The 124,351-nt window shown below is 46.5% G+C and overlaps 4 protein-coding genes and 1 pseudogene across 6 annotated transcripts; 3 read left to right on the forward strand and 2 right to left on the reverse strand.

Annotated features, from left to right (window-relative positions):
• Positions 1 to 12,737: 12,737 nt before the first annotated feature.
• On the forward strand, positions 12,738 to 18,012 carry UBALD2 (UBA like domain containing 2). Of its 2 annotated transcripts, none has more exons than XM_036900331.2 (3): positions 12,738 to 13,164; positions 13,400 to 13,462; positions 16,908 to 18,012. In XM_036900331.2, the coding sequence occupies exons 1-3, from the start codon at positions 13,045 to 13,047 to the stop codon at positions 17,226 to 17,228; spliced, it is 504 nt and encodes a 167-aa protein (XP_036756226.2). In that variant the 5' UTR covers positions 12,738 to 13,044; the 3' UTR covers positions 17,229 to 18,012. The 2 variants fall into 2 exon arrangements, with proteins under 2 accessions (XP_036756226.2, XP_036756225.2); XM_036900330.2 differs by having other exon boundaries at positions 12,765 to 13,164; positions 16,911 to 18,012.
• LOC130683611 (collagen alpha-1(III) chain-like) lies at positions 17,294 to 21,046 on the forward strand. The gene is made up of 2 exons (XM_057501727.1): positions 17,294 to 19,395; positions 19,430 to 21,046. The coding sequence occupies exon 1, from the start codon at positions 18,257 to 18,259 to the stop codon at positions 19,268 to 19,270; it is 1,014 nt and encodes a 337-aa protein (XP_057357710.1). The 5' UTR covers positions 17,294 to 18,256; the 3' UTR covers positions 19,271 to 19,395; positions 19,430 to 21,046.
• Positions 20,586 to 57,049, reverse strand: QRICH2 (glutamine rich 2). Its single transcript, XM_057499542.1, has 22 exons — positions 55,824 to 57,049; positions 55,528 to 55,639; positions 54,639 to 54,826; positions 54,488 to 54,547; positions 54,337 to 54,396; positions 53,594 to 53,956; positions 31,482 to 33,420; positions 30,840 to 30,925; positions 30,222 to 30,319; positions 29,662 to 29,776; positions 27,748 to 28,002; positions 26,837 to 26,959; positions 26,666 to 26,740; positions 26,313 to 26,477; positions 26,080 to 26,201; positions 25,419 to 25,484; positions 25,075 to 25,176; positions 23,959 to 24,162; positions 23,412 to 23,559; positions 23,202 to 23,289; positions 22,352 to 22,480; positions 20,586 to 20,811 (listed from the first exon to the last, which is right to left on the reverse strand). The coding sequence occupies exons 1-22, from the start codon at positions 56,349 to 56,351 to the stop codon at positions 20,609 to 20,611; spliced, it is 5,229 nt and encodes a 1,742-aa protein (XP_057355525.1). The 5' UTR covers positions 56,352 to 57,049; the 3' UTR covers positions 20,586 to 20,608.
• On the forward strand, positions 33,417 to 36,701 carry LOC118919894 (cytosolic 5'-nucleotidase 3A-like; annotated as a pseudogene).
• Positions 57,050 to 58,768: 1,719 nt separating the features above from the next.
• PRPSAP1 (phosphoribosyl pyrophosphate synthetase associated protein 1) lies at positions 58,769 to 106,009 on the reverse strand. 2 transcript variants are annotated; one of them, XM_036900306.2, is made up of 10 exons: positions 105,381 to 106,009; positions 102,438 to 102,490; positions 93,496 to 93,562; positions 81,871 to 82,043; positions 80,430 to 80,545; positions 79,920 to 79,975; positions 79,188 to 79,333; positions 60,961 to 61,031; positions 60,052 to 60,198; positions 58,769 to 59,519 (listed from the first exon to the last, which is right to left on the reverse strand). In XM_036900306.2, exons 1-10 carry the CDS (start codon positions 105,548 to 105,550, stop codon positions 59,361 to 59,363), a joined length of 1,158 nt encoding a protein of 385 aa, XP_036756201.1. In that variant the 5' UTR covers positions 105,551 to 106,009; the 3' UTR covers positions 58,769 to 59,360. The 2 variants fall into 2 exon arrangements, with proteins under 2 accessions (XP_036756201.1, XP_057357711.1); XM_057501728.1 differs by lacking the exon at positions 93,496 to 93,562 and having other exon boundaries at positions 105,381 to 105,434.
• Positions 106,010 to 124,351: the final 18,342 nt, after the last annotated feature.

Here is a 124,351-nt window from a genome sequence, read left to right on the forward strand (position 1 = left end):
GTCCCCAGGATGGCAGGAACACATCTCTGTTATTTATATTGTCAGGGCCTGAGCTACAGGGCAAGTCCCTGGCTGAGACAAGCCGATGGACAGCCCCTCCCATGCACAAGGCTCCCTGGCAGTGTCCAGAGCCCTCCCTCCAATCCCTGGCCCTAACCACCCAAAGGCTTTCTGACATCCCTTTGGGAGTGAACTGATGTCTTCCTTGATACTCCTGTCACCACACACAGGTCCTGCTTTGTAACTACAGGGCTTAAGTAAAATAGAAGTCATGAAGAATCTAGAATTGCCTCAAAATCAAAGGCCTTCAGCACATCACAGAGTAAAATGTTGCCTTATAATATTGGGCTCTGCTCAGAAACCTTTGTTCTTCCTGCACTCAGTGTTTTGTAAAGGGGATACCATCTTCTTTATGGGTTTATCTGCATCTGAAGGTTTCTTCTTCCCAGCCAGGGCCAGGTGGGGATGTGCCTCAGTGGGGCAGCTCAGTCCTGTTGCTCGCAAGGATCTCTTCTGGTCCCACCTCAGCCTCCTCTGAGCCTGGGAAATGGGTTCACTCCCCATCTCGGATAACACTCTCAAGACTATAACTTAGGATGTAACACATCCTCCCACAAATGAGTCATGAATCCAGTGCTTGAAATAGTAAAGAAAAACAAGGTTTAGTGCAATAAAATTAGCGGACATTCGGTGAACACTTTCTATGTGCCAGGCCCTATTTTAAATGCTTTTACACATATTAGAGCATTCATCCTTCACAGCAACCCTATGAAGTACGTGTTAGTAATACCCCCATTTTACAGTTAAAGAAACTGAAGCACAGAAAAAGCACTGGACTTTGAGTTGGACAAATGAAGAGACCTTAGCCAGTTGTGTAACTTTGGTCTGAGCGCTTAGCATTGAGTGTCAGTCTGTGGGTCTGTGAAACAGCCCAGCTCTCCGTGGCTGTTGTGAAGAAGCAGTAAATGACTCAAGGTTCAGTTAAAAAGAAGCCATAACCTGCCGCCTGGGGCCAAGAGGCAGAAGAGAAAGAGAAAGGGGGTTGCTCAGAGAAAAGTCTAGATGAAAGAGAATTTCTGTGAATTCACTGAGTTAGAGTCCCACCTCTACACTATAATCACATAGTGTTCCAGTTTGGGAAAAGAGAACTTCAGCCAGTACCCAGAACAAAGGCGAGGTGAACAGCCACCTTGGGGGGCCAGGCCTGTATTCCTCGCTGGGTCTTCCTTGACCCCACTTGGCTTTCACCCGAGATCTGGGCCAGGGAAAAGGCCTGAGGGAGAGGACGGCACAGATGAGGAAAAATCTAGAAGTGACTTAACCAAAAGAGCCGTAAAAATGCTTTTGACTTGAGAAAATGATCTGCTGAGGGGTGGCCCAGCGTGCACAGGGAAATCCCAAGCAAACACGGAGCATCCTTGGTGTAAATAACCTCCCAGTTCCCATCCGCTTCCGTGCTGTGGACGCAGCCCTCGGGAGAATCCCACCAGGAGCCCAGCGTTTAAGGGTCTCAGGGGTTTCCTCTAAGCATCTGAGGAAGGCAGGGAGGTAAAAGTCACAGCCTTTATCAGGATGGAGCCCTTCCCAACCTGACTCTAAGGCGGAAAGGAGACCATGTGGGCAAAATACAGGAACAAGTAATTTCTAGGTCAGCTCGTCCCCCTGAGCCTTTAATTTTATTCTTTTTGCTGTCCTGGTTTCAGCTCGGAGGTGCATTTTCCACCTTTGTAACACATCCGCTCAGTTCAACGAATCACACAGATGCCTCTAACAGGAAGGAGAGAGAGCCTGCAGGTGAAACGCTGAGACATGGCCCTGGGTGTAGCACAGCATTCCCTGGGCAGCAGCGTGGGGGTTGCCTCAGGGCCCTGAAGGAACCACAGCAGGCCCCTTCTTGGCCGTTTGCTTGGCTGTTCTGCCCCTGCTAGGGGGACAGGGAGATGAGAACCCTGGCTGTTCTGCATGAGCACAGAGTCTCTCCAAAAGGTGGGGCCCAGTTAGCAGCAGCACAGGGCCCCCGATCCCTCTCCCAGTCCTTGACCCAGGGCTTCAGTGGACTGCAGATGAAACCACCAGCAGAAAATGTCACATCTGGCCCCAGGGCAGTGTGCTAGGCTGCCACCAACAGAGGAGTCGGATCCTAAATGCTTCAGGACCCTGCCAGCGGTCCCTCTGGCAACCTAAGGCTCTCAGTTGAAAACAGTAACGTCGTCCATTAGGAAATCAGCAGTCAGGCTTTCATATTTTGCTTCTTGCCAAATGTGAATTCCTCATTGTTAATTTCCTCCTCAGCTGTGTGTGGCTAACAAGGGAGAACTGTTCAAACAGGCTGCACACTTCAGCTGGGTTTGTAGCTTCTTAATCTGCTTTTCAAGTTAAGGCCAGAATGAAAGACAATGTTTACACTGCCCAGGATGGCCGGGCCCAGGGGAAGGGAGTCAGGGGCCTAGGGGCATAAACTTCACCTTGGCGTTCACTCAGTGTCTGCAGATGCCTCGCCTCTCTCAGGCCAGTTCCAGCCCTGCTGGCCAGGCATCTGGCATTTGGCAAACTAAGGGACCCAGGATATGAATCCTACTCAAGGACTCTAAAGAAATCAGGAGAGTCCATTCCATTTTGCTTTTCTTCAGTTCCAGGTCATTTCTATCAAATACCAGACCCTGTTCCTTCGCTTCTGAGTTCATTTACCCCGCCTTTCTTTTGGTTTTGAACTCAACCCCACCTGGGGCTGCACATTCTGTGAGATCAAGTCAGTGTGAAAAGAATGTACCGCTAACTTCTCAGTCCAGGATCACCTCCGCTGCCCCTTCTGCCCTCCTCGGGTAAACCCACCAGCAGGCACCAAGCCCAGCGTCTGTCTCCTGCTACCCAGAGAAACCAGAATGTGGAAGAGGTGGTGTGGTGACAGCCCCCACACTTCTCTTTCACTAATGCTCAACTGTGGTTACTTAGAATATCAAAGGCAGAAAATTAGAACAAATTCTTTTCCTTCTCCCAGAGTTTCTTGACAATGCTCTTTTCCACTGGAGCTCAGATGAGGAAGAAGCTTAGAGGTCATCTAGCCCAGCCCTCCTCACCTGACAGAAGACACAGCTGCAGCCTGGAGAGGGCCCCTGAGTGGCAGAGCGTGCAGAACTCCGGGACCCCAGGCTCCATGCGCTGGCCTCGCCATAGGAACCTGCACTGCTGGTTTGCTCTCTCTTTTTGCAAGGCAGGTCTTCTAGAGCAGGTGTAAAGGGGAGGAATCAGCTCAGAAACACAGCACAGACGCAGTACTGACATACAGTGTACTGCCCTTGCATGGAAGACATCCATAACCACGCTCACGTTGGAATAAGAAAGTCAGGGAGCGCCTCTCAGCTGGGGTCTCCGTACACCCACCTTCTACTCCTCTGAAACTGCAGCTGAGGTTGAATGGGTCACCTAACTCCTCCCAGGCACAGGAGCCAAGGTGCAGATGAGACAAGACATGTGAGGGCAGCCACGAGGGTTAGGTCGGCCCTTTAGCAAGAGGGTTAGAAGTGTCATGAACACACTAGTAGTGTGTCCTTGCTGAGGTCTGAGAGTGGCTAAAGTCCACCACAGGCTGGCAACTCAGTAATTTTATTTACAATGACACACGTACTCCTGGGGCTGTTGCTTGTTTATTTAAGTGATAACCACTGTTCCCACTAGGCCACTTCAAAGCTGGTGTGTGAGCCTGCCAGTGATGACTAGAGATACTGCCTACTGTTGTGGCTCTCACAGTAAACTGTTGGAAGCCTTAGATCTTTGTCATGCACCATGAGGTGTTTATTATATCGCTCAGGTGTATACTGTTATCTTTTGTATTCCAAGGTGAAATCTGTGTCTGAAAAGAGAGCTGGCAGTTTCAGGAGGCTCTTCCCTGGTTTTCCTGCCTCTTGGTGTTTTCTCATCCATTCTAAAAATCATTCTCAGGTTAAGTGTCCTGATGGGCAGCTGTCCTCATGTTACTCCCTTGTCCATATACCTGCAGTGGCTCCCTATTACCTTAAATAAGACAGATGTTTGATCCCCTAGCCCTTCCCTCCCTCTGCTTCCCAATAACTCCAGCACTTGCAGGGCCAAAAAGCGAGCTCTCATTCCAACGCAGAGCCTGCAGCTCCGAAAGCAGCTATAGTTCCTGCTCCTGTGCTTGCAAGTGAGAAACCCTTGTACTTGGGCTGCTCCTGTGTGCTGATGTGAATCCCACTCAGATGAAATCTGACCTTTTCCATGAAGCCCGTGGCCACAGTTGGCTCTTCTTTCTCAGAAGTCCTATTGCATGAATACTTTTCTAATTAATTTGATACTTACAGAGAGGATGTCCCCAGCCTCCAAAGGCAAAAGGCATATCTAAGGCTCTGGAGCCACACAGAACAAGGCTGTATTACTCTAGCCCTTCTATTATTGTCTGTATGTCTTGGGAAGGTTCCTCAACCTCTCTGAGTATGGTTGCCTTCTCTAGAAATGCTCACGTGAAGAGCAAAGAGCTATTTGAGCATTTAGTGAGACACGGTATAGGAAGCCCCGGCACAGTTCCTGGCGCACAGCACATGCTCAGCAAATACTGCCTTTTTTTAAATTAAAAAAGTAATTATTGCAAAGTGGTTAAATTCCAAGATACAATTATTTAAAGTCAGAGTTCCCGGATTTCAGAGCCAGGATGTGCATTCGAGACTCTTGCCTTCATCGTGCACGTAAGGAGACTAAGATTAGTGCTCAGTGGCTGGAGGCAGAGCCCGGGCTTTGGAGCTCCACCTTTAGGGGCCCACTGGAACTCAAATGCCAGGAATGCATCTACCCCCTCACACTTGTGGCTGCTGGACAGCCAGGGAAAAGTCAGCCTGTAGCCCTTCTCCTCCCCAAAGTGCAGCAGCCCAAGTTACTGCCCTGGAAGCAAATGCCGCCCCCAAATGGCCCTCTAGCCCCTGGCGGGCTGGATTGCCATCTCCGGACTGGTGCAGGTGTGTATTTGTGAATTGCCATAGTTAACTTTGCACCTATGTATTATTTGCTAACTAGAGAGAAAGCTCACTGGGTTGGGGCCTGTTTTCCAGAGCTGATTGTTCAGGAACTTTGCCAGCCAGTTGTTAAACTGACAGTAGCTGGAAATTGTCCATTTTAGGACTATTTAAGCCACAGAAACCATCAAGTCCTGCAAATCAGGGCTTCCCCCACTCCTCAGAGCCAGTTTACCAGCACACCCCTGGTCTTAGATTTCTTCGAATCCCCTAGAAGGACTGGGCATATTGTTTCCCATATGTAAATGTTCATTAATTATACAGTGATTTAAATACATAGAAAGAATAATAATTTTTAAGCAATGACTCCACCCAAGCACTTTGGAATGCATTATCTTATTTAATCTTCAAAACAACCCTAGAGATAAGTGTTGTTATTGTTCCCATTTCTCAGATGAGGAAACTGAAGCTCACTCAGCCTGGGCCCAGGGAGCAGGAGCTTGCCTGAGATTCATCCGAGTTCAGAGCCTCAGGTCTTACCCACAGACTTCCTGTCCTACTAGCCTCCATGGGGAACTCCTGTTCCAGGGCCAGGCCTGCTGGCCACCAAGCCAGCCAAGGGGTTCTCTCTGCAGTGGTGCCCATGATAAAGGGCAATGCCTGGGCACTTCTCTCCACCCCTTGCTACTCTCTAAACCCAATCTGCCTTCTTTATCCTACTCTCTTCCTTCTACATCATTTCTTTATCTGAATTAGGACCATTTTTCAACAAGCCCTTTGGCCCTCTGTCTCCTGTTGTCTATGGAAGTTCTTCTTGGACTTAAACTTTTCTTGAGAGCTCTGGCAGATGAATAACCTGCCCTCTGGTAAACACTTCCCTGAACCCCATCTGTAACTGCCTTGGGGCCTGGCCAGACACCCTTTCTCCTTGCACAGTCCCTTCTGATGCCTGGGCTCTGTACATAACCTGGTCAGTAGTGGGGCTCTGACTGCTCCCAGGCTCTAAGCTCTCCTGGGCATGGATATGCTAGTGATAGAGGCACATTCTGGTGGTTTCCCAATTCTGATGTGTACAACCCAGTGCTCTCATTCTCAGTAAATACTTCCTTCCTCTTTATTCAGAACACTGCCCTGTGTTTATTAACAGCACTCCGAGCTTGGCCCAAAGAATGATCTGTTGTGGCTTGGGCTCTTGGGGTCAGGAAATAGCACACGCCCATCATTTGCCCCAAGGTGCCCTGGGTTTCTGAAGGAGGAGGGCACCTATCACCACCAAGCTTGCAAAAAAATGATTAGGGGATTTATTTTAAGCAAACTCATCTCTTCCAGGACTTGTTTTCCTTTTTTTTTTTTTTTTTCCTCCACGCCCCCCTTCCTGTGTTCCCTCCTGGCTTCCTGTGTGCCTGAAATTTTCTGAAACTTCACACAGTATCTCATCAGAAACTCTAGACCTCTTCAACACTTCTCTCCCTTCTGCTGAGTCCTAATCAATTTAAATTCCCTCTATGACTCTGGGATTCAGAGGTAAGCAAGTGAATCTACGATCATCCTCACTAGCCAACAGTCGATGCCTTTACAGGAGCTGCATGGCCCTCGTTTAGATGGAACAAATGTGCATCAACACCCTCTCCTCTACTTCTGCGTGTGTGGAGGATCAACCTTGCTGCCCCTTGAAAATTAGGAGAGGCCAAGTGATTCTTCTGGACAACAAATGGTGAACAGAGACGTAGAGCTATATTACTTGCGGGTGAAAGCATTTAATTGCCAGTGTTCAACTCTCCAACCCTCTCATTGCCTTCTGGTGTGTTTCAGGTGGTGCAAAGAGACAGAAAGGAAACACTTTAGGCTTTGTGGTCCATATTGCAACAACTCAGCTCTACTGTAGCACTAAAGCAGTCATAGGTATTAATAAGGATAGCTCTGTTGCAATAAAACTTTATTTATAAAAATAGGCAGCAGCCTGAGGGAGGGCTCTAGTCTGGATCTTTGCCAGCTGGTAGCTCCCAGTCCGGATCATTATGTCACTGCCCAAAGGGCAGGTCTTCTTGAGAATCACCAAACTGAGTGAACCTTGTCTGGGTGAGAAGTAAAACTTTAGGACTGTAGTTGGTCAACAGAGCTTAGCCTAACCTGATTAATTTGAGGAGTCTCTGCACCAACTTGAGAAAGCATGTGCCATTTCTTGTGGATAAAGTAAATGATACTGACCCCCCGCCACTGCCCAGGGTACTCCAAGCCTTGCTGTGGGTAAAATTGTAACATTTCCAGAATATCTCGCCAGGCTTTAGTACATCTGCATATCAATAGGTGCTCAAGGGTGGAGAGAAGTATGGCTTTAGTGTATTTGCATCATTCCTCAGGGGTGGAGAGAAGTTCATCTCCATATCAATGGGTAATTACCTGGGCAAAGGAGGGCTTATCTGTACCTGAGAGGGGAGGGGAGGGCCGGTTTTGCTTCTGCTGGAACAGGAAAGAGAGAAAGACTGCAGTTTGTAAGCAAAAAATAAATAAAACAAATAAATAAATAAACAGATTTTAAACTTTATTTCTCCCTTTGACTGATTTTGGTTTTTAGAGGTATTTTGCCCCGGGAGCTCCTCTCCCCAGACATACACTTGCCTAATCAAACTTAGCATCTCCCCCACCCCACTGTCTTCGAACAGGTGCCCCGAGGGTCCTTGCTGTGAACTTGCTTGCAATATAACTCTGTGCTTTGGCCTGCACTGTTTCCTATTCCAAAAATTCCCTTCTCCTTTCTATCTACCTAAATCCTTACCCACTCCAGTTCTCCCTCCTCCCTGGAGCCTTTCTGGACTATCTCCCTTTGACCTAAGCTTACCTGTTGGGATCAGAGTTGCTCCCTGAGGTCATGAAAAAGAGAAGAAGAGAGACAGCTCTTGTTGCAAGTGATCCATGTTGGTAAAAGGGCTCCGCAGAGCTCACCCAGCAGTTAGCGGAGGGAGGGACTAAGCCGGGCAGAAAGGCAAGTCGCTTCTGCAATGGAATCAATCTTTCATACCCACAGTGCAGTGCTGGGAGATATGTACATGTGGGATTAAATAACAAAGAACAGCAAGGGAAAGATTAATACAAGTTTGAGGATTATGCATCTTTCTGGGAAGGAGAGGAGGGTATGCATTTAGAGAGGATCATGGGAGGGTTTTCAAAGGTACTGGTCTTGGGCTTCTGACATTCAATACTGGGTATACAGGTGGTTCTTCATTATTCTTCAAACTGGGCCTAGGTTATACACAAACTCTTGGTATATGATACGATATATGTCTCCGAAAAAAAAAGGGCAGGTCAGTTGGAAGGCTGCGTCCAACCTGAAGTCAGCAGCTGCCCCAGCAACGGGCCTCCTGTGTTTTAGGTGGGGCCAGAGAGGCCGAGTTCCACACCAGTTAGTTCCTGTCCCGTCCAGAGAAAGTGGTTGGGGAGCCTGAGTCTAGGCAGACTGCAGAAGAACCCTGAGAATGAGGGGCCTTCTCAGAAAGCTGTCTCTGCCCTGCCTCTCTCTGTGCCCCGGCACAGCCCCAGCCTCTGGTGTGTGCTTCCAAAGGACTGCCAGACTCACCTACCATGAGACACGCCCGGCAACTGGAGGCAGGGCTGCCTTATCTCTGGGCTGGCAGGTACAGGATAGAAAGTACAGGCCACCAGTGCTGCTCTGGGGAAATGCCATTAACTGTGCCGGGAGTGGTATGGCCTTTGTCCCTTGTGGGGCTGGTGATATTCGGTGAACATGTATAAACCAGCTGGTATAAACCAGCATGAAGTCATCACCGGGGATTAGCTTTGACCTTCCTGATACTTCCAACCACTCAGACCAGCTTTTCTATATTTTCAGTACCAATGAGGGAGAAGTTGAAGTGGATGCCGGTGGGTGGGCAGGCTGAGAAAGGAGAATGTGACATTTGAGAGCACTGGCTCTGGGATCCAACACCCAGACCTGAGTTCAGATCTCCATGTCACCCTGAGCTAGCTGAGTGACCTTGGGAAAATCACTTAACCTCTATGACCCAGCTTTTCTCATTTGTTAATTGGGGATATGCACAGTCCCCACCTCCGTGGATTGTTGTATTAAATAAGGTGATCCAAATAAGGAATTTAGCACAGAGATGGGTTCATGGTACATTCTCAACAGACATAAATCTCAGTTATCAAAGAGGAGGACTGGGATTTGCCTGGAGTAGAAGCAGTACTCCTGCACTAAGCCCCAGTCCTCTTTAAGGAAAAGAACTAGAAAAAATTAGTGCTTCAAAAGTGGTAAGGTCTACCTAAGCCACCAGAAAGAAGAAACAGAATAAATTTGCTATTAAAAAGAGTAGCAAACAATAGTTTGCACTAAACAAACAAAAGCCAGCAATAACATTAGAAGTCCAGGAACAGAGAAGGGACTCCCACCTATGAGCCCCGAGCCCCCACCTCCTGGGCCTGACCTTCAGGAAGCGGCTCCTGCCTAACCCAGCTGCCCGATGGGCCTCAGCGCTGTTCGGCTTCGTGGTATCTTCATATCCTGGCACTTGCATCCTTTTCCATTCTCTCTCTCCTCTCAACACCTTTCTGCCTCTCCTGGCTACCTTGTCCCTTTATCTTGGTGTCTTGAAGCAGCACTAGGGAAATAAGAAATAAGAATTCGAGGGAGGAGAAAAAAAGGGAGGGAGGGGAAGGAAGGAGGGAAAGGAGGAAAGAAGGAAGAGAGGATGGAGGGAGGGAAGGAGAGAGGGGAAAATGGAAATGGTATTTGGGATCAACCAAACCCAGATCTAATCCCAGTGCTACCAGAAATAGGGCAGGGGCTGTGTGACCTTGAATAGGTTCCTCAACCTCTCTGAGCCTCAGGCCTATTGGAGTTACAAGTCAGAGATGTGCAGAGGTGTACCAAGTTTCCCAGGGAGCCTGCATGTGGTGGCTGTTCAACACCTGAGTGCCCTCAAGTTCCCTCTCTCAGCTTTTTTGGACCTGTTTGGGTCAGGGTGGAAGGGGCAGAAAGGAAGAAAAAGGAATACGGATCAAATGCCCTGCAGAGATGATGGAGGGGATTATCAGCCTCTCCCCTCTCCACTAGGGAGGCCAAGACAGCTGGTGTTCCCTTTTCCCCACAGGGGCTCACTCATTTTTGAGCACCCCCAGTGGAAATCCCAGTGCCCTCAATAGTTCTTCTATGGCAAGGGCACCCTTGTGAGCCCCACTGAGGTGACAGCTACGGCATTAGGGGAGAGAGCATGCTGTCTCGGTTACTGCAAGGTTCTGGAAGTAGGCTGGGCCAGTGCCTCCCTCCACCGCTTGTTGCTGTGACCTTGGGTAATAAGCTCCTCCCTCCTCTGTGGCTCAACTGCCTCACTTGTGAAATGGGCCTCTGTCTTGTGAGGACTGAAAGCAGTTAACAGACAGAAACTCTTAGAAAGGGGCCTGGCTCACAGGAAGCCCTACAGGAGGTGCTGGGGAAATGGCAGCTATGTGTTCTGGTCCGGTTACCGTTGCCCATCTCAGCATCCACTCAGGCTTACTTTATAACATCCCCGAACCACTGCAGGGAACACGGGCTGAGGGTGTTTCCAGCGCAGCTTCATGGCTCCTGTAGCTTAGACCATTGATGTAACGAGGAATTACTGAGTTTTATTTGTTATTAATGAGCATGTTTTTATTGCTCTGTTTTATCTGCTGCACATTTTCCTCTCAGATTAAAATAATACCTCCATAAATAATACCTTGCACTTAGGGAGCAGCTTTCATCCCCACAGCGCAAAGCCCTCTGCAGACATGATCTCATTCATTCTCCCTGAGCTCCCAGGAGGGGGACAACTCCTACACTGAACTGCCTGAAAAGGGGAGCCCTACCCACATTCATCTCCATCCAGAATTCTCAGAAGCCTAAGTATTGATCAAGCATCTCCATACTCAGGACTGCAAATCACAGGCAGAACTCTGTTGCTGTCTCTCTCTGTGCCCAGAGGAACCTATGCCCACAGAAGATACCCAGAACCTGAGTGTCTTTGGCTTGGGGGTCTCGCCTTCCCTAACCCTTCCAGGGGCCCATAGCTGTGCCCTGCAAATGGTAAACAGTAAAGAAACCTTCAGAATAAACTGCCCGGATAGCCAGGAAAAAATAGGTTTGGCGATTTTGGTGTTTTCAGGACCCTTACCTACCTTGAGAACTTCTTTATTAAGAGTTAAGGGCTCCTGTAGCCTGAAATGCCTCTGCCCAGGTAGATCCTGCTACTCATGGCCTTAGCACGTTTGACACCTGTATGTACTTGTGAAAACTGGAGCCCCACGAAGACAGTACTTCCTTGTTCTGAGGCTGCCTGTGGCCCGAGCTCCCTGGCAATGTAAACTGCTGGCTGCTCACTTTTGTTTCCACCTTGCAATTACTGGAAGGGAAGGGCTGCAAGCTGTGCTCTACTCTGTAGGTCTCAGCCCATGTGCACCTTGGGGACGTGACAAGTCTCAGCAGGCAAAAAGCTGACTCCTATCCCTTCAAAACAAACAAACAAAAAGACAAGGTAAATGGGATAAACTCATTATAATGCCCGAGGCTGTTTTTCATCAGCACATACACATTGGGTGTAGTTTTTTCCTTATTTGTATTCTATTTTTTATACGTTAAGTGCCCTTAGATGGAGAGTTAAATCCGCTTTAGGCAAAGTCAGAATAGAACGATGGCTTGCTTTCTACTTAGCCTCCTGTTCGGCAGACCCTTAACTGAAATATAGTCTGATTGGTATTTCAGATCCCAAGATGTTTTTCAGAAACAGAAATTATAACAGTGAATTTTTGTAATATTTACCTTCCTAACCTCCTTGCCCCATCCTCAGTCTGTTTAAATATCTAGTTCTTTCCCCACCCCAATGATTACTAAACACAAATCCTGAAGGTCAAATCCTAATCCAGAAAATGGAAGCTCAGTGCATATACTTTGTTTTTAAATGACTAGGGTTGAGAGCCAGTCAGTCTGCATAGAAACACTCTTATTTTTAAAAAGATGGTAGAAATTAAAGCTTGAGTTAAGTCAATCAATTTAAGAAAAAAAATTCTCAGTTTGGGGGATATTAGTCACTAAGAAAGTCTCATTTTTTTCCCCCTTGCAATTACACTTAGTGGACGTCAACATTGGCTTACATGGTCACAGAGCAAAGTTTTTGGTCTAAAAGGTTAGGTGTAGGAGAAGACTGCTTAGCCCTTGGGGAGACTACTGACCGGAAGAAGGCATGAAACGGGTCTTGGCAGGCAAAAAGCTGACTCCTATCCGTTCAAAACAAAGACAGACTAAATGGGAATAACCTCATTATACTGCCCGAAGCTGTTTTCCATCAGTACATACACACTGGGTGGAACATACACATCGGGCACGTTATATTTCAATAAAAGGCTTACAAAAGTAGAGCTACTTGAAAGTTAAAAAGAAAATAAACAATTTTGAGACTCGAGCAGCTGCACAGGTCCTGTCTCTCTTCTATTTTGATCATTCTGTTTCTCGAGATGACCACATCTTTCAGAGGAAATGAGTCAAAGCCACTCTGTCTTGCTTTTCCAGCTGAGCATGTTCGGTTTCAATGAAGTAATGAATGAACTTATCCGCACCACCCCCAAGCCCACAACAGCAAACAGACGGCCTCGGCCAATCAGCACATAGTCAAGGTTTTCAAGTTGAGTTCAAACGGGCCCAGGGGAGGCCAATCAGCACTCACGGCTCCGCCTCAAAAGCCCGGCCGTGGCCAACCACAAGCCCGAAAGAGCCAAAACACAGCGGCCGGCCAATGCTAGGGAGCCCCACGGCGCCGGCTTCCGCCAATGGGCGCGGCCGAGCCGAAAGAGAAACAGTGCGAGCCGCAGGCCTTGGGATTCGAATCGAACGTCCGCACGGAGCCGGCGCCGGCCGAGTGCGCGAACCAATCAGCGGCTGCGGCTCGTGGCCCCGAACGTTGGGACCCTCCCCGCCCCGCGCCGTTGTTTGTGGTGTCGGCAACCGCGGGAGCCGGGTCACAACACTCGCCTGGCGGCGGGCGGCGGCGAGGTTCCAAGCCGCGGCGGCGGCGAGCACGAGCCCAGGACGCCGGCCTCCCGCGGCCGCCGAGCCATGTCGGTGAACATGGACGAGCTGCGGCACCAGGTCATGATCAACCAGTTCGTGCTGGCCGCGGGCTGCGCAGCCGACCAGGCAAAGCAGCTGCTACAGGCGGCCCACTGGCAGTTCGAGGTGCGTGCGGGCCAGAGTGAGCGCGCAGGCGGCCCGGGGACCCGTGGGGCGGGGACGCGGGCGGCGCGCTGTTTACCGCGCCGGTCGACGATCCGCGGCCTCGGGGCCTGCGTGGGGCGCGCCTGGGGCCGGGGGCGCGGCACCGGGCGGACGAGCCTGTTCGTGGACCGGGCCGGCGGTAGGCTTCCTGCCCCGTCCCGGTTAACCGCCGCCCTGCCGCTGTGTTTGTCCGCAGACCGCCCTGAGCACGTTTTTCCAAGAAACCAACATTCCCAACAGCCACCACCACCACCAGATGGTAAGTACGGCCCCGGCGGGGGCCGCCGAGGGCACGGGCCAGGCCGCTGTCATCGCCGGCGGTGACAGCCATGTTGCCGGGGAGCGCCCGCCGCGATGTAAACAAAGAGCCAAAATGTCTTCCAGGAAAGTGAGGCCCGGGCTGGCCGCGAGGGCCGGCCGCCTGCGTCGCTCCACTTCGGCCTAAGAGCTCGGGGTCGAGGGGGCCCCCAGGGGAGCGGGCCTGGGAGTGGGGTGTCAGTGTTTATGGGGGGGCCCCACTTGCTGCTTGAGTGGCAGCCCCCCAGCCAGAGAAGCAGCTCTACAGGGAACAGGAGGAGGATAAATCCACCCTGGCTCAGGGAGCTGGGCTCTCCCCAGATATGTTCATTTCCTCCTGTTGGTGGGAAAAGGACATGCCCTGAGCGTGGAGGACATACAGATCTTGACAAGATAAGGCCAAGGATCTGCATTTGATTTCAGTACGCGAAGACATGTACAGGAAACAGAAGTAGTTCCAGTCTGAATTTGCTTCTCTTTTCCAAACTGGCCCCCAGCCCCAAGCCTCTGCCCTCCTGGCCAGTGGGGTGTCCTGCCTTCCAGGAGCACGGGACATCCTTTCACTTCAGCGGCTTGCATGCCTTCTCCACCCCACCCCCCTAGTTACCTATTAGCCCTGCCGGGGGCCGGAGGCACTGGGCCCTGAGATAGGGGTTGTAAAACATTATTCCCCAGGAGATGTGTTGTGGCTTCTGGAGTGCATTTTTGGCATTTTTAACACTTGGTGTCCTTGCTCATGGTTCCCTTCTCAGAGCTGCCACCCTGCCAGGGGGAGCCACAAATGGTTCCTCTGCTGTCTTGTCCTTGGCATCCTGTTTTCGTGTAGCTGCAAAGGACAAGTGGGGGGAAGGGTCTGTCTTGACCTTTTAACCAGCTTTTCTCTTAGAATGGCTCATGCTCTATAAAAAAAACCCAACATGTTTTGGAATGTGTTGGGAGAATTGTACTGGCTGCAGGCCTGTGGCAGCTGAAGCCGGTTTCTTTGTAAACCTAAGGGTTGTCTCCAGGAGACCCTGCCCTGCCTGCACATGACTGCCGCTCCCACCTTGCACTTCAGCCTGAGAAGGCTCTGCTTCCATCTCTCAAAAGAGCCTTGAGCTTTGCTCCACCAACTGTGGCCATGCCAAAAGGCCCAGGGCTCCAGCAGAGCCATTCTGGGTGCCGAGAACAGGGAGGCTCACCCAGGAGAGCTGGGACTGGTGACGCTTTAGGTCCTGCTGCTCCTCTGCAAATTCCAAGGGATTTGCGATCCTCTTTGAAGCATCTTTGAAGGCAGGGGGCAGGTTTTATAATAGACATAATTGGTGTGTCCATCAGTGCACCAAGTATTGAGTTTAAACAGACTTCATCAACACAGTGGAGAACGCCTCCCTCCTGGAGCCAGTAATACATTTGTAGAGACAATAAAAGGAAAAAGTTAAATAAAACCTGACCAGTAAAAGCATAATAGCAATACCAGAAGTGACCCAGGGCATGAGTACCTGATAAACAGTTGTTTGGTAAATTACTGTACATTCAGTCGGAGGCATCTTCCCAATGAAGGGGGGGTTCCTGAGAAAGGCCCTCTGGATGGGAGGCGGTGGGACACTGCTAGGGCACAGTGGACATGGGTGTGCTTGAGAAGCTGGAAAGCACCAGCCACAGTTGTTAGAAACACAGAGCTGGAGGGGCAATTTTTTAGAGCATCTGGTCCAAACCCCTGGTTTATGGTTTTACCAAAGCAGAGAGAAACTCCACAGAAGTTCAGGAACTTGCCCAGCTCACACAGGCCTGTTCCTGAGCCAGGCGATCCCGGCTCTCCGGTGCAGGATGTCTTTGAGGAGACAGGCTTCGCTGGCTTGGTGATCTGGGGAAATATTGGTGGTGTGATGCAATTGGCTCTACCGCTCCCCCATTCATTGTTTCTTGCTGCTGAGAAGTCAGCTCCGGGGTTGGGGTGGGAGGGTGGAGAATGGTGAGGGGAGGAGGGAAATGGTCTGGGTGGGGCCAGGCCTCCTCTGAGTCCTGTGGCTGCCCCTGAGGAAGACAATGGTTGGAGCACCCCAGCTGCTGGTACCGGGCCAGCCCTGGTAACAGGACGGGTTTTGCCTCCCGCCCTCCCGTGGGCTGCTCCCTGAGTCTGGCTGGAGTTTAGCTGCAGAGCTGTGAAAGCTCTCTCTCTGCTAGGTGAAGAGCCCTAGAATCTTGCTCCCCGAGCTCCATGCCTGCGGGAGGGGCCAGTGTTGCTAAAATTAGGAGAAATTCAAAGAAGGACTCCATGGCTTCCTGGGAAAGGCAGAAGCTGCTGTGAGGTCAGAATGTGCTCTGTGTAGGCCTTGTTCTCTGCCGCCTCTTCCCCATGCCCCTGGCAAGACACTTGTGGATGGCACCCCTATCCCAGCCTTGCTACTGCCCCCAGTGTTCACAGGGAGGGCATCAGTTATCCCACCCCCCACCAGCCCCTGCCCTTCCTGGCTGGTGTCCCTGCTCAGAGTGGGTGGGAGATAGTTGGGAGTTTGGGGAGACCCCCTCCCAGAGTAGTGGCAGAAGACAGCAGATGTTGGGATATTAATAACTACCTCCAGAAAGGGCTGAGGGGCCAAACAGGCTGAGACGCCAGTCTCTGACCCAGGGAGCACGAGGGGAGATGCTGGGGCCCCCTCCCGGGTGTGAGGCCGTGCTTGACTGTAAGTGCAGATAGATGGGAGCTGGGCGGAGGTTGAGAGGTTGGGCCTGTGGGGCCAGAAGTCCCATCTTCTCACTTGTACCCTGCAGTGGGTTTGTTTTGGTCAGGTGACTTGAGCTCTGGACCTGTATTTCCTCATCTGTAATACAGAGAATGATCAAAATGACCTAGCATCATTGTGAGATGCAAGATGATAGAAGCCAGGGCCCCAGGGCCTGCTGGCCGGTACTGGTAGTGTGGAAGGGTTCCAAACGCCAGGGAGAAGCCGTAGCTTCTAGGTCAGCAGAGGTGGAGACCTTGGATCCGGCCGCCTTCCCCCCGACCAACCGCCTCGGGAATCCGAGGGTGGGTTCCTGAGGGAGCCAGCTGGTGTCTTCCCAGGGGGAGGCGCTGAGCCGGTGTCCTGGGCTGCTCCCTTGTGCTCACTTTAATTTGACACCCTGGCTTCTGGTCAGAATTAACTGTTTACTTTTGACTCTCCTCAGGGTGTCGTTCCCAAGCATCATGAAATGCTCTTTGGTTTTTATACAAATTGTTAGTATTTGTCCTTATTTTTTGTTTTTATTGGCTCAGGGTGAGAGGGGTGTGTTTGTCCTTTGGAGCTGCCTGTGGCCTGAAAAATGAGAATAAAGGAGGGGCCAGCCTGGGTGAGCCCCATCGGAGGCTCTGTGGAACCATGGAGCAAAGCTCGGCATCGGGGGCTCCTGTGGGCAGCCCTCCCGACAACTGTGCTCTCTCCCAGCAGATGTGCACCCCCAGCAACACACCTGCCACACCGCCCAACTTCCCCGACGCCCTGGCCATGTTCTCCAAGCTTCGTGCCTCCGAGGGCCTGCAGAGCAGCAACAGCTCCATGACAGCAGCGGCTTGCTCCCCTCCTGCAAACTTCAGCCCCTTCTGGGCCTCATCCCCACCCAGTCACCAGGCCGCCTGGATCCCGCCCTCCTCCCCCACGGCCCACAGCTGCCACCACCTCCACCACCCACAGCCCACGTGGCCCCCCGGAGCACAGCAGGGGGGTGCCCAGCAGAAAGCCATGGCTGCCGTGGATGGCCAGAGATGACACTGGATGCCGCCGGGCACTGGGCTGGAGTGGGGGCAGTCCAGGGCCGTGGGGACACAGCAGGGGCAGGTTGGGGGGAAGCCGGGGTGGGTGGGGGTTTCCTGAAGATCGCACTGGAAGATTTTATAGAAGAATTTTTGTGGGTGGGTGGGGACAGTAAACTTCCTGAGCCACTTGGGTCCTTCAGGAGTTTCTCTTCAGGCAAGTTTTTTCTCTTTTTAATATATAACTATAATATATATGAATATATAAATATAACTAATGTATGTGAGAACGGGGCTGGTCTGCCAGGGTGTTAGGATCAGTAGGGAAGGGCCAGAGGGCCCTCCTCTTGGACCAGCACCCCTTCTCAGCCCAGTCCCAGGGCAGGTGTTTGGAAGCCAGGGGTGTGACCTTAAAGTCATAAGGTGTCTGCTAGTCGCCTCGTTTCAAAGGTCACACCTGGAATGGGGAGAGGAAGCCCACTGCGGCGCTCTCTGGGCAGCGGCTCCCAGTGGTGCCGGTGCTCGTGGTGGGAGCCCCTCTCCCATCACACGGCTCCCCCGCCCCCGCCAGCGGCCGGCTCAGAGTCCCCAGCTGGGTGTGCAGGGCTTGTGCAGAACCAGAGCTGGCGTGGGTCCTGCCCAGGCTTTCAGGGACTTGGTCCTTCGCAGCCACCTGCCTCCCACTGTGTCCAGACCAGTCGGATGACAGAGCAGAGAGCTGGCCTTTGGATTTCGTTCCCAAATCAATCATCTCACCAGGGTGAAATTTTAATTTAAAAAGTGAAGAGACTTTTCTAAGTTCCCTGGTTTGCAGTGCCTTTATTTACCTTGGTAGGAGACGCGCTGGCCTTGGGGTGGAGGGAGGGGCTCGCTGGCTGTGGCTGGGGACAGGCTCCATTGCCATGTGGTTGGTCTGGGTGTTCTGACAAGAGGCGTCCAGTCCAGGGGCTTGATGGGACAGGCTGGATCCAGTTGGGGGTGTGGAGGGAGGAAGGACTGGCCCTGACTTGGTTACTGTGACCCTCTTCCCTTCTGTTTCCTCACATGTGGCCCCCCCGACAGGCCAGTCCTCGGCCGCGGAGCCAGTCTTCATCTGCAGTGGGAAGAGCTGCCCTCTCTGGCTGGTGGCCTGACGGCGGCCCCATCCCGCTACCTGGCCCACCGGGTACCTGCTGGCCAGGCCATCTCTGCTGTCCTGCTGTCCTGCCTTCGGGTAGCAGGCCCAGAGTGCACGCTATGTATTCATGCCCCCGAGGCCAACCAAGGCTGCTGGGGCTGCAGAGACGGGGTGGGCCCCCGCGGGGACTGGCTTCCTTTAAGGCCCTTCCCACCTGCCCCACAGCCTACGGACTAGAATGGGGGCAGTGCTGCAATTCCCCGTCCACTGGAGCCCTTTCTCAGATGCAGGGCCCTCCCAGTGCCGGTGGCTGGGTGGGCAGAGGCCCGAGTCGGTCTCCTGGTGAGCCCCTCCCTGCAGCCGCCGCCCAGCACGCGGGTGTGCTCTGCCCGGTGGGTCGTCCGGGTACTACGGCAGGCTCTGCACACCGGGCCGAAAGGCTAGAGGGTCAGGCCCGAAACGGAGCGATGCTGGGGAGGGGCCCTGCCTGGCAAGCCGGCCACCCTGCTTCTGGGCCTTCTCTGGCCTCCCTCAGTGCTGCTGTGGGGCAACCCAGCGGAGTGGGGAGCAGACTGGGGAGCCGCTGCCCCGGGCCTCTGCCTCTGATCACGTGCTTCGGGGCTGGTTTTGTCCTTTCAGTTTTGTTTCCTGCTTGGAAACCCCTGAGGCTCCTTCCACCCGCACCCCTTACCCTGCCCACCTGCGCTTTCCCAGGCGGGGAGGGGAAGTCCCTTGCGGGCATGTGGGTGGTCAGTGCTGGGACTTCGGTCCACCCTGGTACTGGGCACAGCCTGGGGGGTGGGCGAGGCCCAGGTGTGGGACTTGGGGGTGGCCTGGGGTGCTTAGGGAATGTTGCTCCTTGTCCTTCCATGAGTGTTGGGGAGGCCTGGGTGCTGGGGCTGGTCTGTCCCTGCTACCATTCCTCCCAGCCAAGCTGGTGAGTTTGGATTCTACACCAGAGACACTAAGCCAGCGACCTGACATTTCTCAGGCAGGGTGAGAGAAACAGGAGCCCTGGCTGGAGCGCAGGGCCGGTTCTTCCTGCTTGCAGAGAAAGGGACCCCCGGTGTGAGGGGTGCTGCCAGGACCCTCCTGCGTAGCCCAGAGGGTTGGGTCATTAAGTCCAGATGAAAGGGAGCTCAGCAGACCAGGGAGAGAAGGGGGAAGCCCCCCTCCCAGGACCCCTGCAGCCAGCCCCGCCGCCTTTGCCCACACAGGATGGTAGAAACCCTTGTCTGAGCTGTTTCCAGCCACACTTTCCTATGTGATACTGTCACTCCCTCCTGTCACACTGTAAGCAGGCCTCATGCTCCACACTTCACTTCCCCATGTCAGAGGGGAAGATGGGGGCTGGTGGTGCCAATAGAAACATACCTGAAGGCAGAGGACCCTTCCATGTCTGTAGAAGCCTGGGGGTGGCGGGCGGGGAGCAGGGGGCAAGTGTCCCTGGTCCCCAGCCTGGGCTGGGGGCCACGGGTACAGATTTGCATCCCCCTGAACTCTGCCCTGCCTGTGGTCCAGTGTCCTCCCACCTGCCAAGACTTCAGTGCAAAGAGCGCCAGGGATAGCAGGGAGCCCTCTTGCTCCTTTGGTGCCAGGTGGGAGCAGCTAGGCTGCAAGGCCCCAAGGCAAATGCCAGTCACCTGTGAACCTCCTCCCAGGTGAACTTCCTCCTAACACACTTCTACCTTCCTAGGAAGAGGAGGACAGCAGGGAGGCAGGCCAGCCCCAGCAGCCCCTGGGTCTGAGCTCCTGCCTCTGCAGCAGCCACTCAAGGGTAAGCTGCAGAGATGGCAAACAGGAGCCTTTCCAGGTGGCTGGTGGCACCCCCAGGAGATGGTGCCAGGAGCCAGGCAGAGCTCTGAGCAGCAGTGGGAGAGCAGCTGCCACCCTCACCTTAGCTCCAAGGTACAGCTCACACATGGACACCTGACATCCCACTCTCCTCAAAGTGCCCTCATCAGCAGGGCCACCTTGAGGCCAGATTCCCTAGATGGAAGGCAGCAGTACCCAGTACTCCTCACGGGTCAGGAGAGAGCTGGTGGGTGACAGCAGGCCCCAGAGAGCCTGGGAAGTGGACTGTCCTGTCCCTTCCCAACCCTGAGTACAATGCTCAAGCCTCCCGAGGCCCCAGCACCCTCAGAGAACAGCGTGATTTTGTTTGGGGGCCGAGGTCTAATTCTCAGGCTATAAACCAGGCCTGCTCCCTCAGAGGCACCCAGCCCAGAGTGGGCCCTCCTTAGTCTGTCTCCTGAGCCGGGACCCGAGAAACATTTTATTTACGGCTCTCCTCGGTGAGCAGTGGTGGACCGCGGCCCCCGGGTGGGCTCCTCAAGCCCTTCTCCAGATGGCATGTCCATGTGCATCCCCAGCCCTGCTGGCAGGTGTGCCACCTCACTGGGACTGGGTGGGTGGGCCACATTCGGCTGGGAGAGGCGCACCTCAGAGGAAACCGGTCTCTCTCTCCGTTGACGAGAAGTTGCTGTGAGACAGGAGGGCTGTGTCTCACTCCCCACACCCACCGTGGCCCACAGCATGCCCAAAGCCCAGGGGAGTCGGGAGCAGCCTGCCAGCCAGGCCCAGCCCAGCCGGGCGTAGTGCCGCAGGGGACGCCTGGGCTGGGCGTGGAGGGCAAGTCCTCAGAGGAGCCAAGCAGACCTCCTTTATAAGCTCTGTGAGTTAAAAATAAACAAGCCCGCTGTCCGGCCAAGAGCCTGCCTCGTAAGTAGTGTTTCCTCTATTAATACAGGGACTATTAGGCAGTATTCACACAAATGGTTGCGGGATCCTTCCTAGACTGCACTTCTCTCTCCTGCTCCCATCACAGTCTAAGTGCCCCTGGAGTGGACGGAGGGTCAGGAGGGAGGAGGCTAAGAGCCCCTGAGACAATCGCCCTGGGGGTCAGGGTCACAATCGCAGGCCCTCGGTTGCCACTGAATCCTCGGCCCCAGCCTGCTGCACTTGCTTTTCAGCGCTGGCTCTGGAGCCCGACAACTTGGGCTTGAACTGCAGCTCTGCAGCTTCCTAGCTGTGTGACTTTGGGCAAGTAAGTTCCTTAACCTCTCTGTGCCTCAATTTTCTCAGCTGTGAGTGAGGCTGGTCCCTATAATGGTCCCTTACTGTCGATGTGAAGATTAAAAATGGTTCATTCATGTAAAGCTTGGCAGCACCCGGCGGGGCGAAGCCATGACGGGCGGCGCCATGGCCACCACCACTGTCTGCACCTCCTTGGGCACTCACTGAACGCTGGGACTGGGGGAAGGGGACAGGGCACCTGGGCCAGGGGAGAGGGGTGGCCCTTGAGCCTCCAAGCATCTGCAGAGCTGGGGGGTCCATAACTTCTCAAGAAGGTCGGCACCTCTCCTCTGGGTCCCATGGGGGCCTCTAGCAGCGCTGACCCAGCACCCCTTTATGGGCGGGTGAGGAAACCAGTCTGGGGCACGGGCGACTTGGGCAGAGTTCCTTGGAAGGGATCCGGCCTCCTGGCTCCAGACAGTGTCCCTCTTTGGCTGACCCTGGGGGGCCCTTAGGCCCCTCACCTTCAGGCAGGATTTAGCCCCTTGGGGGAGAACAGGGACCCTAGGGACCTTCCAGGACTGGGGACGAGGAGGAGCTCCTCCCCAGACAGGGTCAGACTGAGGGGTCCTTGGGGCCACATTACGGCCCCATGTCCACCAGCTGCCGCACAGCCTGGGAGCACCAGCTCCGAGAGGCAGCACGTGTGAGCTGGAAGGACTTGGGCTGGAGCTCGGGGCTACAAGCCTGCCCCTATTTCCTTTTCTGTGAAATGGGAACAGTAACAGTGTCTACCCCACAAACGTGGCACATTCCAAACACTCAGTAATGTTGGGTTTCTTCTCCTATCCTTCCCACCCATCCTCAGCTCCCAGGCCCTTCCTCTCCGCAGGGAGATAAAGATATATAACAGCCGTGGGTAGGCAAGGGGGCTGGCGAGGCAAGGAGGAGAGGCCGGGGCAGTGCTGAGGCCACCTGGAGGGACACTTCACCCAGAGGGAAGCTACCTGAGTTGTTGCCAGCCAGCATCTGGGCACTCTGGGGCCGGGAGGGCAGTTGGCTGTTGTTACTGAGGGACCGCAGCTGGTGCACGTGGGGCTGGGACTGCTTGGTCTTGGGCCTTGTAATCCCTGTGGCTGAGGAGGGCAGTGGAGGGAAGGGTCAGTTCTGAGACACCAAGTGAGAGCTGGGTAGGGACCCACGGGGATGGGGAGAGGGCTGCTGCCCACAGCTAGCTGCACCCGGGGTCCTTGGTCTGATTCATGGATACATCCCTTATAAGCACTTCATTCATTCATTCACATGGCCAGCCAGCCAGCCAGCTACCCCTCACTCAGATATCCTGAGAACCTACACACACCAGGCCTGTGTCAGGTGCTGAGTGGGTTCTGACTCGGGGGGTACGGTTCAGCGCCAGGAGGCAGCTAGAAAGGTGCAGACATAGTCCTCAGGCCTGGTGGGTAGTGAGAAAACAGCACACACACCTCAGGTGTGGCTACTTGGAAGTGGGCCTTCAGAGGAATGGGAGATTCACTAAGTGGTGGGGGCTCAGGAGAGGGAATTTAGGGCTTGGCTGTGGTGATGCTGGGGACAGGCCGAGGCAGCAAAGCAGTGGCCACCTGGGGAGGAAGCCTGGCGCCACAGACCCTGGCCAAGTGGTCAAACCTGAACAGCTGTCCCCACCTGCAAACACTGACCTACGGGCTTTCGGAGGCTCAGAAGCTTGGAGTCGGAGGTGGAGGAGGAAGACCACCAAGGTCCGGAGGCCCTGACATGCCTGGCCTTCCAGGAGCTGGGTGGTTCCTGTGCGACCCGAACAAGGAGCCTGGGGGGCTTCTGGGCCAGGTGGGCACTCACTGTCTTTGCTCAGGATGTCTGGCAACCTTGTGTCCATCCGTCCCTTGTAAATGTGTCCATCCATGCCCAAGATATCCACTTCATCATGCTGTGGAGGAGGGCAGGTATCCATTAGCATGTGGCCCCCCAACTTGCTCTCCAGGCCTGCCTCCGTGAGGGGCAGAGCACCAAGCCATGCTCAGAACCCTCCCACGGGCTCTGGGCGGCGACCTTCATGGCGATCCGGATCTCTTCCATGGGGTACAGGCCCTGGGCCGGGTGCTGCAGGCGGCCATGGTGGTGGGGCTGGGCGAGGGTGTGGCTGCCTCCGCAGCGCCGAGGCACGGTGGAGTAGGTGTAATCCGCTGTGTCGGGCACCCTGGGAAGACCGCAGAGTCACTGGGAGTAGCTGTGACCTGGGACACCCATGGGGGGCTGGCCAGAGGGGTTGGGTAGCTCCCTTCAGGGGTCTTTGGGAGCCCTGGCGGGAGCAAGGGACAAGGCTGGGCATTGCGTGAGCAGAGCAGCCTCAAGGCCGGACCATCCTGACGACCACACACAATCCACACGCATACACATTAACACACTCACGTTCACACGCGTTAACACTCATTCACACACGTTCTCACGCATTTTCGTATATATACTCAGGTTCACACATGCATTCACACACATCCACACACACGTTCCTGTTCTCATGTTCATGCACGCTCCCTCCCCATCAGGGCTCTCCCCAGCAGTGGGTGAGGTCACACGGGTGGCAGGAGCCGACCCCCACCGTTTGTAGCAGGGGGAGCTGAGGCACTGGGCCTGCAGCAGCTCTCGGATCATCTGGCTGCTGGCCTTGACTGAGCCTCCGAAGTGGATCTGCACCTTCTCGATGTCCATCAGCATCCTGGAGTGCATGGTGTGCAGGCGCCCCACACTCCGCTCCACCTGCGCCAGGTCGCCCCGAGGGAAGGCGGCACTGCCCAGCTTCAGGCTGTGGGTGCAGGCTGGGTTGGTTAAGGCCCCTGCGGCTGCTGGGAGGTGTTCGCTGCCCCTGAGAAGCTGGCCCTTCAAGTAACGGCTCTTCAAGTATTGCCCAACAGACTGGCCAACTTCCGACCCCATTCTGGCTTGTCTCCGTTGCCTCCACACGTTTCCCACTGACAGTGGGAAGGCTCTCTGCCCTTTCTGAGGATCCACCCAATGGACATGTGCTCCAGGCCCCCACCTCCCCAGCTTAGACAGGGCCCAGCCCACCCACCCTTTATCTCCCTGGGTTAAGAAGGGGCCTTCCCACGTAGCCCAGGGACTGAGGCCAGCCTTCTCTGGGTTCCCAAGAGGGGAACAGGCAGAAGGGCCAGCCAACGGAGAGAAGCCCAGCTCCTCTAGCTAACGCGGGCCTGGGAGAGCTGGGGTCTTTGCTGGCCTCACCCTCTTCCCTGCACACTGAGCCCCGCCCACCTGGAATCCCTAGGGCTCCAATGTGCAACTGCAAAACCATCCTTCCTGTCGAGCCCCCATTCTTAGGAAAGGGAGCAGGCAGGGGAAGCCCAAGAGAGTGTGAAACGTGCCCCCCACACTGAGCCAGCGCTGTCGCTGAGGGACGCCCACCTCCCTTCCCACGGGGCTGCTACTGCTGAGGCATCCGGGATGCTGAGGAGGTAGAGAGGCTCTGAGAGGCAGGCAGCCCCTTGGCAACATCCCACCAGGACCCCCGCAGGGACACACAGATGGCTGACTGCCAGGTCTTCACTCTTCCTCCTCTGACACTCAGGCCCTTGGAAGAGCCGGGGGACAAGCTGGCAGACCCCACTGTCCCAGCCGTGCAGAGGGCCCTCCACATTCAACCCCCCATCTCTGCCCTGCCACCACTGCAGGGCCCTGCGAAGAACTCCACTGCCCGTACTTGCGGCTCTGCTGCCGGACCTGCTCCAGTTCAAAGACTGTGTAGGGGCGGACGGAGCGGTGCCCGGGCAGGCCCGGGCCCACAGGAGTCACAGGGATGATTCTGGGCAGGGGCAGAGAGAAGCGGAGGAGGGTGGGAAATCCCACCACCCCAATCTACTGCCCCTCCCCATTCCACCTGCCTGGGGCCTTCCCACGGGGCCAGGCTGGGTGAAGGGTGGAGGGGTGGGACACAGATGGGAGGAGAGAAGGGACAGGAAGAGAGGGAGTCAGGAGGGGGATGGAGGGCATACGGCCCTGCGGTGCCTGCGCCCTTTACGCCGCCAGGCGTGGGTGGGCACTCACTCTCCAGTCACAGGTGTCTCCAAGGGACGGTCACAGGAGAGGCAGTGGAAATGCGCCAAGAGCTGCCTGTGAGGAATGGGATGCCCAGGAGGGTGACTGCCCTGCCCTGGGGGTCCAGAATGGGGGGATGGAGAACCCAGCTCTGGGCAGGTGGGAAGCTCAGCTCGCCAGGGGGGCGGGCCCCAGCCCTCCAGAGGCCGATGTGGGCCCTGCTGCCCGGGAACACACCCGCTGCTAGACATGCTGCTTCTGGGCAAGGATCCAGCCCCCTGGCCTAAGCCAGAGCCTGCAGGGCTCCGAGGGGGCCCTGAGGGTTCCCCAGGTAAGCCTCGGGGGCCCTCTGGCGGCCAATAGTGGAAACGCTGCGATTCCAGCCTGCCCTGGGCCGGGCCCCACCAGCCCCAGCCTGGGTGGCTCTGCTCTGGGGACTTGGCCCCCCACCCTGTCCCGGGAGCTTAGAGGAGCACACCCAAGCCCAGTTAGCCTCGGCCTCCCTCCGGCGCCTTCCCCACTGTAATGTGAGGGGACCTAAGCTAAAAGCGCTTCTGAAGCTCTAAAACTCTGTCAGTCCTACTGCAGCCTGGTCCCGGGCCGGACAGCCGTTCCCCTGGAGCAGGCCGTGGGCCGAGAGCTCTTCATTTGGACACCCCAGCCCGCTCACCTCCGCATGGCGGCCGCCTCGTCCGCCTGGTAGAATGGAGAGCGCTCTCTGAGCTGCTGCCGCAAGGACTCCCACCGATCCTCCAGCAACCGCTTCACTGGGTCCAGCTCCAGGCGGTCCAGCTGCGGGTGGGGTGGGGCCGGGGCATCTGAGGAAGCAGGTGGGAGTCTGCAACCCCTGATGAAGGAGGCACTATCCTGGGGCAGGGCCCCTGGGGCCGCCTCGGCCCTCACCTTGCTGTCCATTTCTGTCAGGAGCTTGTCCAGCATCTTCTGCCAGTCCTGCTCCTGCCCGCTCATCTTGGCCACCAGCTCCTGCATCATGTGGTTCAGCTGCTCGGTGGCGGCATCAAACTGGACACGGCTCACTTTGGCTGCCAGGGCACTCTTGTCGGCTTTCTGTCCAGAGAGAGAGGAGGGGGCCGCCCAGATGGGAGAGAGCCACGGAGGGGCCCCACTCCCCTGAGTTGTGAGCCCCGCCGTGGAGCCCACATCCCCCCAGTGGGCTCCCCTCCACTCCTGGACTTTGAAAGAGCGACCACGAAGGCCTCTGGGGCAGAGGGGGCTCCTCCGGCCGGGGCCCTTACCACGTCGATCTCCATCGCCAAGTGTTCCTTGTTGGCCTTTTCCTTCTGGAGCTTCTCTAGGCCCTGGTACAGCACCTGTGAGGGGGAAGGAGCCAAGCGTAAGCGGCAAGGAGTCTAACAGCAGGGCTGGTCGGGGGCGAGCCGCCCCACCCGGCTGCCCTGTGGGCCCACGTCAATGTCCTTCTGCTTTTGCCGATGGTCCTCGATGAGGTTGCTGGTGGTGATGTTGAGCTTCTCGCAGTTGCCCTGCACCTGCAGGATGGCGTTCTGCACGTGGCCCAGTAGCTCTTCATCCTGCAGCAGGTGGGACAGAGGCAGGCTCCCTGGGGCTGCTGGGAGGTGTTTGCTGCCCCTGAGAAGCTGGCCCTTCAAGTATCGCCCAACAGACTGGCCAACTTCCGACCCCATTCTGGCTTGTCTCCGTTGCCTCCACAAATTTTCCACTGACAGTGGGAAGGCTCTCTGCCCTTTCTGAGGATCCACCCAATGGACATGTGCTCCAGGCCCCCACCTCCCCAAGGACTAGCCTTGAGGGTTCCCCAGCAGGGGTGATCAGTGGAGGTGATCAAGGCTCAGTCGTGACTGCCCTGAGAGTTGGGGTGTGGGCTACAGTCTCCTCACCTGCCCGCTATAGGCTGGGTCTCAATTCCAGAGTCCAAGAGGTGCGACTTGGACCTGTGGCTCTCCCCCGACCCCCCCACATCAAGCCTGCCCTTGGGAGGGAAATCAGGAAAGAGTCCAGAAGGCTGGCGTGAAGGGGAGTCTGTGGACCCCAAAGCTACACCAGTCTCCCCGAGACACATGAACGGCATTGCTCAACTCCACCAGCGGTGCCATCCTAAGCCAAGGAGCCAGCTCCTCCCTGTGGTCCCCAGGCCCCAGAGCTAGCTCTGCTGCTGCCCTCGCCATGACACTCTGGAAGGATCACGGACACTCCTGGGGTCACTAAAGGGTTCTACCATGGAAAACATAGCCCTCCCTTGGGGACCCTGCCAATGGCACCCCCTCCATGGACCTCCAGGCTGTGGCTCTGCCCATAGGCCATGTGTAGCCGTCCCAGGAGGGAGGCTAGTGGGAATCACCTGGCTCTGGAGCTTGGCTTTCTTGGAGGGCCGGGAGACAGCCAGACTGCTGACCATGTCCTGGAGCTGCTCATAGCGCTGCACCAGTGTGCTGACCTGGTGGCTCAGGTCCAGGCTGCATGCTGGGCAGGTGGCCTCTGGGTCAATCTGGCCAGGTGCTAAGGTGGTCGGGGCCTTGTGTGGGGCCATGCTCATGGACAGCAACGTGGAAGATGAGGCCAGCATGTTCTCGATGATCGTCCTGAGCTTGTCTAACTGGGTGCAGGCAAGAAGGCAGGTGCAGGGCAGTGAGCAAGGCCTGGCCATGCTCTGCACTGCCCCTGCCTGCCATGACTCAGGCAGTCACCACACCCCCAGTGCCTTGCAGTTGTGTACAGCATATAAGAGGTGCTTGACGTCTGTCCATCAAATAGAGTCCTCAGGGAATGTAGCACTAATGCCGAATAAAGCCTTTGCAGTGGAGGTTTCTGGACCTTTCTCCAGCCAGCCCACTAGTGCAGTGTAAGGACATATCTCCTCTAACTAAATCCTAGAGTGGCCATGTCCGTTTGTCCACAAACACTTAGAGGAGCCTGAAGACACACAGGCATAACTCCAGGCCCTGGGGATATGCAGGGTGAGCTCACACGTGCTCTGGTCCCATCTAGTACATAAATAATGACAAAAGAACAGGTTAATTGCTACCGTTCCTACAAGGGTCTCTCATTGTTTGGGAGTGAACCAATTTCCATTGGCCTTCCTGTTCTTTTCTGACTTCTACAGCTGGTTTGTTACTACAAATAATTGGTCTCAGGTAGGCACCTGATTCAAGGGCAACCAGTCTCCAGACTGACCAAAGCCCTGTGAATGTTGCCAGGCTCAGAGAGAGGGGCTGGGCCAACTTAACTCCTCTCTTGGAAGTATGTGGCATTGCAGGGCCTGGGCAGCCGTTTTGGGCCATGTATGAGATAAGAAAGCTGATAGGATGGGAGATGTGGGGGCATTTGCAAGACATAGATAAGGAAAAGGACACAGAGGCACAGAAACACACAAAAACAGACACAGACAGGGACTGTCCCCTTGGCCTGGAAGTCCCACTTTCGCTAGCCTTCTGCACACATACACGCTTTCACCCAAGCTCCCTGTGCCTGAGCTCAGTGAGACTCGGCTGCTTGCAGCCAGAGGAGCCTGTGCTGTGCTGAAGAGTCTAGAAGAACATGTCAGAGGGCCCCTGGGATGAGGAGGACAGTTAATTCTCTCTAGAAGAGAAGATGTCTCCCCGAACTATGGGCATTTCAGTGGCATTGTGAAGAATAAGTAGCAGCTCTCAGGGTAAATAGGAAGAGGACATTCCAGGAAGGGGAACAGCATGAGAAAGCAGCAGTGTGTTCAGAGAAAGACAGGAAGGTGGCTCGAGCATCAGGAGTGTGAAAGGTGGTGCCTTGAAGAGGCTGTGACAGGAGGCCAGGCCTGCCAGGTAGTGGGTGGGTTCTCTCTGAGGTGTGGCCCCAGGAGAACCTTGGAGCTGCTAAGCTCAGACATGAGCCCTGGAATGACAGGTGACTCACACACAGTGTCTGCTGCTCCTCAAGACCCATATAGCACAACCGGCTCTGGGGGCACGAAATGGCACACACCACTGTTTGGGCAAACGGGAGTGGTTCAGGATGGGGCCTCTTGTGCAAAGGTGCTCCTGGCATCTGCCCCCCGGGCCCAGGAGCTTTTCCTATCTGATCCTTCCGTGAGCACTCAGAGGGCTGTTACTGGGCCACTTCCCACTGGGAACATTTGGGGGTGACCCAGGAGAGCACTGCTCAAGATTTTAAGGCAGACACTATCAAGAGCGTGGAAAGACAAGCCACAGAATGGGAGAAGACAGCTGCAAGCCCTGAGAAGGGCCCTGGTCCCTGCGGCTGAAGGGGGCGGAGGCCTCACCTGCTCCTGCAGGTAGAGGGAGGCTTCAGAGACGGAACGTTCCACGCTGACCTTTCCCCGCTCTTGACTCTCCCTCAGCTCAGCCAGTTCCTTCTCAATGTCAGCCACGGCGACTCTGTGTGCACAAGAGGCGGCCTGGCCCCTCTGCTGGCCCGGGGGCTCGGGTCCTCCAGTGCCTTCAGGGATCGAGGGGGATACAGAGCAGGGCTCCCTCGGCCCCCTGCGGCCGGGTCTGCCTCGGGAGTCCGCGGCCCTGCCTGTCTGGGAGCGGGCGCCAGGGTGCTGGCCTGAGGGGCTGCCGGGGCTGAGACCCGGCAGTGCAGAGAGGGCTCCCGGGGGGCCCTTGCAAGCGCTCCCCTTCAGCCTCCACCTGGGGCAAAGTCTCAAGAACTTTCTTTATTTTTTGGCTCTTTTAAGCCCAGGTGCTGAGCTGTTTTGCGAACCCAGGACAACCTGAACTAGATGTGGACAACCTGCAGAACAGACACGATCAGGTTAACGACAGTGGTCATCAGGGTGGGAGTGAGCCGGGATGCGCTGCGCCCGGCAGGGGATCTTACCTGAGGGAGCCCAGCTGCAAGCTCAGCTGGCCACCTTTCATCTCTTCCCCCTTTCCTCGCTCCCCTTCGCCCTCCAGGACCCTCTGCACCTTGTCCAGCTGCAAACCCAATGGAAAAGGAGGGTCGGGCAGCCTTGAGTTCTCTGCTTTTGGGCCTCCACAGCGGAGCAAGCGCTCCCCCACACCCCGATCCTAATCCAGCCCTCTGATGAAAACCGAGGTCCCTTCCCAACCTCCATCCAGCCACCTGTCCATCCCTGTAGACAGCTGGCACCGAGAGACCACCTGGAGACCTAGCAGCCCCCTGCCGTGCCCGCTTCCTCTGCACACACGCTTGGCTCTGAGGCTGTTCCAGGGACAGTGCGTCTCACTGGAAATAGCCCCAGGTAATGAAAGCACGGGCCTCCTTGCGGCTGACTTAAATTTAACTGCTTTGAGCATCAAGTTTTAGATGCAGGCAGTGAAGTCAACGATACCTGAGGCGCACTTCCTGTTGGTGGGACTGTAAGGCTCCAGTGAGAGAATAATGGGAGTGAGAGGGTGTGTGATCCATCAGAACGCAAGCGCAGAGTCGGGCTGCTGCCGCTCAAGGCAGAGCGGGTGGGCCCTCCTCACTTACTTTGGCTTTATCCTGCTGAACTTCTGCGGTCAAGGTCTTTAAGGTGTTGAGCTGCTCCTGTAGGTCGGGGGGTATGGTCTTTTTGACTATGGGAAATGGAGGCCTTATGTCAGCAGGGCTACATTTCCAGTGGGCTCCCCACCCCCACTTGGGGCCTTCAAAGAAGCCGCCCCAGAGAACTGAACGTGTCCCTTGTCTGGCTCTTCCTGGTGCTTGCAGGGGAGAGCACGGGAAGAAAGGGCAGAGGAATGGCCTTAGCTCATAAAAAACCCACTGGTGCTTACTGTCCGCAAGGGCTCTGGGACCGCCGACCTGTGCCCCCCAGCCGGCTCTCAGCCTTCCTCGCGCTCTCCCCCAGCCCACCCCCTAAGCTGTTGCTTCTCTTGCCCCGCTGCGCTCCTGAGTCTGTCAAAGGCATCAGAACTGGCCCCGTTCCCTCCTCACTTCCTCACTCCTGCTGGTTTAATTACACCTTTTGGACCCTGAGGGCTCTAGGAGACCCCAGAATGGCTAAGAACAGACATGTTGCTTTACAGGGACTCGGGAAGAATCCCCACTGCCAGGAGTTGAGGCCAGTAGGAGAAAAGGATGCAATCAACTTCAAACAACTAGCAGTCTCTCCTCTGCACAAGTGGTACCCACCCATCAGTGTGAGCAGGTACTGAATCTTCTCCAAGTCGGTCTGGCCAGCTTGCTCCTCATCCAGATTTTCCGTGTTCTTCTTTAGCTCCATATAGAGACCGATGAGCTTTCCCATCAGACGAAATGCTTCCACTGCCATTGGGAAGCTAGAAGCCAGTTTATCCGGGGATGCACGTCTCTCTCTCTGGGTGCCACTCTTTCCTGGTGAGACTTGGTAGAGACTGCTAAGGTAGTCTTCATTCCTGGAAATGGTAGCCTCTTGGCTTGCGGTGGTTTGGACAGAAATCCCAGGTTGGTCTGCTGTATGTATTTGATTTGGATCCGAACCTACCCGGATGTACTGATCTACACCTGGGTACCCTGGGCCACGAGGGCCAGGATACATTACATCGCGGGAGTCTAATACCGGGTATGCACGGCCACGCTGATCTGGGCCATGTGACAGCAAATGCTGTTCATCTGGGTGTGCAGATCCCACACTTGTGCTTGATGGTGTTGGGCCATCCCGGGCTGTGCCAAGATGCATCAGACCTTGCTGATGAATTTCTGGTGGTACCAAACCCTCTTGGTCTATGCCTGGTGATGCCAAATCTTGACTGGCTAGGAGTGGTGGTACCTGGCCATGTTGATCTCTGCCAGAAGGTACCATTCCATGCTGATATGGGCGAGGTGATATAAAACTTCGAGAACCTGTGTGGAATGTTGGAAGGCCACGAAGCTCTGTGCCTGGCAATATCAAATCTCGTAAATCTGTACCAGGTTGCCTCAAACCAAGCTGATCTATTCCAGGCTGGACCAAAGCAGGCTGACCTGGGCCAGGCTGGACCAAACCATGCTGACCTGTACCAGGCTGGACCAAAGCAGGCTGATCTGGGCCAGGCTGGATCACATGCTGCTCTGTACCAGGTTGTATGAAGCCAGATGTCTCCAAACTGGGCTGCACAAAACCTTGCTGAACTGTAGCAACTTGCACTAAGCCAGGCGATACCAAACCATGCTGATCTGTAAAAGGTAGAACCAATCCATGTTGGTCTACATCAGAAGGTACGAGTCCTTGCTGATCTGTGCCAAACATTACAAATCTATGCTGATCCATGCCAAGTGGTCCCATGTCACTGTCATCTGTCCCAGGCTGTTCCATACCACGTTGATCTGTGCCAGGAAGTATCATGCCATGCTGATATGTGCTGAGTGGAACCACAGAAGACTGATCTGGACTAGGTAGTTCTAATCCTTGCTGATCTCTGCCAGGTACCAATGGTGGCACCACACGCTGACTCACGCCAGGTACTACCAATCCCTGCTCGTCCATTCCAGGTGGCACCACACCAAGCCGACCCATGCTGAAGGGTACCACACCCTGTGGGTGAGCGCTAGGATGGAGCAGTGAAAGCGGATCCATGCCAGCTGGGCCTGATCTATGCTGATAGATATGACCCTGGCTAACGGGCAGCCCCCCATGCTGATCTGGGTACGCGTGGAGATGCCCGTCTCTGGCCGAGGGTAAGTCCTGTTGTTCAGGGCCAGGGTGTGCATCTCGGTCATCTCTTCTCAGATGCGGAGGTAAGCTAGTCCTGAGACGATCGGACTCTATTTTGAATTGGGACACGGGGGGGTGATGGGGCTCTGCCAGGCCCGCTTCATCACCGGCCCTTAGATGCTGCTCTTTATCTGGAAACCCAGTAGCAGAGGTCACCCTGCTCCGTTCCCTGCTCGTAATCCCTTCCGAGGGGTATCCAGTGCCTCTGTTGCCTAACAAGGCCCGACCTGAGCCCAAACCACTGGCAGAATCTGGAGCCTGGCCAATACTCGGGTGTTTGGTGGGGACTCCACTGTGGGCCGCACCATTTGACGTAAAGGAAGCCTGCCCTTTGTGCTTCGGAAGCCCTGCTGTTGGGGACTCCAGGCCCTGGGTGAAGAGGAGGAAAGAAGTCAGTGACTACAGTGAAAAAACACCACGAGACTTGGAGGGAAGGAAATTGGGGCTATCCGACTAGGATGACTTACAGCCGGCCCTCGGGGAAAAGTCCCTTCTGGTCCCAAACACTAAGCTGGACACAAAGAGTGACTTTGACATTCTTGAAGAATAGGTCTTTAGGTTTTTGAGAATCTGCACATTTGCCAATGACATCATAATCTGTGATTTCCCTCATAAAAAATAGGGAACACCGCAAAATACAAATGACCCATTCCAACTCTCCCTGAGTCTACACATAAGGGACAGAGTAATTTAATAAGTTTAAAATACAAAGTCTGCCTCATCATGGGCCCGTTGCTGATGGTAAAACTGTACACTGCAGGGCAAGTAAACTGCGTATTTAAAATGTAAATGCACAAACCCTTGGACCCAGAACTTCCACAGACAGGAATTTTCTCTATGGACTCTCACAAAAGGATGCCAAGATATATATACAAAGAGCCTACAGCATTGTTTTTGAAAATAGATTATCAATAGGGAACTGCTATGTTTATGGCACACAAATATAGTAGAATACTAAGAATCTGTTTAAAAAGAACAATGGACTATTTCCATTTCCAGCCCAAATGGAGTAATAGGGAATGGATTTACCCTTTTCCGTAACAATCAGAAACAAAACACAAAAAGCAACAACTCTGAAACTGGTTTTCTAGATACTGGATATCGGCTAATGACAGCTAGCAGTTTCAGAAAGATGGGAAGACAACCTGTGTGAGCCCCACTGTTGCCTCGGTTTACCACCTTGATAGTTTCCAGTCTGCAGTGCAGGGAGGGGGATGGAAAGGAGGCCCAGCAGACTCCTGGGTTGAGGGGACAGAGCTGAGCATTCAGAGGGACAGAGGCAATGAGACTCACAGGACAGAGTATCAGAAAGAAAGGGAAGCATGTAGAGCTGGCTCAAGAGATCTGCAGAGGGGACCCTCGGATGCTCTGCACAGAAATTATCAGCATGCACACATAAGGAAACTACCCAAGGTTGGGAAAAGATCCATCTGCAAGGTTAGAGGGAACAGTGCCTAGACTCTTGTGGGGTTGGGAGCAATGCCTGTTTCCACCAGCCAGTTTGGGGGAGAAAACTCATAATTGAGGGGGCAGACTCAGAGGTGTTGCCTCAGGAGTGGAGAATAATCAGCTCTACATTGACCGCTACTATGGACCCCCTAAGAAAATAACTCAAAAAATATGCAGTAACAGAAACAAGAAAGGAATTAAAATGGTACACTAGAATATTTGTGTAATACAATGAAGACAACAATTGAGGGATGGAGGAAGAGGAAAGACATAAGACATACAGAAAACAAATAGCAAAATGGAAGGTGTAAACACTACTTCACCAGCATGATTGGAAGCACTCCAATCAGAAGGCAGGGATTGGCAGAATGGATTTAAAAACATGATCCAGGAGGCCCCCAGTTGCTGCAAGGGCCCTTTTCTTTTTGGGCCTGGAGGCATGTGAGACCCGCATCCGTGGCTGGGCGGCCATGGCCAGAGTGGGCGTGGGAGCGACAGCCGGTGTGTGTGTTCTGGTGGGGAGTGGGGTCGCTGGCCTAGTACATATTCACCTTGAAGAGGAGGACAGGACAGAAGACCAAGCCCTGCATCTCTGGACGTTGTTTACTACCTCTGCTGTTGTTCTAAGACAAATTCAAGAATGGAAGGACTCATCATGCCTTAAGGACAACTGGATAACTGAGAAACGACTACACCAGAGTCTGCTGTACATGGGAAAATGAGGCCAGAATTCCAGAAAAGTTCAGTTTGCCTCAAAAATCCTACAGGAATAGAAATTATCTGTGGTCTTACCAAAGGAGGACCTGCCAAACTTGAGACAATAAAACTTTGATATGATACTAAGATTTTCTCTCAAAGAGAAGAAAAGATGCCCAACATACCATAGTATCATTGTCAAGTGTAAGCCAGTTACAGATTAAGGTTGAGTAAAGTTACTGCAACTAAAAGAAAAAGATTATGCTATTAAAACTGATCTGTTCCTACTGTAGAAGAGAAGTACCCTTATATGGTAGAATGGCAGACTAAATCACATGGTTTTCTTGTTTAACAGGCTCTACCAAAACTGTGGCAGAATCTGAAGTCATGCTCAAGGAAGGAGATGAGAATGTCTTCAATAAGCTCCAATAGCAGTGTCCCCACGTTCACATGTCCAGAGGAGTTAGTGATGTACTAGGGGAAGGTGTCTATCAAGCTAGGGCTTAACATCCAAATGTCCAAGTCATGTACCACTTCATGGGTTTTGGTGAAAATGGGGTGCTCAAAAGACTTAAAGGAAAGCTAATTCACAAATTTAACAAACATGACGGTCACAGAGGATTAACGATTTTAACAATCTCAGAGTATTTCAATCCATTGAAAGTAACAATAGCAGAGACTCCAAAGGAGACTTAAGAATGGCAGATGGAGTAGTTAACACTGAACACATTCTGGAAGTTGGATATCTAAACGATAGAGTGGATGAGCTTTTAGAAAAGTACATGGATTCTAATGATATCATTTTAGTAAAAGATGAATCACTGGAGGTAGACAACTCTGTCTTACAGAAGATTCTGTAATTATTCAAGACCTCTCACCTTTGGACAACTGATACAAGAACTCTTGTCTGTCACCTTGCTGAAAGATTTTTATTTATAATATATTCTTGCTCTTGAAGTTTGCCTTGACTGACATTGCTGAAGTATTTTCAGATAATTTGAATCCATCAACTAGAAGCTCGTTTCTCCACTTCTCTCAATACACTCCTGAGTGTATTTTTTAACAGATTGAAAAAAAAATATCTTAAAGCCAAAATTTGAAAAATAACTCCCTACTTCTCCAAAGTGAACTTTGTAGTTTATGTTATCACAGTTTTTGAGGAACTTTTCACACTGGCAAAGTTTGTCGAAGTTAAAAAATTTTACAAAATGGTGAAATAATGTGCATGAGTGTAAGTATTGCCCTTTTTTAGTTCTGGTAAATTATGCTGATGGTATAGCCATATGAAATTGATTTATGTGTGGTTATTTTGTTTCAGGAAAATTGATATTTACCAGAAAATATTGGTACCTGGTGTTTAAAAAAAATCTTGGTATCCATATGCCACTAATCACTGCAAAACTATTCTATAGTGGTAATAAATAAGAAATGAAAAGCCCAAGTAAAAACCACCCACATGTGCTCCAACTATATGCTGTCTACAACAGACACATGTAAGAGAGACACAAATAGGTAGAAAGTAAAAGGATGGAAAAAGGTACACCAGGCAAACAGTACCCAAAGAGACCAGGTGTGGCTCTACTAAGTATCAGCCAAAACAGACTTGAAGACAAAATTGTAATTAGAGTCAAAGATAGATATTTTATACCAATAACACTCCATCATCCAACAGCAGCACAATACACATTCTTCTCACACACACGTGGGACATTTTCCACAAAAGACCATATGGTAGGCCACACACACACACAAAACAGAGAAAAAAATAAAGGTGTGTTCAGTCATACAAAAGCTGAAATAATTCAACAGCTGAGCCACACTACAAGGTATGTGAAATTAAATCCTCAGACAGACAGGAAACGGTGTTAGATGGAAACCTGGACCCACACAAAGGAATAACAAGCACTGGGTGGATTAATATAAATGCTTTCCTCGTTATTTAAATCTCTAAAAGATAACTGACTGAACAAAAATAAGAACTAGGAGCCAAGATGGTGGCGTGAGTAGAGCAGCGGAAATCTCCTCCCAAAACCACATATATCTATGAAAATATAACAAAGACAACTCTTCCTAGAATAGAGACCAGAGGACACAGGACAACATCCAGACCACATCTGCACCTGACAGAACTCAGCGCCTCGCGAAGGGGGTGAGATACAAGCCCCGGCCCCCCGGGAGCCGAGCGCCCCTCCCCCCAGCTCCCGGCGGGAGAAGAGCAGGCAGAGCGGGAGGGAGACGGAGCCCAGGACTGCCGAGCACCCAGCCCCAGCCATCCGGGCCAGAGTGCAGGGCGCTCGATACTAGGAAAACAGGGCAGCAAGAACAGTGAGCAGGCACTGGAGGCTGGGCGACTGAGGACATAAGAAAAGTGAGCGGCCATTTTTTTTTTTTCTGTTTTGTTTTGGCGAGCGCTTTTTGGAAGTCTTAAAGGGATAGGGACCCCAATACTAGGGAAACAGGGCAGCAAGACCGGCGAGCAGATGCCTGAGGCTGGCTCCAGAGAATAAAGAAAAACGAGCAGCCATTTTTTATTTTTATTTTTATTTTTTTAATTAAATTTTTTTTTTTTTTTTTGTGGTCGTTGTTTTGTTTTGGCGGGTGCTTTTTGGAAGTCTTAAAGGGGCAGGGCGGGACACTTAATCCAGAGGTAGGGAATCCGGGATCTCTGGGCACCCTAACCCCTGAGCTGCAGGGAGCAGGGAGGCCCCTTACGGAGATAAATAGCCTCCCAGCAGCTCCTGCTCCAACGCGACTCCACCATTTTGGAGTAGCTGCCCGAGCCAGGCCACGCCCACAGCAACAGCGGAGATTAACTCCATAGCAGCCGGGCAGGAAGCAGAAACCCTGTCTGCGCGCAGCTGTGCAGCACAAGCCACTAGAGGCCGCTGTTCTCCCAGGAGAGGAGGGCCACAAACCAACAAGAAAGGAAGTCCTTCCAGCCGTCACTCGTCCCAGTTCTGCAGACTATTCCTATCACCATGAAAAGGCAAAGCTACAGGCAGACAAAGATCACAGAGACAACACCAGAGACGGAGACAGACCTAACCAGTCTTCCTGACAAAGAATTCAAAATAAGAATCATAAACATGCTGACAGAGATGCAGAGAAATACGCAAGAGAAATGGGATGAAGTCCGGAAGGAGATCACAGATGCCAGAAAGGAGATCGCAGAAATGAAACAAACTCTGGAAGGGTTTATAAGCAGAATGGATAGAATGCAAGAGGCCATTGATGGAATTGAAATCAGAGAACAGGAACGCATAGAAGCTGACATAGAGAGAGACAAAAGGATCTCCAGGAATGAAACAATATTAAGAGAACTGTGTGACCAATCCAAAAGGAACAATATCTGTATTATAGGGGTCCCAGAAGAAGAAGAGAGAGGAAAAGAGATGGAAAGTATCTTAGAAGAAATAATTGCTGAAAACTTCCCCACACTGGGGGAGGAAGTAATCGAACAGACCACGGAAATACACAGAACCCCCAACAGAAAGGATCCAAGAAGGATAACACCAAGACACATAATAATTAAAATGGCAAAGATCAAGGACAAGGAAAGAGTTTTAAAGGCAGCTAGAGAGAAAAAGGTCACCTATAAAGGAAAACCCATCAGGCTAACATCAGACTTCTCGACAGAAATCCTACAGGCCAGAAGAGAATGGTATGATATATTAAATGCAATGAAACAGAAGGGCCTTGAACCAAGGATACTGTATCCAGCACGACTATCATTCAAATATGATGGTGGGATTAAACAATTCCCAGACAAAAAAAAGCTGAGAGAATTTACTTCCCACAAACCACCTCTACAGGACATCTTACAGGGACTGCTCTAGATGGGAGCACTCCTAGAAAGAGCACAGCACAAAACACCCAACATATGAAGAATCGAGGAGGAGGAATAAGAAGGGAGAGAAGAAAAGAATCTCCAGACAGTGTATATAACAGCTCAATAAGTGAGCTAAGTTAGGCAGTAAGATACTAAAGAGGCTAACCTTGAACCTTTGGTAACCACGAATTTAAAGCCTGCAATGGCAATAAGTACATATCTTTCAGTAGTCACCCTAAATGTTAATGGACTGAATACACCAATCAAAAGACACAGAGTAATAGAATGGATAAAAAAGCAAGACCCATCTATATGCTGCTTACAAGAAACTCACCTCAAACCCAAAGACATGTACAGACTAAAAGTCAAGGGATGGAAAAACATATTTCAGGCAAACAACAGGGAGAAAAAAGCAGGGGTTGCAGTACTAATATCAGACAAAATAGACTTCAAAACAAAGAAAGTAACAAGAGATAAAGAAGGGCACTACATAATGATAAAGGGCTCAGTCCAACAAGAGGATATAACCATTCTAAATATATATGCACCCAACACAGGAGCACCAGCATATGTGAAACAAATACTAACAGAACTAAAGGGGGAAATAGACTGCAATGCATTCATTTTAGGAGACTTCAACACACCACTCACCCCAAAGGATAGATCCACCGGGCAGAAAATATGTAAGGACACGGAAACACTGAACAACACAGTAGAGCAGATGGACCTAATAGACATCTATAGAACTCTACATCCAAAAGCAACAGAATATACATTCTTCTCAAGTGCACATGGAACATTCTCTAGAATAGACCACATACTAGGCCACAAAAAGAGCCTCAGTAAATTCCAAAAGATTGCAATCCTACCAACCAACTTTTCAGACCACAAAGGCATAAAACTAGAAATAAACTGCACAAAGAAAGCAAAAAGGCTCACAAACACATGGAGGCTTAAAAACACGATCCTAAATAATCAATGGATCAATGACCAAATCAAAATGGAGATCCAGCAATATATGGAAACAAATGACAACAACAACACTAAGCCACAACTTCTGTGGGACACAGCAAAAGCAGTCTTAAGAGGAAAGTATATAGCAATCCAAGCATATTTAAAAAAGGAAGAACAATCCCAAATGAATGGTCTAATGTCACAATTATCAAAATTGGAAAAAGAAGAACAGATGAGGCCTAAGGTCAGCAGAAGGAGGGACATAATAAAGATCAGAGAAGAAATAAATAAAATTGAGAAGAATAAAACAATAGCAAAAATCAATGAAACCAAGAGCTGGTTCTTCGAGAAAATAAACAAAATAGATAAGCCTCTAGCCAGACTTATTTTTTTTTTTTAATAATTATTTTTTATTGAAGGGTAGTTGACACACAGTATTACATTACATTAGTTTCAAGTGTACAACACAGTGGTAGAACATTTATATACATAATTCTAGGTTCCAGCTATCACCCTACCAAGCTGTTACAATATCTTGACTATATTCCTTATGCTATACATTACATCCCGGTTACTTATTTATTTTACCATTGGAAGACTGTCCTATTTTTTTTTTTTTTTGTGAGGGCATCTCTCATATTTATTGATCAAATGGTTGTTAACGACAATAAAATTCTGTATAGGGGAGTCAATGCTCAATGCACAATCATTAATCCACCCCAAGCCTAATTTTCGTCAGTCTCCAATCTTCAGAAGCATAATGAACAAGTTCTTACATGGAGAACAAATTCTTACATAGTGAATAAGTTACATGGTGAACAGTACAAGGGCAGCCATCACAGAAACTTTTGGTTTTGCTCATGCATTATGAACTATACACAGTTCAAATATGAATACTCATTTGATTTTTATACTTGATTTATATGTGGATACCACATTTCTCTCTTTATTATTATTATTTTTAATAAAATGCTGAAGTGGTAGGTAGATACAAGATAAAGGTAGAAAACATAGTTTAGTGTTGTAAGAGAGCAAATGTAGATGATCAGGTGTGTGCCTGTAGACTATGTGTTAATCCAGCCTAGACCAGGTCAATAAAACATCCACGTATGCAGAAGATTTCTCTCAGAACAGGGGGGGTGAGGTTCTAAGCCTCACCTCTGTTGATCCCCAATTTCTCACCTGATGGCCCCCCTGCGACTGTGCCTGTCTTAGGTTGTTCCTCCCTTGAGGAATCTTACCCGTCTCTGGCTAACCAGTCATCTTCCGGGGCCATACAGGGAAATGTTAAGTTGGTAAGTGAGAGGGAAGCCTTATTGTTTGAAAAGGTTAGCTTTTTACTTCTTTGCATATTTATGCTCTGTGGCTTCTATGCCCAGCATTTGTCTTGAGGTATCTTTACCACTTGGAAGAATTATGATACTCGGTAAATTTGATATGAGGCACGAATTCTATTTAAGGGTTGTAATTAGGAAGGAATCTAGCCAGACTTATTAAGAGGAAAAGAGAGTCAACACAAATCAACAGTATCAGAAACGAGAAAGGAAAAATCACGACAGACCCCACAGAAATACAAAGAATTATTAGAGAATACTATGAAAAACTATATGCTAACAAACTGGGAAACCTAGGAGAAATGGACAACTTCCTAGAAAAATACAACCTTCCACGATTAACCCAGAAAGAAACAGAAAATCTAAACAGACCAATTACCAGCAACGAAATTGAAGCAGAAATCAAAAAACTACCAAAGAACAAAACCCCCGGGCCAGATGGATTTACCTCAGAATTTTATCAGACATACAGGGAAGACATAATACCCATTCTCCTTAAAGTTTTCCAAAAAACAGAGGAGGAGGGGATACTCCCAAACTCATTCTATGAAGCCAACATCACCCTAATACCAAAACCAGGCAAAGACCCCACCAAAAAAGAAAACTACAGACTAATATCCCTGATGAACGTAGATGCAAAAATACTCAACAAAATATTAGCAAACCGAATTCAAAAATACATCAAAAGGATCATACACCATGACCAAGTGGGATTCATCCCAGGGATGCAAGGATGGTACAACATTCGAAAGTCCATCAATATCATCCACCACATCAACAAAAAGAAAGACAAAAACCACATGATCATCTCCATAGATGCTGAAAAAGCATTTGACAAAGTTCAACATCCATTCATGATAAAAACTGTCAGCAAAATGGGAATAGAGGGCAAGTACCTCAACATAATAAAGGCCATCTATGATAAACCCATAGCCAACATTATATTGAACAGCGAGAAGCTGAAAGCATTTCCTCTAAGATCAGGAACTAGACAGGAATGCCCACTCTCCCCACTGTTATTTAACATAGTACTGGAGGTCCTAGCCACGGCAATCAGACAAAACAAAAACATACAAGGAATCCAGATTGGTAAAGAAGAAGTTAAACTGTCACTATTTGCAGATGACATGATACTGTACATAAAAAACCCTAAAGACTCCACCCCAAAACTACTAGAACTGATATCGAAATACAGCAAAGTTGCAGGATACAAAATCAACACACAGAAATCTGTGGCTTTCCTATATACTAACAATGAACCAACAGAAAGAGAAATTAGGAAAACAACTCCATTCACAATTGCATCAAAAAAAATAAAATACCTAGGAATAAACCTAACCAAAGAAGTGAAAGACTTATACTCTGAAAACTACAAGTCACTCTTAAGAGAAATTAAAGGGGACACTAACAGATGGAAACTCATCCCATGCTCGTGGCTAGGAAGAATTAATATCGTCAAAATGGCCATCCTGCCCAAAGCAATATACAGATTTGATGCAATCCCTATGAAACTACCAGCAACATTCTTCAATGAACTGGAACAAATAATTCAAAAATTCATATGGAAACACCAAAGACCCCGAATAGCCAAAGCAATCCTGAGAAAGAAGAATAAAGTAGGGGGGATCTCACTCCCCAACTTCAAGCTCTACTATAAAGCCATAGTAATCAAGACAATTTGGTACTGGCACAAGAGCAGAGCCACAGACCAATGGAACAGACTAGACAATCCAGACATTAACCCAGACATATATGGTCAATTAATATTTGATAAAGGAGCCATGGACATACAATGGCAAAATGACAGTCTCTTCAACAGATGGTGCTGGCAAAACTGGACAGCTACATGTAGGAGAATGAAACTGGACCATTGTCTAACCCCATATACAAAAGTAAACTCAAAATGGATCAAAGACCTGAATGTAAGTCATGAAACCATTAAAGTCTTGGAAGAAAACATAGGCAAAAACCTCTAAGACATAAACATGAGTGACCTCTTCTTGAACATATCTCCCCGGGCAAGGAAAACAACAGCAAAAATGAACAAGTGGGACTATATTAAGCTGAAAAGCTTCTGTACAGCAAAAGACACCATCAATAGAACAAAAAGGAACCCTACAGTACGGGAGAATATATTTGAAAATGACACATCCAATAAAGGCTTGATGTCCAGAATATATAAAGAGCTCACATGGCTCAACAAACAAAAAACAAATAACCCAATTAAAAAATGGGCAGAGGAACTGAACAGTTCTCCAAAACAGAAATACAGATGGCCAACAGACACATGAAAAGATGCTCTACATTGCTAATTATCAGAAAAATGCAAATTAAAACTACAATGAGGTATCACCTCACACCAGTAAGGATGGCTGCCATCCAAAAGACAAACAACAACAAATGCTGGCGAGGCTGTGGAGAAAGGGGAACCCTCCTACACTGCTGGTGGGAATGTAAATTAGTTCAACCATTGTGGAAAGCAGTATGGAGGTTCCTCAAAATGCTCAAAACAGACTTACCATTTGACCCAGGAATTGCACTCCTAGGAATTTACCCTAAGAATGCAGCAATCAAGTATGAGAAAGACCAATGCATCCCTATGTTTATCGCAGCACTATTTACAATAGCCAAGAATTGGAAGCAACCTAAATGTCCATCGATAGATGAATGGATAAAGAAGATGTGGTACATATACACAATGGAATACTACTCAGCCATAAGAAAAGGGCAAATCCTACCATTTGGAGCAACATGGATGGAGCTGGAGGGTATTATGCTCAGTGAAACAAGCCAAGCAGAGAAAGAGAAATACCAAATGATTTCACTCATCTGTGGAATATAAGAACAAAGGAAAAACTGAAGGAACAAAACAGCAGCAGAATCACAGAACTCAAGAATGGACTAACAGGTACCAAAGGGAAAGGGACTGGGGAGGATGGGTGGGTAGGGAGGGATAAGGGGGGGGAGAAGAAGGGGGGTATTAAGATTAGCATGCATGGGGGTGTGGGAGAAAGGGGAGGGCTGTACAACACAGAGAAGGCAAGTAGTGATTCTACAACACTTGCTACGCTGATGGACAGAGACTGTAAGGGGGTTTATAGGCGGGACCTGGTATAGGGGAGAGCCTAGTAAACATAATATTCATCATGTAAGTGTAGATTAATGATACCAAAAAAAAAAGGCAGTTCCTGTGTGGAGACCTCCAATGAGTCCTACACAAGGGTATAAAGGGCATATAAAAGTGTAGACAAAGGGTCTGTTTGTGTTTATACAGAGGATCAAAGCCTAATTGGGCTACCCCGAAAATCAACTAAGATACGATATGAAAAAGAACTTCCAACATCAGCACTCTCTGGAAGAATCATACCAGAAGATGATCATCAAAAAACCCCAACAAAGATCCACGCACTGCTACAGCTGTAGATGCACTCATCCCACCAGCTCCTGGACTTGCCATGGGAATGAGGAAGGAGATATCTAAGCTGGCCTGTGCATACAGTGAAACAACAAATTTGACTGGATCTATACTGTTGGAACTCAACCAAGAATTAGGAGAAGTGCAAATTGTAGCGCTCCAAAATCTTACAACTACAGACTATTTACTGTTAAAAGAACATAAGGGATGTGAACAGTCCCCAGGAATGGGTTGTTTTAATTTGTCTGATTTCTCTCAGACTGTTCAAGTTCAGTTGGACAATATCCACCATATCATAGATAAGTTTTCACAAATGCCTAAGGTGCCTAACTGGTTTTCTTGGTTTCACTGGAGATGGCTGGTAATTATAGGTATGCTTAGGTTATGTAACTATACTCCTATTATGTTAATGTGTGTGCACAATTTAATTAGTAGTTTAAAACCTATACATGCTGAAGTTACTCTGCAAGAAGATATGTCAAAGAAATAATCAATCTTCCCATGTTTTCTTCCACCTGCTACTTCTATAGCTTTTCTTCTGCCTTCCTAACTACAAACCTTAAATAGAATTCGTGTCTCATATCAAATTTACCGAGTATCATAATTCTTCCAAGTGGTAAAGATACCTCAAGACAAATGCTGGGCATAGAAGCCACAGGGCATAAATATGCAAAGAAGTAAAAAGCTAACCTTTTCAAACAATAAGGCTTCTCTCTCACTTACCAACTTTACATTTCCCTGTATGGCCGCGGAAGATGACTGGCTAGCCAGAGACGGGTAAGATTCCTCAAGGGAGGAACAACCTAAGACAGGCACAGTCGCAGGGGGGTCATCAGGTGAGAAATTGGGGATCAACAGAGGTGAGGCTTAGAACCTCACCCCCCGTTTTGAGAGAAATCTTCTGCATACGTGGATGTTTTATTGCCCTTGTCTAGCTTGGATTAACACATAGTCTACAGGCACACACCTGATCATCTACATTTGCTCTCTTACAACACTAAACTGTGTTTTCTACCTTTCTCTTGTATCTACCTACCACTTCAGCATTTTATTAAAAATAATAATAATGAAGAGACAAATGTGGTATCCACATATAAATCAAGTATAAAAACCAAATGAGTATTCATATTTGAACTGACTGTGTATAGTTCATAATGCATGAGCAAAACCAAAAGTTTCTGTGATGGCTGCCCTTGTACTGTTCACTATGTAACTTATTCACTATGTAAGAATTTGTTCTCCATGTAAGAACTTGTTCATTATGCTTCTGAAGATTGGAGACTGACGAAAATTAGGCTTGGGGTGGATTAATGATTGTGCATTGAGCATTGACTCCCCTATATAGAATTTTATTGTTGTTAACAACCATTTGATCAATAAATATGAGAGATGCCCTCACAACAACAACAACAAAAAAGTACACACTTCCAATTGTAAAATAAGTAAGTAACCGGGATGTAATGTATAGCATAAGGAATATAGTCAAAATATTGTAACAACTTGGTATGGTGATAGCTGGTACCTAGAATTATGATGTATATAAATGTTGAATCACTGTGTTGTACACCTGAAACTAATGTAATGTAATACTGTGTGTCAACTACCCTTCAATAAAAAATAATTATCTAAAAAAAAAAAAAAGAACTATACATCATAGCTTTATAACAAATGTAAAAGTAAAATGCATGGTGGCAGCAGGGTAAAGCAGAAGGCGGCCGACTGTGGTCCATGGGCCAAATCCAGCCCACCATCTATTCCTGTGCATGAAGTTTTATTGAAACACTGGCATACCCACTCACTTATGTATTATTTGTGGTTGGTTTCCCCCAATGACAACAGAGTTGAGTGATCATGACAAAGACTGTATGACCCACAAAAGCTAAAATATTTGCCTGGCTCCTTCAGAAAGTTTGCTGACTCCAAGAATAAAGGCCCCTAGAAATACACTACTGTGACGTGAAGTGGTGTAATATCACCTAACAGTAGATTGTGATAAGCTACAGATTTATAAACCAAAAACCCTAGAGCAACCACCAAAGTAACACGAGTTATTACAGCTAGTAAACCAACAAAGGAAGTTAAAAAATATTCAATTCAAAAGAGGTGGAGAAAAAGGGGGGGAAAGGAACAAAGAGCAGATGGGACAAACAGAACACTAATAGCAAGATGAGAGCCTTAACCCCAACTTTATCCTTAATCACATTAAATGTACACGACCTAAACAGACTGATTAAAAGACACAGGCTGTCAGACTGGTTAAAAAAGTGAGAACAATATGCTTCTTACAAGAAACACACTTTTCATAGAGAGGCAGAAATAGATTAAAACTTAAAAGAATGGGGAAAGATAGACCATGGTCACACTTGCAAAAGAAAAAAACAAGCTGGAATTGCTGTATTACTATCAGAGTATATTTCAGAACTAAGAATATTACTAGGGATAAAAAGGCCATTCCTTAATATAAAGAGATTGATTCAACAGGACATAATAATTCTAAATCTTAATGCACCTAATACCAGAGCTTTAAAATACATGAAGCAAAACCTGATAGACCTGCAAGAATGGCCAAATCCACAATGATAGTCACAGATTTTATTACCTTTCACTCGATAATTGACAGAAGCAGGTAGAAAGTCAGCAAGTATATTGTATTCATTTTTTGGAGCTGTCATAGCAAAGTACCATAAACTGAGTAATTTATACAGCTTAAGTTTATTGTCTCAGTTCTGGAGACTAGAAGTCCAAGATTAAGGTGTGGGGAGGTGGGTTTCTTCTGAGGCTCGGAGGGAGAATCTGCTCCATGCTCTCTCCCCACTTCTGGTGGCCTCAAGTGTTCCTTGGCTCATAAGTAAGGCCATCTTTCCTCTGTGTGTGTCTGTCTCTGGGTCCACATTTCCTCTGTCATAGGGCCCCCCTAATGACATCATCTTGATCATCTGCAAAGACCTTATTTCCAAGTCAGGTCACATTTACAGGTACTGGGGGTTAGGACTTCAACACCTTCTGGGAGGTGGCTGTATGGGGCATGGGGAGATGACACAAAGTTTAACAGATACTGTAAACTTGAACACTATCAACGTACTTGACCTGACTGATATTTATAGAATTCTTCATCCAGAAATTGCAGAAGACACGTTGTTCTCAAGTGCCCACAAGGTATTTACCAAGATAGACCATAAAATATGCATTTATAAATTTAAAAGTATTCAAGTTGTACAAATTAGATTCTTTTACCATAGTGGAATTAAATTTGAAATCAGAGATATAGAAAGATCCTTGGAAAATCCCCAAATATGTAGAAACAAAATAGCAGACTTCTAAATCAATCATGGATTAAAGAAGAAATCAGAAGTGACATAGAAAGTATTTTAAACTATATAGCAGAATTTGTGGGATGCTGCTAGAGCAATACTTAGGGACATATTTATAGCACTAAATGCCAATACTGGAATAGAAGAAAGTCTCAAATCAGTGGCGTCAGCTTGCACTTTAAGAAACTAGGAGAAAAAGTGCAAACTAAACCCAAAGCAAGGAGAAGAAGGGAGTTGATATAGGTCAGAGCAGAAAGCAACGGCCAGCAAACAGAAAAAATCAATGAAGCCAAAAGTTAGTTATTTGAGTAGATCAATTGATAAACTTTTAGACATTTTGATCAAGAATAAAAAAGACACAAATTGCCAACATCAGGAATGTGATAAGGGAAAATGCAAATTAAAACAAGATACCACTATACACCTATTAGAATGGCCAGAATCCAAACACTGACATCAAAAGCTGGGGAGGACGTAGAGCGACTGGAGCTCCCATTCATTACTGGCGGGAATGCAAAATGGTGCAGCCACTTTGGAAGACAGTCTGGCAGTTTCTTACAAAACTAAACATACTCTTTCTGTATGTTTCATAGAGAGGCAGAAATAGATTAAAACAGTGACAGTACATCATTGGTATTTGCCCAAAGGCATTGAAAACATGTCCAGACAAAAACCTGCACATAGGTGCTTACAGTAGCTTTACTTGTAATTGCCAAAACTTTGAAGCAACCAAGATGTCCTTCTGTAGGTGAATGGATAAACAGATTGGGGCACATCCAGACAATGGAATAGTATTCAGAGCTAAAAAGAAATGAGCTATGAAGCCATGGAAGGATGTGGAAGGACTCTGAGTATTACTAAGGGAAGAAGCTAATCTGAATAGACTATATACTGTATGATTCCAACTATATGACATTCTGGAAAAGGTAAAACTATGGGAACAGTAAAAAGATCAGAAAGGATGACCAAGCAGACCACAGAGGGTTTTTAGGGCGGTGAAACTACTCTGTACAGTGGACCCACGTCATCACACTTTTGTCCAAACCAATTAGATTGTACCCCACCAAGAGCGGATCCTCATGCAAACTATGGACTCTGGTGATGTGTCCGTGTAGGTTCACCGGTCATAACAAACGTACCGCCCTGGTGGGGATGTTGATAGTGGAGGAGGCTGTGCATATGGGGACCAGGGAGTATGGGGGAACTCTCTGTACCTTCTGCTCCATTTTGCTGTAAACCTAAAACTGACCTAAAAAAACTGCTAGAAAAAAAATTTTTTAAGTCGGTTTTAAATGTTTGGGGAGAGCCCAAGCTTCTTCATGAACTAGAGCTAGCAGTGACCCCACCGCCCATGTAGGCTCGTCTGACCCTGACCAGAGGCTGTGTTGTGATGCTGATCGCAATCATTTTTAGTCAGGATCCAATTCTGACCATTATAATCTTCAGTGTCACCTGCAACTTGGTCCAAATCCACTGACCAGCACCTGTAAAGCTGCAAATGGGGCATCTCTTAGGGGAGTCTCTGGCCAGGGTAGGCTGGCACCACCCCAGTGGTTGTGCACTCTCCCTGGACACTGGGAGGCCTTAAAATCTTAGCAAAGCAATTCCCTACCATTCACAAAGCATCTACAAATCTCAGGAAGCACTGGAGATTTACAGTGTTTTAGGACCTCACATGGTCAGAGCTTTCTCAGTTTTGGGGCACAACACTTCCCTCTGAGGTCAGAAGCTGCCTCACAGGAGAGAAACAATGGCCCACCTGGCTCTGGGAGTCGTCTCAGGATGCTAATTAAGGGTCCTGTCTGTATTTTCTACTGCTGTTTAACAAATCACCACAAACATAGCCACCTAAAACAGCACAGGTTTATTACCTCACAGTTTCCATGGGTCATGAGCCTGGACACGTCGCAGCCGGGTTCTCTACCAGGGCACTCCAGGCCTGCAATCCAGGCCAAGTTGTGGCCTCTCAGGAGGCTCAGGGCCCTCTTCGAGGCTCATTCAGGCTGTTTCCAGAATTCAGTCCCTTGCATTTGTGGGGGTGAAGTCCCCCTTTTCTTGCTGGCTGTTGGCCAAGGGTCCCTCTCAATCCTAGCTATATGCCCCCCTCCTAGGGACCATGTAGAGGCCAGAGGAGAGGATCTCTGATGCTTCACCTTTTATAGAAGGGATCACCCCCGATCAGCCCCCCCTTTGACTGACTCAGAGTCCATTTATCAGCAACACAGCCGTGGAAGAGAGATCCCATCATAGCCATAGGCTCTGCCCACACCCAGGGGTGTGTGCCCACCAGAGGGCAGGCATCTTGGCAGCCACCTTAACAGTTCCGCCTATCACTTATGCCCTGGAAAGACCTACTGGACTTAAAATCAATTACTGCAAACAAAACGAAGGAGAAAAAAAAACTGACACCATGGAAAGTTTCAAAAGCAGGTCTTAAAAGACACCCAGGGCACCGCCAATGTCAGAAAACCACTCTGGGGGCCACTGGGGCAGACTTCACACCAGGTGACTGCCCCAAGTTCAGAAACAAGAACATCAGACAATGTCAGAAGAAATTCAGCTGAACTCACAAGCCTCGCCAATTATTCATGAAGTGCTTCAAGAGGAAAAAGGTTCCCTGTGGCTTCTACTACAAATCACAGCTTTGTGGCCTAAAACAACATAGGTTTGTTGTCTTAACAGTTGAGATCAGAAATCCAAAACCAGTCTCACTAGGCTCAAGTCAAGGTGATGGCTCCTTCTGGAGGCTCTGAGGTGAGAGTCTGTTTCCCTGACTTTCTCAGCTTCTAATAATTGCTGGCATTTCTTGGCTTGTGGCCAGCCAATAACCTGCTCTTGCCATGAGCTCAGGACAGGCTGTCTTAGCGGCTCCCCTGGGGACTTGTCATGAAGTCGGCTTTATTCATTTTACCCAGTTAGTTGACATCAGATTCGATCTTGTGAAGCCCCTTCCTATACTGTCCACTCTTCTTTGGACAAAGTGCCAGAGAGCTATGTGGTGACCACAACCCAACTGGTGATCACCTGCCTGTCCCTTGATGGAAGTCTGCAAAGAAGTTTTAATTTCTGCTTTCTACTCTTTAGCTTGTCGGGCCACAAAGCTTCGAGGAGAAAATGTTCTTTAACTTGGATGTGCTGTTTCTGTAAGAGTACATCTGTGTTCAACCCATGGACCTGGTAAAATGGTCACTGGGATTCTTTCATTGTTAAATGCCTGTCATGTTACATGTAGCTGGAAAGTCAGATTCATCAACTTGATCAAAGCGAAATGAGGACGCTTTTCCCCCCTTCAGTAAGTTTGACTGTTGTACTAGGGTTGGGTCTTGCTGGTTATGATCAGGCTTCCATCTTTTCCTTACCATTAAAACAGCAGCATAAGGAGAATGAGGAGGCGGAAAAAGAGGAGGAGCTGATGTTTCATTTAATTTCATAGCGAAGCTCTGCTTTTAGACTTTCAGCCATCTGACAGGAAGAGGAGGAGGAGAAGCAGCACCCCCATCGTCTTTGGGAATATGAACAGGTGTAAAGAACCGCCCCGTTGGAAGCCTTGTGCACTGCTGGTGGGAATGTAAAGTGGTACAGCCACTATGGAAAACAGTGTGGAGGTTCCTCAAAAAATTAAAAATAGAAATACCATACGATCCACTAATTCCACTTTTGGGTATTTACCCAAAGAAAATAAAAACACAAATTTGAAAAGATTTATGTATCCTTATGTTCATTACAGCATTAGTTACAATAGCCAAGATATGGAAACAACCTAATGCCCACTGATAGATGAATGAATACAGGTATGGTATACATCCCCAAGGGACTATTACTCGGCCAAAAAAAAGAATAAAATCTTGCCATTAGCAACAACATGGGCAGACCTAGAAAGTATTAGGCTCAGTGAAATAAGCCAGACAGAGAAAGACCAATACCATATGGTTTCACTCACATATGGAATCTAGAACACAAAACAAACAAGTAATAACCAAAAAACCCAGAAACAGACTAATTGGCAGAGTACAAGCTGGTGGTTGGGGGCGATGGGCAAAATAAGTGAAGGGGATCAAGAGGTACAAATTTCCAGTTATAAAATAAATAAACCTCAGGGATAAAAAGTACAGCATAGGAAATAAAGTCAATACTATTGTAATACCTTTGGGGACAGATGGCAACTACACTTCCTGCAGTGGGCATTTTGTAATGTATATGAGTTGAATTAGCATGTGGCACACCTGAAACTAAGACTTGTTTTTTTTCCACTTAACTGTTTTTTATTTTTCTACTTTACATTTAAATCATTCATGTGAACTTTTTTTTTGAAATTTAAAAGTTTTTTATTCAAGTATATAATATTATATTGGTTTCAAGTATATAATGTAGTGATTCAACAGTTACCTACATTATTAAATGCTCATCCCAACTAGTGTAGTTACAATCTGTCAACGTAGAAGGATGTTACAGAACCACTGACCATTTCCTCTACACTGTACCTTCATCCCCATGACTAACTTACATTAAGATTTTGTGCTTCTTAATCCCCTTCACCTATTTCTCCCACCCCAGCCCCTGCCCCGTGGTAACCATTAGTCACTTCTCAGTGCCTGTGGGTCTACTGCTGTTTTGTTCACTGGGTTCATTTTGCTGAAACTAGTATTGCATATGAACTGTAAAAAAAAAGCCACCTTGCCCTCATCAGAATGTGCCCTTGGACGCAGCTGGTATGTGTCCTTTCACGCACTCCACTCCTGGATGGGCACCTTCCACGAAGGTTCTGAGCTCCTGTAACTGAAGCTGCTCCGTGTGTGGGCAGCCTTCTTCCTCCAGGTCAAAATACGGTACAGCTTTATTCTGTCTGATTATCCAAGTAGGAATTTTGTGCCCATCACAGTCCCATACTCCCTGTCCTATCTTCCTGGCTCTTTACTCATGATGAAGGCAGATAGTTACCAGCCAGAGTTGTCTTGTACCCCGGTATTATGTGGTGCACCCTCGATTGGCCACTTGGTGGCGCCAAAAGGTTCTCTCTCCTCCCTGCCTGTGACCTTACATGGGTGGGTGTGATCCTTTTTGAGTAACCCAGATGCACAAAGCCAGGGGAAGGGGAATGTCAAGACCTAAAGGGCCACCGACCCTTGCCCTTGAGGGCCATTTGAAAATACCTCTTGAATCAGATGAAGGCAGGCTGGGATTTGAAAAGAATTGGTTATGATGCTGTGCACTGTCTTGGGACAGGCAGGCGCACCCACCCGTGTGTAAGTCACCATCAGCAAAGGGCCCCCTAAAGAGGCTCTATTTTCAGGGTTGGTCACCTTTGCCCACTAGTAGTAAAGGGGCTTGTGCATTTCAGGACAGACTACAAAGGAACTCTGCAAAGCTATGAAAGTAAATCAAAACTACACTCAGATACTGTTTTCCGTCTCACTGATTGGCCAAGCTAAAATAAAAAAAATTGGGTACGTCAGCCAGGGCTGCTGGGATAATGAGAAACAAGTTCCCTCCTCCATTGCCGGCGGAGTCTAAGGTGGAACCACATCCACGGAAGGCAATTTGGCAAAGGCTAGCTAAACTGCAAATGCACATTCCATTTCTAGGAATTTACCCTAAAGGTATGTTCATACTTGTGAATGTCACATTGGAGCATGGTATAAGACTGGAAAAAAACAACAAAAAAAATACCCGAAGTAGGAAAATTTTGAACATCCACATAAAACACATTAAAAATATCCAAAATAGGAAATACAAAATTATGAGCATTCACAGAACAGAATACTGTGCAGTAGAAAAAAGGGAGAAGTTTGGGGGAGCACCACCTGAGACCACTCCCAGTACCCCCCCAACTGTTCACCGCTTGTGAGGCCCTCCAGTCATCAGTAATTGCTTGCTCCAACTCCTCCCAGGTGACCATGGTGATGTCTTCTCCAGCAGGTATCAAACTCAGCTTCCGGCTCACTGTTTCCTGACGGTAACAGACACACGTGTGCATGTACAGGGGTGTGCACACACACCTTACTTAAACTAGGAGGCTTTAGGGACAGAACGGAGCCAGCGGGGTCAGGCGGGTCCTTCCACAGCCCCAACCCTGAGAAGTCACTGCTCTTCAAGTGCCAGTGAATCCTGGGAGGCGGTTTCCTGTCCCATGTGGACTCCTGAGGGAGCATGGGCAGGAAATCCAGGGACTGTGCCCCAAGAAGCAGAGGACACACACCACCCTTCCCTAAAAGACACAGGCATCTGAGTGGGGGTCTGAATCAGCCCTAAGAGGAGGGGGCCAGGCTGTGGGCACATCCATCCCCTGCCCCCTCGAGGGCCCTTTCCCACACAGCTGGCTGCTATTACCATGTAATCCTCCTGGTCTCTGAGGAGCTTCTCTAGTTCATCAATCCGTTGGGAGGCTTTCTGGAAGAAATTCAGAGATGGGGGATCAAAGTGGCCTCTCTGGTGGCCCCTACACATGCAGGCACACATGCACACATGTGGCTGCTATTACCATGCAATTCTCCTGGTCTCCAAGGAGCTTCTCTAGTTCATCAATCCGTTGGAAGGCTTTCTGGAAGAAATTCAGAGATGGAGGATCAAAGTGGCCCCTCTGGTGGCCCCTACACATGCAGGCACACATACACACATGTGGCTGCTATTACCATGCAATCCTCCTGGTCTCCAAGGAGCTTCTCTAGTTCATCAATCCGTTGGAAGGCTTTCTGGAAGAAATTCAGAGATGGAGGATCAAAGTGGCTTCTCTGGTGGCCCCTACACATGCAGACACATGTGCACATACAGGTACGCAGACACAGACATGTGCACACACACAAAAGGAAGGCATGTGGATCTCAGAGGAGCACAGGGTAGAGAGAACCAAAGTAAATTATCAAAACTTAAGTCACTCCTTATAACTTCTGCAAACCTCCTAAATCTAGAACCAAACAAGTCTTTAGTCTAAAAAACATCCTCCAACCAAAAAACACACATTACAAAGAAAAGTTTCCCACAGCAAAAATGAGTCCAGCTGGGGTCCCAAGGGCAAAGTGGGTCAGTGGGCAGAAGTCCCTCGAGGGGCTTGGCCGCCTCCTGCCTCCTGTGAGCTTTCATCCCCCTGCCCCTCTCTCTCTGCTCGGTCGTTCCCCGTGCTTCTCCCAAATCGCCCTTCTTCCAATGCCAGTGGCCCAGGTGAGCGATGGGCCTGAGACAGGGGCTCTGCCTCACGTCTCCTCCACTGACGGGCGGTGAGTCCTTCCTGTGCATTTGAAAATGCTTCTGCTGAAAGATGTACACGTATCTCTCCAAGAAAACAAAGATCCAAGTAAAAGTGTTGCTGCCTGCTGCGGCTCCCCACTGTACCCCTTCGCTCCCTCCATCCCAGCCCCTCGCCTTATTTTCTTATTTTTGTTTAAAGGAAATTTGATAGAAGACTATGCTGAGAAGTCTGCTCCCTGTGGCTTGGTTCGGGATCCTTGAGTGTCTGAGAAGTGGGGGGTGAGCCCCTCTGTAAGCAGGGGGAGGAAAGGCACTATATGAAAGGGGTGACTCAGCTCCCTGAGATGGGGTCCTGCCTTACCTGGAGGCTCAATTCAGGGTGCTGTGCCTTTTGCTGGTCTTTTAGGGTTTTCACATCTTTCATGACATCCTGGTGCAGCTCTATGGCCTGCAAGGTAGAGCACAGGCCTCATGGGACCAGGCAGCACTAAGGCCTGTCCCCCTCCATCCCCGTGGCCTCCCTGCTCAGGCCTCCTCTCCACCGTGGTTTTGGGAACCCTCAGGGCTCAGCTCCAACAGTGGGTAGAGGGCGGCCCCGGGGAGTGGCGGCCTGAGCAGTCCCCAGTGCTCACCTGGGTGGCGCTGACCACCTTGTGATCCTTCACAGCTTTCATCGACCCTGTGCGCATCCTTTCTGGCATCAGCAAGGCTGTCTCCTCCACTGGCGGTTCCTGGGTGTCCAGGCCAGGCTGGCCAGCCTGGGTGGTGATGTGCTGCACGTGGGTCACGATGCCCTGCATCTGGCTCTCCATGGTCTTGAGCTGCTTGCTGAGGTCCTGGACCTGTCCGCCCAGGTCCGTCACCTGGTTCTCCAGCATCTGCTGCGTAGTCTTGCTCACGCTGCTGCTCCTTGGCTTCTCTTCGGGGTCAGCCTGGTGCGGGACACTGGGTGCGGACCCGGAAGACTCAAAGACACGGCTCTGCTCGGGCAATGGCGAGTGGAAATCGATCTGTGTGTCCTGCAGATTGAGGTTCTTGAGCATGGCCACGAGGAGTGTGTGCAGGGCCGTGAAGTTGACGGCACCCACCTCGGGGGTGCCGATGGAGAGGTCGGCCAGCTCTCGGAGGGAGACCAAGCTGGGTGCCGCGGCCGGCGGCATGGTGCACCCTCAGGAGCGGTCCGTGTGCGCTACCAGCTGGCCGGCCACGTCCTGCTCACTGCCCGCCGTGTCTCTGAGGACTTCCGGAGCTCCTGTGAGGCACAGGGCTCCCCTGCCCCAGCCGCCGGGGTACCCGTCAGCCCCCGTCTGGAGCCCTCCTGGCCGACGGAAGGGAAGTGAGTGGCCACCGGGTTTCCCACTCCCCACGGCCAGGAACCCGCACCCACCTACGGGGTGGTGTCCGGGCCCCACCGACCCGGTACCCGCAGCCCACCGCAGTCCGCTCTCCAAGCTCGAGCCCTGGGCTGCCTTCCCCTGCGTTGGTCGCAGCTTGCGGACGTTAGGACCCGCGAGGGCGCAGCTGGGCGCCACCCAGCCCACGAGGGCTCCGCGGGGGACCCACGCGCCCCCTAGCGGCCGCCCAGCGAACACCAGCACTTTGTGGGGCCACTGGAAGCCCCTCCCCAACTCCGAAGCGGGTGGAGAAGCCTTGGCCACCCGGACCCCCCCTCTCAGTGACCTCCCCCAAAGAAAGGCGCTGTGGGGTGGGGCCAAGTTATTTTTATCGGGACACGCCAGTGTAGCAAGATAGGTATGTCTCCTAACGTTCACCTAGGTTTCAGCCGTCCCTTTACCTAGAAAGCCCTGGATTCACTCAGCTTTAGGGACATCATGGCAACACGCTTTGCGTGTCCTTAGCTGTTCTATCAGGCAGGGCATGGCATGCAGTCCTGAGACTTTGGCCATTGGGGATAGTGTCATATCATTTTGTTCTATCAGAAGAGAGGGTTAACGCAAAAGCCTCATCACTAACCAAGAGGTGCCAATTAGCCACCACATGAGATCTTTCCTGTGCTGCCCTGGCCTAACTTACCTCAAAACAGACTCATCTGACAAGGCACAATTAGACAGGACCAGATGGACTTGGTGTTCTCAACAATTGAGATGCCCACACCTGATTCTTCCAGAAATGCGTAAAATGTGTTCACATTCAGAAAAGCTAAAGAAAACGTATGAACGCATTTGCACTATGTACTCCTGTTTTAATTACATTTCTAATTTTTAATTTAGTCTAAGCTGGCAAAATTTAATTGAAACCCTTCATGTCTCTGCACCCCGCCTCCTCTGCCCCGCAAACAAAAGCAGTGTTCCCCTGGGAAAGGAGTTAAGTAAGAGTCTACGCTCCACTGGGTGATACTGAAGGGTCTTGTTCACCATTATATTCCCAGGGCCCAACATGCAGGCCTTCAGTTGGTAGCATCAAAAGAACAAAGCCTTTGTAGTCTTCTGTGCACCTGTGCTCTTACCCTATAAAACTTAAGGCCATACCACACAGTTAAAGCCTTGGGAGAGAGCATCAGCTCTGCTGGAAGCTGCGGTGTGCAGTCTTTGCTGATTCTAAGTGCAGTGACTTTCCAGAAAAACATTCCTCCTCCTCCTCCTCCTCCACTAGCCACAGCCAGAATCTTCGCTCCCCAAGTCTTCACACTCTCATTTCCGTCTCCCTGAGACTTGGTATCATCATGCCAGGCACATATTAGGACTCACTAAATGCCAGTGGAAAGGGCATATTCTAATATATTCTAATGCTACTCGCAAGAAATATATTTCACTAAACGCTTTTGCTGAATAATTACATTTATAATCCCTACTCTTAGAGACATAAGAAAGACAACATTAACCAGAGGAGTAAATGGAATTTGGGGTTGAAAAGAACCTCAACTTTCAATTCCAAACCTCCCTTTCTATGATGACAAAGGCCCAGAAAACACTAGTTAAATGCCTGACCTTACAAATAAGAACCAGGTCTCCTGAGGAACAGTCCACGGCTCTTCGTCTACCACCATGCTGTTAGAATTAAGCTCTTTGCTCAAAATTCTACTTGAACTGTTAACAGAAGGCAATTTATTTGTATGCTTGAAAAAGCTAATGTGCTCAAAGTCTTGATTGTGCCTTGGGAACTTTTCCAGTCATTAGGAAAGGAATAAAAATGCCAAGGCAACTTCCCTGCAGAGAAATGCAATTGGACAAATAAGTGAATTGCCCTTGGTTACCTCAGGAACTAAGAGAGCCCATGTGCTATCCCACTCATTTCGTGGCGGACACTCCTCCTTCCATTAGCTGGTCCTGACTTAAGAGGTTTATCAGATTTGCAGCAGGGCCTACCTGACAACTATAGTATAAACTAGACTTGTGATTAAATATTGGGCAGAAAGGTCCAACAAGGACTTAAAATGTCAGTGTTTCAGAAGGGATGGACCCTGCAGAAGGGAACTCATTTCTAGGGTTTGACATCAGTCACAGACCTGGACCACCCTTTATTTTGTATCCACTGTCTTCTGCCCAGTCTGGACAGAAATCAGTCACCATGAAGGCAGAGAGAAGGCGGCTCTGCAATGTAGTGAAGAGACAAGCCAGACAACAAATTTTTTTATTTGCAACTTAAGAGCAATGCAGATACCCAGAGTTAGGATGTTATTTCTCTAATCTGCCATCCTTGCCAGGAGTTAACACCACAAATATTTTGTTCAACGGCTGTAGGCACAACAGTTTCTCAAAGAAAAATAAGATTCTCTATAAAAGACTTACATGAAGTTGACTGGGAAGAGACATAGAAACAGTGCCAGAGATCTCAGCTTCCCAAACCATGTTCAACATTAACACATACATTTCCCTGCGGTTGAAACAACCGAATAAACATTCTAGAGCTAAGACTTTACCTTCCTCTAACGCTTTTTCAATATCAACAAGATTTGCAGATTATTTTCAGGAAGACGCCTGTAACTTTTGCTTAAGGAACAGGATGAGAGCAGATAATTTAAGGCCATTCATCCGTTAGCTCCGTCTTCCTGTTGACCACCTTAATGTGTCTCCTACCTACCAAACTTGGCAAGGGAGACTATCAGACTATTTTCAGTGCTCCTTTGAAGGAAACACTGTGTATATAATTGACGGCACTGCTTTTCTCACGTTTTCCTTAGGAGTTCCAGGTCAAGGTGACCGTGGAAGTTAGTCGTCTACAGTGATGTTTCGGAAAAGGTACGCCATGGACTCCCCATTGTGGATTCTCCGTATTGCTTCCGAAAGAATCAGGCTGATATCCACAGTCTTTATCTTGGGACACTGCAGCTTCTGCACCTCATGAGGGACAGTATTTGTCACCACCACCTAGTCATGGCAGCAATGGAAAACAAACATTGTTACTGCTGTGTGCCCCAACGTGATCCCTTAGTAAATTTATCCAATATTTTAGTACCATTGCCCAAGTTCCAAACTGTAAAACCTTATTCCACTGAGTATAGTTTTTACAAACTAAACCTAACCAACTTTATCCAAGGGAAAGGTCACATGGTCCAAAATGTAAGATTATGAAAGTCACGGTCTATTTATGCAGAAAGGATAGGGTGAGTCTTACATGAGACTTTCATGTTATTGGAGAATTCAAGTCTTGAGAAACATGCTACTAGAGTACCAAATTATATTGAGATACAATCACGTGGAAGTACATAAAGCCAATCTTTGGGAAAATGGACATACATTCCTAACTATACATGTGCCCCGACAAATAGCCAACACTATTTCACAGGTCCTGTAGAGAGGGGTTATACAATATTGGCTGAGTCATTTTACTATCTACAGAAAAGAGAGCAGCAGATCTTGACTCAAGCTAGGAGTACAAGCCCTTTAAGAGCAGACAGACCTCATCAATGGAGGACTCCTCAATCAGACGGGGGGCCTCTGCAGACAGGATGCCGTGAGTGGCCATGACATAGATTTTATAAGCTCCTCTCTCTTTCAGAATCTCTGCAGCAGCGACAAAACTTTCCACATCATCAATAATGTCATCCTGAGAAGAGACCAGAGTCAGATTTAGGAACAACTCTCCATTTCCATCTACGGACGCACACCTCTCTACTCTTTTCTGCCCTTCAAGTTTCAGAGGATGTCCAGCTGAAAATCAGAGCTCTCTGCTTGGGTCAGAGACTGAATATCCAGCAAGGGCAACAGAACTGCACGGACTGTACGCTGCACGGCTGCCAGTGGGAAGAGCGGCCAACCTACAGTCATATGACATTTACCCTGAGAGTCCAGGACGGCCAAGACTCTCTCCCCATGTCAATCCTACATAGTCTGATTAATCCATTTACTTTTTTCCAAGAGAAAGTTAAATGAGAGGAACACAGTAATAAAGTGAGCCATTGTACAAGAATGATCCTCTGGCCCAGCAAAGGCAGTTAGAGCTGGGAGCAAATATATCATGTAAAAGTATGAATAAGACACTTGTTCTCATTTGTTAAAATGGAACAGCTCATCATTAGTTCACCTCATTGCCCGAAAGCTTAAGCTTGAGTAGGTCAGCTGGTTTGACAGAACCTAGACCCCTTAAGACAAAGTTTATTTATGGGGTTGAATTTTCTTATGGGAGTTCCCTCTGGGTTATACTTGTTTGTCTATATAAAATTTTATACTTGTCCTAAGAGAGTTTGCGTGAGGACAGACAGATCTGTTTAAATCTACCCTCATTACTGGAAATACAATCCAGAGGTGGACAACCTACTAAGAGCCAGCAGTGCCATCTCTGTACACGAAGGACGACACACGACCATACCACTATGATTGCGATGCGTCCTCCAACATCTCCGACTACAGTTATTGGTGGTTTTTCTTTGGCCATCATCACTAGCAAAACCAAACAGATCACAATACCCCAGTTAGTCCTGTATCGCTAAGTAACTGTAATCACAACCTCATTCCCTGGAAGGAGTGGCAAAAACATCGTAGAAAAAACAAAACAAAACTCAATGTACCTGAGAAAGACTGTCTAGAGCAGTGCAATCCAACAGAAACAGGGGAGCCACGTGTAATTTTACAGTTTATAGTAGTCACGTTAATAAGTAAAAATAAGTGAAATTAATATATTTTATTTTACCCAGTATATCCAAAATAGGACCATTTCAATATGTAATCAATATACAAATTTGTTAAGAGATGTTTTACATTTTTTTCATACTAAGTCTTTGATACGTGGTATGCATTTTACATACACATGCAGCACTTCTCAGTTAAGATTAGCCCTGTTTCAAGAACTCAGTGGCCACACGTGACTAACAGCCACCAGTCTTTAGAAAGCGCAGGTCTGAAAACAGTAGCAGGATGAGGAAATCTCACTGACAAAGAGCAGCAGCATTACAATGCCACTGAAAACAGAAATACCTGGCTTGCTGAGATGAGGAAGAAATGAAGAATAAATGACACTCTGCAGATAATCAAACAGGGAAAGGCTGCCAAATAAAGAGCTGGTTTTACTTTAGTTTCTTCCAATGTGGCCTTATTTGGACAATGCAACCTTATTATCTACACTATTGAAATAGGCAGTTTCCTGAAAATTACAAGCTTGAAGACAACAACCATGAGCTGTTTCCTGACTTAATGTCCTTATAGTAGAGGCTTATCTCATTACAAAATTTGTATCTGGAAAAGGGCCATCACTGTACAAACCAAAGTAGAGGATAGAGAAGAGAAGTAAGGATTTGCCCTCAAAAGGAGGATTAGTAAATGGAGGTAGGGCAGTCGGGGGGGACACCAGAGTATTTCAGAAGAACAGGCTAAGTATTCTACTTTTTTTTTTTTTTTGTATCATTAATCTACAATTACATGAGGAACATTATGTTTACTAGGCTCCCCCCATCACCAAGTCCCCCCCACATACCCCATTACAGTCACTGTCCATCAGCGTAGTAAGATGCTATAGAATCACTACTTGTCTTCTGTGTGTTGTACAGCCCTCCCCATGTCCCCAACCCCCTATATTACGTCTGCTAATAGTAATGCCCCCCCCCACTTTTTTCCCCTTATCCCTCCCTTCCCACCCTCCTCCCCAGCCCCTTTCCCCTTGGTAACTGTTAGTCCATTCTTGGGTTCTGTGAGTCTGCTGCTGTTTTGTTCCTTCAGTTTTTTTCTTTGTTCTTATACTCCACATATGAGTGAAATCATTTGATACTTGTCTTTTTCCGCCTGGCTTATTTCACTGAGCATAATACCCTCTAGCTCCATCCATGTTGTTGCAAATGGTAGGATTTGTTTTCTTCTTATGGCTGAATAATATTCCATTGTGTATATGTACCACATCTTCTTTATTCATTCATCTACTGATGGACACTTAGGTTGCTTCCATTTCTTGATATTGTAAATGGTGCTGTGATAAACATAGGGGTGCATATGTGTTTTTGAAACTGGGCTCCTGCATTCTTAGGGTAAAATACTAGGAGTGGAATTCCTGGGTCAAATGGTATTTTTATTTTTAGTTTTTTGAGGAACCTCCATATTGCTTTCCACAATAGTTGAACTAATTTACATTCCCACCAGCAGTGTAGGAGGGTTCCCCTTTCTCCAAAACCTTGCCAACATTTGTTGTTGTTTGTCTTTTGGATGGTGGCAATCATTACTGATGTGAGGTGATATCTCATTTTGGTTTTAATTTGCAATTCTCTGATGATTAGTGATGTGGAGCATCTTTTCATGTGTCTGTTGGCCATCTGAATTTCTTCTTTGGAGAAGTGTCTGTTCAGTTCCTGTGCCCATTTTCTAATTGGATTGTTTGCTTTTTGTTTGTTGAGGTGCATGAGCTCTTTATATATTTTGGATGTCAACCCCTTATCAGATATGTCATTTATGAATATATTCTCCCATACTGTAGGATGCCTTTTTGTTCTATTGATGATGTCCTTTGCTGTACAGAAGCTTTTCAGTTTGATATAGTCCCACTTGTTCATTTTTGCTTTTGTTTCCCTAGCCCAGGGAGACATGTTCATGAAGAAGTTGCTCATGTTTATGTCCAAGAGATTTTTCCCTATGTTTTTTACTAAGAGTTTTATGTTTCATGACTTACATTCAGGTCTTTGATCCATTTTGAATTTACTTTTGTGTATGGGGTTAGACAATGATCCAGTTTCATTGTCTTACATGTAGCTGTCCAGTTTTGCCAACACCAGCTGTTGAAGAGGCTGTCATTTCCCCATTGTATGTCCATGGCTCCTTTATTGTCTGTTAATGGACCATATATGTTTGGGTTAATATCTGGGCTCTCTATTCTGTTCCACTGGTCTGTGGGTCTGTTCTTGTGCCGGTAACAAATTGTCTTGATTACTGTGGCTTGGTAGTAGAGCTTTAAGTTGGGAAGCAAGATTCCCCCCTGCTTTATTCTTCCTTCTCAGGATTGCTTTGGCTATTCGGGGTCTTTTCTGGTTCCATATGAATTTTAGAACTATTTGTTACAGTTTGTTGAAGAATGCTGCTAGTATTTTGATAGGAATTGCATTGAATCTGTAGATTGCTTTAGGCAGGATGGCCATTTTGACAATATTAATTCTTCCTAGCCAAGAGCATGGGATGAGTTTTCATTTGTTAGTGTCCCCTTTAATTTCTCTTAAGAGTGTCTTGTAGTTTTCAGGGTATAGGTCTCCTTGGTTAGGTTTATTCCTAGGTATTTTATTCTTTTTGAAGCAATTGGGAATGGAATTGTTTTCCTGATTTCTCTTTCTGTTAGTTCATCGTTAGTGTATAGGAAAGCAACAGATTTCTGTGTATTAATTTTGTATCCTGCAACTTTGCTGAATTCAGATATTAGTTCTAGTAGTCTGGGAGTGGAGTCTTTAGGGTTTTTTATGTAGTATTCTACTTTTTTGTAAAGCTTTTTATTATTCTGAAATATTCACTAAACCAGTATTAGGAAAGGGGAAAGAGAATAAAATTCAGAGTGATTATATAGTTTAAGTTATCAGCAAACACTCCATTCTAGCTGATTCTTATTGATAGGCACTGTAAGCCTCCAAGAACAGATGTTCCTTTCTGTGTACTAGCAAATAAGTACGTTGAAATTCAGCACTATTTTACTGGCAAATTTCAAAAGACATTTCATGATTTCCCATCCCAAAAACAAGGGCAATTTCTTAAATTTGGGCAGTCAAAAAAGGCTCTGCGTATAAGTATCACCTAAAAGGTGGTGATAAATATCATCAACATTAGTAAAGCTTCCTCAAGTTCTGTCAAATTAAATTCCTCAAATTAAACCATGTGGGGTAGGTGGTTATGTTGACCTAACCACTTCTTAAAGAGACATGGTCTCCTTTCTTGACCATTTTTCTTTGTAAAAAAAGTAAAAGACTGCAAGCCAGTGTTCCTCAGCAAAGCTCAATAGAAATTCAGTTCTACTTTGATGCAGAAAACATGTCAGAGTACTGCTTATTTTTCTATAACCCTACCTCTCCCAAAAACCTTCTGTCAGTTTGAAATGAAAGAGGCATGGCTGGATAAGACTTAAAAAGGCTTTTAAAAAAGCAAGCCTTTTTTGAAGATGTGGTACGTATACATAATGGAATATTATTCAGCCATAAAAAGAAATCTTACCATTTGCAATAACATGGATGGAGCTAGAGAGTATTATGCTCAGTGAAACAAGCCAGGTGGAGAAAGACAAATACCAAATGACTTCACTCATTTGTGGTGTATAATAACAAAGCAAAACTGAAGAAACAAAATAGCAGCAGACTCACAAACACTGAGAAGGGACTAGTAGTTACCAAAGGGGAGTGGGTTGGGGAGGGTGGGTGGTGAGGAGGAAGAAGGGGATTAAGGAGCACTATGACTTGCAATCACAACATAGGGGGATCACAGGGAAGGCAGTACAGCATAGGAAGACAAGTAGTGACTCTACAGCATCTTACTACGCTGACAGACAGTGACCACAACAGAGAGGGTGAAGACTTGATGATATGGGTGAATGTTGAAACCACAGTGTTGTTTATGTGAAACCATCATAAGATTGTGTATCAATGATAGTTTAATTTAAAAAATTTAAAAAAGCAAGCCTTTCTCCCAGTGATCTCATTTCCTGCTCATAACTGGCTTTAGGATCTGGGTAAAACTAAACACTTAGAGTTCTGTTTGGGTGGCTAAGGAGACAAACTTCTTACAGATTCAAGAGAGATGAGTAGCACCTCACAGGCCAAAAAATTGTCCCAGTTTTTCTAATAGCCGTCCCAGAAAATAAAACACCAAAATCTCAAAATTTTCAGTAAAAGTAGTATGTGTCAAGGATAAAGAGTGCTAAAACTATCCTTGGTTAAGATTTTACTCCTCCATTATGTCAAGCAAAACCCAATCTGTTTAAGATTAAAGTGGATTGTGCATCATTACTCGTGGCCAGAAATCACTGTCAAAACTACATCAACTGACTTCTGGCCAGAATCACCTTCTTCCAGTAATTGGCCAAAATGACCAACACAAAGGGAAAGAGGAGAGGCACCCGCTATATGGTCTCTGGACCTTTTAGAAAACATGGGGTTGTTCGTTTGGCCATATACATACAAATCTACAAGAAAGGTGATACAGTAGACATGAAGGGATGGGCATTGTTCAAAAAGGACTACCCCACAAATGTTACCTCCACCAAGCTCGAAGAGTGTACAACGTTACCCAGCAGGCTGCTGGCAGGTATTGTTGTAAACAAACAAGTAAAGGGCAAGATTCTTGCAAAGAGAATTAATGTACGTATTGAGCATGTTAAGTACTTTTGACAGCCAATCCTGAAGCCCGTGAAGGAAAATGATCAGAAACAGGGAAGCCAGAGTGAAAGGTACATGAGCTCAACTGAAGAGCCAGCCTGCTGCACCCAGAGAAGCAGGCTTTTGGAGAACAAATGGAACCCATTCCCTGTGAGTTCATGGCTTGATAGGTATTAAAAAAATAAAAGACTTCTGGATTGTAAAAATGTTTCTCTTAAATTGAGTGAAGTGTGGGTTCCCTTCTCCAAAGAAATACTTTAAGCAAAACAAAACAAAACAAAACAAAACAACCTGTATCAACTTACTGCAGTAAAAGTAGCAATTTATCAAATGATTTCTAGTGTTTTTATGAAGCAAGTAGGAAATCGTCTTTTGCTTTTAAATTTAGCATTTCCAAGTAAAATAATGCTGCATTTATATCCCTAAGAGTTTACATATACGGTAACCTCCAATGAGTTCTACACAAGAGTATAAAGGGCATGGAGGCGGAGCCAACATGGCGGCGTGAGTAGGACAGTGGGAATCTCCTCCCAAAAACATATATACTTTTGAAAATACAACAAACACAACTAGCCCTAAAAGAGAGACCAGAAAACGCAGGACAGTGGCCAGACTGCAGCTACACCAGCGAGAACCCAGCGCCTCGCGAAGGGGGTGAGATACAAGCCCCGGCCCGGCGGGACCCGAGCGCCCCTCCCCCCAGCTCCCGGCGGGAGAAGAGCAGGCAGAGCGGGAGGGAGACGGAGCCCAGGGCTGCCGAACACCCAGCCCCAGCCATCCGGGCCAGAGCGCAGACACAGTATATGCCCAGGGGGCCCTGGATACTGGGGAAACAGGGAGTAAGACCTCTGAGCGGGTGCCGAAGCTGATGCCCCTGTGACAAAGAAAAGCGGGGGCTTTTTGAAAGTCTTAAAGGGACAGGGACTTAACAGCTTGACGGAAACAACACAGGTCACAGTACAGCAGCTGGAAATTACAGGGAAAACCGGGTGCACTAACCCCCTGGGCAACAGCTCTGAGACCCCTCACGGAGGTAAACAGTCAAGCAGCCCCCCCGTCCATTACCCCACCGGGCGCTGCGAAAGCAGAGAAGCAGCCTGAGACAAATTCCGCCCACAGAAAGGGAAATTTCTCCCTTCCGGCCGGGCAAGACACAAAGACCCACTCTACACGCAATTACCCAACACAAGCCACTAGGGGTCGCAGTTGTCCCAGTAAAGAAAGGCCAGTAGCAAGTGAAAATTTTGGCCCTCCCAGCTGACAGTCAATAGCACCTGTCAACATGAAAAGGCAAAAAAATATGATCCAGACAAGACTAACCCAGACAGCTTCGGCATCTGCTACATCTTCCCCTGAGAAGGAATCTGGGGAGATAGATTTAGCCAGTCTTCCTGAAAAAGAATTCAAAACAAAAGTCATAACCATGCTGATGGACTTGCAGAGAAATATGCAAGAACTAAGGAAGGAGAATTCAGAAATAAAACAAGCTCTGGAAGGACTTCAAAACAGAATGGACGAGATGCAAGAGACCATTAATGGACTAGAAAACAGAGAACAGGAACGCAGAGAAGCTGATGCAGAGAGAGATAAAAGGATCTCCAGGAATGAAAGAATTTTAAGAGAGCTGAGTGACCAATCGAAAAGGAACAATATAAGAATCATAGGTATTCCAGAAGAAGTAGAGAGAGAAAAGGGGATAGAAAATGTCTTTGAAGAAATAATTGCTGAAAATTTCCCCAAACTAGGGAAAGAAATGGCCTCTCAGACCACAGAGGTACACAGAACTCCCATGACAAGGGATCCAAGGAGGGCAACACCAAGACACATAATAATTAAAATGGCAAAGATCAAAGACAAGGACAAAGTATTACAGGCAGCCAGAGAGAAAAAAAAGGTTACCTACAAAGGAAAACCCATCAGGCTATCATCAGACTTCTCAACAGAAACCCTACAGGCCAGAAGAGAATGGCATGATATACTTAATGCAATGAAACAGAAGGGCCTCAAACCAAGACTACTGTATCCAGCACGAATATCATTTAAATATGAAGGAGGGATTAAACAATTCCCAGACAAGCAAAAGTTCAGGGAATTTGCCTCCCACAAACCACCTCTACAGGGCATCCTACAGGGACTGCTCTAGATGGGAGCACTCCTAAAAAGAGCACACAACAAAACACCCAACATATGAAGAAGGGAGGAGGAGGAATAAGAAGGGAGAGAAATAAAGAATCATCAGACTGTGTTTATAATAGCTCAACAAGCGAGTTAAGTTAGACAGTAAGATAGAAAAGAAGCTAACCCTAAACCTTTGGTAACCACAAACTTAAAGCCTGCAATGGCAATAAATTCATACCTTTCAATAATCACCCTAAATGTAAATGGACTGAATGCACCAATCAAAAGACACACAGTAACAGAATGGATAAAAAAGCAAGATCCATCCATATGCTGCTTACAAGAGACTCACCTCAAACCCAAAGACGCGCACAGACTTAAAGTCAAGGGATGGAAAAAGATATTTCAAGCAAACAACAGAGAGAAGAAAGCAGGTGTTGCAATTCTGGTATCAGACAAAACAGACTTCAAAATAAAGAAAGTAATAAAAGACAAAGAAGGACATTACATAATGATAAAGGGCTCAGTCCATCAAGAGGATATAACCATTATAAATATATATGCACCCAATACAGGAGCACCAACATACCTGAAACAAATATTAATAGAACTAAAGGAGGAAATAGAATGCAATGCATTCATTCTAGGAGACTTTAACACACCACTCACTCCAAAGGACAGATCCACCAGACAGAAAATAAGTAAGGACACAGAGGCACTGAACAACACACTAGAACAGATGGACCTAATAGACATCTACAGAACTCTACATCCAAAAGCAACAGGATACACATTCTTCTCAAGTGCACGTGGAGCATTCTCCAGAATAGACCACATACTAGGACACAAAAAGAGCCTCAGTAAATTCCAAAAGATTGAAACCCTACCAACCAACTTTTCAGACCACAAAGGCATTAAACTAGAAATAAACTGTTCAAAGAAAGCAAAAAGGCTCACAAACACCTGGAGGCTAAACAACACGCTCCTAAATAATCAATGGATCAATGACCAAATCAAAATGGAGATCCAGCAATATATGGAAACAAATGACAACAACAACACTAAGCCCCAACTTCTGTGGGACACAGCAAAAGCAGTCTTAAGAGGAAAGTATATAGCAATCCAAGCATATTTAAAAAAGGAAGAGCAATCCCAAATGAACGGTCTAATGTCACAACTATCGAAATTGGAAAAAGAAGAACAAATGAGGCCTAAGGTCAGCAGAAGGAGGGACATAATAAAGATCAGAGAAGAAATAAATAAAATTGAGAAGAATAAAACAATAGCAAAAATCAATGAAACCAAGAGCTGGTTCTTCGAGAAAATAAACAAAATAGATAAGCTTCTAGCCAGACTTACTAAGAGGAAAAGAGAGTCAACACAAATCAACAGTATCAGAAATGAGAAAGGAAAAATCACAACAGATCCCGCAGAAATACAAAGAATTATTAGAGACTACTATGAAAACCTATATGCTAACAAGCTGGGAAACCTAGGAGAAATGGACAACTTCCTAGAAAAATACAACCTTCCAAGACTGACCCAAAAAGAAACAGAAAATCTAAACAGACCAATTACCAGCAACGAAATTGAAGCGGTAATCAAAAAACTACCAAAGAACAAAACCCCCGGGTCAGATGGATTTACCTCGGAATTTTATCAGACATACAGGGAAGACATAATACCCATTCTCCTTAAAGTTTTCCAAGAAATAGAAGAGGAGGGGATACTCCCAAACTCATTCTATGAAGCTAACATCACCCTAATACCAAAACCAGGCAAAGACACCACCAAAAAAGAAAACTACAGACCAATATCCCTGATGAACGTAGATGCAAAAATACTCAACAAAATTTTAGCAAACCGAATTCAAAAATACATCAAAACCATTGTACACCATGACCAAGTGGGATTCATCCCAGGGATGCAAGGATGGCACAACATTCCAAAGTCCATCAATATCATCCACTACATCAACAAAAAGAAAGACAAAAACCACATGATCATCTCCATAGATGCTGAAAAAGCATTTGACAAAGTTCAACATCCATTCATGATAAAAACTCTCAGCAAAATGGGAATAGAGGGCAAGTACCTCAACATAATAAAGGCCATCTATGAAAAACCCACAGCCAACATTATATTGAATAGCGAGAAGCTGAAAGCATTTCTGCTGAGATCGGGAACTAGACAGGGATGCCCACTCTCCCCACTGTTATTTAACATAGTACTGGAGGTCCTAGCCACGGCAATCAGACAAAACAAAAAAATACAAGGAATCCAGATTGGCAAAGAAGAAGTCAAACTGTCACTATTTGCAGATGACATGATACTGTACATAAAAAACCCTAAAGACTCCACCCCAGAACTACTAGAACTGATATCGGAATACAGCAAAGTTGCAGGATACAAAATCAACACACAGAAATCTGTGGCTTTCCTATATACCAACAATGAACCAACAGAAAGAGAAATCAGGAAAACAACTCCATTCACAATTGCATCAAAAAAAATAAAATACCTAGGAATAAACCTAACCAAAGAAGTGAAAGACTTATATTCTGAAAACTACAAGTCACTCTTAAAAGAAATTAAAGGGGACACTAACAGATGGAAACTCATCCCATGCTCGTGGCTAGGAAGAATTAATATTGTCAAAATGGCCATCCTGCCCAAAGCAATATACAGATTTGATGCAATCCCTATGAAACTACCAGCAACATTCTTCAATGAACTGGAACAAATAATTCAAAAATTCATATGGAACCACCAAAGACCCCGAATAGCCAAAGCAATCCTGAGAAAGAAGAATAAAGTAGGGGGGATCTCACTCCCCAACTTCAAGCTCTATTATAAAGCCATAGTAATCAAGACGATTTGGTACTGGCACAAGAACAGAGCCACAGACCAATGGAACAGACTAGACAATCCAGACATTAACCCAGACATATATGGTCAATTAATATTTGATAAAGGAGCCATGGACATACAATGGTGAAATGACAGTCTCTTCAACAGATGGTGCTGGCAAAACTGGACAGCTACATGTAGGAGAATGAAACTGGACCATTGTCTAACCCCATATACAAAAGTAAACTCAAAATGGATCAAAGACCTGAATGCAAGTCACGAAACCATTACACTCTTGGAAGAAAACATAGGCACAAACCTCTTAGACATAAACATGAGTGACCTCTTCTTGAACATATCTCCCCGGGCAAGGAAAACAACAGCAAAAATGAACAAGTGGGACTATATTAAGCTGAAAAGCTTCTGTACAGCAAAAGACACCATCAATAGAACAAAAAGGAACCCTACAGTATGGGAGAATATCTTTGAAAATGACACATCTGATAAAGGCTTGACATCCAGAATATATAAAGAGCTCACACGCCTCAACAAACAAAAAACAAATAACCCAATTAAAAAATGGGCAAAGGAACTGAACAGACGGTTCTCCAAAAAAGAAATACAGATGGCCAACAGACACATGAAAAGATGCTCCACATCGCTAATTATCAGAGAAATGCAAATTAAAACTACAATGAGGTATCACCTCACACCAGTAAGGATGGCTGCCATCCAAAAGACAAACAACAACAAATGTTGGCGAGGCTGTGGAGAAAGGGGAACCCTCCTACACTGCTGGTGGGAATGTAAGTTAGTTCAACCATTGTGGAAAGCAGTATGGAGGTATATCAAAATGCTCAAAACAGACTTACCATTTGACCCAGGAATTCCACTCCTAGGAATTTACCCTAAGAACGCAGCAATCAAGTTTGAGAAAGACAGATGCACCCCTATGTTTATTGCAGCACTATTTACAATAGCCAAGAATTGGAAGCAACCTAAATGTCCATCGATAGATGAATGGATAAAGAAGATGTGGTACATATACACAATGGAATACTACTCAGCCATAAGAAAAGGGCAAATCCAACCATTTGCAGCAACATGGATGGAGCTGGAGGGTATTATGCTCAGTGAAACAAGCCAAGCAGAGAAAGAGAAATACCAAATGATTTCACTCATCTGTGGAATATAAGAAAAAAGGAAAAACTGAAGGAACAAAACAGCAACAGAATCACAGAACTCAAGAATGGACTAACAGGTACCAAAGGGAAAGGGACTGGGGAGGATGGGTGGGTAGGGAGGGATAAGGGGGGGCAGAAAAAGAGGGGTATTAAGATTAGCATCCATAGTGGGGTGGGAGAAAGGGGAGGGCTGTACAACACAGAGAAGACAAGTAGTGATTCTACAACAGTTTGCTACGCTGATGGACAGTGACTGTAAAGGAGTATATAGGGGGGACCTGGTATAGGGGAGAGCCTAGTAAACAAAGTATTCATCATGTAAGTGTAGATTAATGATTAAAAAAAAAAAAGCAGTTCCTATGTGGTGACCTCTAATGAGTTCTACACAATGATATAAAGGGCATATAAAAGTGTAGGCAAAGGGTCTGTTTGTGTTTATACAGAGGATCAAAGCCTAATTTGGCTACCCCGAAAATGAACTAAGATACGATATGAGAAAGAACTTCCAACATCAGCACTCTCGGGAAGACTCATGACAGAAGATGATCAGCAAAAAAAAAAACTCCAACAAAGATCCACGCACTGCCACAGGTGTAGATGCACTCATCCCACCAGTTCCTGGACTTGCCATGGGAATGATGAAGGAGATATCTAAGCTGGCCTGTGTATACAGTAAAACAAAAATTGGACTGGATCTATACTGTTGGAACTCAACCAAGAATTAGGAGAAGTGCAAATTGTAGCACTCCAAAATCTTACAACCACAGACTATTTATCGTTAAAAGAACATATGGGATATGAACAGTCCCCAGGAATGGGTTGTTCTAGTTTATCTGAATTCTCTCAGACTGTTTAAGTTCAGTCGGACAATATCCACCATATCATAGATAAGTTTTCACAAATGCCTAAGGTGCCTAACTGGTTTTCTTGGTTTCACTGGAGATGGCTGGTAATTACAGGTATGCTTTGGTTAGGTAACTATATTCCTATTATGTTAATGTGTGTGCACAATTTAATTAGTAGTTTAAAACTTATCCATGCTGAAGTTACTCTACAAGAAGATATGTCCAAGAAATAATCAATCTTCCCAGGTTTTCTTCCGCCTGCTACTTCTACAGCTTTTCTTCTTCCTACCTAATCACAACCTTTAAATAGAACTCATGCCACATGTCGAATTTACCGAGTATCATAATTCTTCCAAGTGGTAAAGACACCTCAAGACAAATGCTGGGCATAGAAGCTACAGGGCATAAATATGCAAAGAAATAAAAAGCTAACCATTTCAAACAATAAGGCTTCTCTCTCACTTACCAACTTCACATTTCCCTGTATGGCCCCGGAACATGACTGGTTAGCCAGAGACGGGTAAGATTCCTCAAGGGAGGAACAACCTAAGACAGGCACAGTCGCAGGGGGGCCAACAGGTGAGAAATTGGGGATCAACAGAGGTGAGGCTTAGAACCTCGCCCCCCCTGTTCTGTGAGAAATCTTCTGCATATGTGGATGTTTTATTGCCCTTGTCTAGCTTGGATTAACACATAGTCTACAGGCACACACCTGATCATCTACATTTGCTCTCTTACAACACTAAACTATGTTTTCTACCTTTATCTTGTATCTACCTACCACTTCAGCATTTTATTAAAAATAATAATAATAAAGAGAGAAATGTGGTATCCACATATAAATCAAGTATAAAAATCAAATGAGTATTCATATTTGAACTGACTGTTTATAGTTCATAATGCATGAGCAAAACCGAAGGTTTCTGTGATGGCTGCCCTTGTGCTGTTGACCATGTAAGAACTTATTCACTATGTAAGAATTTCTACTCCATGTAAGAACTTGTTTGTTATGCCTCAGGAGATTGGAGACTGACGAAAATTAGGCTTGGGGTGGATTAATGATTGTGCATTGAGCATTGACTCCCCTAAACAGAATTTTATTGTTGTTAACAACCATTTGATCAATAAATATGAGAGATGCCCTCACACAAACACACACACACACACACACACACACAAAAAAAAAGTATGCACTTCCAATGGTAAAATAATAAGTAACCGGGATATAATGAATATAGTCAAGGTATTGTAACAGCTTGGTAAGGTGATAGCTGGTACCTAGAATTGTCATGTATATAAATGTTGAATCACTATGTTGTACACCTGAAACTAATGTAATGTAATACTGTGTGTCAACTACCCCTCAATAAAAAATAATTATCTACAAAAAAAAAAAAAAAAGAGTTTCACATACACACACACACACTCTCCCCAGAGTCAACCATCAACCAAACCTCCCTCTCCTAAAGTAAAGTGCAAAGAAGGACTAAGGGGAATTACTCATTCCTTATCCACTTTGATTGTGGTCTATTTCTAGTTCGGTGGAATGCCACATTTTTATCAACAGACTGACATTAAAAAGAGATATAAGAAATAAAGATCTCCAGGAGAACTATAAATTATTTTCTAGCTCCTCTTATCTATATGCAAAAATAATTAAGACTTACAATTTAATAGGCGCTTAAGAGGAGCTAATACCTGTTTTCACTTTACTGGTAAAAACCTCTTCACTTGTAAAATCTACCATTTGCAATCCAAATTCTTAATCTGAAAACCTCTGTGGCAACCACAGAGCGGTGTTCAGGAGACCCACTGGCATACATACATTCCTTGCCGCTTCATTAGGGTACACCCTTGCCACAAGACAATTCTACCTTGAAAAACACAAACACTTATGCAACTTCACTTAAAATAAATTACTCTAAAACAGGGTTTCTCAACCTTGGCACTATCAGTATTTTGGGCTGGATAATTATTTGTTACATTGGAAGGATGTTCAACAACATCTCTGGCCTCTACTCATAAGAGGCCAGTAACACCCTACCCTCCCTGGGCCCAGGTTGAGACAACCAGAAATGTCTCAACATTGCCAAATATTCTCTGGGGGGACAACACCACCTTAGGCTGAGAACTATTGCTGTTTTAAAATGAGTTCTAAGATAAAATAGTTCACCTTTCTAAAAAATACAAAGACTGCAAGGTGAATATTTGCTTTCATTTGGCCTTGCCTTAACATTCTAATATCTTCATCTTCATTACTATTTTTAAAATTTATATATATATATTTTTTGTTGAGGTATAGTTGACATACAGTAGTATATTGGTTTCAGGTATACATGTGATTCAATAGTAATCTGTATTAAATGTTCACCAACTAATGTAGTTCCTGTCAACAATAGAAAGCTGTTACAGAACTACTGACCATATTCTCTATGCTCTCTACTTTCAGCCCAGTGACTAACTTATATTAAGATTTTGTGCCTCTCTATCTGCTTCATCTATTTCAACCTCCACTCCAACCCCTCCCCTATGGTAACCACCAGTCACTACTCAATGTCTACAAGTCTATTATGTTTTATTTGTTTATTTTAGATTCCACATTTAAGTGAAATCATATGGTACTTGTCTTTCTCCCCGTTTTATTATACTTAGCATAATACTCTCTAGCTCCATCCATGTTGTTGCAAATAGCAGGATTTATTTCTTTTTTATGGCTGAATAGTATTCCATTATATATATTTACCTCCTCTTCTTTATCCATTCATCTATTGATAGGTCCTTTGGTTGCATCCCTACCTTGGCTATTGTAAATAATGCAGCAATAAACACATCTTTTCAAGTCAGAGGTTTTGTTATCTTTGGGTAAATTCTTAGGAGTGGAATTACTGGGTCATATGGTTATTTCTATTTTTAGTTTTTGGAAGAACCTCCATATTGCTTTCCATAGCCTGCTGTACCAATTTATTTTCCCACCAACAGTGTAGAAAGTTCACTGCTATTGAATAAACTCTAAAACATACTGAAAGCATAATTGATAAAGCATATTTAATTTGGAAGGCACAATTACACATACAAGAAATAACTTCTCAGAATTCTCTTGGTTAAATCTATAAAAGGGAATCAGAAAATGATCCTATGGCATATGGTAAAAGCTGTAAACACACCAACATATCTATGAAGGAATGTGTCACTTTACAACCTTTCCGCCATACATAAGATAGCAATGGGAAAACACTGTTACAATCGTAAGTAAAAAAGCAACTTTCTCAGACTAGAGAATCTCACTATGCAAAATATTGTGATGATTGGCACTATCTATCAAAATAACCTCTGGCCAAACAATTTTATTTATTGGTCTTTATTGTGTAAATACATTTAGTCAATTATGAAAGAACCTGAGTCGGTGTTAGTCACAGGCAGTGAGTGTGGTGACTGAGCCTACTCTAAAGCCCAAACCTTGGTTTCTAAATACCACTTTCCATTAAAGGAACTGGGGCTCATTGGAGAAAGGGCTGACTTCAGGGCTGAGAAAGTACAAGATGAACAAGAAACGTCTAGTTGTTATCAGAACATAAGGAAGTATAAAAAAATGACAGGAACATGTCAAAAAAACACAGGAAGCAGCTTGAAGGAGTTCTCTCTGGCAAGGCTGAGATAATCTGAGCATTAAAGTAAATAGTACTAATGGATTAAAACACACTGAATAAAGTAAGATATTATGAGCCCATACTGATATAAATGAATGAACAGGGAAGGAAGGGAATTAGAAAAAACAGTTGACAATAATCATAGTAATAATACTTGATTCAACCTAATATAAGGAAACAAACAAGCCCCAATTACAGGACAATATACAAAATAACTGGCCTATACTCTTCAAAAGCATCAGGATCATAAGAGATAAAGAGGAGCCATTCCAGATTAAATGAGACTAAAGAGAAATGGAAACTGAGGGCAAAGTGTGATCTTACACTGGGTCCCGGGCCAGAAAAGTACTATTTCTTTTGCTCTAAAGGACAGTGGGTGGGACAACTGGTAAAATTTGAGTAAGGTACGCAGATCAGATAATAATAATTGTAACAATGTTAGTTTCCTGAGTCTGATAATTACACTGTGATTATGTAAGAGTCCCTGTTTTTATGAAATATATACTGAAGTATTTTGGAATAAAGGGGCATTACATCTGTAACTCACTCTCAAATGGTTCAGAAAAAAATTATACATATACAATATAAATATTAAAGTTGGGGACTCAGAGCAAAGAGTAGAGAGGAATTCTCTATTATTCTTTCAAGCTTCTGTAAGTCTACAGTTAGTTCAAACTAGAAAGCTCAAAAAACAAAGAAGTGTGGACTCTGGAGCCGGCCGCCTCATTCCAGACCCCGGCTCCCCCAGCTTCTACCTGGGGTGTCTGTCTCCTCACTGGCAGAATGAGGCATGACAGAAGTACCTCACTGTAGTTGTGCAGGACCCAATGTGAAGGTCTACAGAAGACTTAGAACAGCTCTGGGCACATAATAATGACTCAACAGATGTTTATTATTATTGGAGCTTTGTTTTCACAGCCAAAGACTGGAAAAAGCCTACCTGTCCATCAACAGGAGACTGATTAAATAAATCATGACATATCCACAAAGCAGAATACTACAAAACTATAAAAGATGGAGAAATTTGTATGGGCTGATAGGGAAAAGCTAAAGAATGAAAAAAGCCAGAGCAGAACAATGTATGTAATATACTAGTTTGTATGAAAATGAGAGAAAAATAAATGCATATTTACTTGTATGTGCATAAAGCCTCTAAATGGATCTATCTGAAAACAATCACACTGAAGATCAGAGTAGCAGTGGGAAGAAAAATTTGTGGGGAGACTAGCAGGTGAGTGGGTGGGAAGGTTTTTCACTGTAAAGGATTTTATATACTTTTTGAATTTTGAAATATGTGAATGTATTGTCTATTCAGGAACTTTAATCATGGAATACTCAAAAAAAATTAAATACTACTATGATACCAAAAAAATTTTAAAGAGTATATTACTTCTTTCTCTTATAGAAAAACTCCCAAGTTGAAAACAAAGCAATGGAAATTTTTTAGGGTGAAAAAAAATTAGAATGTTTACACCTTAGACACAGGAGCCTGTCTGAAATAACCTGTATGAGGTGAAACCATTCTAATATTTTCCCACCCTGTTAATTTCTGTATGTTTCTCAGCATGGCAAATAGATACAGATTTTAAGAAGAGATAATCTCCTCCCTCTAAAAAGCATAATAAATCTTTCAGGATAGAAAGCTGGTTATCACCCCTCAGAAGTCCATGGAAATAAACATGCTCTGCACTGCTGGATTACTAACAAGGTAGTCAGCTATCAGGTCAAAGGGCTGTATTATTAAAAATGAGTGCCAAGAGTTACCTGGTCACCAATTCGCAACAACATGGATGGAGCTAGAGGGTATTATGCTCAGTGAAATAAGCCAGGCGGAGAAAGACAAGTACCAAATGATCTCACTCATATGTGGAGTATAAGAACAAAAGAAAACTGAAGGAACAAAACAGCAGCAGAAGCACAGAACCCAACAATGGACTAATAGTTACCAAAGGGAAAGGGACTGGGGAGGATGGGTGGGAAGGGAGGGATAAGGGCGGGAAGAAAAGAAAGAGGGCATTACGATTAGCATGTATAGTGTTGGGGGGGCACAGGGAGGGCTGTGCAACACAGAGAAGACATGTAGTGATTCTACAGCATCTTACTATGTTGAAGGACAGTGACTGTGAACTTGGTGACAAGTAGTGATTTTACAGCATCTTACTACGCTGATGGACAGTGACTGTGAATGGGGATGTGGGGGGGATTTGGTGAAGGGGGGAGCCTAGTAAACATAATGTCCTTCATGTAATTGTAGATTAATGATACCAAAAAAAAAAAAAAAAAAAGTTACCTGGTCACCAAAGCCTGGTATTAATGATCATGACTTTCAATCATTACCAAATAGAAAATCTTAAGATTTCACACCATCACACATAAAAACTTTTACTAAAGCTAAATTATTTCACACTGTATGAGTTCTAAGTGCTATCCAAATTAACTCAGTTGTCCTTACATATTCTGTTAATGTGTGCAATCAATCTCCTCTTACAAAAGGGGAAATCAAGGCAATACTATTTATTTATTTAAAAATACCAAGACAACATACATCCACATAGGTATTAACTCCTAGGAATTCATAATATTCCAAACTTTCTTCAATTTACAAATAAAAATATAGAGCCAATCTTACATGGCAGCTCCAGACCCGGGTGGACAGTAGCATTTTTGACCATGGGAGGAGAATGCCGCCCGTCATCCATGTCCAGCTCCGCACACTGAGCTTCCCCGTGGATCACAGCTAAACCCAGTCGGAGTCTCTCAGCATACGACTGGGCCCTAAGAAAAGGACAAAGGCAAATGGTGAAATTCATGGGAAGAAAACTCAAACGTCACTATTTCATCATTTTATTAATCATAAAATGAAAACATCATTCAACCTTTCAGGGACACACAAAGGAATTATTTAGACAAATCAGAATGTGGGGCCCAGGCCAGAATGCAAATGCCTCAAGAGGCACATGAGTTGAGATATGGGCTAGCAAATAATTCCAAACAATTTTGGCTCTACCTTTTGTCCAAAATTCTAATTCTCCATCTTCAGAAGAAAGAACTTAGTTCAAAAAGGTGTCTTAAAAACCAGTGCCTGAAAAATGTTCACAGCCCTTCTGCTTTTCTTTTCCTAAGAACCTGCAGGGAGAACTTCCTTTTCTCCTAGAGGAAAACTGAGTAATTCAGAGACCCATTCGTGTTGTTTGAAGACTAGAAATAAAGCTGTGCTGTGGGATATAACAATGCCGTGGGGTAAAGCTCAAGCCAATGAGCTTTTACAAGCTGTATTATGACAGACCCTGAAGTCCAAAACAACTCATTTTGACCTCAGAAGCACCCAAAAGGGATTTTTACCAATGTCTGACTCATTTACCTTTTTGCAGCATCAGGAGACTTAGCTACAATGACTGCATTTCTGTAATTTGGAATCTAAATTTGGAGGAAAAATAAGAAAATACTGAAAAGTAATAAAAAAATAACACCTGGATGCTGGTATTACATTTTTCCCTCTTATAACAATGACCCATATTAGCAATCAAATATGCTAGAATCTCACCCACACATTCAAAAAATCTTAACTCTTATCAATTAACATCATTGCAAAAGAACTGCTGTATCAGGAAGATAAAAAATAATTCTTAAAATCTTCACTTTAGAAAACATAAGCAAATTGTCAAAGACACTTAGAAGAAAATCCATTTTTAATGTCTTAAAAAAATATGATCCTCCACACCTAGATTCTGACCCTATCGGGCTGCCTCAGGCATTAAGACTTAGAGGAAAGATCATTTGATGTGCCTTTCATTACTGAAATCTGATACCAGAGAAAAACTACATAGGGTCTCTTTTGAGGAAAATGGGGTTTTGGCTGATGGCTCCTCACTTCTTCCTGGATATACTGAAGCAGGAAAGGTGAGGCTCTAAGGTTGTCCACGGGAAAGCTGAAAAAGCCTTGTATTTCCTTTTGATGAAGATCCATAGTGATAATGTGAGTTAAACCTGAAATTTTAAAACAAAAAATTACAAAGTTCACCCCTACAAGTTAATGGCTACACTGGACACAAACTAGACGCCCAACTCCTGTTTCCTAATGGAAGACTGGAGACGGGGGGGCGGGTTCTGTGAACAAGCACATTAGCTACAGGCTTTATTTTTAACCTCAACAAAACTTAACCAACTAATGTAAAAGAGCCTGTAACCTTCCACATGGACAAAGAGCTAGAGTTTAAAAAGTGTTCTCCTCTACTGTAATTTTTAGCTTGGTCCTGAAAACTGAGAAAAGAAAAACTAGGCAGAAGCAAAAACATGAATATGAAATTAATAAATACTGAACAAATAAAAGATGTAAAAAAATACGAAGGCCTTGACCAAAGAATCTAGAAAGAAACGTGAAAAGCCTGCAGCTGAAACAGAAGGAATAAGAAAGGAAAGTAATAAACAGATTAAGAGAAATTCATTTAACACAAAGATATTGAAGGGTTTGGGTTAATTTCTCTATGTCATAACAGAATGGTCAAGAAGTATTCCTTTAGAAATACGATGAAGAAATACGCTTAACAGTGCCAAACCAAAAAAGATACATATACAAATACATGGCAAATGGCCAAAGGTTACTGCAAAACTTCCAGAGCAAAGAACCAGTATTACTTGTTTCTTCTAGACCTTAAGCTCAAATTACACATCTAGAGAGAATGGAATTCAAATACATTTTTGAGGACTCAAATATATAATTAGAGTTGTAAAATAAATATCAGACAAATAAAATCCCAATAATTTAAAGTATTATTGCAATTGATTCACTGGCCTAGAAAGCACGTCATCGCTACAAAAACACACAGAAGTAATGAAAATGAGCTGCTATAAAGACCATCAGAGAGAAAAAAAAAGTATACCAGCTGGAGAAATGAAAAAAAAATCCAGTTTTAATGTTAGATACATAAGAATTTAGCTAACTAAAGCAAATACCTGAATCTAGTCCTTAAGCTCAAAGGATCACACATGCATGCCAGGATCACCAGCTAAACTTTTAATGGTAAGATGAAATGGAGAAGGACACAATGACGAAAAAGTCCCAGATCATGGGAAACTAGAAAACACTGAAGAGGACAACGTCACTCCAGAGTAGACAAAGAGAAAAGAAAAAGAATTTGTACCAAAGCCCACCTATTCCTAATCAGAACTATGAAACAAGAAGAAAGTAATCAATGAACAACACTTAAAGAAAACAGGTCTCAAATAAGTTACATGAGGTATGGGACTAATCTCAAATAGGGAAGAGCCCTAAATGACAGCGCTGGAATCCCAGGGTCTCTGTCCACACTTACCTGCTTTTGCCAGCATAGACGCTAGGAGCTTGCACACAATGGAGCCCCTCTTCCTCATCTTGCTTTGCTTGCTGTAAGGAAAATAAGGGATGACTCCAATAATATTCCTGGCACAAGCAGTCTTCAGCGCATAAGCCATGATCAGTAACTCCATCACAGCTGTATTCACATCTCTGAAACAGTTCAAATTTGTATTTCTGGATTAATTTCATTTATTAACTCCTAAAAAAAGATCTCAACATCAGCAACTTAACATGGGCTGCCAAGATGGGTGCTACAGGTATTTTATCATTACAATAGCTTATGATGGCACCTTGTGAAGACAGGGGAAAGCTTCTTAAGTCTTCTTTTTAGCTGTATAAGCTCATTTTCTTCTGTGGTTACTGAAATCCACAGCACAGTCCTCCACTCTCATCTTTGCCTGGATCTTCTGTCAGTCACTGGGGTGGCATGTGAACTGAAGCAGGTGTCAACTGCTGGGGACCAGAGTTAACCAACACCTGCTGGCACCATCCCACAGATTTTTAGACTCAGGCCAGACTGCTAGAACCTTATTTTCCTGTGAATGCCAAGGGAAAGCCACTGCCCTTATTTAGCTGCTATTACCAGAAAGGATTTGGTCCCTTTTCTTTTGGGGGTGGAGGGTAGGATGGGGAGGTGTTGGAACTTGTTTTCAAAAAATCTATCCCTTCTTCCCTCGAGATAAACAGATTCCTAACAAAGATTACCACACAAAGAATGAAATATGAATCTCAAAGATATTCAAAGGAAAGGCTGCTTCCGTTTTAGTGAATGTAGATTGCTACTCTGTCAAGGCTGATCAAGCCTAAGGATGCCTCTGCCCCTTTTTTTTTTTAAGGTATCATTGATAGACACTTTTAAGAAGGTTTCACAAGAAAAGCAATGTGGTTATTACATTTCACCCTTATTATCGAGTCACTGTCCATCAGTGTAGTAAGATGCCACAGAGTCCCTATTTGTCTTCTCTGAGCTACACTGTCTTCCCCGTGACCCCACACACTATGTGCACCAATCATGATACCCCACAATCCCCTTCTGCCCCCCAAACCCCTCCTCCCCTTTGGTAACCACTAGCCCCTTCTTTAAGTCTGTGAGTCTGCTGCTATTTTGTTCCTTCAGTTTTGCTTTGTTGTTATACTCCACAAATGAGGGAAACCATTTGGTATTTGTCTTTCTCCGCCTGACTTATTTCACTGAGCATAATACCCTCTAGCTCCATCCATGTTGTTGCAAATGGTAGGATTTCTTTCTTTCTTATGGCTGAATAGTATTTCACTGTGTTTATGTACCACATCTTCTCTATCCATGCATCTACTGAGGGACACTTGGGTTGCTTCCATATCTTGGCTATTGTAAGTAGTGCTGTGATAAACATAGGGGTGCATGTCTTTTTGAATCTGAGTTGTTTTCTTTGGGTAAATTCCTAGGATTAGAAGTCCCAGGTCAAATGGTATTTCTATTTTTAGTTTTTTGAGGAACCTCCGTACTGCTTTACACAATGGTTGAATTAGTTTACATTCCCACCAGCAGTGTAGGTTTCTCCTTTCTCTGCATCCTCACCAGCATTTGTTGTTCCTACTCTTTTCCATGTTGGCCATCCTAACTGGTATGAGATGATATCTCATTGTGGTTTTAATTTGCATTTCCCTGATAATTAGTGATGTGGAGCATCTTTTCATGTGCCTGTTGGCCATCTGAATTTCTTCTTTGGAGAAGTGTCTGTTTATATTCTCCGCCCATTTTTTAAAGGGTTATTCACTTTTTGGGTATTGAGGCCTATAAGTTCTTTATATATTTTGGATGTAACCCCTTGTCAGATATGTCATTTACAAATATATTCTCCCATACTGTAGGATGCCTTTTTGTTCTACTGATGGTGTCCTTTGCTGTACAGAAACTTTTTAGCTTGATGTAGTCCCATTTGTTCATTTTTGCTCTTCTTTCCCTTTCCCAAGGAGATGCGTTCAGGAAAAAGTTGCTCATGTTTATATTCAAGAGATTTTTACGTATGTTTTCTTCTAAGAGTTTTATTGTTTCATGACTTACATTCAGGTCTTTGATCCATTTTAAGTTTACTTTTGTGTATGGGGTTAGACAATGATCCAGTTTCATTCTCTTGCATGTAGCTGTCCAGTTTTGCCAACACCAGCTGTTGAAAAGGCTGTACCAAATTGTCTTGATTACTGTGGCTTTCTAGTAGAGATTGAAGTTGGGGAACATAATCCCCCCTGCTTTAGTCTTCCTTCTCAGGATTGCTTTGGCTCTTCGGGGTCTTTTATGGTTCCATATGAATTTTGAACTATTTGCTCTAGTTCACTGAAGAATGCTGTTGGTATTTTAATAGAGATTGCATTGAATCTGTAGATTGCTTTAGGCAGGATGACTATTTTTTACAATATTAATTCTTCCTATCCATGAGCACAGGATGTGTTTCCATTTATTGGTATCTTCTTTAATTTCTCTCATGAGTGTCTTGTAGTTTTCAGGGTATAGGTCTTTCACTTCCTTGGTTAGGTTTATTTCTAGGTACTTCATTCTTTTTGATGCAATTGTGAACGGAATTGTTTCCCTGATTTCTCTTTCTGCTAGTTCATCGTTAGTGTTTAGGAATGCAACAGATTTCTGTGTATTCATTTTGTATCCTACACCTTTCCTGAATTCAGATATTATATCTAGTAGCTTTGGAGGGAATTCTTTAGAGTTTTTTATGTACAATATCATGTTATCTGCAAACAAGGACAGTTTAACTTCTTCCCTGTGGACCACTCTGCCCTTAAAAAAGAACCTGAGTCCTTCAGGACTCTCTTGCAATGCTCAGACCTCTCTCTCTAGCCTCCTAGTCCTCCTCTTTGGACTATCCAAGTGTCTTCAAACAACCCCTCTTATGGGTCAGGAGTGTATCTCCCCTGCCTTCCCTAGAGAAAGACGATCACTTTCTATGTCTTAGTTTAATGCTGCCCTCATTTATAGCCAAATGGAAGCCTGCCATCAACACAGACTTAATAAAGGCTTGTTGAGTATGTGCCTAAGTGAAATACTCATCACCAGATGCTGTATAGCTTGAGGAACAGTCAGGCCATTTCCTCCCAGTCTCTTCCCATTTATATTTACATCTCCCTAAGGGGCTGGACTCTAACCTTAGTGCATGTGGGAGCGAGAGACAACAAAGACATCCTTTTACTGACATTTTCCACTTGTACACCACTTGTGGAACTTCCAACCTCCCTTATGTGTTTTGTATTTTTCGTTAACTATTTCTATGGTGAAAACACTCCTCCCAGAGGACAGATATCATTGACTCAGGGCTCAACTTCAGGACAACTAAGACATTCCTTATGAATCATGGACAGGTTATGTTATTTTCCAGCTATCGTTTCTTTCCTCTGAAATACATTGGAGCATTTTTCTCCCACATACTCCCAAATCAATAGTGTCCCAAGCCTGCATCAAAAGGTCAGAGGACACACAGTCTTTTAGTATAATCAGGACAAAACACTTAGCAAACATTTTCAAGGTGCTTAGGAATTCAAAACATTGCTCAATTTTAGTTTACTCATCCATTTAACAATATTTATTGAGCAACTTGAGTCAGGCCCTGTGTCAGGTGGGGAAGGGAAAAGGGAAAAGCAGGCTGACCCCACCTCGGGGAATGCCAGGGCCCCGCGCTGGATCACTCTCGCAGTGATCATTTGTCCCAAGAAGGAGCACATCTCACTCACATACGACAGTTCTTCTTCCCGAAGGTTTTTTTACCTGACTCCACAGAGCGGGGAGCTTCCCTTCCCACATCAGATCGCCTAAGCTGATGCCCTGTGGGCTCTGAATGTTCAGCTAGAAGCCTGCGCAGTACCCGGAGAAGAGCATGTAATTCAGGAGTCCAAATCCAGACTGAGCACCAGGCATCACATGTACTGCAGCAGAAGGTCTCTTTCATACACAGACTATTTGTCTCGTTAGAGACTGACGAGAACTTTAAGCTTCTTCCAAGTGTATAATACTGTGTACATCACACAAACCCCACTCGCCATGGTTTCTTATACCAGATCCCAATGCCAACAGTGCTTAGAGTTGAAGTTAACAGATCCTGGGAGAGTTACCTGTTCAGGTGGTGGGTCTTTCGCTGACTCTGTGATAGCATTTACGATATATAACCACATGATACCATGAAGTTCGGATAGCATGCCACAAGGGAGGCCCGGACAGCACGATATTAAGCTAACAAGACAAAACTGTTTTGGAGGAGTCTTGATTTCAGAGTAACGTTCCATTAATCACTGATTTTTCCTTTGAGGTTTTTAATTTCTACTTTTCCCTCTTCCTAGTGTTCTATGCCAGGGAATTCAACATCCTCCAGCCTCAGGCTAAGGAGAGCCTCCCTCGCACTGCCCCTTACTGGTCAGTAAAGCAACAAAAGGGCTTTTGTCATACTGGCCTTCCCCATTCACTGACAGACACTGGGCAAATGTGACACCACGAAGTTACTCTCTGGGCTAGCAGGGTGAAGAGAAGTTGGCTGGCAGCCTCTGCTTTGTTTATCTGTCCCCTAAGACTGTTCCAATACATCCTGGCTAGTTTTTGGTAGTCCTCGTATCTAAGTAGGACAATCTTAATTGTTTACCAACTGACTATTTTTCTTTTCCCTAAGGTAATGATGTCCTATATTAAATTCAACCATCACTGCTCTATCATTTTCAACAGGTGAAAACTGTTGTTGCCGCGGACATGCGAGGGGAGGAGACAGACATGGTCTGTGCACATGGATGAGCCTGCCCAGGACTGCAAAGACAGACTGACACCATGGATGGGAGTAATGAGAACAAAATAATGAGGCAGGATTATCCCATGCACCCCACCCCCCCAACTCCAACACCTGCAGCAAGTTGTAAATGTTATTTTAGTAAGTTTTCTTACATTATATCAACATACTACAACTAGTAACATAAACACAAAAACTGTCCTTCAAAAAACACTTTGTAAGCTTCATATCTATTTTACTTAGTTCCGTTGCTCAGTATATTTGGAAGCTCCTTGAGTATCACACATTTTAATTACACAACACAATCACTTCATTCATAATGGCTTCTTGCCATTTCCAAAAATTAAATCCATGCTCAACAACCAAAAACTTACTGTTACTGGAGGAGTCAAAAGAAACACGCTGTGGGTTCTGAAGGTGGGTTCAGATGAGATCCAAAGCTAACTGAGTGACCACAGCAGCAAAGAAGGTATGTATTTGATCTCATGACACTGGCTCTGAAGGTGGCTGAGCTCATTTAAATTGGTCTGTTGGTCTAAAATCAGCCTATTCTTCAGGCAACATCCCCTCCTCCTCCACAACAGAAAAATCTGTAAGACATATGCCTTCATCTATATAACTATGTATAGCAGATAATACTAAAAAACTAAATTCTGTGTTATTTGTTACTAAAGTATTCAGTAGTCAAGCAATAAAAGCACTAGTTCACTGTGGCAAATCCAGTAACTTTTTAATGGGAAACACATATATCCACACAACACACACACATACACACACTGTCCTATTTCTCCTCCCATCCCCAACATCTCTGTCCTAGATTTTCCCCTCCCATCCCCAACATCCTAAGAGACACAGGAACTGCCAGGTGAGGATATTTTTGCTTTGATACTACCAAACTGAACCACTGGGAAGAGAACTGTAGCTTTTAAATAGTCTCACCACAACTGTATATGAGGAAACTTCACCCTCTTCAGAACAGGTTCTACCTCTCAAAAGCGGCCATGTATACCTGTGCTGCTTTTCCAAAGAGACAAGGGCCTTTCCATATGGCAGAACATGTGTGTAAAATTACAGTCAGTCATTCTACGAGTTTCACCGTCTCTGCTGCAACTCCATGGATTGCTCCCTACCTTTGCCTTTGGTCAAATTTTCTAATAACTTAAGTATGAGTGAAAAAACTTCCCATTTCCCAATCAGCCATTACCATTACCTAGCTCATTTTTCCATGTTTACTTTGTCCTTCCCTGGAAAACACTCACACATTGACGAACCTCCACCAGTGAAGTTTAAACTCTATCGCTACCCCCAGGACCTCTCTAGATTACATTTATTAAATATTTACACTGAACATTCTTGGTGACCATGAGATACAGAAACCAAGAATTATAGAAAGCACAACTTCTTACCACCCAGGAGACTAACACGCCGTTTCAAGACCCCAGAGGACAGCACTACCAGCCATGTTATTGTACATCAGTAGGTTGTGAATTTTCTGCTTATGACATATGAAAGGGAGTCTGAACTAAAATTAGGAACTTCAAATATACAAAAATCCCAAAAGTCTTTTCAACTTCAGGTGTGATTGTGTGGGGAAGGAAGGAACATTAAGCATTAGAGACGCACTGAAGCCTAAGAACAGCCCAGGGGAATCACAGTTATTTTGTGGAGATGGAAACACACAAAAACTGAAGAGACTAAAGATGGCGGCATGAGAGGAGAGACAGAGGCTTCCTCCTAAAACTGGATACAATTAGAAAATATAGTTGGCGCAGCTAATCCTGAGAGAGCAACAGGAAAGAGGGCGGCGCCAGACTGCACACCCCTGGAGAAAAGAGCAGACCTCAGCGACCGGGGTAACATACCTGAGCCGCGGCTCCCGGGACCCGAGCCCCCCCACAACCCCAGCTCCCCGGTGGGGGGAAGAGACGCGGGGCGGAGGGGGAGCGGAAGGCCTGGGACTGCTGAGTACCTGGCTCCGGAGAGCTGCGCGGGGAGCACAAAACTACATTTTATGGTGCTTTCATCATCCTCTTCTGATTACGGGGCTGGAAAGCTGGGACAGGTGGACTTCCTGGGGAGACTGGGATTCCGGCCGCTTGTGGAAAGCAGGGATCCATATCCGGCTGCTCTGGGACAAAAGCTTATACCTGTGTGCCCGGCCCACTGGCTCAGGCAGTGGAGACAGGCACAGCAGCGGGGAGGCGGGGAACAGCTCTTTCCTCCCCCCAGTACCGCTCCCCTGTGAACCCCGACATTGCTTCAGGGGCTCAGCAGCTCCAGAGTAGAGCTTCTGGACACTAGAGGGCGCCATATACAAACATGAAACGCCAAAGGAACCTGGTCCAGAGTAAAATTATTAATACAACTCCCGAGAAAGATTTAAATGATATGGACCTCGTGACTCTTCCTGAAAGGGAGTTCAAAATAAAAATCATCAACATCCTAATGGAGGTACGGAAAGACATCCAAGAACTCAGGAATGAATTCAGGTCGGAGATCCAATTGTTGAAGAGCACGATGGAGGGTATTAAAAGCAGGGTGGATACGGTGGAGGAGACGATAAATGAAATAGAATCTAGAGAAGAGGAATACAAAGAAGCTGAGGCACAGAGAGAAAAAAGGATCTCTAAGAATGAAAAAATATTGAGAGAACTGTGTGACCAATCCAAACGGAACAAGATTCACATTATAGGGATACCAGAAGAAGAAGAGAGCGAGAAAGGGATAGAAAGTGTCTTTGAGGAGGTAGTTGCTGAAAACTTCCCCAATCTGGGGAAGGAGATGGTCTCTCAGGCCATGGAGATCCACAGATCTCCCAACACAAGGGACCCAAGGAAGAAAACACCAAGACATATAGTAATAAAATTGGCAAAGATCAAGGATGAAGACAGACTTTTAAAAGCAGCCAGAGAGAGAAATAAGATCACATACAAAGGAAAGCCCATCAGGCTAACATCAGACTTCTCAGTAGAAACCTTACAGGCCAGAAGGGAGTGGCATGATGTATTTAATGCCATGCCATGAAGCAGAAGGGCCTGGAACCAAGATTACTTTATCCAGCATGATTATCATTTAAATTTGAAGGAGGGATGAAACAATTTCCAGATAAGCAAAAGCTGAAAGAATTTACCTCCCACAAACCATCTCTACAGTCTATTTTGGAGGGACTACTATAGATGGAAGTGTTCCTAAGGTTGAATAGCTGTCACCAGAGGTAATAAAACCACAGTAAAGAAAGCAGAACAGCTAATTACTAAGCAAATGCAAAATTAAATTAACTAGCCCCAAAGTCAATCACGGGATAGACAAAAAGTACAGAATATGATACATAATATATAAAGAATGGAGGAAGAAAAAGGAGAAACAGAAAAGAACCTTTAGATTGTGTTTGTAACAGCATACTAAGTGAGTTAAGTTAGACTCTTAGATAGTAAGGAAATTAACCTAGAAACTTTGGTAACCACAAATCTAAAGCCTGCAATGACAACAAGTAACATACCTATCGATAATCACCCTAAATGTAAATGGACTGAATGCACCAATCAAAAGACATAGAGTCACTGAATGGATAAAAAAACAAGACCCATCTATATGCTGCTTACAAGGGAACAAACAAAAACTGTGTAGTAATCATTAAATCATTCCACAGGATCTGTGGACTATATATGTTAGCAACACAGGTCAAAATCCATTTATTCATTGAGCCAAAAGTCATCAAGTGCCTACTGCAGGCCAGATACTGTTCTGGGTGCCAAAGACAAGCAGTAAATCAATAAAATCTCTACTCCCATAAAGATTATGTTCTAATGGGGATATGGAGGGACTTGTTACAACAAAAAGGAAATTATAGATGAAGTTGTCTTTCTGCCCTACATGCATAAGCACACGCAATCCTATGCATACCCAAATATGGAAATCTGTGGTTATGAAAGGGTACACCACAGGGTTAATTTGGCCTGAAACCAATGGCCGTTTAATTGAAAAGCCTGTGCTGCTTTTTCTAAGATTACGTCTCTGACACAGAAGTCACAAGCTGTTTGGCAAAGATATTTTGCAGGACCCTGAGGCCAGCTTCAACCAGGGAAGACCAGTCCAAGCCGGTTAAGCCCCCATAACCACCCTGAGCCTGTGTGATTAATGACCTTTTCCCTGTCTTGAACAAAAATTCTTCAGGCAACTGAAATGGAAAGAAGAACTTCAGGGATCAGGGGAGATAACCTGAAGCAAAGGGAGCTGCTGCTTGTTGCAGCCCAGACCTAAAATAAAGAACTGAAATTTCCCAACCTGCAACCAACCACACCTCACCACGCTCTGAACCATTCCCAACCTAACTTTGCCCAAGGGCCTTAAATCCCCCTTCTCCCCCACCACTGAGTGGACTGATTTGAGCCTTGCCTCCTGTCTGCTTGCTCCGCAGCCTTGCAATAAATTCTGTTTCTGCTAAAGACTGTGTCTTGGAGACTGGCTTCCCGCTGAACAGGCAAGCCGACCGGGCTCAGTTCAGTCTCAGAGAACATACAAGGCAGATGAGCAGAGCAGAGGTGATGACTGGGCAGATAACCCGCCCGCAGCCCTGCAGCTTCACACACTTTACCAGCTCCACATACCAGCCGCTGCAAAGTCGGCTCTGACTATCATCTCTTCCCTCCTGCTCAAAATCATAATAAAAGGGAGGAGAATACTTAATAGGAAACTGTACTATCAAAATGCGGCCTTATGAAGTCAATCTTATGATTAAGTAATGTATCAAAAAAGATATACTTTCACACTAGGCATCAAAACCTCAACTATCCCAACTCATCATGAAAATGCAAAACACATCAACAGCCTGGCTCTTCAGCAGCTGTACCTCAGAGGCCTACACACAGGAGGGAAGGCAGCCCCTCAATGGCTCAGGCACCCTGTAACCCACCAACTGGCCCAACAAAATGAGGCCTCTGCCCTGAGGAGGGCATAACCTTTTAGCTCTTCTCCCATCTCAGGGATGATCCCCAAGTACGTGTACGTCTAACAGAAACAGGTACAAGAGCCTAGCTGCTCCGGTGCTGGCACACAACTGCTCATGACCAAGTTAACCCTTTCCCTGGAAAAGAGCTCAAATTCCAGGTTAAGACACAGACTGTAATCTACTGTTAAGATTTCTTAAAGATAAACAATTGTTAACATGACACACATTCTTTTGCTATCATAAATTCAGTTAGGGTAGAGTGAAGAGACTTTACTAACCAATAAGGCCTTTGGACTTAGACCCCTGTATTTCCTAGAGGATTAGTGACAAAACTGGCCCATCTATGGCCACAGAGGCCAAGGCTCTATTCTTTGCCACCCCAAGATGAACTAGTAAAGGGCTTGCCCTAGTCTAAGGTGACCAAGCCAAGGACCTAGGGTCACCTGTGGCTCTTTCCTATGCCCTAAGGAACTCAGTAACTTGGGAAAAGTGATGACAGTGCCTCCTTACTATTCACTACAACACAGACCAGGATCCGCGCAGGCAGCCAAGGAGCAGCCACGTGGGGTGTCAAAGCTCCCTCACCACAGGCATTTCACTCTGAGGCAAGACCCTCAGGCTTCCTCATTTCCATGCAGCAGTGTCAAACAAAAGCTCTGGGCAGACAGACTCCCATCATGAGGAGGCCACCAACACAAAGCCAAAGCTGCTGGGGGAAACTTAGTCAGAGTACCCTCGGGAGAGGGCACTACAGAAGGATCTGCCAACACCAAACATTACAAATGTCTACCAGCGCAGCCATCTTTACCAATACAAAAACGTGCAGATCCTTACACCCAGCAGTTCCATTTATTGGAATCTTCCAACCAGAAACAGGCAGTATGAGGTACACAGGATGCTGACTGCAGCACTACAGTGTTGGCTACTGATAAATGATTCACCCAACCCACCCCACCCTCACTGGGGGCAGGGCTGAGTGCCAACCTGCCAATCACCTGGTTGGTTCCCTAGACAACCAGCCCCCACCTTGTGGTTATCTAGGGGCTCTCCAGAGGGACTTCATTACTATAAACTCAGGAGTGGTTAAAAGGGGCTTGTTAAACATAACAGAAGACATCTTTATTGCTCGTAGCACTTCGGAAATCCCAAGGGTTTTGTGAGCTCTGTGCCAGGAAAGAGACCAGATATATTATTTCTTATTATAAATCATGGTGTCACTGAGGCTAAGAAGAGCTGCCATGTAGGATTTGTTTTAAGGACTAAAAATGATACATATAAAGTGCCCGTACCAAGTGCCACTCTTCTTACTGATACAGTCTCGGGGATCCAAATAGATCAGACATGGTCTGCATTTTCCAAAGATACACACAGTCTACATATATCTCTGAGGGAAAGGAAGGAGACAATTCCACATGGAAACTCTTTTACTTAGGTAGGTCAAGATTCCTCCAGAGCCTGCCTTCATGCCCTAAGGAAAGGAGTGGCAGATGATATCCACAATAGAGACAGGCTGGAAATGGGCCACTGTGCAAAATAAAGTGTAGGGCAAAAAACCGTCTTGATGAGCATGAATCAGCAGCAGCTACACCTTGCATTTAACAACAAAAAGCTTTTCAGCAGAGTTGAGCAGACACTGGCCCATGGTCAGTACTTCCGGAAGTAAGGTATTTTGCCCTTGAAGAGCTTAAACCTTGGAGATAAGCAAGCAAACAGATAGTAACACAGTATGACAAACAGGGTAGGAATTCCAAAAGACTATAACTGTATTTTGGAAAGCATTTCCAAATGAAGAACATTTACAACTTAAAGAAAACTTAATTGTTATAGATGATAAGATAATGAATTAGATCACTAAGATTTTTAGAGGAAAAGGGATTCATAAAGAAGTACTAACTCTCACCTGGGTATTGTCTGTATAATGAAAATATCTTGGCCACGAACAGATTCTTTAATTTCAACTCTTGTTTCTGAAAAATAAAAATGTTCTCTAGTTTAAGAAAAGCACTTCATGTTGCAATTATCAGTCAGCATTTAGAGGAAGTAAAGATGAATCTAATACTTCACTTAGTGCATCAAAATAAATCCTTAATAGATCTCACAATGTCATATACATATATAAAAAGAAAGTCAGGCCAAGGGGAATGTAAGTCAAAAACAGACAAAAGTAACAAACAGGTCTACATGAAATCTCAAAGTCCAAAAAAGAAAAATACATCACCAAAATAAAGAGAAGATGCTTGGGAAAAAGTCTATAGCAAATAAAGAGGCCAAAAGTAAGCATCCTTAGTATTCTTTTAATATATGCTGGGGCCTCCTCTCCCCTGTGCTGGGGTCCCAAAGAGGAGGACCTTGACCGAGGGGACAAAGATTGACCCAAGAGACAGTACAGTGCCGGCAGCTGGCCAACTCTCCAGGCTAACATGCCAGAGGAAGACCAGCGTGATGAAGGAGAAAAAATGACAGGGCTGGGAACAATGGCCTCAACTGCAAGCTGGAATGCAGAGTGAGGATGGGAGAACGGGAACATGCAATGATGTGGGGACACAGTGTGCCAGGCAGAGGGGCAGTCACTTATCTGCTTGAGAACCAAGTGAAGGAGGAAGAGAGGAGGCCCAGACCGTGCAGGAATCTGGATTATATACCAAGGGTGATGGAGACACTGGAGGATTTGAAGATGGGAGGGCTGAGATTACTGGTTACTGTGTCAAGAAAACTGGGAGAACAACACTGGCACCAGAGGAGACCACTCTGGCTGTGTTTGAAGGAGTCCAGGCAAGGGACAGATGGTGGGCTGGACCTGAGCAGCAGCTGTGGGAGCAGTGAGAAGTGGTCACATGTAAGATGTTTCCTGAATCAGGGCACATGAGATGTGCTCACAGACATGATGGATGATGAGGCAGGTGTGGTAGGCCGATCTCGGATCCCAAAGGGTCCCACTTGGTTGCTGAGGAGACTAAATTCTGGCCTATAGGATTTTAAGATGCGGTAAGTCAAAAATATTTGCATTTTGGAAATATCCTGGAGGAGCTGAAGAGAACAGACTAGGGAGACTTAAAATGGAGGCAGAAGCTCTGCTCCTCTATGACCCCCAACCTCCCTCTAGGGGCTGAGCAGCTCCAGAGACTGGAGCTTCTGGGCACTAGTGGGCACCACACAGAGATATGAAACATCAAAAGAATATGGTTCAGACCAAAATCTCACAAACCTGAGAAAAAGGGTCAAATGAAACTGAACTTACCAATCTGCCTGAAAGAGAGTTCAAAATAAAAATCATAAACATGCTTATGGAGGTACAGAAAAATATTCAAGAACTCAGGAACGAATTTAAGTCAGAGATTCAATCATTAAGAAATTTCATATCTGAAATGAAACATACAATGGAAGGATTTAAAAGCAGATTAGTTGTAGTAGAAGAGATGGTAAATGGAATAGAAATTAGAGAAGAGGAATACAAAGAAGCTGAGACACAGAGAGAAAAAAGAATCTCTAAGAATGAAAGAATATTGAGAGAACTGTGTGATGAATCCAAACAGAACAATATTCGTATTACAGGGGTACCAGAAGAAGAAGAGAGAGAAAAAGGGACAGAAAGTGTCACTGAGGAGGTAATTGCTGAAAGCTACCCCAATCTGGGGAAGGAGATAGTCTCTCAAGCCATGGAGGTGCACAGATCTCCCAACACAAGGGACCCAAGGAAGACAACATCAAGACATATAATAATTAAAATGGCAAAGATCAAAGATAAAAGACAGATTTTTAAAGCAGCTAGAGAGAGAAAAAAGATCACATATAAAGGAAACCCCGTCAGGCTATCATCAGACTTCTCAACAGAAACCTTACAGGCCAGAAGGGAGTGGCAAGATATATTTAATGCAATGAAGCAGAAGGGACTTGAACCAAGAATACTATACCCGGCAAGGTTATCATTTAAATTTGAAGGAGGGATTAAACAATTTTCAGGTAAGAAAAAGTTGAGAGAATTTATCTCCCACAAAACCACCTCTACAGTGCATTTTGGAGGGACTGCTATAGATGGAAGTGTTCCTAGGCTAAACAGATGTCACCCAAGGGATAGACAAAGAGTACAGAATATGATTCATAACATATAAAGAATGGAGGAGGAAGAAAAAGGAGGAAGAAAAAAAGAGAGAGAGAGAGAACCTTTAGGTTGTGTTTGTAATAGTACACAAAGTGAGTTAAATTAGACTGTTAGAGAGTAAGGGAATTACCCTTGAACCTTTGGTAACCATGAATCTAAAACCTGCAATGGCAATAAGAATATACCTATTGATAATCACACTAAATGTAAATGGTCTGAATGCACCAATCAAAAGACATAGAGTCACTGAATGGATAAAAAAACAAGACCCATCTATATGCTGCCTACAAGAGACTCACTTCAAACCCAAAAACATACACAGACTGAAAGTAAAAGGATGGAAAAAGATATTTCATGCAACTAACAGGGAGAAAAAAGCAGGAGTTGCAGTACTTGTATCAGACAAAATAGACTTCAAAACAAAGAAAGTAACAAGAGACAAAGAAGGACATTACATAATGATAATGGGGTCAGTCCAACAAGAAGACATAACTGTTATAAATATCTATGCACCCAACACAGGATCCCTTACATATGTGAAACAAATACTAACAGAATTAAAGGGGGAAATAGAATGCAATGCATTCATTTTAGGAGACTTCAACACACCACTCACTCCAAAGGACAGATCAACCAGACAGAAAATAAGTAAAGAGACAGAGGCACTGAACAGCATATTAGAACAAATGGACCTAACAGACATCTACAGAACACTCCATCCAAAAGCAACAGGATAAACATTCTTCTCAAGTGCACATGGAACATTTTCAAGAATAGATCATATATGAAGCCACAAAAAGAACCTCAGTAAATTCAACAAGATTGAAACTGTACCAACCAGCTTCTCAGACCACACAGGTATGAAACTAGAAATAAATTACACAAAGAAAATGAAAAAACCCACAAACACATGGAGGCTTAATAACATGCTCCTAAATACTCAATGGATCAATGACCAAATAAAAACAGAGATCAAGCAATATATGGAGACAAATGACAACAATGATTCAACACAAAAATCTGTGGGAAGAAGCGAAGGCCGTGCTAAGAGGGAAATATATTGCAAATTAGGTCTACCTCAGGAAAGAAGAAGAAACCCAAATGAACAGTCTAAACTCACAATTAGTGAAACTAGAAAAGAACAAATGAGGCCCAAAGTCAGTAGAAGGAGAGACATAATAAAGATTAAAGCAGAAATAAATAAAATTGAGAAGAATAAAACAATAGAAAGAATTAATGAAAGCAGGAGCTGGTTCTTCGAGAAAATAAACAAAACAGATAAACCCTTAGCCAGACTTATCAAGAAAAAAAGAGTCTACACACATAAACAGAATCAGAAATGAGAAAGGAAAAATCACCTCAGACACCACAGAACTACAAAGAATTATGAGAGAATACTATGAAAAATTATATGTTAACAAACTGGATAACCTAGAAGAAATGGACAACTTTCTAGAAAAATACAACCTTCCAAGGCTGACCCAGAAAGAAACAGAAAATCTGAATAGACCAATTACCAGCAAAGAAATTGAATTGGTAATCAAAAAACTACCTAAGAACAAAACTCCTGGACCAGAAGGTTTTACTGCTGAATTTTATCAAACATTTAGTGAAGACCTAATACCCATCCTCCTTAGTTTTCCAAAAAGTAGAAGAGAAGGGAATACTCCCAAACTCATTCTACGAGGCCAACATCACTCTAATACCAAAACCAGGCAAAGACACCACAAAAAAAGAAAATTACAGACCAATATCCCTGATGAATATAGATGCAAAAATACTCAACAAAATATTAGCAAACCAAATTCAAAAATACATCAAAAAGATCATCCATCATGATCAAGTTGGATTCATCCCAGGCATGCAAGGATGGTACAACATTTGAAAGTCCATCAACATCATCCACTACATCAACAAAAAGAAGGACAAAAACCACATGATCATCTCCATAGATGCTCAAAAAGCATTTGACAAAATTCAACATCCATTCATGATAAAAACTCTCAACAAAATGGGTATAGAGGGCAAGTACCTCAACATAGTAAAGGCCATATATGACAAACCCACAGCCAACATTATACTGAACAGCGAGAAGCTAAAAGCTATTCCTTTAAGATCAGGAACAAGACAAGGATGCCCACTCTCCCCACTTTTACTCAACATAGTACTGGAGGTCCTAGCCACAGCAATCAGACAACACAAAGAAATAAAAGGCATCCAGATAGGCAAGGAAGAAGTCAAACTGTCCCTGTTTGCAGATGACATGATATTGTACATAAAAAACCCTAAAGATTCCACTCCAAAATGACTAGAACTAATATCTGAATTCAGCAAAATTGCAGGATACAAAATTAGTACACAGAAATCTGTTGCATTCCTAAACACTAATGATGAACTAGCAGAAAGAGAAATCAGGAAAACAATTCCATTCACAAATGCACCAAAAAGAATGAAGTACCTAGGAATAAACCTAACCAAGGAAGTGAAAGACCCATACCCTGAAAACTACGAGACACTCATGAGAGAAATTAAAGAGGACACTAATAAATGGAAATTCATCCCATGCTCTTGTCTAAGAAGAATTAATATTGTCAAAATGGCCATCCTGCCTAAAACAATCTACAGATTCAATGCAATCCCTATCAAAATACCTACAGCATTCTTCAATGAACTAGAGCAAATAGTTCTAAAATTCATATGGAATGACAAAAGACCCCAAATAGCCAAAGCAATCCTGAGAAGGAAGAATAAAGCAGGCGGAATTACACTCCCTGACTTCAAGCTCTACTACAAAGCAACAGTAATCAAGGCAATTTGGTACTGGCACAAGAACAGACCCACAGACCAGTGGAACAGAATAGAGAGTCCAGATATAAACTCAAGCATATATGGTCAATTAATATATGATAAAGGAGCCATGGATATACAATGGGGAAATGACAGTCTCTTCAACAACTTGTGTTGGCAAAACTGGACAGCTACATGTAAGAGAATGAAACTGGATTATTGTCTAACCCCGTACACAAAAGTAAACTCAAAATGGATCAAAGACCTGAATGTAAGTCATGAAACCATAAAACTCTTAGAAAAAAATATAGGCAAAAATCTCTTGGACATAAACATGAGCAACTTCTTCATGAACACATCTCCCTGGACAAGGGAAACAAAAGCAAAAATGACCAAGCGGGATTATATCAAACTAAAAAGCTTCTGTACAGCAAAGGATACCATTAGTAGAACAAAAAGACATCCTACAGTATGGGAGAATATATTCATAAATGACATATATGATAAGAGGTTGACATCCAAAACATATAAAGAGCTCATGCACCTCAACAAACAAAAAGCAAATAAGCCAATTAAAAAATGGGCAGAGGAGCTGAATAGACACTTCTCCAAAGAAGAAATTCAGATGGCCAACAGGCACATGAAAAAATGCTCCACATCGCTAATCATCAGAGAAATGTAAATTAAAACCACAATGAGATATCACCTCACACCAGTAAGGATCACCACCATCCAGAAGACAAACAACAACAAATGTTGGTGAGCTTGTGGAGAAAGTGGAACCCTCCTACACTGCTGGTGGGAATGTAAACTAGTTCAACCATTGTGGAAAGCAGTATAGAGGTTCCTCAAAAAACTAAAAGTAGAAATACCACTTGACCCAGGAACTCCACTCCTAGGAATTTACCCTAAGAATGGGGCAGCCCAGTTTGAAAAAGTCAGATGCACCCCTATGTTTATCACAGCACTATTTACAATAGCCAAGAAATGGAAGCGACCTAAGTGTCCATCAGTAGATGAATGGATAAAGAAGATGTGGTACATATACACAATGGAATATTATTCAGCCATAAGAAGAAAACAAATCCTACCATTTGCAACAACATGGATGGAGCCAGAGGGTATTATGCTCAGTGAAATAAGCCAGGCATTCGAATACTTTCCTACTTTCCTTTTTTAGGTCCCCAAACATCATTAAGTCTGCGGATAAAATTGTAACATTTCCAGAATATCTCACCTGGCTTTAGTACATCTGCATATCAACAGGTGTTCAGGGGTGGAAAAAAGTATGGCTTTAGTGCACTTGCATCATTCCTCAGGGGTGGAGAGCAGTTCATTTCCACATCAATGGGTAATTACCTGGGCAAGTGAGGGGAGGGCCAGTTTTTGGCTTCTTCCAGAGCAGAGGAGACAGACAGCCCGGTAGCGCAGTTTGTGAGCAATAAACAGGTCTTAAACTTTATTTCTCCCTTTGACTGATATCGGTTTTTAGAGGTATTTTGCCCCAGGATTTCCTCTCCCTGGACTTACACCTGGTGGAGTCAGCAGGATTCCTCTGAACCTGAAATCTGTTATAATGGGTGTGACTGTTGGGAGGGCTGCCCCAAGAAATGATGGGGAGAAGTGGCGCTTGCACTGAGGGACATGTGTCCACACTCGTGTGGTTGTGGAGGCACCACCACCGCTGCTGGCCGTGCTGACCCCAGCCCGTGGATCAAGCCTAAGGCTACTGCTTCTGCCACCACCCCTGCTGCTTCTGCTGCCTGCTGGATCTGATCACAAGTATGGAAACGAGCAGAGGTCTGGTCCATCTTAATAGAGAAGGAACTGGCTGCTGTGTACCACGCCTTGCTGGCTATGGAGCCCATCGCCGGAAAAGCTCCAACCAAGGTAATAACCACCTATCCCATCGCGGGGTGGGTGAGAGACTGGACCCAAAGGCCATGGAGTGGTGTGGCACTGACACCTACTGTATATCATGTGACTGGCCATTTGCCTTTGGCATCCCCAGGGAATAATGAAGCAGATGCATTGGCCCAGGTGCGCTGGCTAAAAGGAAAGTCCAAAGGCTCCATCAGTGTTTGGTGCACATGGGGCAAAAGATGATGTGGGCTGTAGCCTGTTGGTGTGGCTTGCCATTGACCTTTGAAGAAGTCAGCCAATTCTGGAAGGAGTGCCCTGCACGTTGTGCAGATCAGCAAACCACCAAGAGGGGCCTAGAGCATCTCTCTGCATCCTATGGCCGGCCACAGGTGATTGAGAGCAATCAAGGCACCCACTTTATTGGACATGTGTTATAAGGATGGGTGCAGCAATTAGGAGTAAAATGGAGGTGGCCCTGGACATTTTGACACATCGACTGGCAATGGCTGGTTCTTCTGGCACCTTGGGAAAAGGCCCGGAAGTTGGTCTCCTGCATATTCCTGGAATAACAGCAAATTGGCCCCCCATAATCATGATTATTTGCTTCTACAGTCCTTGTGTCCTGGATGCGTCCCCTGGCTGCAGCTACTGAGTGATGGCTGGAATGGATGAGCTGTGGCCTTAATCTGCATGGGACTTTGAACCTAGCTGAATCATCTGACTTGAGAATTATGATTGTGTTGCTCTTGTCAAGAAAAAAATGCTTAAAGAGAGGCATGACTTTGTCTAATGCTTGGTAAAAGTTTTGTGAGTGATGTAGTATGGTTGTTAGGAATGAGTAAACAAATGTAGAAACATATTTTGTGCTTAGTGAGAGATTGTGCTGTTAAGTACATTTACTTAATCTGCATAGGCTGAATTCTCTGGCTTGAGAATTACCAAGATCTTATTGCTGTTGCTATTGTATGTTATTAGACTGGTCGGAAGAGGGGGAACAAGTAAATTGTAAATCCGAGATTTCTGGAGGGGTGGCCTGTGGGTAAAATGGTAACATTTCCAGAATATCTCGCCTGGCTTTAGTACATCTGCATTTCAACATGTGTTCAGAGGTGGAGAGAAGTTAGTGCATTTGTATCATTCCTCAGGGGTGGAAAGAAGTTTGTCTCCATATCAATGGATAATTACCTGGGCAAGGAGGGCTTATCAGTACCGGAGAGGTGATGGGGAGGGCCGGTTTTGGCTTCTTCCAGAGCAGAGGAGAAAGATGGCCCGGGACTGCAGTTTGTGAGCAATAAACAGGTTTTAAACTTTATTTCTCCCTTTGACTGATTTTGGTTTTGAGGTATTTTGCCCTGGGATTTCCTCTCCCCGGACTTACAATGTCTTAGTAACTATCTCCTCAAACTACTTATACCATTAGAAAGAGAAAAAGCAGCATTCAAATCATGAATCCAGACTTTCAACTTTGCAAAAATAATTCCAAATTATTTTATACTGACTTGTCTCCCCACTGAACAAGGGCATTATAATCTGAAGTATATGGCCCACGAGGAGATGACAATGCAGCATTCCTAGGACACTGGCCATTAACAAAGTGCCTTCTAGCATTATCCTTTAATGTTACAGTTCCCCACAGAAACCCAGAAGGCAGCAGAAACAGATTATCAACCCAGGGTCAGAGACCATAAGAGACTTGAGAGAAAAACTTAGACATGAACTCAAAGAGAGTTTTTTTAATAAGCCATTACTACCTAGTACCAAATTGCTCTTGATGCCATTTGATGACTAATGAGACAGAGAAATGTAAAAAGTATTTATCAAATAGAGGCCAATGTAGGAAAAAAACCTATTCTCTACATCTCTCCTTTTTTCATTCTAAAACAAGAGGATATTTGCATTGTCTTGGATAAAGAAGAATGGAAAATTTGAGGAGAAGAAGTCAAGATCTGAAGGTAAGTATAGAATGATGACTTACAATTAATGTTAAAGAGAAAAATGTTCGTGTTACACATGAGCAACATTTGCCTTTTAAAAACATGCCAGCTGATTATAGTTTGGAAACAAAGGATATTTAAGAAATAATTTTAACTTACCTCCATTGGTCTCTTGATATACGGCAGATTTCCCCAATTCAGCACCAAGACGCCTATGGTGGGGGGGAAGAAAAGACAATTAAGAATGCTCTTTGTAAAAAAAAACTCCAGTTCATATGCATATTTAATAAAAAGACTGAAATAACTAGACTGGCATTCTTTAAAAAAATTTTAGAAAGTTTAATTAATTAAGAACTAAAAACCCACAAACCGTTTCAAGTGCTAAACCATTTTGTAATACACTGCTTTACTGGAGTCCACAACCAGTTTAATGTCTAGTTCATTGTTTTTGAATAATAATTGTTTTGGAAAACCATTCCCTAATGAACACTTGGTTACTAGCAATAATCCCCAAAAACACAAGCCAGAGGTAAGTGCTCAATTATCAAAAGCATATAGATTCCAATGTCATAGATTTAAATGTAATATGAATCTTGTTTTGGATCCTGATTAGAGCAAACCATGCATAAAAAGCCATTTTTGAGGTAATCAGGGAAATGTGAACAAGGACTAGATACCAGATGATATTAAGGAATTAAAGGTGTTGTGGTTAGTTTTTCTTAGTTTTTATCAGTTGGCACTACCATTTTTATGAGTGAAATGATACAATGTAAGGATGGAATCTGTTTAAAAATACTCCAGCCAGGAATACAATACAATATTACTCAGCCTTCAAAAGGAATGAAATTCTGATACGTGGTAAAACATGTACAAACCTTGAAAAAAATCATTCTAAGTAAAATAAATCAGACATAAAAAGACAATCACCGCATGATTGCATTTATAGGAAGTATCCAGAATAGGCAAATTCAGACACAGAAAGTAGAATAGAAGTTACCAGGGGCTGGGAGAGTTTAATGTGCATGTAGTTTCTGTCTGGGAAGATGAAAAAGTTCTGGAAGTAGATAGTGGTGATCCTTACACAATACTGTGAATGTTCTTGATTCCACTGAATTGTGCACTTAAAAATGGCTAAAATGATAAATTTTACGTTAAAATACTCCAGCAAAAAATAAATGAAAGAGACAGGTGGAGTAGGTGCAACAAGAATAATAAAAAGTTACTAAGTGTGGAAGCTGGATGAAGGATACTGGGGGTAAGTAACACCCATGTAACTTACACACATCCTGAGAATGTAATCACCTAAATTTTTATTGATTAAAGTACATAATCAAAAAAGTTTGAAAATCCCTGCTTGAAGTGTAGATCTAAAAGGAATCATGGAAATAAAATAGCACAACTTCAGGTATCACTGAATCTAATGATCTTCAAACTCTGTTAAATGGTAAAACCGTTTTTCAAAGTAAAATTCTTACTCAGAAACTCAACATATAAACAGGTAACAATTATTAACAATTTTTTTTTACAGTAATTAAAAACCCTTCTGGAACAAGGAAGGGAAGAACTTAATGTAAAAAACAAAAAAGCAAAACCATTGACCTTTCAAATGGGCCCTCATCCCTCTGCCTTCTCTCAGCAGGGTCACTGTGGTAAATCGGACCCAAAATAAACAAAAACAAGCTTTATATTTCAAGTTAGCATTTTATTGGCCTCAAAAAGAAAGACAAAAAATAAGAGATCAGAAGTAGAAACTAGGTAGTAGACTCAAAAAGCACTGTTTTTACACTCTTCTCATTTAAAACTCCAAGTGAAAGCAGGCATTACAGTATTGAGAAAAATGACTTTGGTTTCCCCTTTCTTCTATATTTCCATCTAGAATTTAAAATATATTCATGCAATTATTTATCAAATCTGAAAAATTCACAGAGGAACTCTAATAAGCTATTTAAAATGTAAAAATCTGGGGGGGGACTCGATAATATGGGTGAATGTGGTAACCACATTGTTTTTCATGTGAAACCTTCATAAGAGTGTATATCAATGATACCTTTAAAAAAGTAAAATGTAAAAATGACGCCAGGTGTTAAAGGACAAGCTATTCATTTTATGCCTTATATGTGTAACAAGTTTATTTGGAAAGGTCTCATAAGGCTCTTCTTCCTGTATGTTAGGGCTCTGGTATTCTCCAAAGAAGCCAGCTAGAAAACAATCCACTTAGTAAGTAGGTATTTTTCAGAGAGCCACTATCAGCCTCTGTTCTGCTAGATGCTTGATTTAATTATTTTGTTCATGCTCACAATGTTCTTGCCCCAATGCATAGACTCATCCTTAATCTCCCAATGAAGTTCAGGAAAATCAAGTTTTTGCCTAGTGTCACAGAGCTAGTAAATGACAAGACTGGGAAGGCATTTCAGAGTTGTCAGACCCCAAAGACCTCTTGAAACCACAAGCTTCCTAGGTTCAAAAGACGTGGAAAGGCAAAGACTTCTAATGACTGATCTAAACTAAAACTGACTTACAAAAAAACACGGTTAGAACTATCATTTCCATCACCAGCTCCGATGGACCTGCTCCCCTGGAGCTGCCTCGTTCTCACTGCCCTCCCTGCACCTTTGCTTCTGGGGCTGCATCTTGCGCATCGGGGGCCTTCCACTTGCAAAGCCCTCCCGCCGCCCCGTCAGGACCTCGGCCTCACTGAGGAGACTTGGGGATGGCGATGACCAGGCTCGCAGGTCAACTCCGACAGTGGGAAAGGGAGCCAAACCCTGAGCCTCCCTCCCCAAGGAGCTCACTCCGGGGGTCGCTGAAACCTCGCCGGCGCCGTGGGAAGTAGGAATGGGGAGACGAAAGGCGGACCGAGCAACAGGAGGTGGGTGGGGAGAGAATAAGAGTGCGGAGCGCTTCTCGGCTGCAGAATTTGGGTGGGGGGGTGGGAGGTCTCCAGTCACCCCCAAGGGTTTGTCCAGCCCTGACACGGCAGGACTCTGCGCCTCCCTCAAGTGCAAGGCGAAGCGGCCAAAGTCGCCCTCACTCGGATGTGCTGGCGGGGGTGGGCAGGGAGAGGAGCACCGACGGCCTCCCGGGAGGGCCCCCACTCCTTACTCGGTGATGCGCTTGGCCAGCTCGGTGCAGGCGGCCGTGGAGTTGGCCGAGAAGACTCGGTAGCCGGTGCGGGCGGCGTTCATAGCCGGGCGGGTAGCGGGGCGGGCTCGCGGGGCGCGGAAAGCCGAGGACGCGGAGAGCGGGGGCAGCAGCTGCAGCTTCCTGGGCATGGTCCGGCCCGAGGCGCGGTTACAGCCGGCCCGAGGGCCTGCCCCCGGGAGCTTCCGACAGCGGCGGCCGCGAGGCCCGGGGGTGCGGCAGGGGGAGGCGCTGAGAAACCCGGTACAGGAGGGAAGGGGTTCACCGTCCACGTACCCAAGGCCACGAGGGGCTCTAGCACAACCTGCGCTCCCCGAGGCCAGCGCCGCAGCCCCCTCAGGGCCAGGGGCGAGACGGTCGTCCCCTCCGGGAATCAGAGAGGCGCTGGCTAGAGCGGCCGCAGAGCCGCCATCTCAGATGAGGGCAGGGCTGTGGGCAACTCTCTTAAAGCTTGTTCTTAAAGGGAAGCATCAAGGATCCCCTCCGCCACTTGATTTTGTCGCTCCCACAAGAGCTATTTTGATTCAGGCTCTTGGACTGTGCAGCCTGACTTGGCAGTAGTCCCAGCGGTTTCCAACGTCTCTGCCAGAATCCAAAATGTCTGCCTGCAAGGCCGTCGATCTAGCTCCGCGCCTCTATGACAACATGGCGCAAGCGTCCTGTGAGACGCATGCGCTCAGCTGGGATAGATTCTAAAAGTGGTGGGCGGGGTCGTTTCCCGGTGGTTACCCGCAATACTGAACTGTTTCAAAGGTGGGGTATTCTCATCCTGATGTCTATCCCTGGCTTGCCAGTGGGTTTCAGCCCCGGGCAAGTTCAGTATGGATTCAACATGACCAAATAAATGATAGTAGAACATTCTTGGGGTGAAAGGGTTATACCCAACTTTATTTCCAAGGTGGCAGGTCAATCACTAAAATCCCATACACTCAGGGCGAGTCTGCATGCAGCAAACTTGGCTCTGCCTCTGGGCCTCTCTACCCGCACAGCCGTCCAGTGGGCCTCTGTCCTCGGCGCTGCCACCACTCCAACCTCTGCTCTCCTGCAGCCTTGCAGCCGAGCCACCCTGTCGCCCAGAGCACAGGCGGAGCCCTTTGTATAGAGTCAATAACGACGCATTGACCACACGTGTGTAGTGAGCCAGCCAAACAGGGCCAGGTGAGAATCTTGGTCACAGGAACCTTAGTTTTATCCACAATCCTGCAGACTCTAACTTTGTGCCTGAATGTAAGGCAAGGTTCCCCGAATGAGTCAAAGGCATTCCTGCCAGGCTTTGCTATCAAAATGCTCTTTTTTCTCCCCTTGCACGTGCTCCGGCCCTTAAAGACCCGCTCAGGTAGCACTTGCTCCACGAAGTCTGGACTGTACCATGTGTGTGGCACCATGTATAGTTGCTTGTATTTTTATGTACCTTTGTGAACATGTGTCTTCCCATCTAGGATGTAAGCCTGAGGGGGTGAGATCGTGTATGACTTGGTGCGTAGTATTTCCTGGTGTCGTAGGGCAGTGAATGGGTTCCAGGGGCACACAGTCGATACTTGTTGAATGAAGTCCAAGAGGAGGGTAAAGGGCGGGAAAGCATTTGAGTCGCTAGTTATCAGCTGCCCCAGGACTGGGGAGGGAGATGAGTGTTGGGCTTCTTACACTGACAGGACCATTTTCTGAGAATGCCTTTTAGAGATTCTGCCTGTTGTGACATGAGGCCTGAGGGAACAGTTTAGATTGTGACTCATCATGTCATGAAGTCTCACAAGCCTGAAGCATTCAGGATTTGGAAAAACGAACTGCCGTGGGGCTTGCAGCAGCCTGATCCATATTCTGCTGGCTCTACAGAATCACTGCCCACTGCCCTCTCTCCTAGAGCACATTTGAAAAAAGGCACATGGGGTAAACAGCTTCAGCTAAATTATTTAACTGCTGCACTGGCATGTCCAGCTGATGGACCCAGCCACAAGCCTTGTTATCTTCTAAAACACACACTTGAGATTGGAATTTCATACCCTGACAAAGTGCTAATGCCTGAGTTCCTACAAACCTCCCTTATTCCTCCATTGATAAGATAGGGACAAAGGCCCACGAAAGATGGATTTGGGATAATCATTTAGGGGTCATCTTACAGCACCCAGGAGCAACCCCTCTCCCAGATGGGCTCAGGCATGAAGGGTTGAGGCTGGGATTTAGACACATAATGTCAGTGAAGAGCCCCCAGGCTAGGAGTTTAATTACAGCCTAGATCAAGAAACTGTTGAAAGCTTCCCCCAGTTTACTATCTGTGAATTATTACTGTGGCACCAGGATGGCCCCAAAAATACATCTGGGAGAAGGTATCCCCAGTGCCCATCCCAGCGTCTGCACATAGTAGGTGCTCACCACATATCTGTGGACACAGTGAGTAATAATGGATTGCAGATGCTGACCTCTCATTTTGGGCAGTGGTCTCCTACGTAGTCTCATTGCTTCCGTGCTCCACCCTCCCTCCCTCCACCATCTCTACCCATCCTCACATCCCCACCGCAGTGTCCTGGGACTCTTTCCACTGCACAGGCCCAAACTCCTCGGCCTGATCATGATGAGTCTCCATCTCTACCTTCTGATTTCCCACTCTTCAGAGTCCAAGTTCATACTACTCGCAGCATAACCTGCCAATAAGTTGAAAGACAATGTGGTGGGGCAAGGAGAGCAACTTCATTCAGAAAGCCAACAGACTGAGATGGCGGGCTCATGTCCTGAAGCCCCAGCTCAGCTCAGGATTGACTGCAGGCTTCTGTTCTGCTAGGGAAGGGGGAGCAGGACACATGTTAGGAGGTGACAGAAGGCTGCAGACATCTGGGCACCAGCGAGGGTCTGCAGAGAGCTGAGATGCTGTGTCCTTGCTTAGCTGACTCTTGCCAACATAGGTCCGATGACCATGTCCCCAAAACTCCTTGACAAGGCAATTATTATTTTCATACATATTTTCCTATCTCCCGGAGGAGGCATGCTTCAGGTAAGGAGCTATATGCAAAAAACATCCTTTTGATTTTTTCCAGGGACCCTGCCTGACAGGTTCCCTTTCTTCCCCCATGCCTCCAAAATGTCTTCTGATGCTCAATAAGCCTACATGCAGGGCTGCAAGGCTGAACAGAAGCCCTTTTACTTTTGGCCCAAAGGTTAAGGCAGCAAAGGAGACAAATACAGTATGGAGGCAGAGAGGTCATTTTTTCACTCGGTTACACCACCCTGGACCACACTCGGGGTGTGTGATTTTCTGAACTGTTCGCCATTTGCTGAAAATGTCGTCTTTTTTTGTAGCTGAGAATCTTTGTAATTTCCTCTGTGGTTTCAAATCCTTGGTCAAGTTTCTCCAAACATTGCTTCTGTCCCCTTCTCTCTTCTCCTGGGTCTCTCTTATACATTTGATAGACCTTTTCACTATGTCCCCTGTGTCTCATGTCATTTTCTCCCTGGTTACTTGGAGTCCTGCCATCATCAATATGTGGTTTAGGAGTCAGTCAGCAACTGGAAAATAATGTCTGAAAATAACTGAAAAAAGATTTTTGCTGTTCTGACCTCTCCAGAAATTTCCCCCCTAAAGTCACAGTCACTTTGGTGGTCCACACCCTGACATCTTGTCTCTTTAGCTAAAACTGCTGCTTTCTGCTTGGAATTTATTCCCCTGCAGTGTGCATAGAAAAACATCCTCAGGGAAGAAACTGGTGACTGTGACACCACTTCAGTGGCTTTGCTTCTGTTGAGAATGTCAGTTCTCAAGCCTACTTGTCGCTGGCTCTCTAGTGCCATATATTTAACGGTGGTTTTATGTATTTGGTTCAGTTTTATTCGGTGAAGCTCTAGTTTGATACAAGTTCTCTGCCATGGGTCGAACCAGAAGTTGTGACTGTCTTTGAACATGACTCTTCTGGGCTTAGAAGGCCCATTCTCAAGATCCTCCAATTGGAAAGAAAGCTCCTTCTCATGCTTGAAAACCCTGCTCTGGCCTTTCCTCTCCTACGAGGCTTTAGCGTTCCTGGGCTTCTTGTCCTCAGATCCTTTCCTTCCCCTCTGTATGAGAGGAGCCTGACCCTCCATCCAGGCTCCTGGATCGGTCAGCTCAGGACAGTTTTGGCCAATGGGAGGACTGGAAGGAGACTGGAGGTGGGAAGAAGGAAGAAGCCAGGGTATTTTGTCCCTTGCTCTCTGCCCTGGACCGTGTCTTCAGCATCAGCTACACCCACTCCAAGGCTCCAGCTCCCACTAGACATGTCCTCGGCGCTTCTGGCACCTACCACGTGACTCCTGCCCTCGGAGTCTGGTAACACCACTCCGTCCCCTCATTCCCTCCAGCGACTTCCTGCCCTGCTGTTGCTAATCTAGATTGCCTCAGTGTCCCTGGTTGGCTTCTTAGCCTCTTCCAGCGCCTGTGTTACCAATTTACTACTAAATTCCCTCTGTTCTAAACCTCCCAAGTGGCTTCTCTTTTCCTAGTGGGACCCCGCCTGATAGGTTCCCTTTCTTTCCTCATGCCTCCTCGCTCTTCTTTTTAGCTTCCTATGTTGACATAATTTGCATGCCTGAGTCTTTATTAGCTAAGGCAAAGGGTAAGCTGCAGTAATAGACCCCATAATTCAGGAAGGGTTTGAAGACACATACCTTTCTTTGTTCTCATGTAACAGTCTAGGTTATGGTCTAAGGTTGGGTAGGCTCTGCTCCACAAAGTCAGTGATCCAGGTGAGCAGGCGGCTCTGCTGTTCTCACCACATGGTTCCCAGTGTGCTCCAGTAACCCCCCTTCCCACCTGTGGGGAGAAGTCCAGGGCAAAGCATTTCCTTTTAAACAGCTGTCAGGGAAGTTACACATATGAATCTTCTTTGCTAATCTACTAGCAAAACTCAGTAGATGCAATGGCAGCTGAGACTGTCATGTCTAGCAGGGCAGCCACGTGCCCAGGAAGAAGGGGAGAGGGCAGATCTAGGGGTATAACCAGTGAGCACCCCCTCCCACCCTCAGTGCCTTCTACTCGTCCTTAACTCCTGGAGAAGTAGCTGCCATGGTTCTGTTTCTGGGTCTTCACTGGCCAGCACAGCCCCCTGGTACACAGTAAGTGTTCAATAAATGCTTGTCAAAAAGCAGAGAGCCAAGCACTCCCAGGAGCCTCGTCTCCCAGCACCAGGATGGGCTTTGCAACAATTCCAGGACACCTCAGGGTGTGGCCATGCTGAACCCCAGCCAGGGTGTCATCACTCAGTGTCATGTCTGACCGGTGGTCTTGGCTGTGGTCTGGTTTATTGTCCCCAGTTAGATTATTCCCAGGTAGCCACCTCCTCTTTCTCAGGAGCAGTGATGTTGCACGGTTCGCAGGCCGATGCCTCCCAAGGGTTACCTGAGAGAAGTGAAGCTACAGGAATGGTCCATTTCTCAATGCCCAGAAAAAGAGCACTGGGTCTGAAGAGCAACAACTAAATTTAGAAAAGTTAGAAGCAATCCAAATGCCCTCAATGACAGAATGGCTAAATAAATGATGGTACCTCAGCATGATGGAATATTTGGTAGCTTTCAAAAAGTTGGCATTTTGAAGAGTCATCGATGACTTGGGAAAGGTTCATAACAGAATGTGGCTTGAACAAAGGGGCAAGCAAACCAGGTCTGGAAATTATCTGTGTCATATTTTTGTGGAGACAACGGGAGAGCTGGCAGATTTCCATTCTGTAGCCACACTGCCCAGTGCTGGGCACTCTCTGCCGCTCACTCACCAGAAGGTTTCCAACTGCGGCCCCTGCAAGTCTTGGCCGAGGGCTTCCTTGGGCCACCAGAGACCCCAGGGCCTCATTACGGACCAGCCCAGGAGAGCCAGGTGTCGAAGGCCAGCTCCCTCCCACTCCCTGCGTGTGCTCTGCCGTCTCCTGGGGCACCTCTGCTGCCCACAGTCATGAGTGCTTGGCAGCAGGCCCTTTGACCATCTTCCTTCTCTGCCTTGCTTCCCCTATGGCTGCTGCCTGGTTTCTCTCCCTAAATAAACTACTTTTACTCACATTCTTGTCTCAGTGTCTGCTTCTGGGAGTCCTCAATCGAAGTTAAAGCTGTGCCTACTATGTTTCTGTTTATTTCTCTTTTCCTTGTGTACATTCTTAGGGGTCTGCCATGGCTAATTTTATGTATCAACTTGGCTGGGCTGTGATGCCCTGGTATTTGGTCGAACATTATCCTGGGTGTTTCTGTGAAAGGGTTTTTTGATCAGATTAACGTTTAAATCAGTAGATTTTGAGTAAAGCAGACTACCCTCCATATTGTGGGTGTGCCTTGTCTCATCAGTTGGAGGCCTTAATAGAACAAAAACTGACCTCCCCAGAATAAGGGGAATTCTGCCAGCCGACAACCCGGGGACTCAAACCGCATCTCTTCCTTGAGTCTCCAGTCCGCCAGCCTTAACCCGACAGGTTTTGGACTTGCCAAGCCTCCACAATTGCAAGAGCCAATTTCTTAAAAGAAATCTCCTTCCCCCATATAACGTTGCTTCTGTTTCTCTGGAGAACCCTCCCCGATGCAGGGTCCGAGGTAAGGAGAAAGAAGCCTCAGCTCATTTTGTAAAGAATGTCCTTTTTGAAGTCTTAGGTGAGATTTCACTTGACGGTTTCAGTTTTTTTAATGGTTCCCTAAAGGCCAGGCTGGTCCTTGAGGCTCCAGACTTGCCGGGCACTTCCTCAGGAGCAAAAACGGCCCTGCTCCGCACAAGGTGACACCATCCATACTCAACCCAATTCTAAGTTAAAAAAATAAAAAATCCTGTTCTTAGTTGGGCTGCAGGTTCAACTAAATTGTGGAAATACAACCTCCTCTGTTCTAAAAATGAGATAACAAAGGGTGGCACAGATCCAGATCTGGCATGAAGCAAAGTCCAAGTGGTCACAACAAGACAGAGAGGGGGGTGTTTACGATTGCTCAGCTCTGTGCCCCGAGGGATAAATTATCTGGCAAGGTCAGACTGCAACAAATGGAACATTTCAGGCAATGATTTAGGAGTTTTGCCTTCACGTTGCTCTACTCCAACTCGAACTTTGGAGAAATAAGAAGACTTTACCTATTTTCATTCTCTGAACAGCCCTCAGCCAGCTGAGACTGATATTTATTTCTAAAAATAATACTAACTTGGATCTCTCAGCTGATTCTCTCTATAGGACACCAGAAACCATGCTGGGGACAAGGACAAAGTACGGAGCAGACAGAGCCAGGTGCACAGGGAGTGACCCTGACCGACTTCAGCAAGGACAGTGGTAGGACCGGCTGCTCTGGTGGCCGCTGGAAAATCCAAAATGGAATCGCAATGCCGGGTTCCTGGTAGGACGACCTACCGCCTACCACGGCGATTTCAGCGACTCAGTGGAGGCCTCGGGAGGCATTTCAGGATATCACGAATACATGTCGCTGAAGACTTCGGTTCAAGCAGAAACCATCTAGTGCCTTCTAATACCTTCTAGAGCTTCTGCAGAAGCTCCTGCCAAACAGGAGATGTTTCCTTGCTCATATGGCCAGATTTACAGCAGCACCGGCAAGAAGGGATCAAAGAGAAAGACACGGAGGCAGGAAAGGGCCAGGGGCGGTAATGGCTGACCAGGGAGGAGGTGAACGTTAAGGAGACAGGTCATGACAAATCATGGACCAAATAATTCAGAGAGTCACAAGGTTCCTGGCACAAGTGTGCCAGATGAGTCACGTTCAAGGAGATCCAACCGTAGACAGTACAAATGGCCAACAACAGCTATGGTCCACCCATAAACTGGGACATGATTCAGTCACTTAACTCCCCAGGGACATTCTGAGAGGCTGCAGGGTGCGTATAGGAGCCAGAATCCAGGAGCCAGTTCTTACCAGCTATGTGACTTGGAGCGAACAGTTGTGTCTGCCTTGGTCTCCGTTTTCTCCTCTGTCCAGCGAGGACAATAATGGTTTCTCCTTAGAAGGTTAGCACTGAGTTAATACACGTCAGGCCTTTAGAACAAGGTCTGGCACATAATCAGCTATTAGGTAAAAGGTAATGGGAGATGTATTTGCCTATCTGTCAGTCAGGGGGCCATCAGGAAAACAAACCACACTCACTATTTTAACAAAGGATTTTATATAGACTGGTTAAATGGATACTGCAGGATAGAAATGGCAGAAAGCAGACACTGGGGGACAGGGAGAGAGGAACCGCAGGAAGCAGCCCCTCCACCTGTGGGTGTATTGGAGGGGAAAGAGTGGGGGCAGTGTGCAAGTCCAGGGGAATGAGACCCTTAGGAGTCGGCTTAAAGACAGGTCTGAATGACAGTGTGGCCGCAGGAAGAAAACAAGACTGACTGGCATAACGGGCCTCAGCGTTCCACAAGGGTTGTGGCCCAGCAGTGCCCCGAGAGTCGGGGCTGACTAAGGTCAGCAGAGGACGAGGATGGATCTAGGTCAGGGAGGGGAGGGTGGCAGGTGCCACTCCCAGATCCCAAGGCTCTGCACCTTCTCAGAAGGGACAGGAGCCAAGAAGACTGTGAACAGGGACCAGAGATATCCCAGATGAGGAGTGGGCAATGGCAGGGAGGGTTCAGAGTGGGGAGGCCCCGGCCCCCAGAGCAGAGCGTCAGACCAGGGAGGGCTGTGCAGGAGGAAGAGAGGTGGTTTGGAAGCCACGTGGGCAGTTGGTGGCACCAGGATGCCACTACAATGGGGCAGGAGGCAGGGTTTCCTGGCCTCCCCCGAGGGGCCGCTCTGGGGTCAGACGGACCTGGACTCACTCCCGGATTTGCTGGTTCACCTCAACCTGCACCTGCCTTTCTTCATCTGTAAAGCAGGGAGCACAGTAATACTTGCCTTGGGGACAGGGACATGAGGTATGTATGAGGTACCCAAGGGATCTGTCCTGTTTTCCAAGAATTACCAGAGCCCTCTGCCGAGAATAAAATGCACCCCATGTTTTAAGTTTTATGCTGGGGGGGCTGGCTACAAACCCTGTGTGTAATCAAGAATTTGGCTGGCCTCTGTCCCTGATTCCTGGGAGGTCACCTTCAAATCCTTGGAATTTCCTCAGTGATAGGAGTGTCTGTTATGCAAGTAACACCTGACAGTTTATGAGAAAGTGTGTGACATCAGGTCAACTTCCAGGTAAAAGGGGGGGGGCTGGATTTTGAGTTCAATCAATGATCAATGACTTAATCAATTGTGTCTATATAATGAAATCCTCATAAGAATTCTAGACCCCACAGCTTGGGTGCTTTCCTGCCTGGCAATTCCCTAAATGTTGTAACACATGAATTTCCAAGAATGTGTAACTCAGGGGAGCCCCTTGGGAGAGAGCCTCTGGTCAGCAGGTCTGTGGGGCCCCCACTATCCGTACAAAGCACTGGTTCTCAACCAGGACAAGTTAGCGCTAAAGGGACATTTGGCAATGCCTGGAGACATTTTCGGTTGCACAACTTGGGGGGTGCTCCTGGCATTTAGTGGGCAGAAGCCAGGGACATTGCTAAACAATGCACAGACCAAGCTGCCGCAGCAAAGAACAATCCAGCCCCAAATGTCAGTAGTGCTGAGGATGCGAAACCCTGCCACAGAGGACGAGTCGGATCAGCAGAGGGACCCGGGTCACAGGTCATCTGCTCCACAGCCACCGCCAGTCACTGCAGGAGACACTTCTGTTTTCCATTTCTCTCCTCCGTCCTTTGACCTTGCAGGGGAAACCAAGAGGGTGGGGCTTACTGGTATGGGAGATGTGGCGTGTCCCTGCTTCAGCACCCGAGCCTCCAGCCCACCTGCACTGAGGAGGGATGGGGCAATTTGAGACAAGTTTGACTTTTTAGGCAAGCAAGTCTGAAACACCAAAGTGAGGCTGTGTTAATGACCAAAAATGATTGGAAAAGTAGAAGCCGACTGAGGCGGCTTAAGCCTTATGCCCAGGGGGAAAGGGGTTCTGACAGCACACAGCTGGTAGCAGTGACTGGAAGAAATAAAACCTTTCTTGGTGTGCACTACAGTAAGACCAGTCTCCTTTAGTGAAAGTGGCTGCATATGTGCTTGCTCAGCACAGTGCCTGGCACCCAACCAGAGCGTGGTAAATGTCAGCCACCTGTGTTAAGGGGGCAGGGGAAAATCAGCAGCCCCCAGGAGAGAGAGGGTGTCAGGACAGGTGTTGTTCTGCAAGGACAGCTGGTTTCAGTTAGAGAAGGACGACCAAGGAGGCAGGGGTGTCGATCAACAAGGCACCAGGGGTCCTGAAAATGTTTGGATAAATCTATTCTTAAGCTGCAAGCCAGTTTCCTTAAAAGTGAAGAGGCCCCCCAAAATTGTCCCAATTCGTACTTGCTGAGTTGAGTAACTGAGAGATGGCCCCATCAGTTCCTTCTCTCCCTGCCTCCCCTGGAATCTGGGCTCATCTTAGGGACACACTTGAGTGGTGGGACCTCTGAGGCTAGGGCATGAGAAACCTCACAGCTTCTGCCTGAATCTCCTGGAATGATTACTCCTGGGACATTCCCTCTTGGACGCCAGCCACCCTGTACGTCCATGGAGCGCCACTCCAAGTTGCTCTGACAGCCCCAGCAGAACGTGACAGGCAGCTCTAACAGTCACCACACGAGGGAGCCCATCTCAGAGGCTCTGTAACCACGTGAGTCCCCACATGAGAACCATCCAGCCGAGCCCTGTCAACCCATAACAGACTCAATAAATGATTGCTTCAAGCCACTACATTTTAGGATGACTTCTTACTCAGAGACAGATAATTGGAAAACTTCCCTAAGGAGTCAGTACTGTCAAAAAATATGCTCCTTTCTTGGATAAAAAATTTTGTCTTCTTAGTGATTGTCCAGGAAGGGTTGGCACAATCCAAAGGTGAGATATCAGGGCTGATGGAAAGATGAAAGATACAAGTCAAACACCATCACAAGTTCAAGTTCCCCTGCCAACCCATGAGCCAGGTAACCCTTGACAGAGAGAATTCCAGCCCTCCCGTCCCCCCACACCCCACCTGCCCATTTTTTCTCCTTTCCATTCTCCTCTTTCTGTCACTACAGTCGTCCACAAATTTCAAACTGCTATTCCAAACAACCATCATAGACACAGGTTCTTGGAAGTCTGAAAGTACAGACTTCAGGTGGAAAAATCAAGACTAGCAACCGAGGCTACCCAGAGTGAGTCTCTAAGTTCTAATAGTGAGAAGGTAGATTTATCTTCCCTTTACACACAAGGGAAAATAGAATCCCCCAGTAATTAAGTACCAATTAGAGATTAAGAAAAAGCATTTCCAAAATTGCATTACCATTCAACAGGGAAATGAGATTTAATTGAGCTTTTTTAATTCACCAGCACGCCTGCTCTGACACCACCTAGTGGGAACGTTAGAAACAGTACCCCTCCCCCCTTTTCTTGGAGCCTGGGTGGCAGCCAGCTTGTCACCATTCCCACATCCCCACGCTGGTGTCTGGGAGGATGTGGGGAGACACTGTAATAGTATGCATCATTTCTGCACTATGCCTGATTCATTTCCAGACACGAAATAGTCATTGGGACCCTGACAGTCTGTAATGCCTCTCAGGAAGTGGGCTGTGACGTTTATAGAAATCTCTAAGCCCTTTGAGTTTGCCCACCTGCCTGGAAAACAAGTTTCAGAGCCTACTTTTATGCTGAGTCAGCGCTTCCCAAATTTGTTGGCACATTAGAAACTCCCCAGGGGGTTCCGATGCGCTGCTGAGTTTGTGGGTCACAGTGTTAAATGACCTGGAAGTAGATCTTCTCTACTTTCCTTGAAGACTAGGCAGTGGGGGGCCGAGCTGTGGGGGGGCAATCCCACTTAGAGCCCTCTTAGCGCTTACCAAGTCTGAGCCATTTGGTAGATCCTTCACAAATACAAAAGCCTGGGTTTAAAAATTTTATGTCTCTAAATATTTTTACTGTAAATAATTTTAAGTATTTGTTTCCCCAAATATAAAAACATACTGCATGAGCAATTATCTTTGGGGAGGGGAGCAGGGGCCAGATAGGGTATGAGGGGTTTCTAGAATGTGAGGCTTTTAAAAAATTAATAGAGGTGTGATGGTTTATAAATTCATAGTTTATTATCTGTGTGCCTTTCTGAATGTGTTCATACTTCCAATAAAAAGCCCACTGCACATATTGCATACCTATTGGGGAAAACACAGAAAAGTAAAAAGAAAGTAACAGTGGCAACCAAGGATCAGCTCTTAGAGCCTCTACAGAGGACACTGCTTTTGATACAAGGTGAAGTCCCTCCGAATAATGCCACCAAAATGGTGAGGGCAACCCCTCATCCTTGTGAGAAGAGGGGCGGTGACTTGGACAGGTACAGGAGGCTAAAATACTGGACTCCAAATAATTCAGTGCCAAAGAGAAACTGGCTGGAGAAGAAGGTGGAATCACCCAACTTTCCCACGGACAAAGATTCTCTCCTTGATCTAATCAGGCTCCTCGGAGCTCTCTGTTTGACTGGGCCCCAAACCCTGGGCTTCTGTGTCCGTTCTTGTAGAGTCCAGTTCTGGCAGAATCCCTCTAAGTCAGTTTAGCCAGAATCCCCCACCCTCCGCATCTGATCACAGACCTGATCGATGTCTGTTCAGGTTCCTGTCTTCCACAATCCCAGGTGAGGTCTGACCACCCCGGCCTGCCTTCAGCAAGCCTGCCTAGGTGGGTTTAACCGGAACAGCCCTTACCCCTGAAGTTTCCTCTTAGGAATTTTCCGGCCACTGCCCCCCACCCTGCTCCTTGGCTACAAATTCCCACTTTTCCTTGTATCCAGAGTTGCACCCAATCTCTGCCCCCCGGGCCCCACTGCAGTGGTCCCGCACCACCACAGCGCCTTGGACAAAGTCTGCTTACCCTTTGCAGACAAGTCTTAAATAATTTTGTCTTACACCACCCAAATCAGAGTTTCAACTGCAGCCTTAGAAATCGGTGTTTTGTGCCTAAAGGAAGCATCACTAGTTACTTCAGGTCTCTCTTAAAAAAAAAAAAAATTGAGGTGAAATGCACATAACATGAAGTGTCCAGTTCAGTGGCATTTTATATTTTCACAAAGTTGGGCAACCACCATCCCTTTCGGGACATTTAATATAAATGGAACTGTACAATCTGTGGCCTTTGGTCTGGCAGCTTTGTTCCTCTCACGTGACATCCTTGAGCTGTGCCCACACTGCTCGTTCCTTCTAACGGCCGGGGACTACCTACGATGAGGATACCCCGCATGTTGTTTACCTGTTCATCCACTGAAGGACATTTGGGTTGCTCCCACCTTCGGTTCATTGTGAATCCAGCTGCTATGAATACTCACGTACAAGTTGTTGTGTGGACGTGTTTTCATTTCTCTTGGGTATATCCCTAGGTGTGGAGGTGCTGGTCATGTTCCACTTTTTGAGGAAACTTGCCACCTTTCTGTTTTTAAAAAATACTTTTCTCAAGGGCTGGTGGGTAATCCTAGCTTTCTTTTCCACATCCAGTAGCACTGTTTTTTCACGGTTGACCTGCTGGTCTTTGCTGAACACTCACAACATGCAGGTCTTGCTTTAGAATTAGAATTAGACTCCTGCTGCTTCTGTCAGCATTTCAGAAATGCCTGAGACCTCAGAGATCTGGCCCTGGGTGTCCTGGGGTTTGCTGTGGGTTCAGCTCCCATTCAGCCTTTCCAAAGCCAGTACGGCTTCCACATGGCTAAAGGCTGAAAATCGGGGTGACAGATCCACTCCCCAAGGACTCAACAGGCCTCTCCCCTTAGGAATAACACTGGCCTGCCAACAGCTGGACACCTGATCCCCTGCTAATCATAGTTTGCAGTTATCTTTCCCTCTGTAAGTGCTCAAAGTTCTCAGTCTGAGAATCAAGTAGTCACAGATACTTATCACGTGGCAACTGGAACACTGCCTAAAATGGCAGGATCTTTGTGCTTGTTTGCAATGCCAAGTTTGGGTACTATGGAGTTTTCTAGGCCTCGTCGCATCAGAAAGACTGTTGTGAAGTTTTAACTGCATCGGAAACCGTGTGTCCTGCCCTCCAGGGCCCCACCAGCCTGCTGTGCTGAGCCAGGCGGAGGTGGGTGTTGGAACCCTGTGCTTCCTGGGCTCTCTGTATCACCCCAGAGGCCACCTGATGCCCAGATGCGGCCCCCTCCCCTGAGTGCTCTGCTGCACTGGCAGGAGGGATGCAGTTGGGAGAGGTCAGCCCACAAGCATTGATTGAGGACTTCTGTGTACAGAACCAAGATAACTGTGGTTCTAGGAAGGAGACAAAAGGAGAAAAGAAATGTTGTGCAGCCACCATCTATAAGCTCCTTACTGCTCAGGAGCACTCTCCAGGCCCATTCCATTTTTTGTTTGTTTTTAAAAAATAATTTCACTAATTAGTCTGTAAGCTTTGCCAGGTAATCACTTGGTTTCCCATTCTGTTTTGAAATGGCGAGCTGCAGAGAAGGCTGCTAAGATCATCTGATGGTGCACGAGAAATGACATCTTACCATTCTCAAGATGCTAGGCCCGTTGCTGTGGCCAGGACTCCGAGCAGCAAGCAAAGAGCTCAGGGAGCCTGCTTTTGGAAAAGGCTAGCCTGTCGGACAGCTCTGCTCCCTTAAATCCACAAAGGCCTGGGGGCACAAGTGCGGAATTAGGTCACGGTGTCCCTTGCCCCCAGCCCCCCTCCTCGCCCCGGGTGTCCAGCCCATCCTGTATAATCATTACTTAAATTACCAGGAATTGAAGCATTTGACCTTCAGGAGGCGAGGGGAATTTCTATTTTCAGGACGTGGATATGAGCATCTGGGATAGGCAAGCCCTGCTTCAGGCTCCCTGTCTTTGGCAGCTTGGCGGAAGTAGGACGCAGGCACCCTTCTTTTGCCCCCAAGGCACCCCCGCCCCACCCTCAGTTGGCTTCTTTGGAGGAAGTCTGAGGTGCATGGATAAAAGAAGAGAGGGATGCTTCTTCTGGGTGGCCACCAGGGGCCAGTAGGTGCCTGGAATGGGTGTTCTCAGAGGAAGTGTGTGCTTCTCTTTGGGAGAGGATGAGAAAGGGCTCAACACCCCTCAGCATAGACAGGACAGGGTCGACTCTCAGGTGGAGGAAACAGCCCCAGACCGTTAGTGCAAACGCAGGACCAGCCCAGGGCTATGTCCAGCCCACTGTCTGTTTGCTTTGGGAACAACCCAAGGACACAGCTTTTGAGATATGTGAAAGTGGAAAACATTGCACAACAAAAAGCCCCCGGAAAACTGTGTACACACCCATCCCCTTAGGCTGCATGCTGGGCTGCTCCGCTTTCCTGCTCCTGATTGCAGAGGTGCTAGGCCCCTCTTCCTGATTTCTAGAAGTTTTCCTTTTGGGAATTGCCTAAGGCAGTTTGACATATGGCTGCTGGTTTCTCTTCCCTTGGATGAGAGCTTTCACCAGTTGCCAGGGATCTCCAAACCAGTAAGTATAAAGGAGCAAGTGAGTGTGGCTGGGTGGGGTAGGGAACTGGCCGCAGCCTCAGAAGGGACAATTTCTCCCCTTACAAGTATCCAGGATGCGGGGTTGGGCACTGGAGACCAGGGCAGAGCCTGCTTTAGGCCCAAACTGGAGCTGATGTCAGCAGGAGCCTGTGGAATGTTCCCAGCCACACTTCACGGGTGTGGTCTGATCCAGCCTTGCCACAGAACAGCAGAGAAGCTGGACTGTCAGGTCACATGGCAGGAACGCAGTACCACACACTTCCGTTTGGTACCCAAGGGGCCAATGCCCTGCGGCAAGCCCTTCCTGTGAGCCATTTGGCAAATTGTGCCAGACCAAAAATGGATGAGCTGCCCTGGCTCCCACCCCTTCCTCAGGTGGAAAACTGGGGCTTTGCAATCCCTGTAGTTACAATGTCGAGCAAAGATGCCAATTTACTCTCTTGGGTAATTTTTAAAATGGAAACCAGTTTTTGTAGGGGCTTCTGCCAGATGAGTCAAAGATCATGAAGTCTATAGAATCATGTACCAATGCCAGCAAGAGTGTTTTCAGCCCCGCACAACAAATGCATATTTTGGGCAAAGCAAGTTCCTGGTTTGTGTTCACTTGGCAGTGCTGGAGGTGAGGAACATCAAAAAGAAGGTTCTGTGTCAAGTATGGACACAGACCCCAGACTTTCCCTACTCATCTGTGGTTGGTGGAATAATGGCCCCCGGATGTCCAAGCATAATCCCTGGATCCTTTGAATATGTTACTTTACACGACAAAAGAGACTTCGCGCATTCGATCAGTGAAGGAAGGCTCTTAAATGGGGAGATTATCCTGGGTTGTCTGGGTAGGGCTAGTGGAATTACAGGGTCCCAGAAGCAGGAGAGAGGGAGGAAGGGCAGAGTCCAAGGAGATGTGATGACAGAAGCGGCAGTCAGACAGTCTGGAAGCTGCTACGCTGCTGGCTTTGGAAGTGAAGAAATGGGTTCTAGAAGTAGCCAGGCCACAGTCCCGTGAGCTGCCCCAAACCTCTGACCTCCAGAACTTTAAGATTCATACAGTTGTGCTGCAGTCAGAACCTAACACCCCAACACAAAACTTGGTTTTATTCTTCCAAGGTCTGGGGAACAAACCCATCAACTCAGAAAGCCACAGATGCTATCAATCAAGGTGGAAGGTAAGACCTGGAAGTCCAGGGGCCGAGGTGATGGGCAAGCCTGGGCGAGGAAATCTGTCCTCCCCTGATACACAACTCCTCCCAACCGATCACACCCTGAAAACGCAGGGAGGTGGGTAGGTCCGATTTCCAGACACATCGTTCCTCCAACCCCCCATGAACATGCACTGATTCCCTCTTTCAAGACACCTGGTATTGTTATATTTTTTAAATTAAAAATGTGATAGCTGAATTCCCACTAGAGTCCTAATAATTAATTGGTTTTCTCTTTCAGAGTAATTTACATTTGAAAAAGAATGTGCCCACAGAAGATAATGCATATCCTAAAGACCAAATCTCACTCAGCCAAATCTTTCAAAGGGAGATGAAGGCAGAGACAGGCTGATGCATCTACAAGTCAGGGAACACCAAGTTTGCCACCAGGAGTTGGGAGAGAGGTCCGGGACAGACTCTCACAGCCTCAGAAGGAATGGACCCTGCCGACATCTGGATCTGGGATTTCTGGCCTCTGAAACGGTGAATAGTGAATTTTTGTTAAGCCATCCAGGTTGTGGCACCTTGCTATGATGACCCCAGGAAATGAAAACAACTGTTTTCAGATGCTGGGTGGGCAGCTGAAATGAATTGAGTGGGCGTGGCCCGTAGGCATGCCACAATGAGAGGGCTCTGGAAGCGAATTACCCTGAAAAGTAGCCAAGATCAGCAGGCCTGCAGGTGAGGGTGTGTGGGAGGCAGAATCCAGAGGCCCAGAAGAGACCTGGATTCCCAGCTTCCGGAAGGAAACCCACCAGGACAAGGAGGCTACCCAAAGGGCAGAGCTAGGCTCACCCCACCACACAGCCCGAGTAGCTGAACCTCCGCAGAAACAGACACTTGGAGCTCTGCAGCAGCCAGGCATCCTGCATGACCAGTCTGGATCTCCACATGTGGTGCACTCCTCCCTGCCACCCCCGTGACTGGCACAGTCACCAGCATCTAGGAAACCCTCAGAACAGAAAGCTACACCTGCCGCTGTCCTAGAACAAAAGAGTTTGCAGAGCTGGACACCCCTTTCCCTGCCCTTGCAAGGCTCCCAGGCAGAAGGGATTTGAGGTCAACGGAGGCCTTGAGGCCCTGTGATTCAACTTGGCCCTCAACCCTCCCAGAGGGGGTGGCGTTTAGGGCAGGGTGAGATGGCAGGAATCTGCTCCCAGTGAAAGCAAGTCACTGCCATCAGGTGGCCTTGGCTCCAAGTTTCCAGACATGTGGGGCCTGGCCTGGTGAATGCCTGCTTTCTTTCTCTGAAGGAAAAAAAAAGGGTTCTTGGGTATGTTTCCCCAGGGATGCTGCCCACGAGGAGGAAGGGGGGTAGCTGGGGGAGACGCAAAGGCAGTCTGTTCACCTGTGAGACAGTTTTTACCTTTCAGCAGAGCTCTGGGTTGGCGATCAGGTCAGATGAAGCCTGATGCCAAGCCCATGGTGGGCCCTGCTGGGCACAGCGCTGTTGCTTAATCAGGACCCAGGGGAGGAAGCCTGGAGAGGCTTCAAGATGCCCCAGTAACCCAGGGGCAGCTCTGTGGCCAGCACCCTGCCAGGCCAACAGATACTCAAGTATCAGCCAGAAGCCTGGGGAGGCTCGCCTTCCAGGCTGGGGGTTCAGGCTCCTGGTCCACTTCTCAGCTCCGCTGGGAGCTGCTCTGGCAGTTGGGGTGACACTCTTCACCTCTCAGGGTTTGGTTCCCTCAGCTGTCAAAGGGGGGAAAGCATCTTGCTCTTGCCCAGTGATACATCTTGGTCTAGGGATGCTGATGGGTGAGTTTCTGGAGGCGGGTAACAGCTCCTTAGACAGGGGTTGGAGGGCGGTGTGGGCCTGGAGAGAGGCAGCCTGGTAACGGGGAGGTGAATGGCGAGAATGAGGGGCAGAGCGGGAGCCGGAGGAGGTAAGGGGGACTTGGGGGAGGCGGCAGGGAGGACAGAGCAGCCACTGTGCGGACTGGAACCGGGGCCAGGGGGCTTCGCCCTTCTCCTCCCTCCCAGTGCGCTCGCAGGGGAGCAGAGCCCCGAGGCCGGACAACGACCCCACCAGCCTGCCCCGCCTCCCCTTGCCCGCTCGCTTGCTAATCCACCGCGCCCCCGCCCGGCCCCGCGACTCCGGGGCTCCGGCCAGGCGGGCTTTCTCACCACGGACCCCCCCACAGCCAGGTCTTCCCTTCCTCGTAAGCCTGTTTCCCACCAGACTCCAAAGTTTAGGGCGGCTTTTCAGGCCTGGTGTAAGTGCCCTCCCGAGCGCCTCCGCAGCCACCCCCTCCGAGGCTGCGATCTCCGGGAGCACCGCCCGCTTCCCGCGTCTCGAGGCGCCAAAGCCCAGGTT

This window comes from Manis pentadactyla, chromosome 4 (genome assembly GCF_030020395.1).
Source record: "Manis pentadactyla isolate mManPen7 chromosome 4, mManPen7.hap1, whole genome shotgun sequence".
NCBI classification, from domain to species: Eukaryota; Metazoa; Chordata; class Mammalia; order Pholidota; family Manidae; genus Manis; species Manis pentadactyla.

Coding starts and splice junctions, on each gene's coding strand:
- UBALD2 (XM_036900331.2), top strand. CDS start 13,045: ATGTCGGTGAACATGGACGAGCTGCGGCACCAGGTCATGATCAACCAG. Junction 13,165..13,399: donor CGGCCCACTGGCAGTTCGAG/GTGCGTGCGGGC, acceptor GTTTGTCCGCAG/ACCGCCCTGAGCACGTTTTT. Junction 13,463..16,907: donor GCCACCACCACCACCAGATG/GTAAGTACGGCC, acceptor GCTCTCTCCCAG/CAGATGTGCACCCCCAGCAA.
- LOC130683611 (XM_057501727.1), top strand. CDS start 18,257: ATGTGGCCCCCCCGACAGGCCAGTCCTCGGCCGCGGAGCCAGTCTTCA.
- PRPSAP1 (XM_036900306.2), bottom strand. CDS start 105,550: ATGCCCAGGAAGCTGCAGCTGCTGCCCCCGCTCTCCGCGTCCTCGGCT. Junction 80,546..81,870: donor GTCTATGCTGGCAAAAGCAG/GTAAGTGTGGAC, acceptor TTAAAATTTCAG/GTTTAACTCACATTATCACT. Junction 60,199..60,960: donor GACGCATCGCAATCATAGTG/GTATGGTCGTGT, acceptor GTCTCTTCTCAG/GATGACATTATTGATGATGT.
- QRICH2 (XM_057499542.1), bottom strand. CDS start 56,351: ATGCCGCCGGCCGCGGCACCCAGCTTGGTCTCCCTCCGAGAGCTGGCC. Junction 54,397..54,487: donor GAGACCAGGAGAATTGCATG/GTAATAGCAGCC, acceptor AATTTCTTCCAG/AAAGCCTCCCAACGGATTGA. Junction 20,812..22,351: donor GCTGGCTGGCAACAACTCAG/GTAGCTTCCCTC, acceptor CCTGTCTCACAG/CAACTTCTCGTCAACGGAGA.